Below are 124,312 nucleotides of genomic sequence, written 5' to 3'. Positions count from 1 at the left end.
TTGGAATTGAGCCCAATTAATCATAAAAAGGACATTTTTGATTAGAGGAAAGATGTGGGGTGACCAAAAGTGTAATTATGCCATTTTTAAAAGGTGGAGAAATATAACACCCTAAACCTGAATGAGCCTAAAGTATCACATTGGGTCGCTGAGGCAACCCCTGATTTTCTGAACATGTTTATTTACATTTCAAACATGGTGAATGATATCATAAAAGAAAAAATAACAATTATAAAAAAATTCAAATCGAAGCTCATGACACGTAATTTAAAACAAAAATAATACAACTTAAGGCTTTCAACTCAAATACCTAAGTAAGCTTCTATGAATACACATGTCCACTAAAGCTACAGTATAGTACTCTGAATGAGATGTTGGAAGTCATGTTGCGACGGTGCTCCATGAATTGCTCAAGCTACTGACCTGCCCACGGAAAACATCGGAAGACTGAGCTTATAAAGCCTAACAATATAATCGCTAGGGCTGTTCATGGACGGTTATGAGATTTTTCTAACCGTAACCTAATCGTTAAGAAATGGTTAACCGCTAACGGTTAACCATTATTAATGATTTAATTACGGTTAACTTATTACAATTATTTATCAATTTTTTTCATAATTTATACTACAAAAAAATATAACTTAACACATACTTACATCGATGTAAGTAAATAAAATAAAAAAGTATAGCACTTAACACATACTTACATCGGTATAATTATGTACATCTCCAAATATCTCAGTACCTAACAATAAACACATAATTATATTAGTGTAAGAATATTTCTATATTTCAAAGAAATAAAAATTAAAAATTATATATATATATATATATATATAATTATTTGTATACAAATTTTACTAAATATATATATATATAAATTATAAATAATAGAAAACTATATTAAGTTATTTGTGTAAAAATATAATAAATTAGAAATATAATTTAATTTCTTAACAGTTATTCGTTTATCAATGTAATTGTAACCTTAGTCGTTAACCATCATTTTTAGCGGTTTGGTTAACCGAAACCGTTTAATATTAATGGTTCTATTAATTAACATGTTAAATGTTACGGTTATACCGGTTAATAGTTACGGTTAGCGATTTCGGGGTTTTTTGAACACTCCTAATAATTACTAATCTAGAGCAGCATTATGAGTCTCATAAACATAAGCATACTAAAGACATAGTATTAAGCAGTACGTAGATGCATGATCTAGATCAAGTGCTACCTACTTAAGGCTTAAATGTTCTATTACTGAAGTAAGGTCTCATGTTTTCCTTAATCCTCTGCTAAAGGCCTCGCCATGAGTACACCACTAAAAGGTCTCTAGCCCTAATCACTATAACTGTTACGCATTATCTAAATGAGACACTGACACTCATGTGCATTATCTAAATGTAGTACTGACTAGTATTTGGTATAACATAGCCATCAGACACTAGAAAACTAAGAATATCACTCCTGGCTAACCTACCCCTTGCGAGTGTTAGGCCTTGTGCTGAATTAGCCATAGCAATGCCATGCGCAACTGCTTAGGTGTTCTTCGATATCCTATATCAATAGCAGATCATCACCGTCTATACTGGACTAATGTAACTATACAATGTATATCTAAGGCCCATGGCCACACAACACTGACATCGCTAAATCACTCCTCGTGAGTGGTCGGGCTTCGCACCCTAACAATGCCCCTCTAGAGCAACTAAGATATTTTAACTATACCCTAGTATAGATCGACACACTAAAGTGAGGTCAACCCCTCACTAGTTGCTATCTCACTCATTTTTTCATCTAGAATGTTATGTTATGCGAAGGTTTATTAGTCTATTACTATTATTGGTTTAATAAGAGGATCTATCCTGATCATTCGTTTTTTGGGGGCTCTTTAGTCGTTCTCAATCTCTAGGGAAATCTCTATGTGTTTCGCAGTCTTTCGACGATTGATGTGTCTGTTGTTCACTAGCTGTGATACTAGCTAATCTGATATCTGACTTGAGTTCATTACTAGGTAGCGATACTATAATCACTTTTGCTACGCTTTCCTTCAATTTGCCCTCAACTTAGAGGGACAACTATATGTTTGCCACTCGCTGACATTCATGCAGTATGCAACCTCTCCAGTTCGTAATTTGATTATTTCGTCATATCGCTTGCTAGTATGTCATCTGTAATGGTCCTTCATTCTTAGGTAATCTCCATGTATTTAACTGAATATACTTGGATGCATTACACGTACTATGGTTACTCTGCTTGTAATCCATTTCTACGAGTGCCTCTAGGCCCCTTTGGTCATTTGCATCCCCTACAGACCAAGTTCTACCATTACGGGCCATCCTTAGCTCTTACGGACCTTAACTGGGTCGAATATAATCATCTAAGGTGGTTAGTATCGATACTCTACTTGTAGTATCGATACCCTAGGGTCAAGTATCGATGCCTCTATGAGTATCGATATCAAAAATGGCTTCGAAGTCTTGAAAAATAGCTCAATATCAATATTGTCTACCTTACGTATCGATACTGTAGGGGCAATATCGATCTAATCCCCCAATTCATTCAGTATCGATATTACTCATCTCAATATTGATACTCGAACCAAGAAATGGTTTAATTAAGCTCAAGCAACACCTAAAAATCACTCTAAATGCCATAGTTTGATTTTTAATCATGTGCTAAAGTTGTGGGAAGTTATTTAAGGTGTCATAAAAACACTTTCTTTACATCTAAAACATCATCTATGGCATGAATCAAGTTTGAATCCTAAAATGTTCAACTACACAAATCTTAGCAATTCATCATGTTTATGGAAGCCTTAACACTCCAAAGGATTAGAAATACACTACATTGATGTTTGAATACCGAAATGAAGCTCCTTGCTTAGCCACATTTCCTTCCTTGGTGATTTGGATGAAAACCCTCACTTTTCTTTAAATAGGAAAGAACCAAGACTTTGAATCATCAACCCAAGGTTGTTGGATGGATTTAGGATGAAAATAAAGCTTAAAAAAGTACAAAATGGTTTAAAAGACTCACCTTTAGCTATGGCATTTGGAGGAGAAATGACAGAAGGAAAGAAGAAAATGAAGAGAAGATAGAGATGAAAGAGATAAAAAAAAGTCTCCATCTTTTAAAAATGGAATAATTACACTTTTGGTCACCCCACATCTTTCCTCTAATAAAAAATCTCCTTTTATGGTTAATTGAGCCCAATTCCAACCCAATTAAGTCCAACGACTTAATTTATTAATTTCACGAGGTCCACTTACCTTTCGGATAAACTCGAAACTACTAGCTCGGAATTTGAAGTGTTACAACTAAAATCTAAAACTATTTGAAGGATAGACTGTTATGAACATTTAAAGGATTAAATTTAATTTTGATATCTTATAAATCTTTCGATGATAGACTAAAGATTGTTGGTTACGTAATACAAATTTTAGTTTTCCATTTATCTTATTATTTATTCAAAGTTTTTGTTATGCATGTTGTATTTTTTTTCTTTGTATTTAGATATTAAATTTGTTATTGTCTAATCACAAATGTACATTGAAAACAAACCAGATAAATCAAAGAACCAACCAAATAATCATCGTGCATTCCCTAACATACAAATGTATTATAAGTCTTAAGGAGTAACGAAGAAATATACAAGAATTCATGCACTAAGTAAAGCCTTAACTCCATCAGTATGCTCAAGTATGTCCCTCTATGAGAATTCATTCACTTCAATATACAATTACTCTGCATAGTTCCTCTGTTTTTCAGAATCAGTACTCTGCTTGGTGTCAAGGAGTTCTCTAAACGACATTCATCTCTTGTCTCTCTTAAGGTAAATTTTAACAGAAATGATAGTAACAGATGAATTTCATATGGGATTTTAGGACTTTGAAGAACTCAACTCTAGGTACATCCTTGCTATAGACAAGTTATTGTCAATTAGTTTCCTTTTTTTAAGATTATCTATGAAAATAGACGTTCTGGTGTAGGTTAGTATTGTTGTTCCCCTATGCAATGTTAGACATTAAAATTTGTTCTTGGTAAAGAAAATTAGCTTTGCAGTTGAACGTGATTTCAAATAATGATATATTATTCAATCCAATAGAAAATATTCAATCCAGTCTTAAGCGAAAATGGATATAAAAAATTCAGTTGAGATCTAAAGTAGCATCGATTGAAGATCTTGCCGGTCTTTCAGTATTGATTTCTGCAATTTGGAAGGTCTAGGGAGAGAGGGTGGCTTGGGATTAGATTGGTGTGGCATTCAGGCCACATACTAAAGAACTCGGTAATTTTTTGGATGGAGATTTTGTATAGACTTCCGACAAGGAGTCGGCTTGTGACGTTTGGTTTAGACATCGACGGCATTTGTATACTGTGTTTGAACAAGCTTGAGACCAGTGATCACCTGTTTTTCAAGTGTGCGTACTATACATAGGTTTGGGGCAATATTTTGCAGGCTTATAACTTGGCAAGAGGCCGGTTATGGGATGGGACTAGGAGTTTGGTTGGGCGTACGATAATTTTAGAGGGAAATCGTTGATGTCCATGTTCTGCTTGGTATGGAAAATATTCATTACTCTAATATGGAAGGAAAGAAACCAGCGACCTTTCTAGAGGTGTACGATCTAGAGGCAAAGTTGGTGAGCCACTTGTGAGGCTGACGGTTAAGACTGAATATTTATTGTTTTGTTTTGGATATTTAGTTCATTGGATGTATTGGTTCTTTTTAATATAGAACTCTTCACTTATAAAAAAAACGATTATCTGCCCTTGGAAATGAATAAGGTTTAGGGGATGAAATTTGGGATTTCTTGTAAAATCTTTTGTAAACAAGTAATTGTAGAACTTTACCCCCGAAGGGAACCCTTCCAGAAATTCTGGAAGGCCAGGGCAGGGCCCAAGCCTAGGAGGAGGTTTGGAAATGGTTTTCAACTAGTAATAAACGCGCCTCGGTTAATACTTCACTGACTGAGTCATTGCTCCAAGTGCAAAGATGTTTTTAATCAACTTGTTAGCTCCATTTCAATTATGTTCAGATCTTTAATAGCGGATTGCCAATGATGTTCAAAAGTTTCACATTTCAATTACTAACAAGGAAAAAAAAAAACCAATCTCAAGACTACAAATATTTTTATGAGCAACAGAATCCTCGTGTACTGAAATGCCAAGGGGCATGAGTATTCATTCACTTAAAGACAATAAAGTGCACACAACTTACTTCTGACACAAACCAGAGGATAACCAGCAAATTACTACTGTAGCTTCATTATCCCGGGAAAAGAAGGGAGAATTGCTATAAGAGCATCACCATATCCGACGGAGTCTGTCGTATTAAGCAAAGAATGTTAGAATAACTGATGACGCAGCACTGTAAAATGCCACAGGTTGAAATATATTGAAAGATGGCAAAGACATACCGCCGTCCTCCCTTAGAATTTTTATAACCTCCCCAGATGCATCAGACTGTAAGAGAATGACCAGATAAGTAACAAATAATTATAGTTTTTATGACCTATCATTTCTAAGTTATAATTATTTTACAGCCCCATATACACTTGAGCATACAAGAAACGTTAGCATAAAGACAAGTTGTTTAATCGGAATTGAGATTTATACCTCGATCGGAATTTCACCACCTAGTTGTTCGATGTAGCAAAGCACCTGGCCTTCCTTTACTATTTGCTTCTGTTGAATAAACAAAAGCACAATTCCGATTTTAAGAGTACAAAGGAACCAATGGGACACACCAGACTATGATGGCTTCCAAAACAATGGTTTCATGAATGTTTTGTCTATTGAAGATACTTTGAAAAACAAGGAATAAACAAATTCTATTTACCTCCTTACACGACGGTGGTGTACGCTTCCCCTTTATGGTTCGTGATCTCCTGAAGAAACCGACCTGCACAATTTATCTTCTTAGTTCTATGAGTTCAAAGAAAGGGAAAAATCTAAATTTTTGGATTCTCACCATTGGAGACTGAAGAATCACCAAGCCTTCATCTGCAGCTTTATCAAGGAACGATTCGATTCTCCCCGAAGAAGATAGTGGTTTGGTGATAGCTAAAGAAGTTGAAATAGGTCCATTTGACACAGGTGCTTCGACATTTTTATTGGTACTGACAGTGACAGGAGGAGAATTTGCAATCGCAGGCGGAGGTTCGCTTTTTCCAGCTAAGTCCCTCACAAGGTATAGCCGAAATCCACCAAGCTAAAAACGAGACAGAAGAAAGATTAACAATTTGGTAATATATAAATTCCAACATCTGTAACTGCTTCGATTCAAAGCAAAACAATTCAAGTGAAAAATCCATTCACATTCGTCAAGCTATTTATGGCACAATAACAAAATCTACTTACTTTCAGTTCAAACTCTGCAACGGAAATCGTATCGCATACAGTTCTGACCAGAGATTCCACCTGCAGTTAGATACTGTAAACTACAAACTTCTAAAATATAAGCTCGATGTAGAATTTTTCGTTCATTTATAGAAGACATTCCAAATCATGAAATATTAACATATTCAAAATCTACCAGTCAAAACATTTTTAATTTAAAGGTGAAAAAAGGATACAAATAATGATTTTGCATAACATACATTGCTTTCATTAATGATTTAAACGAACAATTACAAACTCACCCCAGATGAATTTGGAATAAGCTGGCTAGTCAAACCAGACGTTTTAGTCTCTTCAGAGTCATCTGCTAAATTTGTAGTAGCTGCAAGACGGAAACCAAAAGGGTGTAAATATAAGCTAAGTAATAACAGAAACGAATATGATTCTCACCCTAATATCCGACTTTTAAGTATTATATATAGAATGACAAATGAAGAAAGAAATGTCACAAAATCTGACACTTTCAACAAATCATTGTCGTTTATAGAACTCAAAAGAAAAAACAGAGATGATGGAGAAAATTCAAAATATTAAAAAAGTAAACAGTTGAATCAGTAGGTACTTCTCTGAGTGGACAACAGAATCACAAAGAGAGATGAAATCAACGTTATCAACTTGCACCATAGAAACGATCATATTGTCCTCTAGAGTAAACAAACTAAAAGCTACTTTTCTATTTATAAAAAGTTGCATTAGTAGTGTGTATATTTGTTTTGTTGTACGTACGTATATGTACTAAATAATCACCAAAGGCCTTTACGGAAATATTAGTCTGTGATGCTACCCAAGGGGTAAAATTCTGCTAAATCAAGAAATGTGTAAGGGAGCATAGTATACATGTCCTCATGCGACCGCCACAATGTGAAATGTATTTCTTTAAGAACAGGAAGAACTATTAGTGAGAGCATAATAGATTACTGTCTCGGCTCTCTGTATCACCATACCTTTCTGCACGGTGAATAAAGTAGATCAAATCGGGATTTACCACTTGACATAAATATGTATTAAGAGAACTTGGCTACTATAGTTCACCGGGAATAAAAATAAAATAAAAACGGTGGCCTATATTAGCAGAAATTACTCACCCTGGGTTCCCAAAGTTGGACCACAACCTATGCTGAATGCCTTCTCTGAGCGTCTAACCAGGGAAGCATACCGAATTGGTCTTTGCCTTAGCCAAATTCTATCATTCTTCAGATTTGAATTATCAACTCTTGCTTTCTCAAAACACAACTTTGGAACTCTAATATTTGGAGCTCCTATGCTACCTGAAATACGAGCAAGTTGCAATGACTAAAGTGCAGACATACATATATGAAAGTTTCTCAAGTAACGATAAAATGATTAAATGCTAAAAAAATCTTTATTGGTTTTGCGGAAAGACTGTCAGAGAAGTCATGTCAGATTAACAATGGGTCCAAATTCCATAAACGATTTCTGGGTTTTAAAGTTATGAATGTACAAGCATTTCTCAGGTCTAATTAAAGTCTTTAAACACAACGCAAAGAATACAAGGCCTGCATTGGCAATTTCACAGCTTTATCAGTCTATAATGTATTGGCATAAACAGAAACTATCGAACATGTTGGGTTCTCCCTGCATGGATTGTGCATGTCCTAATCAAAGTATGAATCAACTTCTATTGCCTGCAAAGGTGGAAGGTACTAACTCAAGTATTGCAATGGTGCATGCATCACAAGATGCATGTCATCCAACGGCGCCCAAGAGACATGAACCATTAGACAAATTTGAATCTTTACATTTACCGCAAACGTGCAGACTTGACAGAAAATGGTGGGTAAAGTAGCTTTTTATAACTGTCAAACATTATGCATTCGAACATAATAATGATCGACCTTCTTCACTACAACAGAAAGTCACTTAACATGTGGAGTTTATAATAGAGGAAAAAGCAAAAGAAAAAAACAAGTGGAAACAGACACTTCAGTCTATTCACATAAAACCTAGACATGCAACTTATGTTTGATAAATTTAATAACAAAATACATTTTATGTCATTGATATTTAAAGAATCAGAAAGTATGAATGTATATCTCTGTGTATTACAAGAACGAAGTAGAAGCATTATAGATTACATACCAAGCAAAAGCACAAGCAAAATCATATGTTTCAAAACTTTCAAGACAAAACCTCAAGAAGGCAACTTTGTTTCCAGAAAATCATGAATTAACAGTATTTTATAAACTAAACAAGAGCAAAGTGAATCATTTCCAAAGCAGAATTATATAAGGCAAATAGCACAACAAGTAAACAATTTTACCACAATGCTTATAATTCAAGTAAAAAATTCCAATTCCAAACAATCCCCAGTCTTTCGAAAAAAAACAAATAAATAACAAATTTCATTTCCTCTATAAACAAAAGCAAATTCAAAAACCAACACACAAAAGAAGAGTAAAAAAAATGAAATCTTAACTCCTCCAAAACTTCAAAAACAACCAAAACCTAATTGAAATCCCCTAAAAAATCATATAGAAAGATTCTGAGTGAGATACTTACATGTGGCCATCGAAAAAGCAGCCAATTTCTTCTTTTCTCTTTATTTTCCAAGGGACCAAATGTAAGAACTTTGAAGAACAAAAAAACCCAGGAAAAAAAAAAGATGAAAACGAAAGGCAATGAGAAAAAGTGTCGGTGAACTAAAATGTAGAGTCAAACGTTAATCCCCACCATGAAGGAAATTTCAGCAACACATTTACTGTGTAGCCAAAATAAAACAGCACTGACCACTCAGCCAAACGCAAGTGAATAAGGCCAATTGGCCAAGTACAGTATTACCTCAACTGGAATTTTTTATTTTTTTTCCAATTTCTGTTGAACTTGCAAGTTTAGATATTTCTTTTCCTGAAATACAATGCTATATATAACAAAAATAAGAGAACATCAATTTAGTTAAAAAATATTAAAATAATAATTAATATTGCTATTAATATATCTTTGTTTGTGTGAGATTAATACATTTTGTGTGATCATCCAAGTTCGATTTTACTTGAGATAAATAGACCATAATTTTATCTTAATTCATCTATATTTATAAATAGCTAATCGAAATTCATTTTCAGTTCGTTCATATTTATTTTATTTTTAATTTAATAAATTTGTGTAGTTTTACTTTATTATAGATGTACATTTTAATATATTTTTAATGTGGGTAAAGAATGTAAATGGTATCTCATATTATAGGATATTATTTTATTAAATTTATTGAATATTAAAAATTATAAAATAGTTTTTTGATTATGGAATATTGTTTTGTTGAGTTTCTCAACTTTTAAAAGTTACAAGATGGTCACCCAACTATTCATTATAATCTAGACTCGTCTTTTTCGTTAAAAAATTGATAGCTTGTTTAAGTTGGATGTTAACATGGTGAATGGAATATTATAGTCATTTGAGATTTTGGGATCAAATTTTATCATATTACAGTCAACAAGTTAACGTTCAGCTCAGAATATCGCTCAGAATATCGTTTATTTTTTAATGAAAAATAACGAGTTTGGAATATAATGAATAGTCGAGTGATAATTTTATAACTTTTGAAAGTTGAGAGACTCAATAAAACAATACTCTATAATTAAAAGATCATTTTATAATTTTTAATAATCAAAGAACTTAATAAAACAATATACTATAGTCGGACAATTTGTTTTCTTTACCCTTTTTAATGTTTACATTTTAGGATTATAAACTTAGAAAACGAATAGAGTTTTTTTTATATTTTAGTATTATAAACTTAGAAAATGAATAGAGTTTGTTTATAGTTTAGTATTATAAACTTATAAAATGAATAGACTCTAAACTTTGAATGTTTGAGTTAGGGATGATAGACTGGTAAAATTTTATGGATTTCATATTGTACTCACTCTAATTAGGATGGTGCGGATATAAAAAGTCATATCGGTCGTGAATAGTGGGTATGTGATGGGTTTGAGATCTTACCCGCCCGTATCCGCTCGTCTCACATCCACCCGTCCCGTATCAGCTCGGCCACTAATTACCTACCATATAAATTTTAGATTATTATGAATTTAGATATAATTTTAGATAATATTCTGTAAATCTTAACACTTTATAAGACATGATTTGTAATTTAACCAAATATTAAAGTATAACATTTTTAGAGTTGAAGATGTCGCTTATATAATCTGTGAGGTTGTTGATAGACGGGTATGGACGGATACAAGTAGGTACGAGATGGGTGGTGGGTAATCAATTGAGTAGTGGGTGTGGGAGTGAATTTGAGAATATATCCGCATAGGCGGGTGTGGAGTTAAAAATTTTACCCATCGTGTGTAGTGAGTAAGTGGTTGATATAAAAATATTATGTGAGTATGGAAATAAGGGAAGCCATATCTACACCCGCCCCATCTGTTTCCATCCTTAGTTGGGAACCCATATTTTAAATAAATTTAATATTTTATCAAGTACAATTAAGATTAAATTAATAGAATAAATAAATAATAAAAATTAAATATGTAATTATATAATTTTTTAACTTTCATATCGTTAACGGTTTTAGGCTTGATTGGATAACATTTTAATGATTAAGTGGCCTAATTGAAAGGAAGTTTTAGTTTGATGGTCAAAATAGAATGATCCAGTATTTAGTTACTATTTGAGTAGTTTACCCCTCTCCTCATAAGACGGCGCACTACTATAAAATAGCCTCTCTGACTCTCTGTCTCTTGCTTTTCTACCCTAATTAATTTTGATTTTCTTTTCCGTCAAAAATCTCCCACGGTCCCATCATAACCAGTTCCCAGATATCCCAGTTAAGTTTGAATTCTTGTCTTCGGTTGGGGTTTAAGCTTGTTCACAATTTATTATCTCTTAAGTTGGATATGATCATTATCTTTTAGGGATTCAAAGAGGGCTGTTTTGTTTTGAGGCATTGAAGAAACAAAAACCAAAAATCAGATTTTAAAAAATTGTAACAACCTGAAAATTTTGAAGAAAAAAAATTTATAAATTAAGTAAATTGAATATATTTTAGGATTAAATTGGAAGTTTTCAAAACTTGTGACCATTTTAGAAGTTGAAAGAAATTCAGGGACCAAACTCTAAATTCCTCCAAAAAGTGTCGACAGCTTTTAAACATAAATATGTGCAATGTGTTTTCTGGTTTCATACCTGAAACAATTGCAAAACTTTACTCTTCCGCACCCCTCCTTGCAAGCCCGATTCCGACGTCTTCCGACCTCCAATCGTAAAATTGAAATCACCGTCGTGTTCATTTTCGACCCGTGATCAAAACCCAGTAAACTAATTATAGCGAAACGCTGCTAAACGATATGAATTTCGAGTCAAAGTCTCGACGTTTTTTTAGCACCACCGTCGAGAAAATCTTAAATTCATCTCCGATCGTTGATCGGTTTTTGACACCTCCCGCACCATCGTGTTCCTTGTGTCGTTTCGAGTCTGACGGTGTCCTTCCTGTCTCCGTAGGCGGCAGCGCGTGAGGGAGGTGGAGCGGTCAAAGATTAGTCCAAATTGAAATCGAGCTTTCCACCGTTCAAAAATTTGAACTGAGGTTGGTAAGTGACTCAAAATCGCTTAAAATAATTTTTGCATGAATTTTTAGACACCGGAAGAGGTCTCACCCCCTACGCGCCGCCCCTGCGCGTGGAGAATGATGCGAACGGTTGGGTGATGTTGTGACCGGCTTGACCGGTCCAAACCGGTCTGAACCGGGTTGACTGGTATGACCTGACTAGACCCATTGACCAACCCGATCCGTTGACCCGACCCGACCCAGTGACATTTTAGGAATTATTTTGAAAAATGTGACATTGGGAATTATTTTGAAAAATGTGACATTTTAGGAATTTTTTAAAACAGTGACATTCTGGTAATTATTTTTAAAATGATGACATTTTGGGAATTATTTGTAAAATGGTGATATTTTGGTAATTATTTTTAATAAATGTGATATTTTTGTAATTTTCGAATAGGACTATTGAATCCCTTTTCCCATAACTTTGACTGACTTTAAACGGCCATTAAACGACATTTGATTTTTGTTCGAGTATACTTATTCTGACATTTTTCGACGTGTTGAATCCGTTTCCGAAGTCCGTTTGTCCAAATTCAAACCCTAAGGCCTCCAAATCATCAGTCAAACCCGTTGACATTGATTTTGACCAAGAATTTGAATTTTCGAAAAGTCATATTTTATGTTGTTCGACGCCCTAATTCCGATTCCGCACTCCGTTTGATCAAATTCAGAGCCGAAAGCTTTCAAATTGATAGTCAAATCCGACAAATCCGAAAAATGCTTATGTACTAAAGAGTTTAAGCTTTGAATGGTTGAGTAAGACTTGAGACTGATAAATTATTAATGTTTGAAGGTACAAGCGACTCTCCTGACCGTTCGACAGCTCGACCTACCTCTTCTAGATCAGTTAAGTCGCGTGTGTCAGTATTCACCCGTAAGACCCGTAAATTTTATGATTTCAGAAATTAATTTTGTTACCCATTAGTAATATAGTGTTATTATAGATTAGGTTCGAAAACAGTAGCAGAGCGTGGCGAGGCCAGCAATCACTAGATCTACTATTTGAACCTATTATCGAGGTGTGTTCCCTGTGTACTATTTGATTGTTTTATATGTTTTGAAATATGGTACATTGAAAGCTATAGTTTAATGTTTTATTAATCCACCTATTTACTGGTGATGGTTTATGGAATATGACTGATATATGATTGGTTTTCATTGGTATATGATAATATTGATTATGAAATTATGGAAATTATGCTTACTGCATAAATAGTATTTTTGAAATACTGATTTTGGGTTGGATTGCATTACGGAGGTACAGCTTTGATCACGCTAGTAAACCTTATGGACCTAATGTGACTCTTGGGTAGGCCCACGAGCCTCAAGATGCTTCATTAGGTTGGTTCCCTTTGTTGTGTGCTTAGGGTAAGCCCTACGGATTTACGGACTTAAGGATACAGACCTCAAAGCCTGTCTTTAGGTTGACTTCCTTTCTGCTGTGTGCTTAAGGTAAGCCCTATGGACGCAGTTCTGGGGAATTGTGGATGGTGTACAGGAGAAGGGTTTTAAATTACGAGTTTCAAAAGTTAAACTTCATTATGATTTGATGATGAATTTCTGAACTATTACTCAATTACTGTACCTACTATGATTTTATTTTACTATTGGGACACACTGAACCTAGCTCACTTTTCGAAAATATTTTCCCCTTTCAGATACTGTTGGTTAGATACTCAGATCAAGCACTTGGAGGATCAACATATCTCTTGAAGTATATCGTATTGTAATGTTTTATCTTTTAAATTGACTCTATTATGGTAACATGAGCCTTATTTTAAAAGTATTGAATTTTATAATGAGTACTCTTTTTGCTAATTTATATTGGTTTATTGTAATTTGGATTTTTAAAGACATGTTTTAATTAAATTGTTATTTCTCTCATAATTATGAGTTGTTTTTTTATAGTATAATTTATTATAATTTCATAAATGTCATTTATAAATATGATTTTTCGTTGATAGAATAACGGTTTCGAAAAAATGTCTTTAAGAATCATGAATGTGATCTACTAGACTTAGTCGAAACGCATAGACCGGGTCTAGGGTTAAAAAATGGCCACTAATAATCTTAAGTTCCGAAAGGAATGCCAAAGGATCGCTCTAAGAATCCACCGGGATTTGGATTCCGATCAGCCAAGGAAGCTGAGCTGTGGGATGATGCACGGTGGCCCATCTGTATCGAAAATCCGCATAATGCTGTACTTTTACGGTGTTCTTCCTCCGAGAACAGTTGTCGTCCCTTCATGTGCAACACAAGTAATCGTTATTCTAATTGTTTTGAACAGTACTTCAAGTTATCATCAACGTCATCTCTTTCTGCAGCCATGTTACCGAAAATTCCTTCGGCGGAGATGAACTCTACTTCTTCTCGTGGTCGGAGTTGTCGATCGCCGATGCTTCTTTGCCCTCTCTGTCGAGGAGAGGAGAGGTTTATGGTTGGACGGTCGTGGAACCAGCACGACGAATCATTAATAACAAAGTCGGGAGTTGTTCTTCTCAGACATGTGATTTCATGGGGAGTTACAGGGAACCCAGGAACCATGCTAGATCCGATCAGCCTAATGTCGGGCCGACGGAAGTGGAATCGGAACGTCGGCGTGATTGGATTAGGTTTGAGGCCGAAAGGGATTATGAAGATGCTGTTATCCAACTAGATTCGGAATTAGAGGGTGAAAGTCATGAAGGAAGCCCTTCGGATGATGATGAATTTCTTTTTTATCTTGCAATCAGCCTTCTTGAAGACAGTCGCTGACAGTGATTTCGAGATGCTTAGGTTGGGATCAGGATGGAGTCATCCACTTATAGAGAGTAATGATTTCGATGGTTAAGACCGAGATCGAGGTTTTGAAATCTTTGTTCTACCAAGACCGGCAACACCTTTAACTCCACTAGCAAGACCGTCTAGGAGAAAAGTGGCACCGCAAGTGAAGAGAAACTTCGACGTCGAAACTACTTTCCCGGAACTCTTTCCGTCCGTCGACTGGACCGCCACAACATCTTGTGCAACCTTGCCAATGGTGCCGACGTTTTTAAAGCTGTTGGATGGGAGGAGACTACAAATATTATTGTTGCAGCCAGGCTTGGGGCCATCGGAGCAACTTCCACAAGCCTTGGACCTTGCCAAGTTGCATTGAGCCGAGTTACAACGGGCGGACTTGTAGGTAGAGGAGACATAGTTTTGGTCACAATCGACCCACAGCGATTCAGCACCGAGATCAAGAGACAACTTGATGGGCACCAATGGGGTTCTTTGCTTGATTTGAGTGACATATTGGGTTGTCGAAGCATCTTTTGTGAGAGGAAGGACTAATGCTTTAGGCCTAAAGGAAGCTTGGATTGAAGGAGAGACCGTGAAGAACAAGAGAGAAGCCGAGAAAAGAAGGAAGTTACTGGAGACGGCCATTGTAGAGAACAAAGAAAGTTGTGCAGAGGTGGTGAAAGAAGATGTCTATTTATAGTTGCAAGACGAGCAATGTCAGTGGCTGGTGGCAAATCTAGCACGTTTTATCCAAGATGGCGAAATTTGACCATGGACTCTGCTTTTATCATATACATTCCCTTATCTCCAGAAATAAAAGTTGCAAATTAAATATATTTAAGCATAGAAAAAGATCATGAATTATTGAGCATCAATTTTATAAAATCGTCAGATTTCTCATTATACCGCTAGTTTGCATCAACTTCCGGAATGGAATTTGTCTGCCCCTTTATGTCACCTTATTTACACATTTTATAAAAACTGAAGACTAAATTTATTTATTTTTTTAAAATTAATTTTAAATTTATATAATAAGTAAACATTTAACTCAAATTTATTTATTCTCTCATATACTCTCAAATTATGAATTCTATACTCATTAAAAATATTTCATTTTCTTTCTCTATAGTTCTTCTCCCCCATCCCTCAAAGTTTGACTTAGATTAAATTTAGAATTTATCAAAAGAAAAAACGAAAAAAAAATTGATATCAATATCATCCCTAATTGTTCTTAATTATTCACTTCTGAAATTAGTAAGGATTAAACTATTCTTCGTTTTTAAAAGGGATTAATTTTTTCAATTTTAAAATTGAGAGAAACCTTTACTTTTTAATATTTGCGCCTGATTTATTGGATTTTTAATATTAAATTGCACACATTAACATTTTAATCAATTTAAAATCTCTACTTAATACTAAAATATTTCATAAATTGAAATTATACAAATGAAAATTCAATTAGTAGTTGTGGTTTAATATAATATAATTAAATTTATATAAATAAGAAGTAATTAAAGCAATTAATATTGACAAACGTAACAAAGTTTAATTGAAGGGACACTATGGCATATTACTTTTATTCGCAATATATATATTGCTTTTTCCCCCTTATAAAATGAGTAAGTATGTATAACGGATATTATTTTTTCGTTTTAGCTTAACAAAATATAAATATATAATTGAGTAGAGTCATACATTAACAAATGTAAAATTATAATTTGCTTTCAAATGTGTAAAGTTAAAAATAAAAAAGTTATAAATATTAATTTTTACGGTTGTTTTGAAATCACCTTTTCTACCATAATTTTTTTTTAATTTTTTATTTGTTTAACATGAATTTTACGATCAAAACAAATTTTTTAACAAAAAAAATACGTTTAAAAAACCACACTAATCGGAGCCTTAGATCCTTTTATCTTTCGAACGTACCAAACGCTTGTGTATATTTCGAAGTTCCTACCCAAAGAAATTTTATCAGGTAAAATACATAATAATCAATGATGTTTAAGTAAATTTTTATTTTTCTCACTTAAGTTTAAAAAGTAACAAATAAATCATCAATATTATCAATTTATAATAAAATAATTATTCACTATCAACACTCGTTACTAAAGATAAAAGAATATTTATGTAACACGTTAAACTTGCTAATTAGCATCGTTTGACTCCTCAAAACTAGTTTTGCCCTACATTTAAAAAAATTAAAGAAAAAAAAAGTTCTCTTCTTCTCCGTTGTCTTCTTTTTTTTTCTCTCTATTTAAAAACCAGGGCAATACTCTACGACTCTCAAACTTTGTTCTATAAAGACTTGTTTGGCCAGCGATCTTCAACAAAAAGGAACCTGTTCGTCTCCACCTTGCGACTCAAAAAGAAGATTTTGAGGCTTCAAATCTCGTAGACGCCTCTATTGTGGCAGTAATCAACTACTTTAATAAGACGATGTAAATAAATTCTAGCTTCATCCTCTTTTAGTCTCCCGCTTTTGTCAATTTTGTCGAAAAACTCGCCTTCATCAACTTTTTAATGACATTGGGATGCTTGATAAGCTCCATTGTTGATATTTCTCTTTTTATATGTTCGCCCATTTGATTAAGGAGAACTTGGTCGCGGTCGAGGATTTTAATGGTGACCAGGTGATGACTCAAAAAACATAGTCCCCATATTTCTCTAATTAAAACAAGGATTCATTTATAAATTATTACTGAATTTGCAGGTATCAACACCAGGGTTTTAAATAGTATTCGCGGTTACGTTTATCACGGTTACAGACATAACAGATGTTATTGCGGGTATTGTGGTCGTGATTTTTTTAAATGACGCATAACTTACCTTAAAATGACTAAATTAAATATAATTAAAATAAAATTATAAAATTTAAATTGCATAAATTTATATTATTGAAATTAAGACTAAACTAAATAAAAATTAAAGTTTACATTTTAAACTATGGATTAAATTATAAAGTGGGAGGGATCTCAAATTAATAAATCATTTAAAATTTTATTTTAAAAATTATTAAAAAAAGAAATAAATCACCCCTCCCCTTCTCCGACCTTTTTGTTGGGAAATAAACAGAGTACGAGTAATTTTCCTATAACCAGATTAGTGAGAATGCGAAATAAAAGCGGAAAAATAATACCCAAAATTGATAACGGAGTTCAACCAATTTTGCTTACGTCTCCGGACTGCTGCAGATCTTTTACTAAGAGAGAAAAATTACAGGTGTTTACAAAACACTCACTACTCACAAGAAAACTCTCTAGTATTGGGAGAAAGAAAATGATTTTGGGATGGTTTTGAAGCTAAATGAGCTAGGGTATTTATAGTTGAATATTAAGGACTTAATCTTGTAAATACCCTAAAGTCTAGGGATTAATTGTGATTATCCCATTATCATTTTTCAACAAACATCTACCAAACTTTGAAAAATTATTTTTCAAAGAAACATTTACCAAACTTTGAAAACCATTTTCAAAAAATCATTTACCAAACTTTGAAAATCATTTTTTCAAAGTTGGTTGCCAAACTTTGAACTTAACTTTTAACAATACTTTCAAAAATCTCCCACTTGAAGACTGATTTTAATCTGTCTTCACACCTCGATCAATGCAACAGCATTTCTGGTCCTGTTATTCTAGAATGCCAACTGAAGTTGAACACAACTTCAGTTTGTCAATGGTCATTGTCTTTGTCAACATGTCTGCCAGATTTTGAGCTCCACTAATCTTTTCAAGCTTCAAAATCCCATCTTCCAGAAGAGACCGGATAAAATGATATCTCAACTGTATGTGCTTTGTCCTGTAATAAAAAGATGGATTCTTTGCTAGATGAATAGCACTTTGACTGTCGCAATACAAGACATTGTTTTCTTGTTTCTTGCGTAACTCTTCCAAGAAACTTTGGAGCCAAACCATATCCTTGTTGGTTTCCGTAACAGCGATATATTCTGCTTCAGTTGTGAAGAGAGAAACTATCTTCTGTAGTTGAGAAACCCAACTTACTGCAATACCTCCTAGATAATAGACATACCCTGTAGTGCTCCTTCTGATGTCAACATTTCCAGCTAAGTCAGCATCTACATAGCCTGTCAGTATCGTATCTCCACCTTTGAAACAAAGTGCTTTGTTTGTAGTACCCCGCAGATATCTGAGGATCCATTTGACAGCTTCCCAGTGTATTTTGCCCGGATTATTCATGTACTTGCTAACAGCTCCCACTGCTTGAGCAATATCTGGTCTGGTACAAACCATGGCATACATCAGACTTCCAATTGCTGAGGCATATGGCACATTCACCATGTGTGCACGTTCTTCCTCCGTCTTTGGTGATTGTTCTTTGGAGAGTCTAAAATGAACACCTAAAGGTGTATTTACTTGTTTAGCATCTTGCATTTTGAACTTGGAGAGTACTTTGTTGATGTACTCAGTCTGTGATAACATCAAAGTCTCTGACTTTGTGTCTCTCTTGATCCTCATCCCAAGAATCTGCTTTGCAGCGCCCAGATCTTTCATAGCAAACTGCTTCGACAATTTTTGCTTCAAGTTTATAATCTCTTGCATGTCTGAGCCTGCAAAGAGCATGTCATCAACATACAACAATAAAATAATGAAGTTGTTGTCGAACCTCTTGATGTAGCAACAATGATCTGCTTGGCATCTGGTAAAACCACTGCTACTCATGAAGTTATTGAACTTCTTGTACCACTGTCTAGGAGCTTGTTTTAAACCATACAAGCTCTTCTTCAACCTACATACTAGGTTTTTCTTGCCTGCCTCTATGAATCCTTCTAGTTACCTCTTATAGATTTCTTCCTCCAAATCACCATGAAGGAAAGCTGTCTTTACATATAACTGCTCAAGATGTAAATTCTCTGCAGCTATAATTTTCAACACCGGTCTGATTGTAGACAATTTTACGACTGGAGAGAAAATTTCATTGTAGTCAATACCTTCTTTTTGCTGAAAGCCTTTGACAACCAATCTTGCTTTGTAGTGTTTGCTCCCATCGTGCTCTTCTTTGATCCTATAAATCCACTTGTTATGGAGTGCTTTCTTGCATGGTGGTAATTCAGCTAATTCCCACGTCTAATTTGACATAAGCGAGTCCATCTCATCTTTCATGGAAAGAAGTAGTGCACCTGTATCCTCTACCTGTATTGCTTCATCATAGCACTCTGGTTCACCATTGTCAGTCAGCAACAAGTAGTGCAAAGAAGGAAAATAACGTTGGGTTGGTTTAGGAATTCTGGAGGAGCGTCTTAGTTCTGGTGTGTCTGTTCTTCTTGAACTGCTTCAGGACTGATCTGAACATCATTTCTAGAAATCTCCTTGAACTCAGCAAATTCCTTTGTTTTAGCTTCGATATTTGAGCTACTTGATTATATGGTTGGCCTGTCTTTGTACATCATATTCTCATTGAAAATGACATCTCTGCTTCTGATGATCTTCCGGTTTTCGTAGTCCCAAAATCGGTAATCGAACTCATCACCACCATAACCAACAAAGGCACATTTGTTAGACTTAGCATCAAGTTTACTTCTTTCAACAGAGTCTATGTGTACATAAGAAATACAACCAAACACTCTTAAGTGTGAAAGGTTTATTTCTTTCTTGCTCCAAACTTCCTCCGGTATTCCACCATCCAAGGGAACTGAGGGCCCGCGGTTGATTAGGTAAGCTGCAGTGTTGATAGCTTCAGCCCATAGAAATTTGGGTAATCTGGCATGTATCCTCATTCTTTTGGCACGTTCATTCAGAGTTCTGTTCATGCACTATGCTACGCCATTCTGTTGCGGTGTCATGGGAACTATTGTCTCCATCTTGATCTCATTGTTTGCGCAGAAATCTCTGAATCTTCTATTTTTATACTCTCATCCATTGTCAGACCTCAACCACTTGACTTTCAAACCAGTCTCATTTTCCACCATGGCCTTCCATTTTCTGAAGGTATCAAAGACTTCTGATTTCTTCTTCAGAAAATAAACCCAAACCTTCCTTGTAGAATCATCGATGAAGGTGACATAATATAATGAGCCTGCAAGAAATGGAACTAGAGATGGTCCCCATACGTCAGTATGAACCAACTCTAACTTTTCTACCATGGGTGTCTTGCCAATCTTTGCAAAACTGCCTTTCTTTTGTTTACCAAAGATGCAATCCTCACATAGTCTGATATCTACACTCTTTAGATCCGACAGCTTCTCTTTTAACAAAAGTGTCTTCATCCCTTTCTCGCTCATATGGCCAAGCCTTTGGTGCCATAGGTTTGATTTTCCATCAGCATCTGCTACTGCAATGATATTCTCTAAATTTGAGGTTACATAGAGAGTACTAGTCTTCTTACCACGAGCAATGACGAGTGCTCCTTTGGTAATCTTCCATTCACAGCCTGAAAAAGTTGTGTTATATCCTTCTCCATCAAGTTGTCCTACAGAAATCAAATTTATTTTGAGGCCAGGAATATGTCTTACTCCTTTTAGCGTCCAGGTGGTCTGGTTTGGCAACTTTAATCGGATGTCTCTTTTTTCGACGATCTTCAAGGTTTCATCATCAGCTAAATGAACCTTCCCAAAATCACCACTGACATAGTTCTCCATGATTTCTCGGCATGGGGTGGAGTGGAAAGATGCTCCTGAATCCAAGATCCATGATTCAATCGGACTGTTGACGCTTAGAATCATGGCATCACCTGTATCCTCTGTCACGTTGGCAGATTCCTGTACGTCGATATTTTTCTTCGGTGCTCGACAATCTTTTTTAAAGTGACCCTTCTTGCCGCAGTTATAACAGGTAAAATTTTTCTTTCATGTTCTTGATTTTCCCCTTCTGGATTTAGATCTGTCACGATTTGAATTTCTTTATGAAGTTCTCCCTCTGGACTCCGTGTGCAAGACTGAGGAGGTTGATGCTTCACCTGATTCTCTCCGTTGAATTTCTTCGCTTAATACCAAATCCCGAACATCGTCGAATTTCAATTTACTATTTCCAACGAGTTGTTAACTGTTGTAACAGTAGCATTCCAACTATCTGGTAGAGATGATAAGAGAATTAAAGCTCGAACTTCATCATCGAATTCAATTTCCACGGAACTCAACTGGGTTGTGATTGTGTTGAGTTCATTTAGGTGTTGAGCCACTGATGCCCCTTCCGTCATCGCAAATTAAACAATCGCCTCATCAAATGAACTTTGTTTGAGGCCGATGGCTTCTCATACATACTAAAAAGAGCCGCCATAAGACCCGTCGTGGTCTTTTCCTTTGCTATGTTGAAAGCAACATTGCGGGATAACGTCAGTCGGATAACTCCGAGGGCTTGTCTGTCGAGAAGAGCCCAGTCTTCATTCTTCATGCCCTCTGGTTGCTTTCTTGAGAGAGGTTGATATAGATTTTTCTGGTACAAAAAATATTCAATCTCCATCATCCAAAAGCCAAAGTCTGCACCATCGAACTTTTCAATTTTCACCTTCCCTTCGTCTGCAGGCATCGCTCCTACTCGAATCTGGCTTCTTTAGATCGTTTATGATAATTTTCGCGAACCGCTGTGTATTAGAACACCTCCGTCGATAAATTCGTATCGTCGACAAAATTTTTACTATTCACGAAATTCACTATTCACATGAATAGTAATGAATAGTAATATCACAAAAAATTGACAAAATTCACAACCAAGCTCTGATACCAGTTGTTGGGAAATAAACAGAGTACGAGTAATTTCCCTATAACCAGATTAGTAAGAATGTGAAATAAAAGATGAAAAATAATGCCCAAAATTGATAACGGAGTTCAACCAATTTTGCTTACGTCTCCAGACTGCTGCAGATCTTTTACTAAGAGAGAAAATAAATTTACAGATGTTTACAAAATACTCACTACTCACAAGAAAGCTCTCTAGTATTGGGAGAAAAAAATAATTTTGAGATGATTTTGAAGCTAAATGAGCTAGGGTATTTATAGTTGAAGCTTAAGGACTTAATCTTGTAAATACCCTAAAGTGTAGGGATTAATTGTGATTATCTCATTATCATTTTTCAACAAACATCTACCAAACTTTGAAAATTATTTTTCAAAGAAACATTTACCAAACTTTGAAAATCATTTTCAAAAAAATATTTACCAAACTTTGAAAATCATTTTTTCTTGCCAAACTTTACATGGCCGAGTCATTGAACAAATACCAAATCCTTTACTGCCATATGGTTGAACTTAGGATGAAACTTTCTTAAGAAAGTTTCGAAACGACTGAAAGCTTGCTTCCTATGAGGAAGGCTTTTAAGGGCACTTTCATTGTAGCCGGAGGATAAACAAGATGGGAACAAAGCAGTGGCTGAAAATCTAGACGATCTGGTCTCGTTCGGTCGTTTGTCCTTATCAAATCCGGATTTGCCGAAAAGATTCGAGCTCAATGCCCGTCTCACAAAGCACAACCGGAGTACCTATTGCCTACCGGATCCTGCGGTTGGCTACACTGATTACCCATTTCTTGAAGATACTGCTTAAGCTGGTTGGGAGAGAGGATTTGTCAAAGTTCTTAATGGTTTCCCTGTGCTAAGCTCATGGCATTGGGGCAAACATGGTACTCTAATCATAATGAAAAAGGAAAACAATTCGTGTTTCATTCTTAAGTATAGATGTATGATCTTGGTTTGATGTAATTTCCTGAATTTTGAAATAAATAATTTTACAAGGTTCAAGAAACTTAACGCTTAACAGTCAAGTTTTTATCAAAGAAAATCTTTGAGAAAACTTAAAGTATTTAATAACCTTATTTTTCGTTAACAAGACAAAGGATGTGTTTTATTGCTCGAAGACAGACTTCACATTGCACCACTCGAAAACTTGAAGCTTACATGTTTTACTTCTGAGAAAAAGAAAGTTAAAATAAGTGAATGTCGCAACAAGCCGAGTAGTTAGAACGATGAGAGTTTTGATATGATTTTGAAATGAAAAGTTTGGAGTTGCTGTCAATCAATTTTAAGTTGCGGTTAGAACACCTAAAATCGAGTAATTTTAATAAAATATTTTATTTTATAAAATATCAAATTTGAATCTACGAAAATCAGAAATCAGGTTCGGGAGTCGGTTATGCATGGAGAAAGATTAGCACCCTACACTATCCAAAAATTAGTACCTAATCGATTACCCTATATTTAAAAATTGAAAATTGAAAATTTTGAGTTTGAGATTTTATTTAATTTAAAAATCATTACGGATGTCAATTTGGAAAAGGATATCGGTTTACTAATACCAATAACGACCCCCTTCAAACATGTAATGTGAAAGCTTGGTTATTAATCTAAGTAAATAAATATTGCCTTAAAGTTTAAGAAATCATAATATGTGCTTTGAAAATGATGTTAATTTACTTCGAGAATTACTAGTGGTCACCTTCTGAGCATAACACGGAGGATACACTATTAATTCCTTGATAAATAAATGTTGTCTTACTTTTTTTAAATCAAAATTCAATCACCAAATCATTTGTAAAACTAATTATTCTATGTGGGTTAATTAAGACAAATCCTAACATAAAGTGTCAAATTATGAAAATTAGAGAACCTAAAATATTAAACATGAAAATGGAGGCTATAATTTTAACCCTAATTTATTTTAACCAATTATTGAAATAATTGAATGGTCCTTCAGACATGTTAATGTGAAAGTCAATTCAGATTACTCCCTAAATTAAAGGAGTAAATTGAAATATAGCCTAAAGTGGATGCTCAAATTGATAACCTAATTATTTATATAAAATAAATATCTAATTAAAAGGTTCAAGGACTAAATTGTGAAGAATATAATGTTAAGGCTCTAATTATTAACGTAATTAATTATTTAACCAATTATTGAATTGATTAAGTGAAATGGTCCTTCAGGTATGTTAATGCGAAAGCCAATTCAAATTACTTCTTAAATTAAAGGACTAAAATATGATAAATCTAAATCTAAAGGATGATCTTAAAATATAATAAAAATTGAGGATAAAAACAAACATAAATAAAATCAAAATTTATTAAAAATAACAATGAAGCAACTAATTAATAATTTGCAAATTACCAATTGAATCGATTGAATTAAACTAATATCAGAGTTAATTAATATAGGGATAAAATCAAAACCTATAGAATAATTCAAGGACTAAATTCAAAATTAATGGGACAGTGTAACGACTAGAAGAACCTTAAGTTGATACCCGGGGTGGACTCGAACCAATACGTAATTTGATTAAATTAAAGGGTGAAGGTGAAAGTAGAACAAAAAAAAAAAAAGATTTATTTTGTGATTAATCCTTTAGTAAAAAAATCTAAAGTTGATTTTAAAAGTGTAGAGATGACCTTGGTTTATAGAAAAAGATGTGAGAAGAGAGAGAAAACTCATTATTATTATCATAATTTTCATTCTTTTTTTTTTCTATTCTATTTTTTTCAGTCTTCTCATACACCTTTTGTTTGAATCCTCATAGCCACAGAAAAGCATTACGAAGATAAGAATTGATCTCCTCATTGCTTAAGTTTTATTCTAAGTAAAGGATCTCTATGTCTTGGGGATAGTATCCATCCAAAGTTTGATGGGTTTAGACGAAAAGGGAAAATAGTGGAGGAGTTTTTAAAGAGTAAAAGTGCATACTTTTTGTTTAACATTCTTTAGTCTTTTTACATGTGTATTATTGGATGATTCCATTTTAAAACGAGGGAAGAAGGAGAACCTTTTCAAGCTAAAGGGAAGGAGAGAACTTGAAAAAGGAGGTAAGGAGCTTTTTCTTGTAGTGACCAAAGCTAGGGTAATGTATTGCTATTCTTTGAACACCCAGGTGAACCATACTATTTAGATTAATAAGTTGGAAGCATGTTGTATAAAATAAGTGTTATATTTTGGGGTTTTGGATATAGAAACACGATGATTTTTAAGTTAGAAACATGCTTGTTTTTAGGTTGCAACCATATTTTAGGTTGGAACTTGTTTTAGGTACTCATATTTTGAGTTGGAACTTGTTTTTAGGTTGCAACCATATTTTTAGGTTGGAACTTGTTTTTAGATACTCATATTTTGAGTTGGAACTTGTTTTTAGGTTGTAACCATATTTTAGGTGGGAACTTATTTTAGATACCCATATTTTAAGTTGGAAATTATTTTTAGGTTGCAACTATATTTTAGGTTGAAACTTATTTTAGATACCCATATTTTTGGAACTTGTTTTTAGGTTGCAACCATATTTTAGGTTGCAATCATATTTTAGGTTACAACTTGTTTTAGATACCCATGTTTTAAGTTAGAACTTGTTTTTCTGTTGGAACTTGTTTTTAGATAGCCATATTTTCGGTTAGAACTTGTTTTAAGTTGTAAACATATTTTAGGTTGAAAAATCAAACTTTTGAAAGTAAGTCTGAGATTTTTTTTTGGAAAAAAAATGTGCTATCACGTGGGCTAAATGTCGAAACGATTTTTAATTCATGTGGGAACGAAATTTTGAAAACCACGTCATTTTTAATTATCTCTTTCTGATTAAATTTTAATTAAAAGTGAGTGATTTAAACAAACCTCTCGTTTCGAAAATTTGGAAATTCCATCATGATAAAAACACAAGTTCGAAGAGTCGTCATCAATCTTTGATTAGGGTGTGATTGGGCACCCCAAAACGTTTTTGTTATTTTAAAAAAAATTATTTTTAATTAAAACAACAAATGGAGGTACACGTTACCAGAAAATGAGTTCGGGAGTCGATTACGTGTGGGGAAGGATTAGCACCCCCACAACGCCCTAAATCGGTACCAAGTCGATTAATTAATTGTATTTGCAATGAAATTTACAAATTCGAATTTAACTTGATTTATGATCCTAATAAAATAACATACGAGTTTTACAATATTTAAAAGCACCAAAATAGATGAAATTAAAATTACCAAGCCATTAGAAAGATAAAGAATATTCGATTATTTAAAAATATTGAGACCAGATCTTTAGGTTGGTTCTAACGACCTTTTCTCACAAATTTAAATATCTGAACATTTCTTTTTCTTTCACTCCCAAATTTTAAAATAAAGAATCAAATTTTTTAGTGACAATGACGGGATACACTTTTAATTTAAAATTGTCAAAAGTGGATCTCTAATTAGTTAAGACAGCCCACTTAAAATAATTTTAAATTAAAAAGATATTACCCTTAATCTAATTATGCAAATATGTCAAGTTATGCTCATGAGGTTAACATGCAAATTAATTCAAATTCAATCCTAAACCTATATGCACCAACTTTTAAGAATTATATATATGCACGTAGATTATAAATAAATAAATATCGAAACATTATGTAAGCAATTTCACATACGATTAACATTCGCAAATAACATTAGATACATAAATAGCAATCATTACAGAACAAGTAAAATGAAACGATCATAACATGAAATAACTTTTATATATATATATATATTTAAGAACTTTATATTAATAAGACAACCAACATCATACCACATATAAGATATAAAATCTAATATTAAATATAATATACAAACATATACACGCAACATACTAAATATATATTTTAATGTAATTACTATGAACATTAACAAGAACATAAATGCATGCTTAAAAACATAACGATCTAAAGCATACTAATATAAAATAAAGGCATTACCAGCCACTATAAAAATCTCAAATTAAAACCAAATTGTCTGGAAAGTAAAAACAGGCGGGACCCTTATATAATAAGTAACGCAATTAAAAAAAACACTACCCCTTTGTCTTGTGTTAGTACAAAACAGAATCCTTAAACAAATAAAAAACAAAACCCTAAAAACATATTACTTTTTAACATTTTTCTCCACAGTCGTTTCCTTCTCCCTCTCTACTCTTCTTCTTCGACAAATCTCGAGACCGAGACCCAAACATGACCAAAGACCCGGACTTTCCACTTCCGGTGACCTGGAACCAACGATTCCGACTATGAACACTCACATAGCAAGGTAAATTAGATCAAGACCCCTATTACTCTTATTCTTTTTATTTTATTTTATTTTTTAAAACTCAGATCTAAAAACTAACTTATAATCTACATGCAAGCCTAGATTTGAAACTCTGAGTCCTTGGACTCCTCAGTTTCCTTTTCCGACGTTCGATGTAATCCCCACAGACAGATAAAGGTAACCAGATCCGATCCGGGGTGTCACATTTGGGCTACCGGAGCGACCCACTGTAAAAATAGCGGAAAATTTAAAACTTTTTATCAGAACATGTAAACTTATAAAATCAGTTTTCACTATTTAAAAATAAAACAGATTTCCAAACACGTATATAAATCAAAATACAATTACATGCCCCCTAATCACAGGTACCATACTCTGCAACAACGCCGGACGAACTCCCTTACTGAAGTCGATAGATGCACTGGTACAATTCTTTTAACCTGAAAAGGTGAGTCATAGAGTGAGCTTCGAAAAGCTCAGTAATACAGAACTACCAGATGATGCTGAAGAACGTGCAGATACAAATAAACATATTTTTCCTTATCGATTCAGACATTTACATATCTTTATACTGAGCAGAGATTCTACGGATATTTCAGGTAGTAACAAATAGTATTCATTCCAGATGGAAATATTTCAGATGTCTAGGTTCAGGAGATCAGAATAGGTTTTCTAGTGTGTTCCCATAAAACCAGTAAAAAGATACGGATCTTTTAAAACATATATATATATACCCCCATCAAACAAGTCCAAATTGTGTAGGTTCCCCAGAACCATACACCCACCATCAAGTCCAGTTGGCCCTGAGCACACAGTCGAGGAATCGGTAAATAAGGCCCTGAGCACACAGCCGAGGAGCCTCCAGGTATACTTCCTCCAACAATACCCCCAAGTAAAATATGTCCGTCCGTAAACGGATATATCAAAAATCAAAACATAAATCATGTCAAGTATCATATCAAAATCCAGGTCAAGTATCAGATCAGAATCCAAGTCAAGTATCATATCAGAATCTATGTCATATATCAGATCAGAATCCATGTCAAGTATCATATCAGAATTCAAATCGAAAATCAGATAAAATATTCATGTGAGTAGGGAACACACCAGAATTTACATATAGTATTCAAAGATATTGGATAATCTTAACAAGTATAGGAATATGGATCTTCAGTATACCGATAGAATATCGGAATTCAGAATCACTATTGGAAGAGTTCAATGACTGACAGAATCATCAGTTATTCAGAATGTGACTTGAGCTAATAAGGAAGAAATAAAGGTTCAGGAAATTTATATTCTATGTCGATTGATCGGATTATCAGACAACTCTTACATGAATAGTTCCCAGAACTAATGCCTGTCGATTGGTCAATACATTGTTCTTCCAGGGTATTTACTCTTTAATACCACAATTCTTGTCCATATACCATTTTCGGAATCATCGTTGAATAGATCTTCCAATGTCTTTATTTCATTACCACACTTCCACAATATCATGAAATGCTGACGTATTTGATTAATTTGTTCATAACTCATTGTAATTGTACACTACGTAAACTCATCAGAGTTTCCAGACTTATCCAAATCAATTACTAAATCCTCAGTCATTGAGTTTACCTATTTCATTTAGCAGTCATCTCCATTCCAGTTACTTCAGGATTTTCCAGAGTAATTCAAACGTTCCTGAATTTCATATACATGTTGTACTTCCATTCCATTCAATTTGGTCTTCGTGGTTGATTGTCGAACAAACGTCCAATTCTTAGTACTGAATACAATCTAGAGCTGGGCAGAGCTGAATACTTCCAAAATTTATCATCGAGCCAAACTTGAGAAGACGAACACATGTTCCAGTAATATCTATGCCATTCAGGTATTGACATAGTTTTAGGGTTGATCTAATCACTTAAATTGTTTTTCATTACCTTTAAAGGTAGTCCAATACCTATGCTTACTTGGATTCCTTAATTAATCCAAGACATTTACTTAATTTAGGCCATAAGGGCATTTTGGTAATTTTGATGTTTAGTTTTATTCCATTCAATTCAGAGCTCGAGGATATTCAGTCATTCCTGAGCTTGGTGATATTCTTGGGTCATTTCTATTACAGGGGTATTTTGATCATTTTACAGATCCACGGTATTTCAATCTTTTTCCTTCATCCGGTCTTATTATTTAATTCTAATTTATCATCTATTCCAGTCCGTTCGAACAATTCTGATAAAAGAGCACCCTCCGATAAATTATTCTTCAGGTATTTACTCATAACTCAGATATTTTCGGGTCAAGTGCCTTCTCGGATTTTACAAACGCGATATTATGAATTTTTCTTTACAAAGACAGAATATTAATAATTAAATTTGTACTTAATCGAGTTAAGTACAAATCCTCAAAGTACTTTATCCTTCAGGGTCAACCCTGACTATTTTACCTCTCAAGGGCATTTTCGTAATTTCTTAACCAGATAATTTCGATATTATCAATTAACGAAAATAATATAATTTAGAGATCCTATGATTAATTTCTTTCTTGAACACTCTCTGATCTTGAAATAATTCCCTTAACACACTTCTAGTATCTTGCATAAACCCTCTTGGGGTTAAAAACCAGTTATCCATAATTTCTAAGTATAACTATCATTTCTTATGCACATCAATATATTTATCGTATCAATATGTCTTTTCAGATTTATTAATCCACTTCCAGGGACAATTCTTATCATTTTCCAATATAAGGGTAATTTCGTATTTTTACCATACCGAAGTATTCTTGTAACCCCCTAGACCCGGCCTATGCGTTTCGACTAAGTCTAATGGATCACATTATGATTCTTTAAGACATTTTTCCGAAACCGTTATTCAATCAATGTAAAATCACATTATAAATGACATGAAATTATAATAAATCATACTATCAAAACCCAACTTGTAAATATAATACCAATAAGTAATAAATTAATTTAAAACATATCTTAAAAAAAATCAAATCACGATAAACCGAATAGTAATAGCAAAAGTGTCATTATATTAAAATCTCATACTTTAAAATAAGGTCCATGTTAACAAAATAAAGTCAACTTGCAAAGTAAAAACATTACAATCAGATATAATTCAAGAGATATGTTGATCCTCCAAGTGCTCAATCCAGGGTATCTAACCAACAGTCTCTGAAAGGGGGAAAACATTTTCGAAAAGTGAGCTAGGCTCAGTGTGTCCCAACATTACCATAAAATTACAATAGGTACACTAAACAAATCATAGTCCATTAAGTCCCATAAAATTATACTGCAGTAAATCTCTTTAAAAAGCGTTACCCTAAGGGAACATCTTAGGGCCTGAGAGCCTACCCAAGATAGATTTCGGGGCTGTGGGGCCTACCTAAGAACACATCTTAGGGCCGCAGGGCCTACTCGAGAATGATCTCAGGGCCGCAGAGCCTACCTAAGAGTCACATTAGGTCCGTAAAATTTTCCAGCTTGATCAGAGCTGTACTTTATAAATTCGTATTCCAAAAATTCAATTGCACCGTGTTATAAATTCCATAAACATGGTAATCATATACCATTTCAAAACAAATATCAGATAACAGTCATAATCCATAAATCATCACATTAAATCGATGCATCAACAATACGGTAACCAAAGAATTTAGTGTACCACATATTAAAACAAATAAAACAGTTCAGTAATAAATAGGGAACACACCTCGATAATAGTTTCAAATAGTAGATCTACTGATTGCTGGTTTCACAACGCTCTGCTATAGTTTTCGAACATATTTTGTAGTAACACTATATTACTTATGGGTAACATAAATAAATCTCTAAAATCATAAAATTTATGGGTCTTACGGTTGAATACTGGCATACGTGGTTTAACTGATCTAGAAGAGCTGGGTCGAGCTGTTGAACGATCCGGAGGGTCTCGTGTACCTTCAAATAATAATAATTATCAGCCCCAAATCTTACTTAATTGTTCAAAGCTAAAATTCTTAAGTATATAAGTACTTTCCGGGTTTGACTATCAATTTGGAGGATTTAGAGTCTGAATTTGGCCAAACGGATTACGGAATCGGAATCAGGACGTCGAAAAACATAAAGTATGACTTTTCGAAAATTCAAATTCTTGGTCAAAGTCAAAGTCAACCACTTTGACCGTCAATTTGGAGACCTTCGGGTTCGAATTTGGTGAAACGGACTGCGTAAATTGATTCGGCACGTCGAAAACTATCAGGATAGGTATACTCGGAAAAGATTTATAGTCGTTTAAGGGTCGGTCAAAGCCATTTTAAGTTTTGGTCAAAGAAAGTCAACGGTCACAGTCAACGGTCGGGTCGGGTCAAAATTCGGGTCGGGTCAACAGTCGGGTCGGGTCAACCCGATTTAGACCGGTCAAACCGGATCAAAACTGGTCAAACCGGTTTTCCAGCAGCTCACTCTCCCTGCGGCGGTGCGTGCGGCGCGTGAACAGTGTTACGATGTCGGAAAATTCCCGAAAAAATTCCTAAAAACTATTTTGAGCGATTTCGAGATACTTACAACAATCAGTTCAAATTTTTCAACAGCGGAGAGCTCGATTTCAACTCGGCCGAAACTTTGACTGCTCCACCTCCTCACGCGCCACCGTCGACGGCGAACAAGGTTGATACCGGTGGACTCGAAACAGCACAAGGAACACGATGGTGTAGGAGGTGTCGTAAACGGAGCAACGATCGGCGGTGAATTTGAGATTTTCTTGGCGATGTCTTTAAAAATAACGTTGAGGCTTTGACTGTAAATTCCCGACGTTTGGCAGCGTTTCACTTCAATTAATTTGAAGGGTTTGTTCCTCGCTTGAAGATGAACACAACGGTGGTTTCAAAACAACGATCGAAATTTGAACGACGTCTGGATCAGGGTCGGAAACTGGCGTAAGGGGGAGGAAATTTGGGGTGGTGGTTTTCTGTTTTGAATCAGAAAACCACCCACGCATATAACATATATAACCAAAATTCACCTAATTTTATTGGGTAAATTCAGGGCTTAGTCCCTGAATTTTCTTTAACTCTAACACAAGCTCCAAATTTTAAAATCTTTCAATTTAGTCCCTAATTTTCGCCAAATTTTACAATTAACCTTCAATTTCAATTAAATATTATTTTTGTAAAAAAATTCGGGTTGTTACAATTCTCCCCCTCTACAAGAAATTTCGTCCTCGAAATTTACCTTATGAGAATAGTTGAGGAAACTGAGCCTCCATTGACTCCAATGTCTCCCAAGTAGCTTCTGAGGGGCCTCGATTACTCCATTGAACTTTGACCATTGGAATGCGCCTATTCCGAAGAACTATCTCATTTCTTTCTAAGATATGAATGGGCTCTTCCTCATATGACAAATCAGGTCTCAGCTCTACTTCCTCAACTTGAATGATGTGACTTGGATCTGGACGGTGTCGCCTTAATTTAGACACATGAAAAACATCATGAATACGACTAAGATGGGAAGGCAACTCGAGCTGATAAGCAACAGGTCCTACCCTCTTCAAGATACGAAATGGTCCAATAAATCTTGGACTCAATTTACCCTTACGCCCGAATCTCAATACTTTATTCCAGGGTGAAACCTTCAAAAAGACCTGATCTCCAACCTCAAACTGTATATCCTTCCTCCTTTGATCTGCATAAGATTTCTGCCTATCAAATGCCTCTTTCAGACGGTCACAGATTAATCTGACTGTGTCCTCTGTCTCACGCACTAACTCAGGTCCCAACGTTTTCCTATCACGCAACTCAGTCCAACAGATCGGAGTGCGACATTTACGCCCATAGAGTGCTTCATAGGGTGCCATATGAATGCTGGTCTGATAACTGTTATTGTAAGCAAATTCAGCCAACGGCAAAAAGTTCTCCCAACTACCATGAAAATCAATTACACAACCCCGCAACATATCCTCCAGAATCTGAATTACTCTCTCAGATTGACCATCAGTTTGTGGATGAAAGGATGTAATATAATCCAATCTTGTTCCCAAAGTCGTATGTAACGCCTTCCAAAATCTCGAAGTAAATCTCGGATCTCGATCAGAAATAATAGACAATGGAACACCATGCAATCTAACAATCTCTGAAATATACAATCTTGCCAGCTTGTCCAAAGTATAATTTACTCGCACAGGAATGAAGTGCTACCTTTGTAAGTTTGTCAACAATCACCCAAACTGAATCTTTTTTCGAAGGAGTCATAGGTAAGCCAGTAACAAAATCTATAGTAATACGCTCCCATTTCCATTCAGGAATCTTGATAGGCTGTAACAAACCTGATGGATGTTGATGTTCTGCCTTAACTTGTTGACAAGTCAAACACCTAGCCACAAAATCAGATATGTCTTTCTTCATCCCAATCCAATGATACCTCTCTCTCAAATTCCGGTACATCTTATCTCCTCCGGGGTGCATAGCATATGGACTACTATGAGCCTCAGTAAGGATAGTCTGCCTCAACTCAGCATCATCAGGCACACAATATCTACCTTTAAAGCATAAAACTTCATCCTGATCAATTGCGTAATCTGAGTTTATCCCCTGCTCTACTTGCTCAAATATGGAAAGCAAGAAGCTATCAAGGGGCTGCTTAGCCTTGATCTCTTCAACCAAGGTCAGCTTAACTTGCAGTTATGCTAACAAAGTGCCATCGTCATATAAATTCATCCTGGCCATTAAAGATCTCAACTCCGATACCACCTTTCGACTCAAAGCATCTGCTACAATGTTAGCTTTACTAGGGTGATACTCAATCACGCAATCATAATCCTTTAGAAGCTCTAGCCAGCGACGCTGTCTCAAATTAAGCTCCTTCTGGGTCAAAAGATACTTTAAACTCTTATGATCCCTGAAAATGTAACACTTCTCTCCATAAAGATAGTGTCTCCAAATCTTCAAGGCAAAAATCACTGCTGCTAACTCCAAATCGTGAGTAGGATAATTACACTCATGCGGTCGAAGCTGACGGGATGCATAAGCCACCACCTTACTTCCCTGCATTAAAACACAACCAAGTCCTGAATGTGAAGCATCACTATACACTGTAAAATCCTTCCCGGACTGTGGTTGAAACAACACCGGTGCTTGAGTCAAAACCGCCTTTAATTTCTCAAAGCTCTCCTGTTGTGCCTCACCCCAGTCAAACGACACATTCTTCCTTAACAACTTTGTCAAAGGAGAAGCAATGATCGAAAAGCCCTCGACAAAACGTCGATAATAACCAGCCAAGCCCAAGAAACTGCGAATCTCAGAGATGTTCTTGGGTCGTTTCCAATTCACAATAGCCTCGATCTTGCCTGGATCAACCTGAACACCTCGCGCAGAAATAATATGCCCCAGAAACGACACTTCTTGAAGCTAAAACTCACACTTGCTTAGTTTGGCATATAGACGATGCTCTCTCAAAGTTCGCAGAACGATCTTCAAATGCTCGTCATGCTCTGCCTCAGTACGAGAATAGATCAGAATATCGTCAATGAAGACCACCACAAATTGATCCAAATATGGTCGGAACACCCGATTCATCAAATCCATGAAAGCTGCAGGAGCGTTCGTCAAACCAAAATGCATCACTAAAAATTCATAATGACCATATCTAGTGCGAATGGCCGTTTTTGCAACATCAGATCCTTTAACTTTCAATTGATAATACCCCGAACGAAGATCAATCTTAGAGAATACAGTAGATCCTCGCAATTGATCAAATAAGTCATCAATCCTGGGTAGTGGGTATTTATTCTTGACCGTCATCTTGTTCAATTTCCGATAGTCAATACATAATCTTAGCGACCCATCATTCTTTTTCACGAACAGAACTGGAGCTCCCCATGGTGAAGTAATATGTCAGATAAATCCTCGATCGAATAATTCTTGCAATTGGACTTTCAACTCCTTAAGTTCCTTTGGAGCCATACGATAAGGTGCTATAGAAATAGGTGAAGATCCCGGATAAGTCTCAATCTCGAACTCTACCTCTCTATCAGGAGGTAACCCAGGCAACTCCTCAGGAAAAACATCAGGAAACTCGCTAACTGTACGAATTTCCTCGATTGTGGACAATGCACCTTTAGTGTTCAAAATACAGGCAATGAACGTCTTATATCCCTTTCGGATCATACGATCAATTTCCATCGCTGAAACTATATTGGAGAGATAGCCACGCCGTTCACCAATTAACACAACAGTCCGACCATCTGAAGTCTTCAGGGTAGCTCGCTTGTACTCGCAATCCAGATTTACCTTGTGTTTATTCAACCAATCCATCCCAAGAATTAGATCAAATTCCTCTTGAGGAAGCTCCATAAGATCAGCGAGAAAAATTTCTCCCTGCACCTCCAAAGGACAACGCCGAAATACTTTATTCACTAATACCGCTTGTCCTACTGGACTTGTAACTGTAATAGTATTTTCAGTGTTCTCGATCGGAATCTGAAGGTTTTGAGATACTGAGCTCGATACATAGGAGTGGGTGGAGCCATTGTCCAATAGTGCAAAGTATGGAATGGAATAAATAGTAAATGTACCTGCAATAACCTCAAGCTCATCTCTGTCATCACGATGTCTAGTGGCATAAACCAAGGCTGATTGTCTAGCCTCAGAAACTGTTGGCCCTCTATTTTGCTGAGGTTGGGCTCTACTGTCTGTCCTGGATGCTGAACCACGAGCCTTTACTTGGCTACGATCTCTATTTGGAGTCTGTACTGTAGTCTGAGAACGCACAGGAGTCTGGGTAGTGGTCCGCTCAGACGAAGCTAGCTGAGGACAATCCCTCCGAAAATGTCCACTAGATCCACAATGAAAACATGCTCCGGTCTTCCTATAATACTCTCCTCTGTGCCGTTTCCCACAAAAGTCACACTGAGGCACTAGAACCGGAACCGAAGAACCACCTCTACTAACAGCTGAAGGTGATGATGCTGTAGGCCTGAAGCGTGTATTGCTCCTCTGAGGGGATGAAGTACGAGTCCTCTTACCGGACTGTGCGGATGATTCAGTAGGGCCAAAAGATTTCCTAGATCGCTCCTGATCAACACGCTCTCTACCAGAAGCTAACGCCTCCATCTCCTCCGTATCCTTGGCTCTGCTTACCAGCACATCAAAAATCTCATCTTGAAGGGCTACCACCTGCCTACGTAGCTCGTATCTGAGTCCGAGGGCAAATTTACGGCATCGATCTCTCTCGGTAGGCACCGGACTGATTCCATACTTTAACAATTTCAAGAACTCTATCTCATACTCTGAAACAGTCATGTCACCCTGAACTAAGTCCTGAAACTACTGTCGTCTCTAGACTAGGTAGCGCTCACCCAAGAATCGGCTCCAAAAGCGCTCCTTGAAGAAATCTCATGTCAAACGATCGGTAGGAACACTACCGGTCACTGACTCCCACCATGTATGGGCATTGCCATCTAACATCGCTATTGCCCCTAAATATCTCTTAGTTGAGTCCAAACCCAACTGATCCATGCGTCTTTCTGTATCTTGTAGCCAATCTTCTGCTTCAGTAGGAATTCCTCCAAGCTGTCCTCCAAAAGTCCTGACCCCATTAGCAATTAGAGTCTGTGAAATAGGAACCTCAGATACAACACCAGCAGCTCTGACTGCTCCCTGTATCAACTGCAGAAAATGTCTACCAAAAGTCTAATCCAAAGCAACTCCGGTAGATTCTGGCTCAATATCGGTCGCTCCTATGATCGGTGTAGTCATGCCAATACCATCGGTAGGAGGCAGATTCGTTGGGGTCGAAGGAGCAGGATCACCTATCGGAGGCGGGGGATCTACTCGTATCTCATCGATCGGATCTGCAAATCTAGCCACTCGACCTCGTCCATGGCTAGTTCGACGATCACGTCTAGCACTCATTTTTTTTGGATCTCTAGTTTACTACAGAAGATAAAACTTATGATTAGACAAGCACTTGGAGTCTCTAAACACAATTAAAATCTTAATAATTTTGTGACATGGCCTTAGTAACTTGTTTTGTAAATATTTCAAAATCGTATTTTCAATGTGGACTCATACACAGTCCGAGGTTTAAAAACCAAAAGCTCTGATACCAATAAATGTAACCCCCTAGACCCGGCCTATGCGTTTCGACTAAGTCTAGTGGATCACATTATGATTCTTTAAGACATTTTTCCGAAACTGTTATTCAATCAATGTAAAATCACATTATAAATGACATGAAATTATAATAAATCATACTATCAAAACCCAACTTGTAAATATAATACCAATAAGTAATAAATTAATTTAAAACATATCTTAAAAAAATCAAATCACGATAAACCGAATAGTAATAGCAAAAGTGTCATTATATTAAAATCCCATACTTTAAAATAAGGTTCATGTTAACAAAATAAAGTCAACTTGCAAAGTAAAAACATTACAATCAGATATAATTCAAGAGATATGTTGATCCTCCAAGTGCTCAATCCATGGTATCTAACCAACAGTCTCTGAAAGGGGGAAAACATTTTCGAAAAGTGAGCTAGGCTCAGTGTGTCCCAACATTTCCATAAAATTACAATAGGTACACTAAACAAATCATAGTCCATTAAGTCCCATAAAATTATACTGCAGTAAATCTCTTTAAAAAGTGTTACCCTAAGGGAACATCTTAGGGCCTGAGAGCCTACCCAAGATAGATTTCGGGGCCGTGGGGCCTACCTAAGAATACATCTTAGGGCCGCAGGGCCTACCCGAGAATGATCTCAGGGCCGCAGAGCCTACCTAAGAGTCACATTAGGTCCGTAAAATTTTCCAGCTTGATCAGAGCTGTACTTTATAAATTCGTATTCCAAAAATTCAATTGCACCGTGTTATAAATTCCATAAACATGGTAATCATATACCATTTCAAAACAAATATCAGATAACAGTCATAATCCATAAATCATCACATTAAATCGGTGCATCAACAATACGGTAACCAAAGAATTCAGTGTACCACATATTAAAACAAATAAAACAGTTCAGTAATAAATAGGGAACACACCTCGATAATAATTTCAAATAGTAGATCTACTGATTGCTGGTTTCACCACGCTCTTCTATAGTTTTCGAACCTATTTTGTAGTAACACTATATTACTTATGGGTAACATAAATAAATCTCTAAAATCATAAAATTTACGGGTCTTACGGTTGAATACTGGCATACGTGGTTTAACTGATCTAGAAGAGCTGGGTCGAGCTGTTGAACGATCCGGAGGGTCTCGTGTACCTTCAAATAATAATAATTATCAGCCCCAAATCTTACTTAATTGTTCAAAGCTAAAATTCTTAAGTATATAAACACTTTCCGGGTTTGACTATCAATTTGGAGGATTTAGAGTCTGAATTTGGCCAAACGGATTGCGGAATCGGAATCATGACGTCGAAAAAAATAAAGTATGACTTTTCGAAAATTCAAATTCTTGGTCAAAGTCAACCACTTTGACCGTCAATTTGGAGACCTTCGGGTTCGAATTTGGTGAAACGGACTGCGGAAATGGATTCGGAACGTCGAAAACTATCAGGATAGGTATACTCGGAAAAGATTTATGGTCGTTTAAGGTCGGTCAAAGCCATTTTAAGTTTTGGTCAAAGAAAGTCAACGGTCAATGGTCACAGTTAACGGTCAACGGTCGGGTCGGGTCAACATTCGGGTCAGGTCAACAGTCGGGTCGGGTCAACAGTCGGGTCGGGTCAACCCGGTTCAGACCGGTCAAACCGGTTCAGACCGGTCAAACCGGTTCAAAACTGGTCAAACCGGTTTTCCAGCAGCTCACTCTCCCTGCGGCGGTGCGTGCGGCGCGTGAACAGTGTTACGGTGTCGGAAAATTACCGAAAAAATTCCTAAAAATTATTTTGAGCGATTTCGAGATACTTACAACAATCGGTTCTAATTTTTGAACGGCGGAGAGCTCGATTTCAACTCGGCCGAAACTTTGACTGCTCCACCTCCTCACGCGCCGCCGTCGACTGCGAACAAGGTTGACACCGGTGGACTCGAAACAGCACAAGGAACACGATGGTGCAGGAGGTGTCGTAAACGGAGCAACGATCGGCGGTGAATTTGAGATTTTCTCGGCGATGGAGCTAAAAATAACGTCGAGACTTTGACTGTAAATTCCCGACGTTTGGTAGCGTTTCACTTCAATTAATTTTAAGGGTTTGTTCCTCGCTTGAAGATGAACACAACGGTGGTTTCAAAACAACGATCGAAATTCGGACGGCGTCTGGATCGGGGTCGGAAACCGGCATAAGGGGGAGGAAATTTGGGGTGGTGGTTTTCTGTTTTGAATCAGAAAACCACCCACGCATATAACATATATAACCAAAATTCACCTAATTTTATTGGGTAAATTCAGGGCTTAGTCCCTGAATTTTCTTTAACTCTAACACAAGCTCTAAATTTTAAAATCTTTCAATTTAGTCCCCAATTTTCGCCAATTTTTACAATTAACCTTCAATTTCAATTAAATATTATTTTTGTAAAAATATTCGGGTTGTTACAATTCTCATAATTTCCCATCCAAGTACCTTTAACATTTAACCTTTGATGATATAAAATATAATTTACAAATCCATGTCTGATTTCTTTATCACTATTCACAAACTTGTAATTTAATCCTAACAATCTTTCAATCTCTTATATTAGTCATTCGATCCGTATTCAGTTACAGAATTTCTACCACATTCATATCGAGTGAATAAATTATTCAACTCCACAAAAGTGACCAACATTATCTTATTCATGCATTTACCAATATCAACATATTCCATAAAGCATAAAAAGGTAGTAAAGTATTACCTCGATTTCCGTGCAATACTGATCGACCATAAAAATTCCATTCGAACGCCTTTGATCTTTAATTCAACTTCCAATAATTCCTCAAATACATATCAACATAAATTATATCAGAAACGGAGCTTAATTGCGATAAACGGATCGAATCGGGTGATAAATCAGTGAAAGATGGCTTACCGGGTTCGAATTTGGCGAAAAAGACTTCGGATTCGGATTCAGGACGTCGAAAGCATAAAATATGACTTTTCAGAAATTTGGAATTTTCTGTCAAAATCAAGGTCAACGGGTTTGACCGGCAATTTCGAGGCCTTCGGGTTCGAATTTCGAAAAACGGACAGCGGAATCGGATTTGGAACATCAAAAAATGTCAGGATAGGTATACTCAGTCGAAGTCAAAGGTCGTTTAATGCCCGGTCAAAGCCAGTCAAAGTTTTGGTCAACAATGGTCAACGCCGGTCGACGGTCAACAGGTCAATGGGTCGAGTCAACGGGTCGGGTCGGGTTGTGACCGGTCAAAATAGTTCCAAAACCGGTCAAACCGGTCACTTTTTCCTTCCCCACGCGCAGTGGCGGCGCATGGGGGGCGCGTGAACAGTGCTAAAATCTCGGAAAAATTTCTATAAATTATTTTGAGCGATTTCGAGATACTTACAAATCTCGGTTCACAATTTTGAACGGCGGAGAGCTCGATTTCAACAAATCGGAAACTTTGACCGCTTCACCTCCTCACGCGCCGCCGTCGACGGAGACCAAGGATGACACCGGCAAACTCGGAACGATGCAACGAACACGATGGTGCGGGAGGTGTCATAAACGGATGACCCGATCGTCGTGAATCGATGAAAAACCAACTAAAACTGAGTTATTACCGACGATACTTCCGACTGAAATTCACGACGAACGGTGATGATTCACGACGAAAGGTTTGAGGGGTTTTGTTCCTCGGTTAACAATGAACACGATGGTGGTTTCGGCTCGTCGATCAGAGGTCGGACGGCGAGTAGATCGGAGTTGAAAGAATGGTAGTTGGAGAAGACAAAACTGGAAAATTATACTGAACTGCGCAAGGGGGAAGAGTTTTATAACTCAACCTATATAAAAAATTGGGTAAACCAAGAGTTTAGTCACTGAACTTCCTGCACTTCTTAAAACGGTCTGCAAACTTTGAAATTTTACAATTTAATCCACTGTTTCTTTCAAAATACCAATTAAATCCACCACTTTATAATTTCTTAATTTTAGCCCCTAAATTGGGGTGTTACAATCGACCCCCACTATCCCGAACTTTCTTGACTCCGGTGACTACTAAAAGACCCCAGGTAAATTGACCCTAAATCCCTCTTGTTTATTTCGAAAACACCCACACACAGACCACACACACTGGAAATTAAAAATGAAACTCAATTCCTAAAGAATTTGCTACTGCTTTTTGTTGATAAAAAAGAAAGGAGGAATACCCTTGGTTTACACTGCTTAATTCGAATATTAGGAGCAGAACCTTCCTCTTTACATCATTTTTCTGTTTTGAATTTTAGTAAAAGAAGATTCCCCTATTGTTGATGATTTTTTCTTCGAACCCTCTCCTCCTCTTTGCTGACTGAGAGCCCCCTGTTCTTGCTTGCCTCTGGTTCTCACCGAATGTCCCCCTATTTTCTGTCTGTCCTTTTCCTTCGAATGACCTCCCCATTTATCTCGTGTTCCTCCTTTTTTTTAATCAATATTTTCTTCACCGAATACTTTGTCTGCATGTTGATTTTCTCTGCGTTTGGTGATATTTGGTTAAGCAAGTATTGACTTTGATGTAATTTTCGGTGGCTAATTATTTTTTCCTTGATTCGGTGCATTGTTGACTTTGTGCAGATTAGCTCCAATAGTGGCGATGGCTTAAGATATTGGCGTGATTGGTTGCTGCTCATACACATGGAAAGAAACACCTCTTATCCTTAAACTGTTTTATTTTTGGGCTGTTGAATTTTTATTGGGCTTGAATTGGGCTTCGGGAATTCTTTTGTTGTAGTGGGCTTGAACTTTAGGCCTACATAAATAATGTAATTTTTATTAATAATAATAATAATAATATAATTAATATTTATAATATTTTTTAAGCCCGGTCAAAAACGAGTGCCTACACTAAAATCATCTTTACAGGAGATGATATTAAGCGCAATACGTCGAATGGTTAACATTTTAGAACGAATACGAATAGTTAGGATCGAGGATTGTTACAGGAGATGTCCGATAAGCGATACAATGTTTGTATCAGATTCAGTGGTAGAAAAAGGCATAAGTTTCGAGAATGTCTATGAACCCAAGAGGGGTAAATCATCTTTTTCAGTTCAAGGGAGTTTTGAAAGGAAGTTCGATAAGGATGACAAGAGTAATGCCATTCAGTGATGAACATTAGTCATGTTTTGGGTTAGTTGGTGCTGCAGGCGATGAGCAGTGAGTTTAATGATCATTGTAGAACCCCAAAATACATAAAGACTCACTAAAAACAGAGAATGAGCGGTACACCCCTAAGTATCAAACAACTAGTTTAGAGCCACATAATAACAATCATCAGTAGTAGAATAATTAACCCTAATATAATTTTCTGGTTAAAGAACAATCGAGATAACATCTAGAGAGAGTAATCTCACCTTAGTGAGTCCAGTTGTGTTAGGGTATACCTAGATTAACTTAGTTACCCTAGTAGAGAAGTGTTAGTGCATGAGGCACTTCATGAGCTAGCTAGGGCTCAAGGCCCGATCACTCGTAATGAGTGGGTTAGCATAGTCAGTATTGTGTGACCTTTGGGCCTTAGATATGTATATAGAGTTGTATCAGCCCAGTATCTCTACTATCAGATAAGCTTGGCTTGATGTTGTGTGATACCAAGTCAATGCCTCAGATGAGTGGGAATCTCCGATGTTCTGTGATACCGAGATTCCTTCTCGATGATCTTTCTGACATTGTGTAATACCAGGAGGTCATCCAGTAGTTGAGGGCCCTACCGACGCTGTGTGATACCGGTACCCCCTATTAGTAGGCTAATATTTGATGTTGTGTGATACCAGGTACTAGTATAGTAAGCCAGTAAGGTTAGTATCTGATGTTGTGTTATATTATATACTAACATATTAGAGCCAGTGAGGCTAGTATCGATATTGTGTGATACAAGTTACTAGCATAGTATAGTCAATGTCTGCATTCAGGTCATGCATGTATCTATCTACTTAGAACTCAGTCTTTAGTATGCTTGCATTTATGAATTCTTATGCTGATATAGATTAGCAATCATACTACTGAGCGTTGTTAGTTCAGCCTTCGGATGTTTCCGTGGGTAAATTTGTAGCTAAGCAGCTCATGGAGCACCATCGTGGCAGCACTTCCAGCATTCCCTTTTCAAAGTATTGTATAGTAGTTTTAGAGGGTATGTATATTCACGGGACATTACTTATGCATTCAGATTTATAAGAAAGACCTTGTATTATTTTTATCTTGTTTTTAAATTATGTGTCACGGAACTCCGATTTTTGTAAAATGTTTTATGAATTGTTTTTATATATATGATTTTAATTATGATACCACTGAGTATATTTTCAAAAGAATATAAACAGACGTTTTAAGCAAGGGTTGTCTCGGTAGCCGGTAGCCCAATGTGGCACTTTAGGCCCAATCGGGTCTAGGATGTTACATTTAGTGGTATCAGTGTATCAAGTTGAGTTAGTCATAGGACCTAGTGATCAGTTTAAGTAAGGTGTCAGTGAGTACATGCCCCTAGGAACTTAAGGTACTTGTATAAGTTTGGATTTCCTGATGTAGAGTGTTGCAATGGCTGACAGTTTTGAGCATAGCCGCGGGGAGAGGATGGAGAGTCGAGCCTCTCATCCAGATAGCACCAGCAAGGAGTTTTGTCCTAAGGTAGAAGATCATGGGGTCCCATTAGGCACAGGAGTCGTAGAGGTGACCTTCTTTAGAGGTTTGATCTTCACTCTCAAAAAGATAGTATATGCTATCCCCAGAGCGCAGACTACTCAGCCACTCAGTCAGAGTATGTTAGCGTTAACAAAGACCACAGTAAAGAGACTGGGGAGGTATAAGTCATCTGAGTTCTATGGTTCAAGTGATGATGATCCGATTATGGTCGATTAGTGGTTGTGAGAGACCATGAGGACGTTGAGGCAACTTCATCTTACTCCAGAGGGTAAATTAGAATGTGTCATCGCTTTGCTCAAAGGTGTTGTTATGGATTGGTGGGAGACTGTGGAGATGGCTTTACAGCCATAGGTGCCCACATGGGATCAGTTCTTGAGTGAGTTTAGAAGCAAGTATATTGGTGAGGATCACATAGATAGTTTGAGGATGCAATTCTCTCAGCTAGTTCAGGGATATCGTTCAGTGCTCGAGTACGAGAGAAATTTTCTCCGGTTGAGTGTTATGCTCCAGAGTTGGTGATAACGAAATCCCTGAAATGCAAGAGATCTCTAGAGGAGCTTCATCTCGACATCTTTACGTAGTTGGTAGCAAATTCGCCTACAATGTTTTCAGAACTAACACGACAAGCTAAGGTCGTGGAAAGGGTACAGAACTTGAAGAAGAGTTTGTTGCTTGAATCAGACGATCCAAGAATGAAGACTTGTGCATCAGAGGATCTGCCTTAGTCGGTGGCCAAGAGAGTCAGGGATTCGCATGAGTAGAGGAGAGTGACGTCCTCTTTGTCGCTCCAACCGAGTCAGAGCTTAGATGTGAGGTCTCATAGGAGGTCATCAGTCTTGCAATCCATACCAGGTGTTGGGAGCTCAAATAGAATCAGGGAACCTTCAGAGTACTAGTATTGTGGAAAGAAGCATTGAAGAATGTGTTTTAGGCTTTCTAGGAAGTTCTACAGATGCAGATTTTTTGAGCATTTGGCGAGAGATTGTCCTAGTTCAAATGAGATGCAATGTATGTTCCCAGTTACCTCAATTTTCATGTTACTTCAGTAGATGTAAGTGCATGCATTCTCTCAGGGTGTTAATGGAGTTAGCAGGAAGCGTATTAGAGTAGAGATTCAGTAAGGATTCAAATGGCTAGTATGAATACTATAAGAGGTAAACCTTAGATATTCTTTGAAGATTTGAGTTAGGTTCGGTAGTCGATTAAAAGGAAGTTGCTAGTATTGGTGATACTCGGGTTCCAGAGTTGTAAGCTCAAAGACATTTGAGGACCGTATGGGTTCGAGTGGTCGTTCCTTGACAAGTTAGAAGTAAACCCTAAGAATTGTGTAGCAGCAAAATCTTCCATCCCTAATTGTTCTCTTAGGGAACATCCTTGCGTGTGGTTTTGTTAGGTGCAAGACTTTAGTATCACCTTAGTTTCTTCAGTAAAGGGTTTGTGTGACAGACTCACATAAATTTAACAATCCCAAGTTTATAGTTGAGCAAGTTCAGAGTTGGATATAAAGATCTCCGCGAGGGCGTTAAGAATATCCCGGTCACCTAGCCTGTAATAGTCGAATGTCTCTAAGTTGGTGTTAAGGTGATTAAGTTGCTAACTGGATACAGATGTCCCAAGTATTCGCGAGGAGTAAATTAGCAAGGTGTATGTTCCGATGCAGTAATTCCGGAATTTCACCCAAAGTACAAAGGATAAACCAGGCTAGTTATCGAGTTGTGAATCTCGGGGTGCGAATAAAAGTTTGAATAGAGACCAAGGTCCAAGGTGAATTGTATTCTTTAGAGCACCGCCGTGACTTCTGCCATAAAAGTTTGTATTTCCCATATACACAGCTCCTAAAATATGGTAATGTCCTCCGCTTATTGATAATGATTCTGATGAATTAGTTTGTTAGTATCACTCCATACGGCCCAAATTGTTACTGCAATAAGAATATGATCGTCAATTATGTGGGAATTGAACATACCTAGAAGCCACTCGTCAAAGTGAAGATTGTTTGCTTTTTTTGGCTAAGAAATACCTAATCTGTCTCAAATCAATTCTGCATATTACTAATGAATAATTATACCTAATATGTGGATTAATAACAATTGATGCTCAATTATTCATTATCTTTTTTTCTGTGCTCAAATATATTTGATTTGTAGCTTGTATTTCTGGATATAAAGTACTGACAACTCTGGTTTGAGTTCCAATGTGAAAAAAGAAAGTATACGAGAAAAACAGAGTCAATGGTCAAATTTTGCCATCTTGGATAAAACGTGCTAGATGACATTGCTGGGTAGATTAAGATCTATGATCGGCATTCCTGGACCAACTCGGCTGAACCCGATGCCTTTAGAATTGAAACATGCACCGAAAGGAGCCACTGCTGGAACTCTCGGAATACCTGGAATCTCCTTGATAAAAGCTCTAACTACTGCTTTGTAGATAGATGTTTGCAGTACGGTGTAGGGAGCAACATTGCTGATCTTGGTTCCTTCAGGCTGCCATAAAAATGCTTGTAATGTTTTCCCACCCAACAACGTTATAGGCTTTGCCAACTTGGGCGAGGTTGCCCGAGATGTTGTAGCGGTCCTGTCTACTGATGGAAAGAGTTTCGGGAAAGTAGTTTCGGAGTCCAAGTTTGTTTTCGCTTGCGGTTCCACTGCTCTGTTACAGGGTTTTGCTATTGGAGTTACAGGCGTGACCGGTCTTGACAGAACAAATATTTCACTGCCTTCCCAATTCTCTACCGTTTTCAGGTTTCCTAGAAAGTTTTCCATTTGTTTGGGTGCACCCAACGGTGTCATCTTCATTGATGACGGGCCTTATACTTTCCTCGGTAGGAACATCAACGTCTCGAAATCACTCATCTACACTTCGCTCATTCTGAATCCCGGTCAGCACCGTGTTAGGAAAATAATCAAGTACAAGTAATTTCCCTATAGTCAGATTTGTGAGAATACGAAATAAAAGCGGAAAAATAATACCCGAAATTGATAACGGAGTTCAGCCAATTGTGCTTACGTCTCCGGACTGCTGCAGATCTTTTACTAAGAGAGAAAATTTACAGGTGTTTACAAAACACTCACTACTCACAAGAAAGCTCTCTAGTATTGGGAGAAATGAATGATTTTTGGGATGGTTTTGAAGCTAAATGAGCTAGGGTATTTATAGTTGAAACTTAAGGACTTAATCTTGTAAATACCCTAAAGCCTAGGGATTAATTGTGATTATCCCATTATCATTTTTCAACAAACATCTACCAAACTTTGAAAAACTATTTTTCAAAGAAATATTTACCAAACTTTGAAAACCATTTTCAAAGAAACATTTACCAAACTTTGAAAACCATTTTTTCAAAGTTGGTTACCAAACTTGAAAACCATTTTAATAATTTCAACACACCGCACCGTCTTCCTTTGTAGATGAAGCTTCTTCAGACTACTTCATTGGAGTGACGGGCAGCCTGGCTTGGGGCCACTGAAGCAACTTCCACAAGTCTTGGACCCTGACCAGTCGCATCGAGCCGAGTTACAATGGATAGACTTATAGGTAGATGAGACATAGCCTTGGTCACAAACGACCCAGAGCGATCCTGCACCAAGATCAAGGGTCAACTTCACAGGCACCAATGGGGTTCTTTGCTTGATCTGAGTGACATATTGGTTAGTCGAAGCATCTTTTGTGAGAGGAAGAACTAATGCTTTAGGCCTAAAGGAAGCTTGGATCGAAGGAGAGACCATGAAGAACAAAGAGAAGCTGAAAAAAAAAGGAAGTTACTTGAGACAGCCATTGTAGAGAACAAAGAGATAGTGAAAGAAGAGGTCTATTTATAGTTGCAGGCCAAGCAATGTCATCTAGCACGTTTTATCCAAGGTGGCGAAATTTGACCATAGACTATGCTTTTTATCATATATTTTTCTTTCTTCACATTGAATCTCAAACCAAATGTCAGTACTTTTATATGCAGAAATACAACTTGCAAATTAAATAATATTTAAGCATAGAAAAATATAATGAATCACTGTGCATCAATTGTTATAAAATCCACAGATCTCTCGTTATACTAGTAGTCCATAGGTAATAATACCCATATAACGTGCTTATTTACTTTCATCACTTTCTTCTTTTTGCAGCAACTGAAAGAAAAGCTCAAGGATATCTCAGGTAGTCCGAAGCCTGAATAAATCACTGATGAATCTCTAGATTGTTGTAGGGTTTTTTTTTTCAAGCTTTGGCGAATCGAATTGGTCATATGATGCTCCTACATTTGCATCTAAACTAGCCCATCTCCTGCAACAAGCGTATATTTGCATGCATGATAGCTAGCCACCCTGGACTGAACAGAATCCGGACACGGCACGTTCAGTTGTTCATTAATGCAGTTAGGGTTCATGTTACACCAGAGTAAACGACGGTTATGTGTCTAGCAAAAGGTACATCAATAAGGATCGATGAAGCAATTGCCATAACATCTATTGGACTGATGAAGCAATTCCCTACGATGGATCAGTGTAGGTTTTGTTTGATTATAAACAAATGTTGTAAAGTTATAACCGGTGGAAGTAATAGAAGTCTCCACCAACTTGATCAGAAGAGCGCATCAGAGACATTTATTTTCGATGCGTAGATCAGGCCGGTTCTCTTCTTATGTTCTGTCTTGCAACTCAGTTCCTATTGTCACATTGGTCCTAAAAACATGAAGCATCCTTCACTGTAATCAATGAGTCGACGTTGACAACACCATAACCAGATATTATAACTACTAGACAGAGCTTCCATTAATGCAGGATGCTGATAGGCTAGAATGAAAACCAAATTCCAATAGTTTCAAATATCAGTATATCACATTAACTAATACCAAAATGCTCTGAAAGTACAACAGGATAGGCTACTACGATCTACGTCCTAAATCCGTAACAAAAAAACAATTCATAAACTTTATTTCAACGATAGGTAAAAGGGCCTAAAAGAGATATAAAAGGGCTACTCAAGTATGCCATATACCCTAACAAACCATTTTCTTTACTACCTACTTGTACATATGCAGTATTCTTCCTTAGCTAGTTCAACATAAAAACCAAGTCTTTGCTATATTTAGCGAGATCCCTCGAGCCCCAGCCTTGCTGTAAGCCAATTGCAGACCTCATTCATCTCTTTAGGGACTGTGTGATGACCAATCCTGCACAACCAGATGAAGTGTTTACATGTTTTCCGGTTTTGAGAATAAGCAATGAGCTTATTGCTGCTGTTATAAGAGCCTAAATAGTTACCCTTCATAATTTTTAAAACTGAGGTTCCAGAATCCGGCTACACTCAAGGAATGGGCAGAAATTTCTCCATATTTGTAGGGGACAACATCATCACCTGCAATAAGAGTATAAGAAGATCGGTCTGGTGGACGAATCAAGAAATTGGAAATTTCATAGTATTTTCCTGGAAACCTTTGATTATCGACCTTTCGAATATTGATAATGAAACATCTTTTGAAGCAGATTTTGAATATCAACACGGAAAAGATTCATAGACCATGGATCAATGCTAAAGTTAAGTTATATTCCGCGGATAAGTTGCAGCATTTGCTTAAAACAGACTAAGATACATACAAGTTCCATGGCAAAGCATAATCGGCAATGACGCGGTGTGCCTTGCAGCTTCATGTGATACTTCGATTTTGTTCCTTACGCACCTGCAAGGTAACACCTTTGATGAGCAAGTACAATATATTTTTTTCACAAAACTTAAGGCTTTATTAAAGGTACAATATTTTTTTTCATACAATATATTGTATGGGCTACCATTTCCATACCTTCCCAGAGCAAAAGCAGTTGCGGAGTAAAAGGCCATTGCAGCACCCATGTTAAAGCCTCTGATTCCGACCTTAACAGTCAAAAGGCAACCGATAAGATAGTAAGGTTTTCTCATTTAAATTCATGAATACAAGACTATTAATTCAGGGTTATTCATTTGTAGATGATAAAGCTCCTCAAAATACCATCAGATGGCTCTGTTGACAACAAGTTTGCAACACAAGCTGCCGAGGCATCTAAACCCTCCCAATCATCCGGACCATCTGCCGACAGCTCACCAACATCAAACCCTGATGCAAAAGGTTGGTTCCATCAATTTCAATATATATGTATATATATATAATACAGTTCATGCAATAAACCAGATGATAGAACCAAAATATTTTCTTACATGCAGAGTAAGGAAATCCCCCAAGTAGAGCCACAGGACGAGTAGGAGCAGTTGGGCAAACCATTTTATCTGACACATAAAATCAATACACACACATACTCACATATGAGAATCATTTGAAGTATAGGAGGACAAAGCAGTTTGTATATGGAACCAATATAAGCAACCTTACATTTGGGAGAGGAAGACTTTCCAAGAGCTCAGACCAGCTGCAACAAAACAGGAATAATATGAGGATTAGAAATGCTTCTTTTCAATTAACTGGAGAATTGCAGCTTTCTGTAATTTCATTTGAGGTTGTACTAATTTTTATTCTTAAAAGTTGGGGGGAAGCAACTTTGTCTAAAAGATGAAGTGATTAGAGGAATCAAATGAGTTCAGCCAAGATTCTCAAAGCTAAAAACTGCAGGTTCGCCACACTTGTCCATGCAAGGTGAAAAGGTAAACAGTAAAACTAGTTTAACTTTGAATCCAAAGCTTATGCTTTACTGCTTTGGGATTAAAATAAAGAATTCTAGGACCACACCTATAATAATAACTTAAGAATGAATATCCTTTATCAAAATTAGTGTCTTATTAATTTGGCAGGAGAAGAAAGTTTAGTTTGTGGTCCTTTGCCTATGGACATGGAATATACTCTTTTTAACATCTGAGGCTTCCCAAATTAAACTTAACATCAAATGAGACAGAAAAGGAAGAATAATACAATGAGGATATGAATAAATCAGAGAACAGTTAAAATTCTTGAGTTATCATTGGTGGTCTTCATTCGATGAACGAAATTCAGTGAAACAGTGATCAACAGCATATGAGAAACTTGAAGATGAGCATATATCACCAGCAATATCACAAAAGCTTAACTTGAAATTATGATGTTACTTGAACAGCTTGTTTTGTTAGTGATAAAGTGATTGGTGCAAGAGTTTACGAATTCAAAAAAAGGGAAAAGAGCGAGCAATACGTTGAGCCATTGTCGCCGAGGCCATGAAGCCATATTATGGTAGAATGGTGCTTCCCTTTCGGTCGTACCACATGTATCCTTCCGAATTCGAATTTTCTTCTAGCAGTTCTACTACCTAAAAAATGAGCGTCAATGAAGCTCAACAATCATCAGCAATCTCTACAATATCTTACAGCAAGTAATAAAGTGCAACAAATTGAAATGTGAAGAAATGTAAACTAATAAAGAAAGGAATAAACCTGAGCCCATGGTATTATGTGAATAGCTCATTTTTTGTTCACTTGAGAAACTGAATTAAAACAGTCCACCTTGAGGCAAAATCTGAGAAGAGGTGATATAATGCAGGAAACCCAGAAGGGGAATGTCTATTTATAACCAAATGGGCAGTGTGGAAATGGAATAAAACACAGGGGCGTCTTTGAAAAAGAAGGGGCAAACACAATGACAAAAGCAGGACCGACGCATAATTTTATTTTAAGGGGCGGATTTATAAAAATTTTGAAAATTTAAAATTTTCGAGGGTCAATCTATCCCTGACAAAAGAAATAAATCTTTATAATAGCACAGAGAGAATCCAAGCAGGGCAGAGCACCATCATCCATCCCTTAACAGAGCTTGCAACATAGAGGAGAATCTATGCTTGTGGGCAGTGGTCAAAAAATAAAGCAAACCCTCCAGCAACAACTCAACAGAATATTACTGAAAACAAGAAAAGAATAACCCAAATTTGAAAAAGATGTCATCTTTTCTCAATCATTTGTTTATCAATTCTTTTGGTGATCTGATTGATAACCATTAAGCAGAAAGCTTACAAGTTTTGAACTTTCATGCATCCTTAAAAATTTCTGGTGTAATGGAAATATACAGAATGACACTAGTTGTGTTTCATTTTATTATCCCTTTCTTCTGTAAACTTCAACTTCTCAAGATCATATTTTTCCAGAAGTATGATACACATATATACATGCAAATAAAATTCAAATTTTTCTTTTTTGGTGGGGTTTTGTATACATTTATAAAAAGAAAGAAAATATACTGCTACAATTGATTTGCAGACCACCATTTATTGATTTGAACATATAAAAATACCTTTAATGCAACAACCAATGAAAAATCATATTTGTGATGAATTTTTTATCTGCAGTCCTTGTTTTTCATATATATATATACACATATATCTACTTACTTAATAGATTCTTGGCTTATTATAACTGGAAAACAACATATGCTATTGGGACTACCATCAGTGTAGCTTAATTTTACATGAGATTGTGACTCTTTGAATTTAAAAATGTAATATAAATTACTTCAAGAAGAGAGAATAGTTGAAGCTGGTTCTCTAATCTCATGCATGAACACGACAGATAGGAAACATATAGAAGGTATAGGGTTTCCTTTTGTCTTTGCAGTGTACATCATTTTGCAATTGGAAATACTTTAATTAGTGACTGTGGGTTAAATATTAGTGATTGAAGAGACGAGCAAGCTAGGCAGTCCAATTTTTCTATGAAAGAACTCTTTATGTTATCAATTATCAACTAATCTAATATCCCTTCAAGATCCTTGCTCATGGAAATTAACAAAACATCAAAATACACATATATTATATATATATATACACACACACACACAAAGAAGACAATAATTATAGTTTGCATATAGTAAATGATAATGATATACTTTCATCATCTTCAAAAATGTAATTACAAACTATAAACTCAATAGCGTTTGAAGATTCGAGAGGCTGCTGCTGTATGTAGCTTTTGTTGTGGATTCCAATTTCCAAGGCTCCTAGAAACTTATAAAAGACATCTTATTTGTTTGTTTGTCATCAAAGTTGGCACCATGCATGCAGCCAAATTGACATGTGGAACAACCCTTAAAAAGATAAGAATATGAAGAGAGATATTGACAGATATAAAGGTTATATGGAGGGTTTTCTTTAAAATACTTTGGCACGTTCACTAGGGTTTTCTTTGCAAGGCCTTAGTAGTTTTTTTATGCAGATAGAAGCAGTTAATTTTATTAAAATAAATAAATAATATCCAATATTACAATGAACATATAATTAAAACTAAATGCAACCAAATATGAGTATATATTTAATATAAATATATTAAAATTGAAGTCATGCATGCAACCGATTGTCATATGGAAGAACCCCTAAAAAAGAGAGTATGGATATGGAGATTTTCTGACATCTATTCTGGCACTTTCATTGAGCTTGTTGCATATTCTTCGTTAATGGAAGTGGAAAATGACTTAAAATATGTTCCTATCTCTTTCCTCACAGTTTTGCTGGATTTCAAATCTGATCCCAGATATTACCTAAAATGCTTTTCCTTAATTTGGTGTACAAATAAACCCAAAAACAGAAAGAAAAAAAAAACATTGTAAGTACTACTGCATGCATGTCTCACCGTGTACTTGGTGTTGATAATGGAATACAGAAGTAGAAGCTCTATATTATTGGTAAGAACGTAATGGAATAAAGTCTGTTATTTTTGGGTTCCAATAACATACATACATATACCACAGTTGTATTGATGTTTCATTTGACATTTGTCCTTTCCGGCTTGGTTTTTGTTTTGTTTCTTTTTAAATCGGTGTCTCAGTTTTGGAAGGGCCAATAATTATTGGTAGGAGTGGAACAATGCGAACCACTCCATTGTTTTCATATTCTTTACACACTAAAATGATAAATAGGTAAATATGCTATGTTTATATCAATGGATACAAGGATGGTTACAGATTATTGTTATTCCGATTTTAAGTTGAAGCACCGCATATGTCACGGATATAAACGTTTATTATTATATGATTAAGTGTCTTTGAACAGATACTACATTATATTCACCTAAAATTTTAAATAAATAAAAAGTTTCCTTTTATCCGATGGACAAAGTTATAATACAAGTTTTAATATTATTTTATATTTTTATTGTTTTTAAAACTATTGATTTAAAATTTATAATATTTTATTTACTTTTTAACTTAGCAGTGGAGTGATCATTTATATTTAAATCTTCAACTCCTTATCTCCAAAAGTATATTATAAAGATTCTTAATCTCATTCGTAGTACAATCGAGTGTAAGAGGGATTAGGATATTTTTCAACTTGTAAGAATTTTTCTTTATATATGCTTTTCAGATTAAGACCGAATCAATTGAATGATTTGATCTTTGTAAAATACAATCGTATTTTGAGACGTTAATATCAAGTAAAAAAACAACATCAATTATATTCTTTTTTGAAGAATATTGATGAAAGAAACACATATTATTTAGAAAATAGAAAATAGAAGATAATGAAAATGAATTTGTATTTAACAATAATGATGACTTGACATGAGATTAGGACATTAGGTTGGTAGAGCTGTCAAAGTCCATGATTCTACATATTTAACTAAAGCATTAAGAATCATGAAAGAAAGCTTCAAACTTTCTTTCATATTTGATACAAGAAACGGCGTAGTTATCAACTCCTCTAGTAAAACTGAGATTAAAAAAATACTGAAACAGATGAAGATTATGAAAGAGATAAGTAATGAAGTATTAGACTATTAGTATTTAAATGTTTATTGTCTGTCACAAAATATTAGAAGTTTCAAGCATTTAAAAGCCATGTTATTTATTTCCTCTTCCTTTTATTTGGAATATACTAGTTTGTACAAATATTTTTATTAAGTAATTATAATATAGTAATGTTGTTTTAAATATAAAATATGCTCCAAAATTTCTTAAAAGTGCAACTCACTGAAGTAGGCTTTCGCTTTACGCCTAGGCTGCCTTAACAGCTTACCTATGCTCATAAAAGAACACAACTTACCCAAGTTATATGCAAATATGACATTAAAAGTATCCAATACTGAAAGTTGTTAGACCCCAAATAAATAATATAAGTATAAAATTATTAGCAAATATGCAGAAAGCTATCGTTAGGCAAAAAAAATCATGGGGCGCATTATAAAGTTTATTAAAAATAATTAAAAATAATTATTTAAAAAAAAGGAACACAAACCGAAGCAAGTCTGAACGAATTTATTTAAAATGAAAAACCAAATCCAAATGACTTAAACAATAACATGACAATAAGACTTCAAAACTTGACACCAGGAAGTTCCTGAAAGAATGGAGTCGTAGATCTATTTATTTTGCGATGCATTCCAAGTTGATCTAGATATTTCGTACCTGTGCAACAGTCTAATAAGTGCCATGAAAAACAGAGAATACCATCTCAAAACCATACGAAACACAAAAATGATTTCTGAACACTTGAAGGGTGCATTGTATATTGGAACATAATTCCACAATCTTCTGCAATTTTATTCCAACAGGAAAAATTCAAAGCTGGAATTAATGATTATCATCGTCACCATGTCCGTCTGGAGGTCCTCCAGGTCCCACAACTTCAAGCTGCAAGACAAAAACAGAAATTATTAGAGAAATACTACAGTGATGGATGCTACTCTTCCGGTTAAAAAGACGATGGGATTAGCTAATTGCATTACAGGGCAGTAGACAGGGTAACAGACACAGGGAATCAGATGTCAACCTTAAAGCCCAGAGGTCTCACTTTAGTCATAGCATTATGGCAACAACCTTAAAACTATTTGTGTTCACTTAGAATCATAATTTGGTCTTCGGGTAGTAAAAGTCTATATGTATACCAATGTAACTGTAGTTTTGATTATGTCATTCAAGAATAATCTAGAAAAATAGCTTAAACATTTGCAACTCAATCAATCTATGGTCATTAGTTGCACCGATAACATTTGCAGAGTTACAGATGAAGTAAACAAAACCAGGTGACATAGCCAGTGATGGAGCCAAATGGCCTTTGGGAGGGGCCCTGGCCACCCCTAACTTTAGGTTCTTGCAAGTTTAATATAAGTTAATTAGTCCTTGGCCCTACCTAAATTTTAGGTTTAAATACTTAATAGGTCCCTTTTTTTAGAAGTTAAACAAATTGGCCCCTCCCAGTGTTTGCTCCTACTAGTTCTGTCCCTGGACATGACATTTATACAAATAAGCCCATTGTTGGACAACCTGATTGATCAACCATACTCTAAACTATAACAAATGAAGGCTTCCTTAGAAAAGACTAGTACTATTTTAGCGTTCCACAATGCTCCAGATCATTGGTAATTAATTCAAATCTTAAGAGTTTTGGCTAAATCCATCTACGAGCTAACAGATATGCCGAAATGGGATATAGATCCAATGAATGCAAGGGCATTGAATGTTCCCTAGTTCATGATATCCACTCACCACAAAATACTGCGAGCAAACTGGGCACTCATGTGGCTTGCCTTTCTCCAGCCAAAACCAGACCACATCATGTTCATCCTCTGCATTTTTTAAGTAAAGCAAATTGAATGAACACAAGCATCAGTTCAAGTAGAATGAATCGATTCTGTACAAATCTGAGAGAAGCATACAAGAACCTAGAAGAGTGGAAACAGAGAATTAATGAAGGGAACATACCGCCTTCACCTCCTGGGCATCCAACTATTCTCTTGTCATAGTAGGACTTGGCAACAGCAGGAGCTTCCTACAGGCAGATAAAATAACTTCTACCATCAAAAGTCAAGTCATGACATCACTCTTATGATTTAAATAAGGTAAAGTTGTTTCTAGCATAATTATAAATAAAGGCTTAAACTTAAAATGATAAATTTACAAATAAGATTATTTTGTAGCCATGATTCGACATAAATGGATAAAACACAGCAGTACATCAATACGTAGAAAACAATTGCAGCAAAATATTCAACAGATTCAGAAAATAGAAAATTGCGTAAACAATTTTTCCTCCTCCACTTTGTATGATATCTATAATATTCTAGATTCCAAGAAGTGGTATAACAATCTAGAAAGAAAATTAAAAACATGCCTTATTAATGTTGCTGAAAAGAAAATATTAAGGTTTGGCACATGGATTGTTACACTCCATGGAGAATCAAGGTTCACAGTTCAAGAGCCCCCACCCCTCGGGCCTACTCTACCCATGACAAGTGGCCCATCAAAAATAGGACCAAAAAGCCCCTTACTTGAGAAAAACTTAGTTAAAGGAATCATACAAGTTAAACCAAAGGTTGCATATATTCATCAAATCCAAAAATGAACTAAATGCCAAATGATAACATTATAGCAAACAAGTAATAAAAATTGGAATGAATCATTGGAAATTCCTACTTGTTAATAACATTGGAAAGATATGTTGCCAAAGTACCAAACTAATGCAACAGGTAACATCATTTTTGCAAATATTCACTCACACAAGCATCTAATCAACAATCCAAGAATAAAAATAGTTCTAGTACACAACAAAAATAACAGGTAAAGTGGTAAACAGTATACCCATTTAAATATGAGGGCTTAGATTTCAAGTAATTGAAGTCATCAAAAACCAAATAAAGGAATAAATTCAAGTAAAATATTGTTGTAAATGATAGCAAAGAGGGGGAACAATTGTCAGTATTTCAACACCATCAGCCATTGATCCCATATAAAATGATACAAACATGATCAAATCAGCCAGTGTTCCTCAATTGTAATAGACTGTAAGAAACATTGATTTGCATACTAACCTTAGTGCCAAAGGGACCTACAGGATTGTTCACATCTTCAAGGATTTTCTTTCCCTAAACAAGATAACACAAAACAGAAAATCAGAACGAGAAAACAAGATAGTGTCTATAACAACATAGACAATTCGAATCATCAATTGTAGAAAGTAACATCAGAAGACGGTTCTCGCAATTTAAAACCAAACAGAGAGAACGGAAGAGGAAAAAATAACCTGGATCTCGGCCTCAAGCTCCTCGCGCTCATGACCAGTAGCGATAGGCATTACATCCTCAACTCTCTTCTTCACAGCAGTATCCGCTACACAAACAAAATCAATCGAAATCAAACCGCAAAAAACAACACTGGACAAGTCAACAAACACTCAAACAGAAACGTTTTCTAATATAAACTAAATATAACTCAACCTTTTCTTCTAATTTCGAAGCACAATAATTAATGATCTAAAATATTCATACAGAAAAAACAACTATTTAAACAACCATCTAAAGGATGCAACGATTGAAATATATATGATTATATATATATATATATATATTAAAAATGAAGCGCCGAAGAGGATCTAATGATGCTAGGGTTACCTGACTCGTCGGAGAAATGGCGAACGAGGAGAGAAGCGGAAGGGAAAGGAGAAATGTGATATTTGAACGGAACCAGCGCCGTTTTAGACGCGGATCGGCATGGAAGGGCTGCTAGAGATTTGAACTGTGAAGTGAGTAACCTTCTCCACATATTTCGGAAATCAAAGGGATTGTGTTTAGTTTCTCGGTGATCTCAGGTCACGCCCTGGCTTTTCTTGACGACGATCAAAAACAGCGATTTGCAAATGTTCTCTATTTGAATTTAATTTTCGGTGCAAAATAAGGAAATATTTTGGGGGAAATGGGGTGGAGGCTGCGGATGATGCTGGATGCGGTTTGCCGTTTGTTTCTTTGGGTTTATTTGGCACGTGCTAATTTTGTTACACGTATGTACTTTAGGAAAGTTTTTCGGGTTTCGATCCGGTTCGCGTTTTAATCCTCGATCTCTGGTTCGGGTTTAATTAGGTATTTAAATTTTATTTAGAGAAAATAACTTCAGTGATCAAAAATCTCATATAATATACGATTTTAATCAACTTTTTTCGGATTTGCCAAAATGACCAACAAAATCGCAATACGATCGCTAATTCGCAACGCGATCTCCATTATCGCAAATCAGTTTCCAGATTCGCAACGCGATTATGACTATCGCAATGCGATTTTCTAATTTCGCGTTGCGATTTTTCCAATTCGCAATGCGAATAAGTAAATCGCAATGCGAATTTGGAAAATCGCAATGCGAATTTGGAAAATCGCAACGCGATACTGACTATCGCAACGCGATAATACAAAATCGCAACGAGATACTGACTTTCGCAACGCGATACTTACTTTCGCAACGCGATACTGACTTTCGCAACGAGATAATACATAATCGCAATGCGATTTTCAAAGCGTCATTAGTATCGCAAAACGTATTTTATTTTCAAATTCCAAACACGAATATTAATATATTGGAACACTGAACCGTCCACAGTATATCCCGTAATCGCAACTCATAACCTAAAGCCTAAAATCACAACTCAATCCCATCTCCATCTCTCACTCTCTCACCCATCTCCGACGAAATTCGTCCCCATCTCTGGTAAAATCCGTCTATCTCCATCTCTCAAAGCCACCCTCACAATCAGAAATGGAAAATCAACCAAATCAACCACCGAGGGTTAGTTTTTTTAATTATTTTCTTTTTGAAATTTTTGCATTATTATTAGGTTTTTCATATTGAAATTGATGATAAGTTTACTGGTAATTTCAATAATAGATTAACCATTTCACTTAGATTGCTTATTAAATCAACCGAGAATCGCAACGCGAAATGAAAATCGCAACGACAAAATCGCAACGCGATTTTATTCTCTCGTTGCGATAGTCAAATTCGCGTTGCGATTTTCATTTTCAGAAACTATTCTTCTTCTGCAAATTGAAACTTGAATGAATTGCATTACTTCAACCAAAAAACAAAGACAAATAAGAAATTCACAGTGTTGCAAATTTAAGTTTGAAGAATAAACTACTACTCTTTATGTTTATTATTGTTTTTGGTATATCTTCACAGTGTAGTTTTTGGTATATCTAACTTAGTATGTTTATTGTTTTTGTAGAACTTTTATTCGGCTCAATTGACCTTAAGAAATAAAGTCAACCTGGCCAAAACAATTGCATCGAAGCTTTCACCTGCACAAAGAAAAATGTTTGAGGATACTTGCTTCGGGCCATGGCTGAAAGTACAACATCCCGGTGGAGATGCGATGTTGACACACCTGTTTCTTCAAACCATGACTAGCGATCTACCAGATACTATACAACGTCGTGATGAAGAGATATGGTTTGATTTTCCACCGGCGTATACGTGTTTTAGGCGGGAGGAGCTTTGCTTAATCACTGGTCTACGCTTCGGACACGATGATGTAGGTCGGTACACTAGACACATTACCCGCCCATCATGGTTATCCCGGGTTTTTCCTGAGCTGGAGAGGCCGAATCTACACGTGGAAGACCTCACGAGATTATTGAATAAGAAAGATGGTTTTACTCAGATGGATGACGTCGATGTTGTCCGAGTATGCCTTCTAATACTTTTGCATGCCGGCTTTTTAGGCAGAGAGGCCAGACAACCTATTAAGAATGATCTAATCAAATTGGTAGAGGACCTAAATGCGTGGAACCTGTTTCCGTGGGGCTCGTATTTATGGAAAGCTACATGGAATAAGTTATCGTCTGCCTTGGATGATCGAAAAAGTTTGCATGGCGATGGTTCCAAATACACTTTGACATGCTTTATTTGGGCCTTTAAGGTAAGAATTTTTATATAATGTTTCCAAAATTATAAGTAATTATTTAACAATTACTAATGTTTGTTATTATATTGTTTGTAGATTTGGATATTTGAGGCCTTTCCCGCCATGAAGACATATGCAATAAAAACTTCAAATGATATTTCCAGGGCTATTTCCTAATAGAGGAAACGGACCTTGCAATGGGAAGATTTACTACGGTATACGACAATAAATAATGTAAGTTAACATAAATACTACTATATGTTTATAAACAAGTTATTACTAGTACACGTTTAACTTTGTTTGAGCTTTTATATTGTTAGGAGACCAACACTCCATTACAGAGGGTGACACCCACGGAAGCTGAGCTTGCCACTGATTGGTGGCAAACTAGTAAGCATTTTTTTGATGGCACGGATGATGAGCAGTCCCCACTTCGGGAGCCATCACCTCACCCATAGCTATCACCTCACCCAGAGCCATCACCTGATCGACCCGACTATACACCTCCACAACGACAGCCATCACCTATTCTGTCACATCATCGAGCCTCTTCTCCACCATCACCGCAAGATAGGCGACCGGCAAAGTTGCCACGACGTTTATCTCACTGTTCTCCACCTCCACGGGATGAGTTAGGGGAGTTACGTGTTGAGGTCAATGCCTTGCGTGAGGAGGTCGGTACTTTACGAAAAGACGATGGTGCATGGCGTGTTGAGGTGTCTACTTTACGCGGTGAGGTAGCCGCTCTACGTGAGATGGTAGCATCGTTGCATAATGAGGTTCATACTCTACGCAACGAGGTAAGTTTAAGATTTTTCATATTTAACTTGATGATAAATTTACTCGTAATTTCACTTAGATTAACCATTTCACTTAGATTGCTTAATAAATTCATTCGGTTGCTGTTAGTATTTGTTTTTGGTTTTGTTTTTGTCTTTTGGTTGAAGTTATGCAATCCATTCAAGTTTCAATTTGCAGAAGAAGAATAGTTTACTTTCGCAACACGAAAATGACTATCGTAATGCGGAAATGGCTATCGCAATGCGAAATGAAAATCGCAACGACAAAATCGCAATGCGAAATGAAAATCGCAACGACAAAATCGCAATGCGAAATGAAATCCGCGTTATGAAAGTATCCATTGTTAATTGGTAAGTCAAATGCAAGTTTTGTTAACATATATACTCCTTTTGGTTTGAAAATATTTGGTTAAGTACCTAGAATTCAATAATTTGTTGTTTGTAGGTTTTAGATGTGTAGGAAGTCTTGTTTGAGCAAATGTTTGGTTTCTGCAGGTTAATCCTTAAGTGAGCTGCATGAAATGGATGTACGGGTGCAAAAGTTGATTCATTGATTCAATAATTGATGAGGAAATAAGAATTATTTTTTTTGATTGTTTAATTGATTTGTAAAAAATGATTTGTAAATGTTGATTTGTTTAATTGATGTGTACATAATTCTTATTTGTGCTTGTTTAATTGATTGAAATGTAATAGTTGATTTGTTGATTTTCAATCTGCATTATGTTGAAGGCAAAACAGACTATCGCAACACGAAACTGACTATCGCAACGAGAGAATCGCAACGCGAAAATGGCTATCGCAACGAGAGAATCGCAACGCGATTTTCATTTCGCATTGCGATTTTCTCGTTGCGATAGCCATTTTCGCGTTGCGATTTCCCCGTTGCGATAGTCAAATGAATGTCTAATAAGTGATAACAACTGAACATATCATAGCAATGTTCAAACTCAAGTTACTAATACATGCCTAACTGAAAATGTTAAAAGTGCACACATAAAATACACATAATACAACGTTTGCATTTAAAAATCACCTAAGTTAACAGTCCCAAAAGGTGAAGCCGGTTGTGATTGGGATTTTGAAGATGATTGCGATTTTCAGAATCTCGTTGCGAAAGTCAGAATCGCGTTGCGATTTTGTATTATCGCGTTGCGATTTTGTATTATCGCGTTGCGATAGTCAGTATCGCATTGCGATTTTCCAAATTCGCATTGCGAATTGGGAAAATCGCAACGCGAAATTGTAAAATCGCTTTGCGATAGTCATAATCGCGTTGCGAATCTGGAAACTGATTTGCGATAATGGAGATCGCGTTGCGAATTAGCGATCGCATTGCGCTTTTGTTGGTCTTTTTTGCAAATCCGGAAAAAATTGGTTAAAATCGTATATTATATGGGATTTTTGGTCACTGAGGTTATTTTCTCTTTTATTTATTGGTTTAAACTAGTGCTCAAATTTTATTTTTTACCAGATTAATATTTATGATAAACCGATTATTTTAATTAATTTTAACCATGAGGTCAACTTGAGCTAACTTAATTAAGGTGATAATTTGAACCAATTAATCAAGTTTAGGTATTAGTTTTAATCTTAACCGTTAGGTAGTAACATGGAAATGAAAACCACCATGAGACAATTAAGAATGGTAACGATGATGACGTAGCTTGATACTAAGGTTGTTCAAGGACGGTTAATCACATCGTTTAATTTAAAATTTGGTCGATTAACCGTTATAATGGTTATGAGATTTTTTTAATCATAATCTAATTATTAAGAAACGATTTACCACTAATGGTTCGGTTACAAGTTAACCTATTATAATTATTTGTCAAAAAAAATTCATAATTCATACTACAAAAAAATATAACACTTAACACATAATTACACCGGTGCAAGTAAATAAAATAAAAAAGTGTAACACTTAAAACATACTTACACCAGTGTAACTATGCACATGTTACAATATCTTGATACCTAATAATAAACACATAACTATATTAGTGTAAGTACGTTTATTTATTTAAAAAAACTTATAAATTATAAATTATAATATATATATATATATTATGTTACTTGTGTACAAAATTTATTAAAAATATATATAAATTAGAAATAAAAAAATAATATTAAGTTATTTACGTAAAAATGTAATAAATAAAAATTTAATTATAAATTTAATTTATTAACGATTAACATTTTATCAAAATTCGTAACCGTAACTTTAATTTTATTCATCATTTTTAACAGTTCAATTATTTGAAATCATTAAATATTAACAATACGATTAATTAATCTATTAAATATAATGGCTATACCGATTAACGGTTACGAGTCATACTTGATACCACAATTGGAATATCCTTCACGAGACTATGAACCTTCTCGACCATCATTAATACGACGACGTATTTGATCCAACTGAAATAAATCATGGTAGTTTCATTGAAGATATTCGTAGGGGAAGAAACCGAACAGATTTTAGGGATTGTCAGGCAAATAAAATTGTTCCGAACACATCTCCAAAACTCCAAAACTCCATTAATATAATAAAAGCTACAAAGATGGAGGATATGTGATTCGGTGAGAATCAAGTTGACGATTTTATGATTTTGTAACAGATGATGAGCGTGGTGATTAGTATGACGGTCGGAGCTACGAGGTCAAAATGCAAACTCAACATGGATGATTGCCACGTCGGAGTATTTTAATGAATTTTTGTTTATCAACGATTATTTTTGTTGGTCAAAGATTCATATCAATTTTTTTTGAATTTGAGGGTTATATTGAATATAAAATAAATTCAAGGACTATATTAATTTTCTAAAAAGAATTTAAAATTATCATCAAGTTTTTTTTTAATATGCTACCACAGGAAAAGAGTTTTAATTTTAATTAAACTAGCAGTTATTAAATGAAAAGATAATTCTGACATAAGGTAAAAGAAATAAAATATGGAGTACAAAGTATGTAATCCACGCGAATATTTTTTAGGACCGACACATCGAAATGCTGAATCGACAAATTTTAAGGATGAATGGTGAACTTGTTGGCCTTAGATCAGAGAATGAGATGATGAGAAATAACAAGGATGAAAAGTTTGCTGAACTTATTACAGCGCAAATCATGTTATTACTACATTAATACCTTTCTTAATTCGAACAATACAGCAACATGAAACATGAAACATAGAAAATGAACATATATATTAATTCAAGACATGGGTTTTGTCCACTTGGGAGGAGTCCTACGTCGAACAAGCTTTGCTTTGGCATCCGTGGGTGTTTTCCTCCCGAAGTTAGTCTCTCGGTCTTCTTCAATCCTCTCGAAAACGCTCACGCTACTCTTAAGCGAAGGCATTATCCCCAACTTCCTCCACCTGAAAACCACTTTCCTCTTATCCATTAGTTTCTCCATTTGCATCTGCATTGCCAGGCATTGGCTCTGGACCCTCAGAAGCTCTTCTTTCAGCTTCTTTATCTCTATTTGTTGAGCGTTGATTTCTCATTTCGACATGCACGGAGCTGGGGTTCGTGTCCGGCTGTGTTTGGAGTCCTCTTCCGCCGCCTCTTCTACCGCCTCGACAGCAAGATATCTTTGAGTGTAAGTCAATATATGATCTCTGAAGCGAAGTTTCGATAAACAACCGAAACTAGTACCATTGCTGCCGCTCCGACTCATCCCTCCGTCGCCATCGCTGTTTCCGCCATTAGAAATACTTCCGGAGCTTCCGATCGAATCGGGTGTACTGATATTTCTTTTCAGCCTCTTATTATCGCTGGTGTCTTCTAAAAACGGCGGGTACAATCAGCGCCATTGTTGTCCGACATTAAAGGCAGGAAAGGGTTTGAATAAAAAGCGATGGCCGAACGTTTCCAGACCAGTCACCTCTTCAACCCTATCTGAGCTCTGAAGCTCGTTTGACAGAAATTCTAGGGCCATTTTTTTTGTTTTTCATTCAAGAATATATCATCAACAAAGCCCTGAAAGATCCTAAAGGAGAGATAGGGTTGTTTACATAAGAAAAATCAGAACCTTGAAGACCATGAGTTTTTCTTGTAAAAACGTTAGGTTGAAGAAATTTTGGAGGAATTTGATTGGCGTTGCACTGTTGTGCTCAGACGGGCAAAACAGGACAACAAGTATGCCTAGGGCACGTGAGCAACCATGAACTTATCCATGTACAACCTTGTACTATTCCCTTACCGCGATCCATTCTAGGTGTTAGCTATGTTTTTTCCTTTACACGGTAGGTCATTTTCTGCAGTCCCACATGCTCTCCTTTACTTTTACAGTTCAATTTAAGAAAATTCTGCACTTCCACACTACATACGAGATGGTCATATATATATCATCATCATCAAGATTTAAAATACTATTTACAGCTTCAGATTAAACTATATTTATATTAGAGATTAACGATGACTCAAACAAATTTTCTCTAACGGATTCTGCACAAGTTTTTTTGGGAAGATTAAGGTTGATGTAGAGAAATGGAACGTTAGTTTGATGAGTTAATTGGTCATAAGATTTATGGTCCTCAAGGAGCCGGGGTTTTGTATATGAGAAGGCGGCCACCGATATAAGTCAATAAGTGAAAAATAATTCTAATTATTTTTAAATTTAATTAAATATAAATTCGGCTAGAAATTTAATAATTATAGAGTTTGATGATGCAATTGGCTGAACATTGAAGCGCCTGCATTGGTTCTTTTCTGCGCATGAGTCGATCATTCTTTTTTTTTTTTGAAATAAAGTCGATCATTCTTAATATTATTTTAATGTGATTTTTTATTCAACCATTCTTAATATTATTTTAATGTGATGTTAAAATGATAATATAATTTAGGGTTAATTGATCACTTATGTTTTGTTTTGACAATTTTTTCTCAATATTTCAAAAAACATAATATATAATCACTTTCGTTTTTATTTAATTAATATATAGTCAATTTCGTTTCAATTTAATTAAGACGTGGTCACCACAGGTTAATTATTGTTAATAGTTAACAAATTAGGTAATGTAATATTTTGGTTACATTTGGTCCATGTTCTTCACATATTCTCAATTTTTTTTATTTTAATATAAAAATATATATTTTATTCTTATCTAAACTTTTAAAAAAAATTATTATTATTTTAACTTTGTGAAATATATGTTTTATCTTAATTTACTAAATATATTTTATTATTACTTTAAATTATTAAATATATTTTATTTTTATCCTAACTTTAAAATATTTTAACATAAAATATTTATCTTTAAATTAAAATTAAAATAAAATATATTTATTAAATTAATATAAACAAATATTTTTAAAGATAATATATATAAAATATCATGAATGTAAGTTAAGTATTAATACATTAAGATATAAAATGTATAGATCATGTTGTCTATTTTAAACCAAACACTAGTCTTGGCTCAATGGTTGGGTGAATGCTTAGTTTTCTAAGTGACCCAAATTTGAATTTCTTTGACCTCAATTTGGTTTGCATTGTTTTCTTTCAACCAAAGGGTGACATGTGTTACCCTCTGATTTATGGAAAATGAATATATTGAATTAAAATAAAGGTATTCCTTCAATCGAATGGTGAGATGTGTCACTAGTAACAAATGACATCATTCAATTGAAGAATTAAATTTGTTTTAATTCATTAAAAATATGACTAAATTGAGAGAATACATAAATATAAATAAAAGGGATGGTTTGGGTAGGTGACATGACTGTTGTCCTGATAACGAAAAATAAAAATATGGATGGTATTGTGCAGAAAGGGCATGACAAGTATGTAATCAAAATGGACATTTTTATATAAATTATTATAATAATACTAATTTATTATGATTTATATGTAGCCAAGCGAACTGCAATTTTAGACGGAAACAGAGCTGAGAGGAAGTTGAGACACAGAGACAGAGAGCTCGAAGGAAGGTGACAGATTATGGGAGACAAACGGGGATCAGCAGAGGATCAATCTTCAGGTATTTCTTTTACTACAACTTCATTTATTACCCATCTTCAAATATTTTTTACATTATAAAGACTTGATATATATTGTGGCAGATTGTGGAGGTGGTAGTTGGCAAGAAAGGGCGCCGAGTCCTGGCATACCCATCTCATTCACTCAAGACAATTCCATACCCCCACCCCGAGCGCCCTAGCTTTTCTCGTACTACTTCGATGGTGAGGGAATCTTCTTTTATATTTTTCACTTCAAACTGATGGTGTTCATGTCTTTTAACTGCTCTGTTCTTAGGCCTGTTGTATTCATCAGGAACATAACAATTATTTTTATACAATACAACTTCACAAGAATATACATAACATTTTCAGCTCAGTTTCACAAATAATGCATGTATAAAGACCATGTTCACAGTGTTGGAGTTTTATATATATTTTGTTCCGTTGTGTGGCATAATGGACCCATTGTGGTCGGACTGGACCATCTTATTCAGTCAAGATGCAGAATCTGCGAGTCTTCCCCAACATGATGAGCCGCAACCTATGCAGGGTTATGCCGATGGTTCCATTACGCAGCCAGATGATCTTCCACATTTGGGTATATCATTAATCATTCCTTCCTTCTAAAAGTTAAACGTTTCGGGTAGGTATGATAAACTTTGATCCAAATTTAATTATTCTAACTAATTTACCATATTCTAGATTCAATATAAACCTGAACATGATGGTCTAAGTTTTGAAACCCAAAACAACCCGAATTGAATCAAAATAGACCTAAGTTTTAGTTGGATGGATATTAACGTATATCTAATTTACCCAAATTTAATCCAAATCAATCATCGATGGAATTTTAGTTCGATAATTAAAGCAAAATAAAGTAATTTAATTATATTATTATATATTTTTTAGTAATGTGATCAATAGTAAAATGATGTATAATCTATTCTTCTTTTGAATTGTACTAATAGTTAACCATGAGATCTATTAATTAATCTAGTCGTCAAGGATTCTCATATTGTCCCGTCATGTGTGAGTAGGGATGACAATTTAACCCGAATCTGAGAACTACGATGAACATCATTTATTTAATTTATAAAACTCGACAATAAAATACTCAACGTGTAATTATAAATTAATTAAAAATTTAAATGTAAATTATTTAAATAAATATTAATTATATTATTTTTATAAGATAAATTATACATTTAATATCTAAACTTTTAATTTTTATAAAATTATATTTAATGGCATGACTAACGTGACACATAATGTGATAATTGTGGACACGAATCACCATCCTGTTAAAATGAATTGACGTAATTGTGCTTAAATTGACGTATCACCGTTCTTTTTTTCCTTCGCATTATTTTGATATTTAATGAAAATAAATCTGAAAATTAGGTTCAATATTCTACATAGACAACACATCATATGTATTTGAACTAACATTCGTTGGTTAATTTATAAAAAAATTATAACAATTAATAGAAAAATAAAATAAAGATATATATATATATATATATCGTATCCAATATTTAACATTATTGATTTTCTAAAGTTTCAAACCGAAAATCACTTCTTTGAATAGTCCAACTTTAGATCTTGATTAAATTGGAAAAGTTCGTAATTAAATACATTTTTCCTCAAAATGAAATTAAATAATTTTGTTATTTATAATAATTTTTTTTATATGTAACCGTTTAATATATTTAGAATATCCTTAAAGCGCGAACCAAACGATATTAATGATAAAGAAATTATTATTGTTTCTTTAATTCTATTAATGTCATTTCTATTTTAACATATACGATTAAATTAATAAAAGAAATCTAACCAAATAATTTAGACATCATATCAATTTTCTTGAAAGATGTATTTATTATAAATTTAATCTTATAAAATATGATAAATAATATTTATTATAAAATATATTTGAAATGATCGTTTAAAATATAAAATGACAATTCATTTTTAATAGTCTAGGAATAGTATTTCTTTTCTTATTCATTGATAACAGACGTACGCTTATAAATACAATTGTTTGAATTTAAAATTATGAGAAACAATTATATTATTTTTAACTATTAAAGGCACTTTATAAATTAAAATGATAATTCATAATTGATATTTTTAAAATAAAATAAATATAATTTGTATACAAAATTTAAATCACTCGTAACTCCCAAACTCTTAAACTGAAAGCTATTGCTGGCTTAAATAACTTTAAATTTAGAGACCAGTTAGAGGTTGACAGGAACCATGGCCCCTAAAATAGTTAAATTAAATATAAGTACTTTTAAAAATCAAAAGATTACAAATTAGTACATGATCAAATTACATTTTGACAACCTATTCTATCCTAATTTTTAGGGGTGTTCAAAAATACCCAATTTGATTGATATGATCGTCGATGCGCCTACTCAGTTAAAAAATATTGGATATTTATTTTGATAATATCCGATTTTATGGGTCAAACACCTGACCCACTAAATTTTTCGTGTTTCCAAAACTTTGCTTAACGGGTATCTGCCAACCTGGTACCTAATTTATTATATATATATATATATTATTTTTTATATTAAATATTTATTTATAATTCTCAAATTATTTCACCATAACCTTCAAAGTTCTTAAATTTTTAAATCTTATCACCATAACCTTCAAAGTTCTTAAATTTTTAAATCTTATCACCATAATATATATATATATATATATATATTATTTTTTATATTAAATATTTATGATTTTTTAAATTTTTGATAATATTTGTGTTTTATAGGTACCCGACTTACAGATAGTCGGATATAATGGGCTGGGACATTGGCTGACATTTTGATACCAAAAAAATTCGGGTACCCGAAAATACGAGTACCAGATACCCGATTTTGACCCCTACTAAAAATTATAAAATTAAAAGCCAACACAAGTGTTGAAATTACACTTTTGTCTCTCATGAAAATTTATAATTCGAGTTTAATATGATAATAAAAAGTTTATGCTTTCTAGCTTTATATCTGCTCAAATTACAAATTTCTTATCATAATCATACAAATCGAACTAAAACTCAATCAACTATAAAAAAAAATATTAAAAAATCATAAATAAATTAAAAAGTATAAATATATAATTTATAAATGATAAACTATATATAAGCAACTAACTCCACCTGCGAGTTTTTAGTTGGCAAGGAACGGCTTAACCAAAGCGCCCTCGTCCTGACCGTCAGATTCATTGGGGGGTCCCACATTTATTAACCGTCGGATCATCGCAAACACTTCTGATTTAACTAATAAAACCCTTATCCCTATAAAAACTCCAATATAACTCTCCTTCCCAAGTTTGTTCGTTCTTTGATTTCTTTCACAATTCTTTTACCAATTTCACTCATTTCTGCGATTCTTTTCGTATACCCTAATTTCACTGATTATAATCGAAATCCCCAATCATGAGATTAATGAAAGGTAGCAAAGTCGAGGTCCTTACCAAGCAGGAGATTCCAACAGGCGCCTGGCGCTGCGCCGAGATTATCTCTGGCAACGGCCGCACTTACAGCATTAGGTGCGGTTGGTTTCCGGTCACTGGCGAGGCGGGGACGGTGGAGAGAGTCTCTAGGAAAGCGATTAGGCCTTGTCCTCCTCCGACAAACGGGACCTATGACTGGGTTCCCAGCGACGTCTTAGAGGTGTTCGACGAGTTGTGTTGGAAACCGGCCGTTGTAGTTTGGGTTTTCGGTGGAAACAAATTTTCTGTGAGGATTATTGGATCGAGTAGGGAACTGGAAGTACATCGATCTCGCCTTCGTGTTCGACAATCTTGGGAAGATGGCAAGTGGTTTCTCGTTGGAAAGGTTTTTTTTACAATAATTTTATCTATTTCTTCATTTGTTTTATTTATTGTAAGTTATTGATTCTTACCCTAATCGTTGTTTTGAAAACAGGGTTCGTCAAATTCCTCATCTAAGAGAAAAAGATCTTCGCTTGGCTTCTCGGATGATGGTGGGTGGAAGAAGAGGGCCATTGAAAATGGTAGTGTTAATGGTAAAAGGATAATAGTTCGGCTTCCTTCTCCAGCTTTTGAAAAGGTAGATGCGTTTGTTTCCCCAAATAATATACTGGGTGAAAGATGCACGCCTTCTTGCCTTTATAGAATTGATAGTTGTGCATCGTCTGTTGGTAGCTGTAGTGGTTTGGGGAATAATGGTCTTAACTTGTCTCCTGCTTATGTAACAAACGGTTGTGAGAACTTAGAGGATTATTGTAGCGATGCTGACTCTTCTTGTGAAAGGAGATGTGGAGAAGAAGGTAGTTCTGGTTTCACCAGTGAAGGAATGGGAATGGATTTCCACAGGTTGGAGCTACATGCCTATCAGCAAGTCCTTGAGGCATTGTATGTTTCTGGTCCTTTGACATGGGAAGAAGAAGCAAAGGTGACAAATCTGCGTGATACTCTTAATATTTCGAATGATGAACATTTAAGGGAGCTAAGAAAGTTGAGACATGATGAGAATAGGCTTTCATTCTGTTGATACTAGATTTAATGAAATTATTATATCTTTAATAGTGTTTTGTTTTACTCGGTGCTGCAGATTTGTAAAGATAAAATTAGTTATTTTCAACTACATCTTTAAGTGTGAAGTTTTTGTTCTTCTTCTTCCCCCTGCCGATTTTGTAGTTGTGTTGTTTGTCAATATTGACGTAACAGAGTAGAAGGCTACTTCTCCAAGTGATAATTGTTGATTATTGAAAATAGCTTTTAAATGAAAAGAAGTGCAAGTGCATTGTAATCACCGGGAAGGACACTGATGGATTCTATTGTAAAAGTAGCCAATTTTCAGAAAATTGCATATGGTTGAGCCCGGTTTTCAGAAATATTGAATTGTTACTCCTTGTCTCTGAATTTATCTTTGATATTGCCATGTTCGTAAATTTTTCTCTTGTAAATTATGTTGTGGTGCTGGTTGGTTTATGGATTCTACCTGGAATTATATATATTTGCAGTTTTATATTTGTTGTTGCATCATTGTCTTTTGATGGCGGGTATAAATATTATACGATTCTTCATTTCAGCAGTATCTGGGGAATGTCCTGATGATTTCTCAGAGTATCTCATTGTCACTGTTGGAGGCATTCATACATAGCTTCAAAAGCCATGATTGGGTTTAAGTTTGGCACCTCTTTCAGTTGACCAATGGGCAACATCCATGGTTTATTCCCCTAATGGATCCCTTAAACCCTGCTTTTGGTATGGATATTTCTATAAAGCTTTTCGAATTTGGATTTTTGCTTTTGAAATGCTGGTATAAATTGTTATATCTGTTGCCGCTGCCTATAAATCAAGACAATCTTAAAAGACACCCTTCAGTTTTAGTATGTAAATAGGCCACATTTGCACTTAAAAAAATCAAGTTGTATTAACAATAAATTTGGTATTTCTGGATGATGATTTCCAATAACAAAACCTTAGGCTGCATAATTGATGAATTGCTCTGAACCTGACCTAGTCTCTCTCTCTGCGGAAACACTTGTAGTAACTGCTTGAGTAGATGAGATTATCCTAGCATCTTTGAATCAGACGAGTTTAATTTGTGGCCTTAAGCTGCATTCTAATTGTATTAACGATTTTGTACATACTGATGATTTTGGACAAGTTGAAATCGGTGTTTATATACCATGATGAAACGGTGCTTTTAACTTCACAAGCGGTTGTTTGATATTTCTAGATGGGTACTTCTGAGCCCCGTCAAAGGACTCCCCGTTTGAAAACCATCACCTGTCGGTGAGAGTGGTATTCTGTAAGAGAGATTCTTGTATTATGCAATATATCTGTTTTCTTTATCATGGATTCTACATGACAAAAGATCAATGCTGTGGTTAAATTGTTGGTTTTCCTCCATCATGTACAGTGCATGAGAACATGCAGGTAACACATTCTTTTCCCTAATCATTATCAGCGCTTGATGCTTAGTGGAACATTTTAGATTGATGTTCGAGTAGAAGTGGTTTATTAGAAATTCAGACATTGGAATCCTATTTATTGTTGTTGCATGCAGTATGGACTTTGGTTGCTTCAGTTCATACCCTTCGGTACTAGGTAGGTTCCTCCTTTACTATTTTTCTTTTAAGACTTTTGGGTGGCTACCACTTAACTACATGTTTGAGAAATATGAATGCTTTTGCTAAGGTATGTTATCGAAGAGCCTCTTTATTCTCATAATTATAACATAATTTGGTTAATTGGCCTTCGATTTAAATTCATCCATGTTTATTGTTACATGTGACATTACAGATCACAAGGCAGAGACATGCCGACAGAGGAGACTTAACTGTTGTTTCTGCTGAAGTGAATTTTCAATTTGATACTGGGACTTGTGAAGTCATGATCGACCCTCTTGATATTGTTTGTTGCCTAATGCCATTGCTTAATTCTAAGTGTGGAGCATGTAAACAATGTTTTAAGAGCATTTAAAAAATGAAAATTGGACTTGTATTTGTCAAGAGTAATCTCATGATTTCCTTCTATTAGGCATTCGGAAAATGACAACGTCATGGATGGTAGGACCACATAAGTTTTTATTGTAGGACTAAATTGTATTTTTTATAACTCTATGTGGTCCTATTGTAGTATATGTTTTTTTCCCTGTTTGGACGAACTTACGTACGTTTTATAATGATGCTGCTGCCGGCAGATTTGGCCCTATATCGTAAGCAAGTTAATTATTTAAGAGGAAATAATTTTAGTAACCGAAAATGTCTTATAATATACGATTTTGACTAATTTTTTTTGGATTTGTCAAAATGACCAACAAAATCGCAATGCGATCTCTAATTCGCAACGTGATCTCTAGTATCGCAAATCAGTTTTCAGATTTATAATGCGAGTTTTCAAATTCGCGTTGCGATTTACATATTCGCATTGCGATAGTTCAAAATCGCAATGACTGGTGGTATTGTATTTGTTTCTTAAGAATTTTTTCTAAAAATATATTATTCGCGCGAACGTGTCGAAGACACGTATGACCATGATAACGATCACGACCCGAGACGAGACGACGACGGCGGCGGCGGCGCGCGAGAGTCCCCTTGTTCTCTATCACTCAACAAGGAAGTGGAAAAGCCAAGCTTTAAATACCATTCCCAATAGTGTTTTCAATACTATATGAGATTGAACATTACCAACACTTGTTTCCAATACTATGTGGGATTGAGTCTTAAATAGTGATATTATTTGTAAATTATAGTTAATGACTTTAGTATTTGTATGAAAAGTATTTGTGGTTCGTTTAGTTTTCATACAATTTTAATTTATTTTCAATTGATTGTAATTGCACGATAATAATTTTTTTTATTCTCGCGAGTGATGTAATTTTTTTTGAATGTTTTGCTTAAAATTGCGATAATCAGAACATGACTTTTAGTTTTCATGTTTTTTTGTGCCCATAATTACAATTATAAGAGATTTTTTTTAATTACATTAGATATTAAATTATGTGATTGTAGATTGGCTTTTAATTATGACATATTTAATCGTATAATACTAATGCAATTGGTTGCTGATTCAGTTGTTTTAAGGTGCATGATTGTTAATTGTTTATTGAATAATCACATAGTATTGAAAACAAGTATTGGTAATGCTCAATTTCACATAGTATTGGAAACACTATTGGGAATGGTATTTAAGGCTTGGCTTTCCCACTTCCTTGTTGAGTGATAGAGAACAAGGGGGACTCTCGCGCGCCACCGTCGTCGTCGTCCGTCTCGTCTCGTGGTCGTGGTCGTGATAATACTTGTCTTTGACACGTCCGCGCAAATAATATCCTTTTTAGAGAAAATTCTTAAGAAACAAATGCAACAACGTGAATTTGGAAAATCGCAAACGCGAACTTCGACTATCGCAATGCGAATATGTAAATCGCAACGTAAACCGCAACGAATTTGGAAAATCGCAACGCGAACTCCGACTATCGCAATGCGAATATGTAAATCGCAACGCGAATTTGGAAAATCACAATGCGATAGTCGAAGTTCGTGTTGCAAATATGGAAACTGATTTGCGAATCTGAAGATCGCGTTGCGAATTAGATATCGCATTACGATTTTGTTGGCCATTTTGGCAAATCCAAAAAAAGTTGGTCAAAATCGTATATTATAAGACATTTTCGGTCACTGAGGTTATTTTCTCATTATTTAATTATTTTGTCCAGTAAGCAAGTTAATTATTTAATTATTTAATCCAATACGACATTAGATATTTTATTTTGGAAAATACGACAGTTGTTACATTAATTTGATGAGTGAGCATATTGAGTTTTAATAAAATATTTTTTTATTAGAACGTGTCATCTTGACTAGTCGCGTTGATAGATATATTTGAATAAAGAAATATTATTTGAACAAATTTATCTTGTGGGCTTGACGAATTTGTCTAGTACTATAGTAGATCTCAAATTATAATTTGAATTTACCTAAATGGGCTAATTTTTCTACCCGCTTGATTTAGTGGGTCAATTTTACCTGCTGCTGCCTGCTTAAACTTGGGTCACCCAGAGGGAACATGCCAACTCGGGTCATTATTGGGTTCCATTGTTGAAATTAATGCGTATGTTTTGTGCAATGAAAAAGTAATATATATTTCTTCTGCCCTATTAAATCTATCTTTTGAAAAATTAATATATATATATATATATATATATATATGTTATCAATTTTTTTTATAAACTTGTATATATAAAGGATTAAAAACAATGATGTTCAATTAATTATGTATTTTTAACGATTAAAGGTTGAATTAACAAAATAAAACTATAAAACATAAACGATTGAAAAAGCTAGTCATCTTTTTCATACAATAATAGGAAAAAGCAAGTAAAAAATATAATGTCTTAAAAGTGAAGTATGTGGTTAAATTTTAAATTTTGATATAATAGATGAATCTTTACCGTATGTGAAGTATAAAAATATAGTTGACTTGGGAGGGATTTGTTGAATTGGAGGACTGTGCTAGTCTCATTGTTATTCTGAAGGCCCAAAAGATGAATTTAACAGATTAAATTGGATTCCCATCTTTCATGGCATCAAATCTCTTCTGTAAGACTTGTTTTGTTTAATGTAATTCTAATGTTCTTGTTCGACGAGGTTTCAGTGGGAAATCAAAAGTATGTGAGTTTAAGTTTGGGTTTATTGGATTCATGAACTTCATATCGGACCCACGATTTATTTTATATTATGTGGTCGGACTTATATCATTTTAAGGATAAAAACGTATTGTCAATAGAAAATGTAAATGAAATTAAACTATACCAGAATTCAAAAGTTTGATAGATCCATTATTGTTTCCACTAAACCGGTAAACCCTCTTTGTGTTTGTTACCCCTAAATGAACGGAGCAAATCGATTTGTTGCCTAAGGAATGCAACAATCATTTTTCAAGCACTGATAATTACAGGTGATGCGAATTTCGGACACTAAGCAGCTTCACATCATCCAAAACGGGTCCACAAAGAGCACCCGAGTTGTCACTTTTCATGGTGTAAAATGTGCTATAGAACATAATCCGTGTTCGTTCCGACTCGGCCCTGAACTTGAGAATAGCCGGTTTGAATCCTCCTTTGCCCTTGGAGTTATACGACACCTTCACGGTGTTCTTGCCTGCAAATGCTTCGAGCATCATGGGACCTTCGCATCCGTTGTTAGCATCACCAACGGCAAATGTCAGCGCATAGGTTCTCCAGATTGTCGTCTTAACGATCTGAGCCACAGCACTTTCTTTTCCGCCGATCAGTTCGATGGCTCTTTTGCCTTCAGGAACAGAGTAATGTTCACTGTCAATGTACTTAATGGCTTTCAGGGATTCAATTATCCATCCTGGTAAAGGACTGTGTTCGTCTTCGATTTGGGGTGGAATTATAACTCCTTCCGAAGTCATTTTCGGGAAGATATAAGGACCTTCTTCGAAATTTCCGTTCTTTAGTAGATTGGCTGCAAATTGTTGAATCAAACAATCAGTTAGTGATTCATGAACTTTGAAGTTCGAAAATATCGATTGATAGGCCGGTCGGTTTTATGTACCTCGGGTACGTTTCGGAGGGTACAAGGTCTTCAATGCAACCGAATCGATAAGAGGGCCACAAGCTGCATCTTCCTCCACGCCCGGATTATGAATCGAGATCTCTATTTCAGACTCATCAGCTTGGAAAGCCCAAGCATACGAATCCCATCCATTGCTGCTATACATTGTTTGAATCGGTAATAAACCGAAGTCGTTTTTCTCGTAATTCGGCGAGACCGATATGTTCAATCTTTCCTCTTGTGCACATGTTCGAGCCGCGCTGAAGGTTAGAGAGTAGAACATGCCCTTAGTGACCTTAATCTTCTGCTTAACGAGGGCCTCATTGCCTAACCTAACAGCAAATGCACCTTCGGGTACTATTAGCAACATGCCGCCTTGTTTATGACCTGATTTTATGTACTCAACATAGCCTGAAATTTCCCAGTTGGGAATGGCTTTGGGGATCATCACTTTTGTTCCTTTCAGCTCTGATGGCTTTGGCCCATACTCGAAGTTCCCATTCGGCAATAAACCTGAGAATTAGAGACGAACGCAAGATTTTATATTATAAAAGATAAATTTACAAAGCTTTAAAGAATCGAAAACGAATTATTAATTAAAAAATGAAAAAATATTTAAATTATATAAGAATTTAAAACTTTCAAAGATTTCATCAGTACTACGGATCTATCCCTACAGAATCACATCAGCATTTCACATAGTGAATCTCAAGATTATATTATCATCACATATGGAGAAAAGAGTTATGCTTCTAATCCAGATGAATTTCAACAACCATGCACATGTGCATGCGCATGCAATGCATGTTGGTTCACATGGCTGAAGGCTGCATATACAGCGAATGCAGATTAAATAACTCTTTTCTTATACCATCATTCATTCACATTCATCCCTCAGCAATTTTTTATTCACCGGAATATTTCAGCAAACTTTGGATTATTAAATACAGTCAAAGTTCAGACAGGCAAACGTACAAATATTCATATCAAGCTGAATTCAGGACTTCATAGCTGATTCCGTGTCTGTAAATCCAGCTATTCAAACTCAAATCTTTTAGGAAAAAAACAACATTTTCTTTTATAATTAAAATCAATAAGTTTAAAAAGTTCTCTAAATAAAGTTCAGAATGACAAATAAGATGGATCAAGGGAATTACACTATAATAAATTTCTATAATATTTAATCCGAATTAATTCAAATACAATACCAGTGATGATAAAAAAACCACACTACAGCAAAACTGTACATTTGTGGCGTTTTTTTTACCTATAGTGGCGTTTTTAAGCGCTGCAAAAAACACCTGCGGCGCTATGACAAACGCCGCAAAAAGCGCCATTAAAAATAGCGTCGCTAAAGTTCGCGGCGTTTGGTAACAAAAAATGCCGCAATAGGTAACGATATATAGCGGCGTTTGTCTAATAAACGCCGCAATAGGTGTTGATATTTAGCGGCGTTTTTTCAACAAACGCCGCAATAGGTGTTGAGATTTAGCGGAGTTTTTCCCACAAACGCCGCAATAGATGTTGAGATTTAGCAGCGTTTTCCCCAAAAACGCCGCAATAGGTCTTGAGATTTAGCGGCGTTTTTCCCACAAACATCGCAAAAGATCTGGTATATAGCGGCGTTTTTTAGAACAAACGCCGCAAAAGATCATATCTATAGCGACGTTTTAAGATACAAACGCCGCTAATTACCTCTCTATAGCTAAAAGAAATTGATTTTGCAAATTAAAACTAATTTGTCAAATGTTGTTTTCCACTCTTTTATTACCCAAATTTAACCTGTAGCATTTTCCAATAAACTTGACATCCATAACAACAAACTTAAAATCCATAACAAGAAAAATAAAATCCATAATAATAAATCAAAGTTTACATTAACGTAAAATATAATGTAGTTCAACATTATTAACTATAATAAACAATAATATCTAAGATATTTTGCTTCTAATCTTACACATTCTTCAAAACTCTTCGTCACAATGAGGCGCTTAAATTCAAAGAGATAAATCAATAGGTCAGATGTCTCAGGAATCAAACTCTCCCACTCAGATCCAATAGTTTCCCTTTTTTCGCTCAATCTGGAAAGTGGCCGCTACTTCCACGCCATCAGATAAACCTTTTTCAGAGGACTCTTGAACTTCCTCTGATAAACCTTTTTGAGAGGCCTCTTGAACGAACGGAACAATTGCGATAGATTTGAAGGTTGATTGAGAGACACAATTCATTTCGATTACACAAGGTGTTGGATCACAGCCAGGGCTACCGTAATCATATTTTAAGGTCTGTGGCAGCTCGATTGCAATCCTTGATGGTTCATTATCCATATCAAAAGAAACCTCACCCAGGGAAACTCCTGGATCAAAATTCTCCTGGACATCCACACCCGCCTCCTCGATCGTACTCACTTTAGTCCCATCTGCAGAAGACAACTTGGGTTTCGATGGATCTGTAGAGCTATACCACCAAGCAAATAAAAAAGAAAAGAAAAAAGATTATAAGGCATGAAACTAAACAAAATCAAGAATGTATAATACTAGTTCATTACCATTTAAGGAACCTAGATTCCTTGTGAGAGCTGACATGGGGCGAAGTGAAAATAGAGGGCAGTGATGCAAAACTAAGCGGGTTGAATGTCTGAGTTACATGCACGGATTTGACTGGCTTGATTGGGGAGAGGTTGTTGATATAGTTAAAGACTGGAGAATCCTAGGAAAAACACAATGTTAAAAGGCCAAAAATCTTCTTTCAAACATATTTTGATCCAAATCAAATGCTTATCCGACATCCAAATCAAAGATGAATTCAAAAGCAGGGGAAGTGGCATATCTATGCTGTAACCCCTATCAAACACCACAACTAGAAGAAGAAAAAAACCAGAAATCAGAAGGCAAAACAAGTTTCAGAAAATAAAAAATGAATTCTACCCAGAGATCTAATTCACATAAAAGTAAACAAATTCACACCCCCAATGAGGCTAAGAACTAATAGAATGGACATAGTTTGATAACTCAATTAGAATCTGGGCATAGTTTGGAGATGTTTGATAACTCAATTAGAATCTGGGCATAGTTTGGAGATGTTTAGTGCAATTCACCCAAGTTATTTTGACTAAACATATCATGTAATTTAAAAGGTCCTCCTTACAATTTGATAAATAATTGTTTGAATGTTTCTATAATGATAATAGTAAAAATAACGATGATGAAACAACAACAAGAAGTTCATGAAACCAATGTAAAATATGAGGGCAGAAATCAGAAGTGGATTTTCAAATTGACAGGATATTTTGACATTTATTAGATATATTGAAAAGTGAACTTGTTATCTTATTTCAATACTTTATTATAAGTATCAGAGAGTACACAGATACATGTAGAAAATGACAAAACAAGAAATATCTCAGATAAATAGAAACAACTTACCCGAGTGGCCAAGTCTGTTTCGAGAAGCTCGAGCCGTTTCAGTGGAAATTCAATCATGTTTTCAAACTTAACCATCGATTGAGAGGCAACTTGGTTGCACACTTGAAGAGTTATGCTATGGATCTACAAAAGAAGATAAATATCACATGCCTTAACATGATGATATTGTTCTGATTTCAACATGCCCTGCTAAAATCTGAAACTGATACTTTGTAATGATCTTATATATCTGCAGGCAAAGAGTTGAACAAGAGATGTTATCGATAAACGTTTAGTCGGGATGGAAGAAGGGAACAAAGATTACATTTGAAGGAAGGGAAATTGAATTACCCGGATCATATGTAGCTGGTGTAACTTATGTGATCGTGGAGAAACAACATCTGATGTTCGAAAGATATGGTGATGATTTGGAGTTAAACAATTGAAATTCCTCGGGTGAAACCTCTAGCAGGTTGTAGTCTTCCCATACCTTTACTGGGTTGGGAGGACATGGAACTGAAGATAGATGAAGCCATTAACCTTGGCTAAAAAAAGATAATCACAGGCCAGGGCATGTCGAACTCAAAAGGAGAAGGAAGCAGAGGGAACTTGAAAGTTCAGTTCCATATTAACTTCCCAACGGATCACAGACGGACAATGAACCACTGCAGTTAGTATTTTAGGGAATCCTTGTGTCATGAATGTGGTTTTAGTTTCTTTAGGAGTTGCAGAATCTGTTTTTCTTATGGATATTGTTGAGGAATACGACTATCGGATAGAGCAAAATCGCAACTGATAATTTGAGAAAATAAAAATGAAGATAAAGAAGACACAAATTTTACGTGAAAAACCCCTAAATAATATAGGGTAAAAACCATGGGCAAATATAGAAGAATTTCACTATGAAAAAAATAGGAATTACAACTTCTCTCGATTTAACAAGGAGAAAACATTAACAATTCTCTCTTGATAAAAATGAAAAAATAACTATCAAGAAAACTCTCTAAATTCTCTAGTATTGGGAGAAAGCTGAAATGATTTGAGATGGTTTTGAAGCTAAATGAGTTAGGTATTTACAGTTGAAGCTAAAAGGGTTAGGGTATTTACAGTTGAAGCTTAAGAATTAATCTTGTAAATATCCTAAAGTACAGGGACTAAATGAGTAATTTTTCCATTCCACTTTTCAACCAAATCATGCTGCCAAATTGGACCAAATAACGCACTCTGCAGTTGCCCCATTAATGTTGTCCTATTTTGACTTTCAACCGTCTCCCACTTGAAGATTTGATTGGAACAATCATATATTCACACCATTCTTTCTATCTTGTACCTCTTTGTTGTATTCCAATGTTCTTTGCCTGGATTCGTCATGTACCGACTAACCATTCCCACTACTTGTGCAATGTCTGGTCTTGTGCATATCATAGCGAACATTAAACTTCTCACTGTCGATGCATACGGTACTCGAGACATCTCCATACTCTCTTCTTCACTGCTAGGATTCATACTGAAGGATAATTTGAAGTTAATAGGAAGAGGGGTAGAAATTGGCTTACAATCTTGCATGTTGAATCGTGACAAGATCTTCTTCAAGTAATTCTTTTGTGCAAGCCAAATCTTCCTATTACTTCTGTCTCGGTAAATTTGTATCCCTAGAATCTTGTTTGCTGATCCCAAGTCCTTCATTTCAAATTCCCTAGCCAGTTGTTCCTTCAATTCTTCAATATGATCTTTGTTGGGTCTTGCAACCAACATGTCATCCACATACAACAACAATATAACAAAATCGATATCACCAAACCTCTTGAAATAAATAAAAGGGTCTGCATTAAGTTTGTTGTATCCAAGGCACATATTGAAGGAATCAAATCTCTTATACCAACACCTCGGCGCCTGTTTTAGACCATATAGAGATTTGTTCAACTTGCAAACTAAGTTCTTCTTTTCTTTCAAAACATTCAGGTTGGAACATGTAAATCTCTTCTTCAAGATTTCAATGAAGAAAAGTTGTTTTAACATCTAGCTGCTCTAAATGTAAATTCAATGTAGCACACATTGCCAAGACTACTTGAACTGTTGTTAGTCGAGCCACATGAGAAAATATTTCATTCAAATCAATACCTTCTTTTTGAGCATATCCTTTGACCACCAGTCTTGCACGATACCTCTCCACTTGATCGTTACCATTTCGCTTGATTTTGAAGACCCATTTGTTACCAATTGACTTCCTTCCTTGTGGTAGTGGCACAAGGTCCTATGTATTATTTTTATGAAGGGCTTCAATTTATTCTTGCATCGCCATCATCCACAGTAAAGCATCTGAGATATTTATTGCCTCCTGGAATGTTGATGGCTCGCCGTCCTCTGTTAAAAGGAAGTATGCAATATTTCCTTATATAACATAATCTGAGTGTCAATTGGTACGTCTTCTCACACAATCTGATTGACGAGTTGTTGGAGCTTCAGAACTCTCTGATTCTTGTTCATCATGTGCTAGTTCTGCTTTAGAAGAATCTCCTTGTTCAAACTCATTTTCTACATGTATCTGTGTAGTCTCTGACTTAAAAAAGTAAAAAATGACAAAACCGATCTATAAATGACAAAACAGATAAAGCGCTATCGAATATGTTGATAGTGTCAATACTTTATTATAAGTATCGACACTTTTGGAATTTAAAAGAGAAGAAGTTATAGCGCTAATAAAGTGTCGATACTTTATAAAAATATATCGATCTATAACAATATAACAGGTAAAAATATGACAAAACCGGTCTCGAAATGACAAAACCGGTAAAGAGCTACCGAATATGTTGATAGTGTCGATACTTTATTATAAGTATCGACACTTTTAGAATTTAAAAGAAAAGAAGTTATAGCGACAATAAAGTGTCGATACTTTATAAAAATGTATTAATCCATAACAATATAACAGGTAAAAATATGACAAAATCGATCTCGAAATGACAAAACCGGTAGTAAAAAAGTGTGTTTGTGTGATCATTTTTTCTAGAATTTTTATTTTTTAATACAAAAAGTTAGATATTTTAAGCAAAACCCAGTAAGAAAATAACAAAAACTTTGCAGTAACAAAAGAATAACATTGGGAAACCCACCATGTTATCTGTTTCTCAAAGAACAAAAACTCAGAAACAAACATCTCTCAACGCAAACTTATGATATACTCTTATTATCTCCATAAAATAAAGTTAGGTCAGTTTTAGTTTCTTAAAGAATAAACTTATAATTGAAGAGCTCAAACTGGTGCACGCATAAGTGTCGATGCATTTATGAAAAATATCGATTCAAAAAATATCGAAATCGATAATTATTATGTAACAAGTAAATTTACAATGTAACCGGTAAAAATATACTGGTTAATTAGCAAATAGGTTTACATTATGTATCGACACTCTTTAAATGTGTCGGTATTTTTTTCCCAAAATGAAAGCACAACGAGGTGCACACATAAAGTGTCGATACATTTAAAATTGTATCAATCCCAAAAACATTAAAACCGATAATTATAATGTAATAGGTAAATTTATAATGTTACCTGTTAAATGATATAACATAACCGATTTAAATTTTAATCGATCATTTATTTAACAAGTCACACCATTTTTTAACCGTTTTTTAGGCGCTGCACAACAGAATCACCTATGCGTTTCTTCGTCACCTGTTTTCGCGATTTATTCACGCGCGTATAAATTGGAGCGTGTCGGATTCTTATTCTTCTTCTTTTATCGTTTTCCCGCTGTTCCGGATAAATAAAATATCGGTGGGTGAAGGTGTTTGTCAAAATTCGGGTTTTAGGCTAAATGATAATAAGAAACAAATTAACTATTTATAATTATTAGTTTATATTTGCTTTTATATTATAAACTTCAATTTTGACTATTGGGTAAATTACATAAATGGTCCCTCTAACTACATGGTGTTGTTTTATTGAGTTATCCGACTATTAAAAGTTATAAAATGATCATCTGACTATAAGATATTATTTTTTTAGTCCATTGACTATTAAAAGTTACAAAATGATCAATCGTCTATTCATTATATTTTAAACTTGTTCTTTTCCGCTAAAAAATTAATGGCAATATGAGTTGGATATTAATTTGACGATTGAGATACGATATAATGTGAACTCATAATCTCAAACGACTATCATATCTAGCGATGACAATTTAACCATAAACTGATGAGTTCTAACCTGACCAAATATGATAAGGTCGGATTTAAAAAAAAATTAGGTTCGAGTCGGGTCAGTCAGACTTTTAAGGGGTGAGGTCGGGTCAGGTTTCAGGTAAAGGGTGAAAAAAAACTCTAATCCAACCCGATCCGACGATAATAATGTAATGTTATTAAAAATTATTATTATTTTAATTAAGTCTTTATTTTATACCGGTCAGGTCGGGTCAGATTTATACTCTAAAAATTTCAGTCAGAGTTGGAGTCGAATGGATGATATATATTTTTCCGGTCGAGTCAAGTCGGGTTAAGGTGGATGATACATATTTTTGGGTCAGGTCGGGTTGACTAAAATCTCGACCCTAACCCTCCCTAATCATATCTCAGTCAACAAGTTATCGTTCAACTCAAATTACCATCAAATTTTTAACGAAAAATGACGAATTTAAAACATAATGAATAGTTACTCTAATAATTATAAAACTTAATAAAATAATATTCTATAATCGAATGACCATTTTGTATACTTTACCGTTGAATATTTTAGTTACTCTTAGTTTTAGTAATTCCGATCCTTCTTTTGCATTATTCGTTTTACTTTCAATAATTTTCATTTTAAACTTTTTGGACTTATTAGATAGAGATATTTAAATGATAATGTAATTATTTGATTTTAATTTTTAAATTCTAGATTGATCTTAATAATTAGATCATGACACTATAATTTGTTGCCATTTATATTTATCTTAAGATTTTATTTTGATTCTGTTTCTAGATATTTAATGTATGATTTTTTTCTTGATTTATATTTAATGCTTTTTATAGTTGAGGTAAATAATTTTTAGGACGTTAGATCTTCTAGAATAAAAAATGAACAATAAAATTTAATTTTGTTAAAAAAATATATACATCAGCCCTTAAAATATTATTGAAAAATGACATAATATAATAAGAAAATGACAAATATAACGGAAAAATAAGTCTTTTTTAAAGGATTTTCATACCCCCTTAGAATGTCATTTTAGGAGAGCACTTCTTCCATCCATTCACGGATAATTCTGTAATATAATCTAAAGTTTAAGGGTGGAATGAAGTGTGACAAAAAAATTTGATGAAAAAGTATAATATTTTAAGTTAGATTAATGTAGAATATAGTTTTTTTATAATTTTTTTTATTATAATTTAACATGTTATATTTTTCATAATCTTATTGGTTGATAATTGAGAATATGACATTATTCATAATATTTTGGGTTCAATAAAAAAATATTATTAAGAATATCACATTTTAAATTACGTTCAATATTAAATATTACATTTTTTTAATCAACGAGATTGGTTCAATTAATAAACAATTTGATAACGTTTAAGTAAATCTCGAGTACGAGCCATTGTTTATGCATAAAATCTTTAACGAGAAACTCACCTAATAAATTAAGTATGTTACTCGGATCAATTCATTTTAATCTAGGCAAAGTTTTAACAACAGGAAGAAGAAGAAAAAAAAGGGCTGTTTTTTAAACTTTAGCCCTTACCCACCCAAAAAAAGTATCACTTTTGGCTAAGGGCGTTCAAAATTCGGTTTTAATCGATCAAATTGAACTAATTCGGTTAATTTGGTCGATCGCCGAATTAGTTCGGTCGGGGAACGATTAAGGTTTTTTTGGATATTCGGTTAACGGTTAATTCGGTTTAAAATCGGTTAATTAACCGAAATAAAATTTTAAATTTTAAATATATTATATATAACATATGGGCTCAGCCCAAATCATTTAAAACTCAATTAATAATTTAAGATTCAATAACTTTTAAACCTAAGTCAATATTAAATAATTAAAAAATTTACATAAAATTTTTATTTTATAATTATATATTATTTAAATTAATTGTAAACTATTTTTCTGAATTAAAAAATATTAAAAAAATTATATATAACATATGAGCTCAGTCCAAACCATTTAAAACCCAATTAATAATTTAAGATCCAATAACTTTTAAACCTAAATCAATATTAATTAATTAAAAAATTTATATAAAATTTTTTATTTTATAATTATATATTATTTAAATTAATTATAAATTGTTTTTTTAATTATAAAATATTTAATTTTTATATAAATTAGAAAATTTTAAAAATTTTCGGTTAATTCGAAAAGTAACCGAAATTTATTCGGTTCGATTAATATTTTTGAAAAAAAGTTCGATTCAATTAACGGTTAAAAAAATTCAATTAATTCGGTTAATGATAATTCGGTCGGTTCGACCACCGAATTAACTGAATAAACAGTCATACCTTTGGCATTCCTCCAATGACATGAGCTAGATCCATGCCTTCCTTTGTTTTTGAGCTATTTCTTGTTTAGCCGTTCTTTTTTACTTTAATTTGATTTAGTCCTCTGTTCACATGTTATCTTCCATTTTTCTTCTTTTTATTTCCATTTTCTTACAATTAGGCCCATACATTGTTAATTATTATTATTGTTGTTGTTTTATAATAATAATATCATTATAAGTTGTGCTTTTTCCATTTCATAATAATTTTGATATTCATATGTCTATAACCATGCGTGTATTTCCAATAAAAGGCACCCATTTATAAAATTAAAATTGAATTTATAACTTTTGAGAATTCAAACAATACGGTACCAATTTTATGAGTAGATATCAAGTTGAGGGAGTAAATGGTAGTTTATTCCTTTTCTAGGTAGTAGTAAAATTGAAAGGGTCAAAGGTAATATCGTGAAAGTGCGGGCACTAAAAAGTCAAGATCAGGGGAGTCTTGGAGTCTCCCGTTCCCATTTGCCTAAAAAAGATCTCCTTCGCTCCCCGAAAGCATCTTTTTCTATTCGACGTCATCCGCTTTCAAGCACTGATTTTCTCTTCCAGGTCTTTGTAATTTGGCGGGAAAATGTCGGGTAAAGGAGCGAAAGGGTTGATAACCGCTGGCAAATCCACTAAGGATAAAGAGAAGGACAAGAAGAAACCCATGTCCCGTTCTTCTCGCGCTGGTCTCCAGGTCCTCTCTCTTTCTTTCTTTCCTGATTTTCTGCTTGAATTGCTTCTCTTATGATAAATTCCGTGAATTAGATATATATATATATATATATATATATATATATATATATATATATATATATATATATATATTCTGAATTTCGATGTTCGGAGCATTCTTTATTTGTAGGCAAAAGTTTAGTTTCAGATAAAGGAAATAAGATGTTTGTTCAATTAAGGTACAGAGTTTGATCTTTTAAATTGTTGCTTACAAAATGCGTGCGATCTTAGAAGTTGTTCATTTTGGTTGTTTACTTGTTTCTGCTGGCTATTATCTTTCATGAAATTTGTATGTAATCTCCTAATTTCCAATGAGCTGGAAAAGGGTTAAGAGTTGAGACTTATGCTGGTCTAGAGTGTGCTAATGTGCCATGTTTTATCTGATGTTGGGATATATTTTGATACCTACAACTACAGCAGGTTCTGGAAACAGATTTGTTGGCGGTAATTTTTTGAGGGATGATGCTTTCTATTGTAGTTTCTTTCATGTACTTTATTGGAGCAGCAAAAATGGTTGCATTAGTAAAAGCATGTGTGAATCTGAATTTGAGGGTGAAATCACAGGGATATAGAATACTTGTTTCTTTATGGTTTGAATAGAAAATGTCAAAAAGGAGCGTGTGGATTGACTACTGGATGGTTTCTGGTAGCATTCACTTGGTGGAAAATAGGCAAAAACTGTAACTGCTTTTATATTTGTTAAAACCAAACAACAGCTTATTAATCCAGAGCATTTTGTATTGCTTGGATTCCGAGTTTAACTTTTTTTAGTGCTTCCGTCGAGGCTTATTGAACTGGAAACATAACTATAACTACTGCAAATGTCAGGTGTTAGAAATAAAACTAAAATAAAATAGATGAATTCATGCTTGGAGTGGTGCTTGCAAAAGAGTTAAGCATTGATGATTGACCAATTGTTGGCATTCGTAGCAGTTCTGAGTCTTCCCGTGTGAATGTTTAAACAATTAAATCATATCGTTTTAATTTCTAACTTTTAGTTGATCCTAATGGTTGAGCTGATATTTTTCCTCATGTTACTTGCTTCATTTTCTGCAGAGTGTGGATATTAAAAACATATTTTAATCTGAAATCTTTGCATTTGCATTTCGGAGTATGAGCATGTTTCTCATGAACACGGTGAGGTTGTCCGTTCAGGCCTTATCAATTGTGATAGCTACCACATATGTTAATTTTATATATCACCATTTAGGCCACCTAAAACCATGAACTTTTGCCATTAGATAGTTGTCGGTGGGTATGCCGGCTGAATTGGTTGTATTCTTCAAAATCATTTTGGATTGGCCAAATAATGCCAGCGAGTCTTCTGTATTTGCTTCAGTGTTTGTTTTGATTAGTATATTCTGAAATCTTCCAAATCAACATCTTTTTCCATATTCAATTTAAGAATGTATTCTGCACCCTAAGCTGTTTTAGCAGAAATTGGGATTTCGGAATGTGGTCAAGCCACATTGGCATATCATCATCTGTAATGTACTATATGTGATAGACTGAATAACTATAGGAGAAATACATTTCATTCTTTGAAATTTTATCGAGTTCTTATTTTTTTACATAAACTCCCTATAGTTCCCTGTGGGTCGGGTCCACCGATTGCTGAAAACTAGGGCTCAAGCAAATGGAAGGGTTGGAGCAACAGCTGCTGTGTACACAGCTGCCATACTGGAGTACCTGACTGCCGAAGTGCTAGAACTGGCGGGTAACGCAAGCAAGGATCTGAAGGTTAAGCGTATTACCCCTAGACATCTGCAGCTTGCTATCAGGGGAGATGAAGAACTCGACACCTTGATCAAGGGAACCATAGCAGGAGGTGGTGTTATCCCGCACATTCACAAATCACTTATCAACAAATCTTCAAAGGAGTAGTTCACATAATTGACCTCGGTTAGTGCTCGAATTGGTTTGCACCCAGAACCTCACGAAAAAAAAATTGTGGCCTGTCTTTTGCCTGGACAATGTGGATACTAGTTTTTCATTAGCCAATTATGGTGATTTCAGGATTTGAATTAGAAAGGTGGCTTCAACTTGCAATCCTATGACAAAATCCCTGTATTTAATGTGAAGGTAGGGATGGCAACGGGTCAGGTTAGGGTCGGGTTTTTGGTCAATCCAATCCGAAAATATGTAGCTTCCACCTGAACCTGACCCGACCCGAAAATTATATATTCTTCATCTGACCGGATCTGAAAAATATATAATCTCCACTTAATTTCGACCTAACCTGAATTTTTAGAGTATAAATCCAATCTGATCCAATATAAAATAAGGACTTAAAAAATAGTAATATTTTTAAAGAAGAAATTACATTATTATACCCTAGTCGGGTTGGAGTTTTTTCATCATCTATCTGAACTTGACTTGACTTTATCTCTTAAAAAATATAATTTGACTTAAACCTGAATTTTTGTTTTTAAAAAATTGATTTCATCGAATCAGGTCAGGTTGAAACTTGTTGGTTTCGGGTTAAATTGTCATCCTATTCGAAGGGACAAGGTATCATGAAATATTGAACCCAAACGAGATGCTTACCCCTGCCATCTCTAAATATTCAACATGCATACTAGGAAGAGCAATAGGAACCAACCTAAAATAAGAGCAACATAATTTCCTTGCTACCAAGCGGACCAAGTTCTTCTAGCAACCTAAAAGCCTCAACAATTTTGAAGATCTAACATCAAATGAAGAAGATCTACGTGATAGAAGAAAACTATCTTCCACTGTGTAATTAACCTAAAATATCAAACAGAAGGGAAGAAAAAATATTTTGTTTTGATCCGTAATTGTCCCTGAACTTGGACTTCTAGCTTTTTTTAGTCCTTTTGAGGATGAGACACTCTAAAAAGTTCTCAAATTTAGGGGCTAAAAGTTAGTTTATCCCTTGTTTTTGGACCGCAGCCCTGTAAGTATGGGTGAAAATATCTATTAAAAGATCTGTTGTTGAAACAAGGCATGTTCTGAGTAAACATGTAGGCACCTGCAGACAAAACGAGAGTAAAAAAATATCACAAGAAAAAGGGTGGGGATACATGAAAGTGAGATGACAAGATCTCAACGGTGTTCCGGGCAAAAAAGTACAGGCGCCGAGGGGTAGCCCAAACCCCCTTTTAATGGTGGGAATGGTGGAGATCTCAACCTGACGTGGGTGTGCGGAGTGTGCCAACAAAATACCGTTTATGTCCTTTTTGCGTGTATCGGTGCCACCACCCACCCATGATATTTGCCATTGTCGTCGTATCGTTAGCCAATTTGCCATCCCTTCACCTTTTTACCAACCGACGTGGATTAAGGATCATCTCTCGTTCGTTTGTAATGGGAATACTTGGAAGGTATATATATGTTATGTTTAGGTCAGAAAGGATTAAGAATTTAGAAGAAGAAGGAAAAGGAATTCAGAATTTTCATTAGATATTTTTCAAGATTTTCCAGTACACTCCATTCTGTTTTATGCTGTACATTGTACCATTTCCGTTACTTCCTCCAACTGCATTGGATTTGCTTACCACCAGATCAACCTTAGTTAATTCAGTGAGTCAGTTTGCTCTATGCCCATTTCCTCAATGCTAAGTCCTGTGTCGTTTTGACTGCACATTCCTTCAACCGGTTCTTTAATCCCCAATTCTTTAATTTCCACATCTTTTAGCCCTAATTTCATCGTACTCACTTCCAATTCCTTTTTCATCTTCAATTTCTCCGTCCCAACCATGACATTACCCTCCCCAGCAGCAGATCCTTGACCCCAAGGATCGAAATCAGGAAATTGAGACTTCAAGGCGGAATAATCCTACCAAGTTGCATTCTCCGGTGACAAATTCGACCACTGAATAAGCAACTGAGTCACCGGTCGATTTTGATGCTTCACACTCCGTTTGTCAAGAACAATAGCTGGATAAATTTTCAATTGTCCATCATCCCCTACCTCTGGAGGATCGAGAGAGGTAAGCATATTCGACCTAATCTTTTTCTTTAATAAACTCACATGAAAAACTAGGTGAATTTTAGAATGTGGAGGCAACCGAAGTCTGTAAGCAACTAAACCAATTTTTTCAATGATTTTGTAAGGACCAAAATATCTGACAGAAAGCTTCTAGTTCTTTCTCAGGGCCAATGAAGTTTGTCTATACGATTGTAATTTCAGGTAAACATCATCTCCCACATGGAATTCTTGTTCAGTACGATGTTTATCTGCTTGCTGTTTCATTCGATTCTGAGCTAGCAATAAATTCTCCTTTAAAATTCTATTCAATTATGTTCTGTGTTGCATGATCTCATGAACTGTTTGTACTAGAGTAGTAGTCTGCTGTTGTAATAATGGGGCTTCATAGCCATATAGTGCTTGATATGGTGTTGTGCCAATGGCAGGTGTGGAAATTGGTGTTGTACCACCACTCTGCCTGAGGTAGCCACCTCGCCCAATCTTTTGGCTTCAAAAAACATAGACTGCGTAGGTACTGCTCCAAGCACTGTTTAACTCTTTCCGTTTGACCATCTGTTTTCGGATAGAAGGCAGTACTGAATAGGGTAGATGTCCCCAATTGTTTTAGAAACTCTTTCCAAAACAAACTTGTAAAGATTTTGTCTCTGTCCGATATTGCAATTTGAGGCTGACCATGAAGTCGATAAATGTTATCTAGAAATTTTTGAGCCACTTCCACAGCAGTATATGGATGAGAAAGGGATATAAAGTGACTGTACTTGGTAAATTTATCAACAACCACTAGAATCGTATTAAACTTAGATGAAGTAGGAAGCCCTTCAATAAAGTCTATAGTAATAACAATCCAAGCTTGAGTAGGAATAGGAAGGGGTTGCAACAGACCTGTTGGAGAAATATGCTCACTCTTCGTTCGTTGGCAGATATCACATTGTTGCACATGAGTAAGAATCATAGATTTTAGCCCAGGCCAATAAAAATAACTCTTGATACGCTGGTAAGTAGCTTGATCACCCGAATGTCCACCCAAGGGAGAATCATAAAAAGTTCTAAGTAATTCTTGACTCAATGTACCACTAGTCCCAACATATACTTTTCCCCGAAATCGAAGCACTCCTCGAACATATGACCATTGTTGAGGTCCTATAGTTCGTATGGAAAGGTTTGTAATAACTGTTTTAGCCAAAATCATCATCAATATAGGTAGCTTCAATTTCATGCACCCAAGCAGGTGTAATCATAGTGGCAGTGAGTGTATTAAATTCAGACTCCTCTTCAAAACATCTTCATAAAGCATCAGCCACCTTGTTTGAACTTCCTTTTCTGAATTTAATTGTATAATCGAGTCCAAGAAGTTTAATAAGGCCTCGTTTCTGGATCGTCGTTGTTAATTTATGTTCCAATAAATGTTTGAGTGGCTCATGATCAGTTTTGATAATAAATGGTCGAGCTTCCAAATAATGTCTCCATTTAGTAACAGCCATCAAAATCGCCAAATATTCCTTCTCATAGATGGACATATATGCATGTCGAACTCCTAATGCTTTACTAAGATAAGCTATAGGACGACCTTCCTGAGACAAGACAGCTCCAATACCACGAGAACTTGCGTCAGTCTCTAAACAAAAACTCTTTGAAAAATCTGGCAAAGCTAAGACAGAGGCTCTGCACATAGCATCCTTCAATAGCTCAAAAGCTTCCTTAGCAGCTGCAGACCAAAGAAAATTGTCCTTTTTCAGCATATTGGTGAGAGGTCGGCTAAGCTCTCCATAGTTCTTAATAAATTTTCTGTAGTAGCCTGTCAACCCCAAAAATCCACGCAAGGATTTTAAATTTTTTGGAAGCTTCCAATTTCTCATTGCCTCCACTTTAGATGGGTCTGTGGCAACTCCATTAGAAGAAATAATGTGCCCCAAGTATTCAACCTGCTGCTATCCAAAAACACTTTTCTCTCCTTGCAAAAAACTGATTAGTTTTAAGAATTTTCAGAACCAATTCCAAGTGATGTACATGGTCCTCTAAAGAAGGACTATAAATTAAAATATCATCAAAAAATACCAAAACGAACTTCCACAAATATTGGCCAAAGGTATCATTCATTAAAGATTAAAATGTGGCTGGTGCATTTGTTAGGCCGAATGGCATTATCTTAAACTCAAAGTGGTCGTGATGAGTTCGAAATACTGTCTTATGTACATCCTCTTTCTTGATGAGGATCTGCCAATATCCCGACCGTAAATCAATTTTTTTAAAAAAAATTGACCCTGTCAACTTATCCAAAAGATCCTCAACTACAGGAATAGGAAAATTGTTCTTGACTGTCCATTGGTTGAGCTGTCGATAATCGACACAAAACCTCCAAGTACCATTATTCTTCTTAACCAGCAAACATAGAGAAGCAAACGGACTCTTACTGGTCTGGATAATGGAAGCAGCCAATAATTCCTTAACCTGTTTTTCGACCTCAGATTTCTACTGATAAGGAAAACGATATGGTCTCAAATTAATTGGTGGAGCATCAGCTTTAAGAACAATAGCATGATCATGGTTTCGAATCGGAGGTAGTCCTTTTGGTTCATCAAAAACTTGCTGATAAGCTTCCAGTAAGGGCTGAAGAATAAGTGGAACTTCCTGAGAATCAATTTCTGAACCAATAGAATTCTCCAATAACCTAAGTTTGTTTTGAGGTCAATTTCTGCATCTTGTCTCCCGAAATCATCTTAACAGAAGGAATTCGATGACCACCTTGCAATGAAATAAGATTCCCATCTTTCTTGAAAGTTAATGTCATCTCATTGAAATTCAAGGTAATAGGGCTGAATTTCTTCATCCAATCAACCCCCAAAACCATATCACTTCCCCCCATTTGTAGTACTCTGAAATCATGTACAAAGCCATATCCTTGCATATGCCATGTAAACTGATTACTTCTCGCTATACTGTGAAGGTGTTCCCCACTAGCCACAGTGATGACTAAAGGGTCAGTTTGTATTACCTCCATTCCTTCCTTTGCCCATCGTAGAGTAATAAAGCTATGAGTACTCCCACTATTCACCAAGATATTCAAAAGTTTAGTATTAACAGTACCTTGTATTCTAATGGTGTTATGACCAGCAATACCATTTAGAGCATTAATGGAGATTTCTAGAGCTCCATCATCATGTTCACTCTCTTGTAATAGCTATTGTTGTATGTGATTGTCTTGATTTAAAGGAGGAACATCAGAGTCGTGGCCTTCATCCTCCTCCATCATGTTCAATTGTTTCTGTTTACATTGATGCCCATGGCCATATTTGTCTCCACATTTAAAACAGAGTCTATTAGCTCTGCGATAATCCACCAACTGTTGTTTAGCAGTGGTTTCAGGTTGAAAAAGTCTAGGGTTCATCGTCGGAGAAATCCCTTGAATTCTCGTAGGTGGCAGAACAAAATTCAACTTAAAAACGGGTCACCCTTTTCTATTTTCAACTTCCATGGATAACTCATATATCTTAGCCTTTCTATCAGCTTCAATAAATGTTTTAGGCTCAAGAACTTTAACTTTGTACTTGAGCTCGTCTTTCAACCCACTCAAAAAGCAAGAAACAAAGTACTCCTCCCCCAATCCAGGATTAATTTGAAGAATAAAAGGTTGAAGTTCTTCAAATTTATCCTCATACTCTTCCACAGAAGACGTTTGAGTTAATTTGTTAAACTCATCTATAACATCAATATACCCTTTATCATAACACCTGTGGTTAATGTCTGCCACGAATTCATACCAAGAGACTCAGTTTTTCTTCATAACATAGCCCTCAAACCAAATCTCAGCCCTACCGGTTAGATACATAGCAGCCACTTCCAGCTTCTGATTGTCCGGTATAGAAAATATAGAAAAATATTTGTCACACTTCCGCACCCAACTCCTTGGGTTACAGCCATCAAAAATAGAAGTTCTATTTTTGGTCTAGGAGTAAACATATCCATATTATTGGTTGTATGACTTTGTTCCATTAATTCAGAACATTTGAGGACAGATGGTTCCCCAAGTGCTGGTGGATTTCCCCCTAATTTCAATTTATGCACTGTAGAAGGTACCTTCGAGTTATCTCCAGGAAATATAGGTTTTGAAGCTAAAATCCCAGGTTCCATCGGTTGAAATGAATATTTCTCTCGGTCATCAATAACAGTTACTTATAAAGGTGTTTTTTGGATTACCTGTGGCTGAGTTTTTGTCATATTGTTTTGATTTGTTGCAGGTGAAGATTGACCCGATTCATCTCCAGCTTTCTGTATTAGACTTAAGAGCTGTTGCAAATAACCATTAGTCTCATTCGTTGTATTCTCCAAAGATTCCAATCATTTCTCCCATTCCAGCTTTTGGTTGACCCACCAAACAGGAACTTCTGCATTGAGAGAGCCGTAAGGATCATCCATAGTATCTTTGGTTTGCTCGGTCTGTCCCATCTTCTGCGTCTTCTTAGTCTTTCCCAGCTTGAAAAAAAATTTGGATCAAATTTAGCCTAGCTCTGAATACCAATTGTTATGTTTAGGTCAGAAAGGATTAAGAATTTAGAAGAAGAAGAAAAAGGAATTCAGAATTTTCATTAGATATTTTTTAAGATTTTCCAGTACACTCTATTCTGTTTTATGCTGTACATTGTACCATTTCCGTTACTTCCTCCAACTGCATTGGATTTGCTTACCACCAGATCAGCCTTAGTTAATTCAGTGGGTCAGTTTGCTCTAAGCCCATTTCCTCAACGCTAAGTCCTGTGTCGTTTTGACTGCACATTCCTTCAAGCCTATCTTCGATTTCTCCGTCCCAACCATGACAATATATTGGTAGCCGATTGTCAGCCACCCGCACGCAAAATAGATTGAGAGTGCAATTCTGATAATTCTTCTTTAAATTTCAAAGTATCATATTTTAAATATTTTTTATTAATAATATAATTTTACATCTAAATGGTTGAACCAATAGCAATAGCAATAGCAAGAAGAGAAGGTTTGATTTTATTAGTATTCTTGGAAGGGTTTGGAGGGGCTTGGGCCCTTCAAGTTGGTTTAGCAGCCGTTAAATGTTTAAAGTTCCAAGTCCCATCAATGGTGTGTGTATAAAGTTGCTTCACCGTCCACCTTAACCCCAACCATACGACAAAATTTGTACTTTTATTTCTTCTTCAATCACGTGTTGCATATTTTATATGCAATCACAATACCCCAAGTAATTTGCATGCGCACACCCTCACAAGTTAGGGACTTGCCTTCGTAGATTTACTTGGGTCGTCCATTTAAAAATTTAAAATTATTATATATATTTATTTTATTTATATATTTTTATTAAAAATTTATTATCGTCTCTTAAAATCATTTATTCATCCCTACTTGCCTTTATATTTTTGGAGCAATGATGTGTGTACTATTGGAAATGTTTTAAATATCTCATCTTTGATAATATTGGTTAACATAAAGATGTGTGATTAAAATAATTTAGATGAACAAAGACGAGTAAATATTGAAATAATCTAGTGACGACGTTGATTGAGTTTTTTTTAAAGACTTTTAAGGTCGGATAGAAGCAAATTTAAACTGAATTAATCGTACTTTACCTTTTTATATCTATTTATTAAAGAAACTTTAGTTTAATGTTAAGATTGAGGTTAGGAAACTTTTAACAATTTATGTTCAGAGTCTTATTACGATACCATCTGATTACATCCCTAGATGGACAATTACATTTTGATTTCTTTTTTCTTTTATAAGAAAACTACACATTGAATCGTATTTATATTTGGAATATTCTATTCAAAATAAATAGTTGGAATATTCCAAAGGGAAAGGGGAAGGAGAATTATGGGTGAAAGTGCGTGTGGAAGCCACTTATTTTGAGTCTTTGACCAATCAACATTTGATCTAAAACAAAGAAAACAAAGCCCCACCATTGATCTTATTTCTAAAAATGAAGTATTTATTTGATCATAGAATGTTAAATTAACAGTCTCACCCCCATCACATCTCATTAGACCTTTATTTCCACTCTTCATACATTCACGGCTATTATTGCACACATTGGTCCCATTTACATAAACTATTTTAATTAATTTATTAATTATTATGCTAATTGTGTATATTTCAAATACATTGAGATAACAACCTATTATTAAGTGACATAAGATATTAAGGTAATTTTTTTTATTTAGAGGTTTTAAATTCAAGTAATTGTATCCATATTATATATGTATTATCAATAATTAAAAATATTATGAACAAATACTATCTTATAATCATTTTATACTATTCAAAAAACCACTAATTCATAAAATTTAAAGCTTTATTATTAATCACTTGGTTCTTAAATTATATCCTAATTTTTGGATTGATCTTCAATTTTTTTTATAAAAATAATATTTAAACTATAATTTCTTCTTATTTTATCTTGTACAAAATCAAATAAGATAATATATATTATTAGTTTGAGATGATTATAAGATAATATATATTTGAAAGTTTCTTAATTATTTGATAATGAATAGTCAAACACCCTTGTAGATAATAGGCTCAAACTCGTGATCTTTAAAAATAATAATCATCATTCTAACCACTAAAGTCGCTTAGTTCATATTAATTGATAGTTTAAATAACACTTTTGAACAAAAAAAAGTTAAGTACCGATCTGAAAGTTAATAAAATTTTCAGGGATCAATTTAACAATAAAGCTCCATTTTTGTGACGTGACGTCCACGAAAGCAATGAATAAAAAAAGTGAAAAATATCTCAAATTATAAACCAAACTGATATTTTTAATAAAAATGGCTAGTTGGTAAAAATTTGAGTAGTTGTGTTGCGTAAATGGTAATTGGTGTAATTCAATAACAGTCCGTTAATCACAGTTCCTCATGAATCAGGGTATTTCTCTCCATCTGTTTCTTCTAATCTGCAAGTTTTTTTTGTTCTTAACCTTTTATTTACCTTGGCAAAAAATCTCTCCTGAACTTATCAAAAGTTCTAAATCCTTAAACTTTGATTAAAAAAGTTTTAGTTTTTTTTATGTTCTTTCAATGCTTTAAAAAGGGCACTCCTTTAGCACCCTATTTTCTCTTTTGAGAAAGCAATTTTCTTCTCCATACTCAATTAGCCCACCTTATCTCTTTATCTTCCTTCCTCTGTGTTTCTCTTTATGTTCTGAGAAAAAAGTTCAAATCTTTTTTAGGAGATTTGATTTCTCAATTCTTGTGAAGGAACCTTAAGAGACACATGGAAGCTGTTTTACAAACCAGAGGGCTTTTTTCACTGCCGCCAACTCCAACCAAAGTCAGAAGCCTTTTGAACCCGTCGCAAGGCTTAAAGCAGAGGCTTTTCGCCACAAAACCCTTAGGCCTTAATGGGTTATCTCTATCTTATAAAAGAGTTCCAAGCTTTGTAGCAAAACCAAACGGTTTATCCCCTAAAGGGAAGAGCTTTATTTGCAAGGCTGAGGCAGCGGCAGCAGCCGATGGGCAGCCTTTGTATGGTGAAACTCAGCCCCCAAAGTTTCTGGGTATTGAGCTTGTGACTCTTAAGAAGATTATCCCTCTTGGGTTAATGTTCTTTTGCATCCTTTTCAATTACACAATCCTTAGGGATACAAAGGATGTGTTGGTGGTGACGGCTAAGGGGAGCAGTGCTGAGATTATACCATTCTTGAAGACATGGGTTAATTTGCCTATGGCCGTTGGGTTCATGTTGTTGTACACCAAGTTGGCTGATGTGTTGCCAAAGAAGGCTCTTTTCTACACTGTTATTGTTCCCTTCATAGCCTTTTTTGGTGCATTTGGGTTCCTATTGTATCCTCTCAGCAATTACATCCACCCTGAGGCACTTGCTGATAAGCTTCTTGCAGTTCTTGGACCCAGATTCCTTGGTCCTCTTGCAATTATGAGGATTTGGAGCTTCTGTGTATTCTATGTCATGGCTGAACTTTGGGGTAGTGTGGTCATTTCTGTTCTATTTTGGGGGTTTGCCAATCAGGTGAATATATTATCTTATGGAATTGGATTTTGGAAGTTATTTATCCTCATGATTATATAAGCTTATTGGTTTTATCTGTACTGATTCTTGTTTCAGAAATTAATAGTTTTTTAGTAATATTTTGTAAGTCTGATAGGCTTTGCAATTTTTTATGCATTCCTAGTTAGTATTGGATTAAGGTTTCGCTAGTATGACTACATATCTAGTCATCTAGTTGCTTTCTTTATGTCTTTCAAAACTAGTTAGCATCTTCAATGATTTTGCTTCTTTTGATTAGTTCTGATTGATTTCTGTATTTAGAAACTCGTTAGCATGTTCGATGATACCTATGCTTCAAAGATTTTGTTTCGGTTATAATTTCTATTTTCTAATTGTGGCATTTGCTTTACTGCATGTTTATTGGCAACTTGTTACTTGTATTTCAATGTTTTCGTTTGGTGCATTTTGTATAGTCTTTCTGTTTAGTTGCATCTCTGAAACCTTTATTTGATTTCGAGAATTAAAGCTGTATTTACCTACTGCTACATTTTTCTTGTGCAGATAACGACTGTAGACGAAGCAAAAAGATTCTATCCTCTGTTTGGACTAGGAGCCAATATAGCCCTCATTTTCTCCGGTCGAACCGTAAAGTACTTTTCTACTATGAGGCAAAATTTGGGTCCTGGAGTTGATGGTTGGGCCATCTCCTTGAAGGGAATGATGAGCATTGTCGTACTGATGGGGCTTACCATCTGTTTCCTGTACTGGTGGGTGAATAAGTTTGTTCCTCTTCCCACACGTAGCAAGAAGAAGAAGGTAATCCACTTTTGAGCTATCTTGTTCTGTCATATTTGTTTACTGAGATTCTTAGGCTCCATGATCTGCCTGTTTGATTCCAAACTTTCATTTCAAATCTTTTGAGTTGATATATTACAAGTTTAAAAGAAAAACTTTTCACCATGCTTATGTTGTATATCCATTGAAAGTGATGAAGCCTTGTTTCTTTTTATTGTCAATCGTTTTGCAGGAAAAGCCTAAGATGGGAACAATGGAGAGCTTGAAATTCTTGGTGTCTTCCAAGTATATTCGGGACCTTGCCACTTTGGTGGTTGCATATGGTATTAGCATCAACCTCGTTGAAGTTACTTGGAAATCGAAGCTTAAAGCTCAGGTAAACCTATTTGGTTATTCTTCTGCTCTTCTCTTTTGTTCTCTTTATCTTTTATATCATAACTGGCTCAGTAACTAATGCGTCTCCCTCCATATTGCAGTTTCCAAGCCCGAACGAATATTCCTCTTTCATGGGAGACTTCTCTACTGCCACTGGAATTGCGACATTCACTATGATGCTACTAAGTCAATTTATTTTCAACAAATACGGATGGGGAGTTGCAGCCAGCATTACACCCACTGTCCTGCTCCTGACCGGAGTTGGTTTCTTCTCCTTGATATTATTTGGTGGTCCTCTCGCACCAACTCTTGCGCAGTTTGGCGTGACTCCTCTTCTTGCAGCCGTATATGTGGGTGCCATGCAAAACATTTCAGCAAAAGCGCAAAGTACAGTTTTGATCCTTGCAAAGAAATGGCCTATATTCCTTTGGACGAGGACACCAAGGTTTGGAATCTTACTCGCAATTTGAACTTGTGCAACTTCTGCTCGTTTAACTTAGAATGTATTTGATGCTATCTTTAGGTTAAAGGGAAGGCTGCAATCGATGTTGTTTGCAATCCACTGGGGAAATCAGGAGGTGCTCTGATTCAGCAGTTATGATCTTGACCTTCGGATCACTTGCGAATTCAACCCCATACCTTGGAGGGATACTTCTGGTGATCGTTCTTGCATGGCTAGCAGCAGCCAGGTCTTTGGATATCAATTCACAGAATTGCGCAGGGAAGAAGAACTCGAGAAGGAGATGGAAAGAGCTGCGGTTAAGATCCCGGTCGTGGAAAGCGGAAACGGTTCTTGCAAGCGTTCATCGCTAATCATCTGCGGGTGACTCAACCAGAAGTTCATCAGAAACATCAACCCCAAGCAATATCTAAAAAAAAATTCTTCCATTTATTGCCCAACAGGAAGAATAAGAAGCTGATAAGATGCAGTGGTAGGGTGACTGTTGGCTCTAGAACTTATTTTTATTTATACAAAGAACATTAGCTGCGAAAGCAAAATGCTCGACTTCGTTTTAAGTCCATTTCCTTATATGTTGAGCTTAGTGTTTGTTTAGTCTTTGTATCTTGTAGAATTTCATTTGGATTCACATAAATTGAAACCCATTTTGATCTAAATTCTTTGAGTTTTGCTCGTTAAAACTTAAATGCTCCGATTCTATCTTTTATCTGTATGTGAGCTTTCATGAGTTTAGATTTTTTCCTTCTTAAAACTAGTTTTATCATTGAGACCAAGCATTTGTGTTAACTTGGCAATTCATGTACGTGGTTATGTCCATATTTTCTAAAAGTTAAGCCCATGGTTGATTAATCGAGCCTCGATGGACCGAGAAAAGTTATGCTTCTCTGGTATTGCTTGCCATGCTCAGAGCGAGTTGCAAGCTTCAATTTCTCCAGAAACAACCAAGCAGAAACTAGGGTTCACGTCTCTCCACCGCGTGCAGAAAGTAACAAATCTTTGTTATTTGGCTTAATGTATATGTCTCATTCGTTCTCATTATATCATATGTACATTTCCCAGCAAAAGTTTCTTTGTTTTTGTCCTCCGTGTTAGCTTGCTTTAATCATTTCTTTGGCAAAAATATTCAGACCTAGTGGATTCTCACATTCCTAAGTAAAAAAAATGATTTAGAACTGTACCTTTCCCCACCATTCATGATTCTGCAATAGTTGTATAAGTTTTAACATCTGATATCCAATTCGTCTCGGGTTCGAAAATTAGAACGGTTCGGATTTTGTATAGACTTTGATGTCACTACGGCGTATGCAAAACGTACACAATCCCTGCTATCCCAAAATACCCATGTAGAGTAAGAGATATCAGTTTCAGGTCACTTTCACTCTAAGGTATTCATATTAATTATCTTTGTTCTCCTTTGGGTGAAGCAGAGAATAAGTTCATGTGGTGCTTACTGTCACTTGATGGTTTATTTTTGCATTTATGCACATTTTGTCTCTACCCTTTACCTCTCTTGTCCTCTTCATCTTCACCTCACCTCTCGTCAGTACCTAAATGAATTAATCCACAATCTTAAGCCCTCAAGTTTCACTTTTTTACCTTTTACTCCACAAAAACTAATGTTATATGTCCCCCAGAAACCAACTTGTCTAATTGAAGCACAATATAGAACTCTTTCCTCTTATTTCACTCTTCTGGTACTGTGTCAGGTTCAGGATGGATAAGCTAGATTTAACAGAATCATCCATCGTTTTACCAGGAAAGCCGAACCCATCCACAGCCGAATGCTGGTTCGATGATGAATGTATACTTGACATGGACTACTTTGTGAAGACCATCTCAGGGATCAAGTCCAAGGGGGTTCGTCCTGAGTTAATAGGCTCGATCATCGTGCATTATGCATCGAAATGGTTACCTGATCTCTCCAGTGATGCCGAAAAGGCCCTACCAGTCTCGAGGATTCATCGCCGGAGAGTGTGACGGCTTCATGGATGAAAAAGAGGTTCTTTGTTGAAACCCTGGTGGGAATTCTACCACCGGAGAGGGATTTCATCCCCTGCAACTTCCTCCTACGCCTCCTCCGGACGGCCAACATGGTCGGCGTGGAGCCTTCCTACAGAGCCGAGCTGGAGAAAAGGATTTCATGGCAGCTTGACCAAGCTTCACTGAAAGAGCTCATGATTCCTTCGTTTAGTCACACTAGTGGCACTCTGGACGTCGAGCTTGTGATAAGGTTGGTTAAGAGATTCGCCGGCCTCGAAGAAGGAGCTAGAAGTGGCATTGCGGCGGTTAAAGTAGCTATTCTTGTGGATTGCTACTTGGCAGAAGCAGCTTTGATACAAATCTGAGCTTGGATGAGTTTATAGCACTTGGTGCTGCTATTCCTAGCCAAGTCCGAGCCATGGATGACGGCTTGTACCGTGCCATTGACACTTACCTCAAAGTAAGTTCATATCATTTCCAATTCTTTCTAGTTCAAACTTAATTGTCTTGCTAAATGCATCCATCTTTAGGACACTTGTAATAGTTTCACTTCACCCATGATTCAGTTTAATTGTCTTCCTTTAAATTAAGAAAACAATAAATTAAATTGTTGCAGGCACATCCAGGTGTGTCAAAGCAAGATAGGAAGGTTCTTGCAGATTGATAGACTGTCAAAACTCTCGCCAGAAGCAACCTGCATGCTGCGCAAAACGAACGTTTGCCGGTTCGGGCCGTGATTCAAGTTCTGTTCTCTGAACAAACCAAGCTCAACAGACATTGATTGGAGCGGATCGTTCAGCGGAGCAAGGACTCCTAACGCAGCCGGAATCGAACCCCCAGCTCGGTGCATGTCGAAACGAGAAATCAATGCTCAACAAATAGAGATAAAGAAGCTGAAAGAAGAGCTGCTGAGGGTCCAGAGCCAATGCCTGGCGATGCAGATGCAAATGGAGAACTAATGGATAAGAGGAAAGGGTTTTTCAGGTGGAGGAAGCTGGGGATAATGCCTTCGCTTAAGAGTAGCGTGAGTGTTTCCGAGAGGATTGAAGACCGAGAGACTAACTTCGGGAGGCAAACACCCACGGATGCCAAAACAAAGCTTGTTCGAGGTAGGACTCCTCCCAAGTGGACAAAATCCATGTCTTGAATTAATATATATGTTCATTTTCTATGTTTCATGTTGCTTTAATGTTCGAATTAAGCTAGGAATTAGTGTAGTAATAACATGATTTGTACTGTAATAATGTATTTGTATGATTCCTAATCCTGTGGAAAAGTATGTGGTAATAATAATACAGTACCAAGTTGTAAGTTCAATGACATTCTTAAAACGAAAGCCACGACACTGAAATGCAGAAAATGAAATCCCGATTGCATGAAGCAGTCGGGATTAGATGAAATAGAGGTAACATTTGTTCAAGGAATGAACAGGTTGTTATGGTTGATAGATGTAATTTCATTCTGAGCATCTCAATCTCTGATATAAGGCCAGCATCTGTTCATCCTTGTTTTTTCTCAGCATCTCATTCTCTGATCTAAGGCCAGCAAGTTCACCCTTCATCCTTAAAATTTGTCGATTCAGCATTTCGATGTGTCGGTCCTTAGCCTGATCTTTTGCTTTGAGACGCAGCCTGTACTTTTGATCTTTGCTTAGCGATGTTTACAACGGCTGACGAATTGTGCTGCATCAGAACCAAACGGCTGTTGATATTCATGTTGTTGTCGTTTAAACCCCGGAGGTGGAGTATACATATTCAATTTTTGTAAGGAAAAATAGAAAGACTGTTAAACCCCATAATGATATTGCTCTATTTGGGGCTAATTGTGTGGATTGTAAGCTCTAAACTACCCAAAACCTTTTAACTTTTGAAAGGAAAGAATGTTTAATGATATACCCAACTCCATCACTGTGAACTTGGTCTTTACACATGCATTACCTTCAAACTGAGCTGAAAATGTGGCTGCTATTATTATGAAATGATTGTATAACCATGATGGACCAAGGGAGAACCGGTGCATGCAGTGCCTCCTAAAAATTTAAATTACTATATATTTAGATTTTTCCTATGAATTTTCTATTGAAATCTGTTTTCAACTTTGAAATTTTATAAATCTGTATCCTCTTAAAATTGTAGATGTTAATCCCTTAACATAAATTATACGTCCGTAACGTGTATAACTATAACAAATAATTGATATAACAGATGAATACAACAGGCCTAAGAACAGAGCAGTTCAAAAACATAAATACCATCAGTTTGCAGTGAAAATAAAGAACATTCCTAACAGGTTGCAGCCTTACCATCGAAGTAGTCCGAGAAAAGTAAGGGCGAGGGTATGGAATATTCGTGAGTGAATGAGGTGGGTATGCAAGGACTCGGTGCCCTTTCTTGCCAACTTCCAACACCACAGTCTGCCACAATATATATATTAAACAAAATAAACGGAAAATCCATGTAATTTTTTAAAGGATTTTTCTTTATCAGCCAATGAGCCAATTGAAAGAGTAACCCAACAGTGTCGCATAATTCAACTCAATATGATCACTGCTGCCAAATTCTGTAAGATGATGCAAATGACCCATGAACCTCGGTGGACGAACCTGAGTTCCGACTCCGAGGCCTAAAATATCGGTGTTGACAGTACTGTTAGTAGAAATCGTACTCAAGAACCTGAAGTTTGCCGGTCATATCTCGCTGATGATATCGAGCTGCAACTTTTGTTTCCTAGGATATCCGCCTCCGACCTGAACATTTCTCAAGACACTCCCTCTGGTCCGTCCAGTACCTTCTACAAGTTTGTAGAAGTGTCGAAGGCGTGTGAGACTAGTTGTTGAAATAACAAAACTTGGTGTTCGTCTATTCACATCTTGGGCATTTGGTGTTTCCGGCATGGTTATGTTGACCAATCCTGGCTATTGTATCACCAGGTGTTTTGACGAAGATTGCAGTCTCATACAATCTCGTCACTTGCAGCAGTTGTTGAAGGTTCTGAACCAGAGGGGTGTCTTGAGAAATGTTCCGGTCCAAGGCGGATATCGTAGGAATGGGAACTCAGGTTCGTCCACCGAGGCTCATGGCTCCTAGCATCATCTTTCTGAGTTTGGAAGAAGTGGTCATATTGGGTTGAGTTATGGACAAAGTCCGCTCCACAGTCCCCTGTTCTAAGAGAACACTTTTGTCCAAAGTTTCCAACACAATGATGATTATGTCAAGTTTGAGAATGTAAAAAGGGTTTGAAGATGGTAATAAATGAAGTTTTCAAAAAAAATACCTGATGGTTGATCCTCTGCTGATCCTCGGCTGTCTCCCATAATCTGTCAGCTTCCTTCGAGCTCTCTGTCTCAACTCCTTTCAGCTGTGTAACCCGTCTCCAATTGCAGTTCTCTCCGATTCTCTCTCTCTCTCTATATATAAATTATAATAAATTAATATCGTCACTCCTTATTTTCTAACCAAAAAAAACTCTTCATTTTGGATATACGCCTTTCCTGTCATTTACGGGACAACCCTGTCCATATTTTAATGCTAATTTTTCATTATGTCATTTTCTTGTTCTTATTGTTATGGCGGGTAACTTGAAGACCGCACTATAATATTAACAAAACTAGTTTTCTCAATAAAGTGATTATTCAAATGCTTAATAAAGTGATTATTCAAATGTCTCCTCTTTTATTTTTATTTATTTATTTCTTTTAATTTATATCTAAATAAATATTTTTATATAACATAAACCTGGTTTCATCAAAAAAAGAAAAAAAAACTTGAAGCCGTGACTAGTTGCATAGGCATTTTTCTCGAAAAATCACCGGTGATTGGTATATTTACTGATCTAACACCGGTCAGATTATATTTCCCGATCTAACACCCGTAGCAGTAAAACGCGCCCCCTGTCTCGAGCTATTTGCTGATTTGGCATAACGTGTGGTATGGCGCGCACCCTGCCCCTCGCTATACGCTGACATGGGTTACACGTGGGTATAGCGCAGCCCCTGATCCACACTATACGCCACGTAGGGGTATAACGCGGATCAGGGGCCACACTATACCTGGTTATCTGACACGTGGGGTATAGCGCAGATCAGGGGGCGCGCTATACCTTTAATTACCCACCCGTCCCACCCCAATCTTCCTATAAATACCCCCATCCTCAATCAATTTCATTACACTAAAATCTCTCAAAGTCTCTCAAATACTCTCTCTGTTTAAGGTATATTTTATAATATTTTTAATATTATGTATTTAATTTATTTAAGTATTTTACTTTATTTAATATTTTACTAATATAATTCTTTTGCAGATATATAATGGAAGACAGTCTACTTCCCTTGGATGGAAATCATATATCTCGACACTTTGTTGATACGGTAACATTTTAACGTTTTAATTTAATTTAAATTATTAGTAATAATTAGTTGATTTATTTAATACATGATTATTAGATTAAGAATTAATTTTTGTAATTATTTATTTTTAGGAGAAGGACCGTGTATTAGATCCTTTTATTAGGAATCTTAAGTTAGTGATACCTAGCCGTGTCTTGCCGTATTTAGTAGAGGTTGGATTTGGTTACATAGGTAGATATCAGGGTCACTGTAAGATAGAACAAGACCTTATTTCTGCCTTAGTAGAGCGGTGGAGGCCGGAGACCCACACATTCCATATTCCGTGCGGAGAGTGCACGATCACGCTTGAGGATGTTTCTATGTACCTGGGGCTTCCGGTGGATGGAGATGTGATATCAGGGATATCTTCCGGTTCTTTGACTACTTTGTGTCGGGATATTCTAGGACGTGTCCCGGAAAGTTTTATCGGAGGTAGGATATCGTTAAATTGGTTAGATGCCAATTTTCGGGAGTTGAACACAGACGTCTCTGAGGATGAGGTTAAGATGTATGCACGGGCATGCATATTGCAGTTGATAGGAGGGTTGCTGATGCTGGACAAATCGCGCAACCTAGTTCGCTGCATGTGTTGCGACATCTTAGCGACTTTTGTCTCGCCGGATCATTCAGTTGGGGCTCGGCAGTTTTGGCTTTGTTGTACAGGGAGATGTGTGGAGCCACTGACTACAGGCATAATGCTATTAGCAGAGGTCTCCTACTGCTGCAGTGTTGGGCATGGTATCGATTGCCCTTTTTATGTCCCGTTGTGAAGAAACCATTCGTATTTCCACTACTTCTGAGGTAATTATAAAACTGATTTTGTATATTAATAATTTTATACAGCGTATAATAAATTTTTTTCCTTGAATAGGTGGTCTACTGATAGAAAAAATCATCAGGAGCTACCTGATGATTTAGAAAAAATTAGGGTGCTAATCGATCAGAAGACTGGCACACAGGTATGAATTTTAATGTTTAAAAATCGATTTTAGATTATAGTTATATAATTAGATTATTATTTTGATAAAAATTATATATTATTGTTTAGTTTGAATGGGTGTCGTATTCTATTGATGATGTGAGGGCGGTGATCCCACCTGAGTTGAGGGGTCCCTCTGATCTGTTATGCGACCGTCGAGTGGCACTCCACTGATCGCGTGCTCTGGCAGTTTGTTGTTTTCAACCAATTCCGAAGCACATCACAATATGGACGAGTTGCATCATGAGTGGGTCGTGTTGTGGGAGGATCGCCATCGGCGCATTCCACGTAGAGAGCCCATTTTTACTGACTTCTTGATGTATGTTGAGGATTATTATGAGTGATTCAACAGTAACGTGAAACCGTTTCTACTTCCCGAGGATGCACAAGGGCAAACATTTCCACGACGTCGATAGAGACGTTCACCGACATAGCACCATCGTCCCCCGACTCGTAGATGGAGAGCAGGTGCTTCCTGTTCATCCTCAGCTGCACCAGCAGGACCTTCACAGCAGCCACCGTAACCATATATGATACCGCATCCATATATGACGCCGCCATCGCCTTTCCATTACCAGATGCCGCAGCCGTTGCCTTCACCTGGTTTTATGACCCCCGCCGCCACCACCGCCACAGATGACCCCTCCTAGAGGCTATTATGGGTCTATGTTTACATATCTGACTTGGGGTTCATATACTGGATATTTGGCGGGTTCAGTCTCATCACCCATGGCCGCAGCACAGACACCTCCTATACAGTTTTCACACTCAACGATGTCTGAGTTTTCCCAGTTTTCGCAGGCCGGTGGGATAGTCAGTCATACACCTCCAGGGTCCTTATTCTATGGAGGTGCTTTATCGTCATCAGCTCCTCATCAACCTAATGTACCTGCTCAGGACGACGACGATGACGACGACGATGACGACGACGACGATGATGACAGCGAGGAGTCAGAAGCAGTGATACGAAGAAATCTTCCTCGAGACCGACAGCCACCGCCCTGCGGAACACATTCGCGACGCAGGAATCGATAGATTTTTTTTATATTTGTATTTACTTTATTTTGTTTAATTGTAATTTTTTATTATTTCTCATTTAATACTTATTTTATTTTGTTAAATTTGTTGGATTTGTTTTAATATATTTCAGTTAATTTTGTTTATTACCATTTAATATCAGTTATTGTAATTTGGTTATCATTTACCATCTAATTCTTATTGTAAGGTTGTTGTATTTAAATACCAAATTGTTATTAGTTTGATAAAATTTAATGATTGTGTTCGGTTTTTTTAATCTTCATCAGCGATTATCGAATGACATTAACTTGAAGTAAATGCAAATTAAAATACAATAATTATTATTTGATAAACAAATACATCATTTCCTCATCAATTGTTACTTGATGACAACAGAAGTGGACATGTTTTTCTAGTGTGTCCTGAGTTTCTACAATGGCCACATCTTCTGTCTTGTCTAGATCTTTCTCGAATATCCATATTTGCAATGAATTTGATTGGATTTTGGACGACCACGCTCCCTCAATAAACTCGTATTTGGTACAATCGGAAGCCAATCTTGAACCTCATCAGGGTCTTTGTCATTACCTATGGGGGAAACTCAAATTCATATACCTTAAAAACTTCAGATAGTAGGTATACGGGATCCACAAATGTTATAGTCTTGACGTGTATGCGCAAGCTGCTATCACATGAGAGCATGGATACTTCAGAGCTTGAAAAAACCCGCAGTCGCACGTTCTGTCCCTTAGATTTACTCTTAACGACACAGCTTCAATCCCTTGAAGAGGTCGCGGCAACTCTGTGACACGAAACATTTCATACCTTCTAGAGAAGCTTGCTACAGACATTCCATTTGATGCAACAATTTTTTTCTGTAGACCTGCAACTAATCTAGGGTGATAGACATGACCGCCTTGCATCCAGATTTGAGCTTGTCCCCCGAGCTTCGCAAAAAGCGCCCCCAAACGAAAATATATAGTTTTTACCAAAGCCACTACAGGTAAGTGATGTGCACCCTTTAAGGTTGAATTGATTGCCTCAGCCAAGTTGGTCGTCATGTGTCCATATCGATATCCACCATCATATGCGTTCGTCCACATTTCTTTATCGACGAGGCTGATGTAATCGTATCCTTCCTCGTTCTTCGCCCGTAAATCTTGAAGCATTGATTCAAACGTTCGAGAAAGTAGTTCGTAACCTGATTAAAAAATGTATAACTTACTAACTTGTTTTCTTTGCAAAATTAAAATGATCAAAAAATGTATAACTTACTAACTTGCTTTCACTTACCCATGCGCACAATTAATTGACGCTCATCATTCTTCTTGTACATTCCATGATAGTTTGCAGTAATGTGTCGGAGACAATACCTATGTTGTACAAAGGGTGGTTGCCACATTGGACCCAAAGACTCCATTGCTGCTTTGATCCCAGCTCCGCGATCTGAAATGACACAAATGTATTCCCTCGTGATAACATGTGCACGTAAATTTTAGAGGAAAAAAGCCCAAGAATCTGTATCTTCTCATTCGACAAGAGCAAAAGCAACTAGAAGAATGTTGCGATTGTAATCTTGGACAACTGCCAATAATAAAACTTGCTTGTATTTTCCATACAAGAAAGTCCCCTCGATCTGAACCACAGGCTTGCAGTATTTGGCAACATTAACGCACTGTGGGTAACTCCAAAAAACCTGGTAGAATTGGCTTCAATCGCGAAGAACTCGATCATTATGGTATGCATAGGAGGTTTCGAAGTCTACAATTGTCCCAGGATTCAACGTCTGCACCAGCCTAAACCAACCTGGAAGTTCGTTGTAAGATGCATCCCATTCACCATGAAGTTTGACAATGGCATTTTGTTTTACCAACCAAGCTTTTTTATAGGAGACAGTGTACCCATACTGCGATTATATAGCTGAAATCAACACTGCAACAGCTATATGAGAGCTTGCTTTTACCATGGGTATATTGGCTTGGCATATCATTTCAGAGTCCAAGTTGGGATGATCTTGGTTAACCCCTCCAGCACAACATGTGTGAGGAGCGTTGTATACTGTTAGTTCACATATGTTGTTTTTCCTCTTCATTTTCGATACGCGAACCATCCAATTGCATCTGTTTTCGCGTCAGGCACAGTAGCATACATATTTTTTTGTCATCGATCGGTTGACTCTGGACTGAACATAATTACGGATATTATAATTTTTGATAGCCATCATCGCTTCTTCTTTGCTTGAAAACTCCATGCCTAAAGATAACTCACCATTATTTATTGATGAGTAATATCCATAGTCACCGAGATGAGGCATATCCGCAAATTCTGGCCTGTACATTGCACCATAATCAGCTTCATACATGTGTGCAGGAGGGTCAGTTTGTGTCACATTTCCTGCAACTTCATCTACATCATCATCATTGATGTTGAATTGCGGTGATTCTGGGTGAATGAATAGTCCTGTCTCAGCACCATCCGCACCAGGCTCACGAAGCGGTTCTTCTGGTGGAGATGATGGTTTCTCCATGCGCTCCAAATTTAGGTCGAAGAACCTACTACTTGCATGTATTCCCCTTGAACTAGAAGGCATATCGACATTGAGATCGAAAAAGCTCGCAGTCGAATGCCTCCCCCCGGAGCTTGAAGCCATCGTGTCAAATGGAAACTTCACAGATTGTTGCGTCGATGACATCTCCATATTAAGGTCAAAGAAATTTGCAGATGAATGTCTTCCCCTTGAACTGGATGCGGTGTTGCCATACGGATTGTTTGTGGACCCACCTCGGTACATATCGTAAGGAGTTGCGGATGAATGTCTCCCTATTATGGCATTAAAATCATTACACATTACTGTAGTCGGGCTGTCAACTTGATCAACTTGTTAAGCCAACCCATAGTGGGAGCTTAATGATTGACCCCGAACAGTACACACTTGAACAAAATATGCATACATCTCAATAGCGGCGTCTAAATAATTACTTTGAACTTCAACCATCATTTGAACATCATCATTGTTCGAAAGTTCGAACGTTGTATAAGTTAATGGCAACAATGATGTTGGAAATCTATACTGCAACGATGACATTATTCTACTACTTCCAACATGAATCTTCCTCGAAATCTTTGTTATCAGCTCCTCAAGAGTTATGTTTCTCTTGAATGATATTTTAACACGCTCATTTGATACGAAAACAACGCGGTTTCATCTTCTCGAATTTCACCATCATAATAAACAATAGTTGAAAGTCGCGCTATTCTTTGAGTTTAAAAGTGCATCAATATTATATCTGGAAAAAAAATAACTGAAACAAACCTGATTAAATAAATTATATATGAACGAAAATATAACACAATAAATTTTTACACATCAACATAAATAATTTAAATAATATAATTTTATATTATTACCTGCACCGCAAAATTATTTCAACGTATGCTCCCGCTTTTCAATTTTACAAACATAAAAATTAATTGAAAATAATTAGTATAATATTTTTTCAAATAATGATAATAAACAATAAATATAATTAAAAAATTATAACAAAATTACTTTATAACAAAAAAATCGCACGAACTTCTAAATCAAATATGAGAAGATTGCCAGAATTATTACTCGATGACGGAATTGTTGTATTAATTTATAAGTTGAGAGGAGAGATGCGAGGAGATGTGAGAAACTTAACCGGCGGAGGGTATTTATAACCATATAAGGCGCGGTGTAATTATTCAGATAAAAGATATAGCGCGGACCATGGACCGCGTTAAATATAATTCACCCCTACGTGGCGTATAACGCGACCTCTGATCCGCGCTATACCACTACATGGCGTATAGTGCGGATCAGGGGGCACGCTATACACACGTGTAACCCATGTCAGCGTATAGCGCGGTACAGGAGGTGCTATACCCCACGTGGCGCCAAATCAACATATAGTGCGATTCAGGGGGCGCACTTTACTGCTACGGGTGTTAGATCAGAAAATATAATCTGACTGGTGTTAGATCGGTAAATATACCAATCACCTGTGATTTTTCGAGAAATACACCAGTTGCATAATGGTCATATCACTGAATCGTTAAACAAACATAGAATTTATTAAAATTCTACCAAAATAAATATTTAAATAAATTTTATTATTGAATAAATATATTTAATTAGTTGATTAAAACGTTTAATTTTATTTTATCATATTTTTCTAGGTTATGAGTTCTAGGGACATCCATTTCTCGAATCTCACTTTATATCAAAATGCTATTAAAAAGTAATTGGATTTATTTTCATAATTAAAATGTTATAATGTTTAACCATTACATCAAACCATATAATTATTAAATTACTAATCAAATTTATATTTAATTTAAATCAAGAATAAAAATTAAACTAGAATTATTTTTTCACTCCAATTAAGAATAGAAAATAAATAAATATTTTTAGAAAGTAAATTTATAATATTGATTGATTGAGTGTGATAATATATTGATGTGATGTGTCAACCTAATCATGACACTGGTTTACCATACGAGACAGTCTTTCACAATGGCCGGTCGACCCGAACCACAAGCGGACTTCTCGTATACAATGCATCAAACTAACGTTTCATTTCTCTGGGAAGTTTTGTTGTGCGACGCCTAAAAAAGGGTTAAAAAACGGCGTGATCGGTTAAACAAGTGATCGGTTAAAATTTAGATCAGTTATGTTATATCATTTAACCGAAAATATTATCAAGCACAATAACATATTAGGTAGCGCTTATATAATGTAATAAGTAGCGCTTATATAATAAAATAGACATTTAACCGAAAATATTATCAAGTACAATAACAAATAAGGTAGCGCTTATATAATGTAATAGGTAGCGCTTATATTAACATATTTTCTCATAAAACCGGTAAATTTAAACCGGTTACATTATAAATTGACCTATTACATTATGTATATCAGTTTCGATGTTTTTGGGATCGATACAATTTTAAATGTATCGACACTTTATGCGTGCAACTCGTTTGTGCTTTATTTTGGAAAAAAGTATCGACACATATTTAAAGAGTGTCGATACATAATGTAGACCTATTTGCTAATTAACTGGTATATTTTAACCGGTTACATTGTAAATTTACCTGTTACATAATAATTATCGATTTCGATGTTTCGAGGATCGATACTTTTTACAAATGTATCGACACTTTATGCGTACACCTCGTTTGCCATTCATTTTGAAAAAATGTATCGACACAAATTAAAAAAGTGTCGATACTTTATGTTGATCTATTCTCTCATGAACCCGGTATATTTTTACCGGTTACATTGGAAATTTACCTATTACATTATAATTATTGGTCTCTTTGATTTTGGGATCGATACTTGTTATAAATCGACACAAAATCTAATAGTGTCGATACTTTATGTTAACATATTTTATAATTAAACGGTATATGTATACTAGTTACATTGTCAATTTACCTATTACATTATAATTATTTGTCATTAAAATAGTCTAATTTTACCACCTATATTGTAATTTTATCTATTACTTTAAAGTTATTGAATTCTGTAGTTATTGTACATACCTAAATATGTCTTGTAAAATTTAATGTTGTACCCACCCTTCAACTACCACCACTACCAATACCCCACACCACATCCTATTGAAAGCACCACTGAAACATGAATGAACCTTTACTTACATACATCTCCATCAACTCCTGTTGGGACCACTGAAATTGCACAACAAAATATTTACCATGGATCATACTGATGCAGACAATGTTAAGCCAACTGAGGAATGCCATAAAGTACATAATGTTGATGAATCTGACATATTGGTTGGTAAGCTCTTCTATTCACGTGGTCAACCTTGGTACTTTTACAAGGAATTCGCATGGGAACATGGGTTTAGTGCACGTCGGGGAACAACACAGCTTGACATGGAAGGGAATGTGAAGACAAAAGAATTTTGTTGTTCCAAAGAAGGAAAGTCAGTACCGTTGATCGTCAATGTGCTCATACGTCAATCACAAGAACAGGATGCAAGGCTAGAATCGTAGTTACAACAACAAATACAAACGATCAGTGGGTTATAAGTAAGTCTTATCATAAACATAATCATGCATTGTGCACACCTGCTATGACACCATTTATGCATTCTAATAGAGCTGTAAGTAAGGCTGATATCGATGAGGTAACAGTATTGAAAGAGGTCGGTGTTGGCACGTCACAAGTAATGAACTATTTAACGCAGCAGGCAGGGGGCTATCATTATGTTGGATTTACACATAAAGACCTCTACAATGCACTTCAAAGAGGCAAAGCAAAGGAAATCGTCGATGGGGATGTGAATGCGCTTATTGCTTACTTTTATTATAAGAAACATGATGATCCCGGGTTTTTTGTGACATACTTGGTTGACGAATCAGGGGCGTTGCATAATCTTATTTGGTCGGATTCTACATCGAGATCAGATTACATATGCTTCGGTGATGTAATTGCGTTCGACACAACGTACAAAGATAATTTGTATGGTCGACCAATTATGCCTATTGTCGGTGTCAATCATCACCATAACACAATTGTGTTTGCTACTGCCATAATCGCTGACGAGACGTCCCAATCTTTCGAGTGGGTGCTACAGAATTTTTTAGAAGCCATGATGAACAAATCGCCTATTTCAGTTGTCATCGATGGGGATAGGGCAATACAGAGGGCTATCAAATCTGTTATCCCTAATGCTAAGCACAGATTATGTTCTTGGCATATTTCTCGCAATGCACAAGCTAACATTGGTGACCCAAAATTTACAGCAACATTCTCAAAATGCACGGTTTCCTGGTGGACAACCGACGAATTTGATATTCAATGGCGTTCAGTTATTTCAGAGTTCAACGTCGAAAAGCATCCATGGGTGATTGAGAAGGGAAATATTTTTATTTGAAAAAGTACAAAGAAAAAATAGGACATTTGAAAAGGTACAAAGAAAAAAATAGGACATTTGAAATTAGTTTTGATTCTCGTACGAAAACCCTAAATTGCTCATGCAGAAAATTCAAGACAATTGGACTTCTATGTCGCCATCAACTTCACGTTTTGAAGCATTTGGATTACACATATTTACCCGGGTCTTTGATTCAAATTAGGTGGACTAAGGATGCGAAGGCTTCTGCACCCAGTTTTGTTGATTTTAATGTGCCTCCAGAAATAATGCAAATGGCAAGGTTTGCTTCTCTACGTGCAACAACAAGTATGTTATGCTATGCTACATCAAAGACAGACGCGTCTTTCAAAACCGCAAGAGATGAGATGAAAAGATTAATAGAAGAATTTGAGAACTTGTTTGGTTTAAATGATTCAGTCAATCAGAGCAGTGTATTAAACAACGTTCGTGACCCTCAACGAAAACAACGAAAGTGAAAAGAAGTAACAAAGAACAAGGTCGAGAAGAAAATTAGGCGATGTGGGTTCTGCAATGGTGAGGGACATAACAAACTAACATGTCCTCAAGTCAAGCTGGGTTTGAATACAAGCACACAGCCTACTTCAACTGATTTTTTTTGAAGACGGAATGGACTGGTCATTCAGTCCCGCACATGATGTTAGAGACATTTGGAATAATACAGACAACGATCTCCATATATCCTAAGTATCAACATGACTCCTACTGTGTATAAGAAACATGTACAACAACCTATTGTTATTGCAAATAAACCACAACATTCAATCATGTTTGTACATTACAACTATATTCGTATAAAATTAAAAACAATTCTTCAACAATTGAATACAACTATTATATGTAATGTTCAATCATGTACTCCTTACGTTGTAGGGATTCAGTCCCTAAACCCTCAAAGAAAGCTTGTCTTACCAATTCGTAGCTTACCATTTAGACCCTGAAAGGGTGTTTTATTAGCTATGCAGTCAACATGATTATGAGCTTCCTTTATCATTTTGCATTCAGTCAGATTGTAGAGATTTGAAATTTGTAATCAATTAAAAGATCTTAAACACTTGAATCCAATTACCATTTCAAGAACAATTACATGAATACATTGATACTTATTGGTCGCTTTCGATTTTCTTCCATGTTGATACGCTGGGGCTCCATTTGAAGGTCATCACCGTCAGAGTGGAAGAGTTCTCTGCCTTTAGGGTTTTTCGATTTGGGTTTTATATATATAAGAAAAAAACACGCGTAATTTTAAAAAGTATCGACACAAATTTAAAAAGTGTCGATACATTATGTAGACCTATTTTCTTAGAAAATCGGTAAATTTAAACCGGTTATATTGTAAAGTGACCTATTACATTATAATTACGGGTTTCGATGTTTTTAGGATCGACACTTTTTCTAAATGTATCGACACTTTTTTGTGAACTTGTTTGGAAAATTTATTATGGACATAAAGTGTCGACACGAATGTATAAAGTATCGATACATTATGTATACCTTTTTTTTAATAACCGGTATATTTAGACCGGTTACATTGTTATGTTACCTATTACATTATAATTATGTGTTTCGATGTTTTTGGGATCAACACTTGGTATAAATGTATCGACACTTTGTTCGTGCACTTGGTTTGGAAATACATTCTTGACAACATGTATCGACACAAATGAATAAAGTGTCGATACATATTGTAGACATATTTTCTCAAAAAACCGGTAAATTTAAACCGGTTACATTGTAAAGTGACCTATTACATTATAGTTACGGGTTTCAATGTTTTTGGGATCGACACTTGATATAAATGTATCGACACTTATTTGTGAACTTGCTTTGGTTGGAAAATACATTATGGACACAAAGCTGGTAAAAGATAATATTTCAGTACAAAGCTGAGTTGTGAGTTGACGGGGTTGTCACACTGGTCACATGGAATGGAATATTTACTGTATAAATCACATGTTATAATGTAATATTCATATTAAAAGACACAGTTACTGTGTTATATGATTTAGTTTTTTGAATGGAATGAAAATATACACACAATATAATCAAACCATAACATTCATACACAACAAATTTCTGGATAACAATGTTCAAATAATGTACCTACAACGAAATTAATCCAATAGAAAAGGGTTATCGCTAACGAAGTCCGGAACATTAGGTGCCTTCAACAAATTTTCCAAATACTCGCATATGTTACCACCTTTTCATGAGGACATATATAAATAATTTCAATAATCAAACTAATCAGGTGCAATTTTACTAACAAGAAACTAAATGAGCATAATCAGGAATAAATTTGTGTCATACTTAGAGCATCGTCGTCCGAATGGGAAGCAGCGTCGAAAGAATGTGGACATATGTAATTGTTTATCTAATAAAAAACATAAATTGTTAATCAATCAATCTATGAACTGTTTAACTGGAAAAATATGGCAGAACTGTAACTTACCGGATTATGAATCATTTTTCGCGGTGAATCATCGACCAACAGTGTATTTAGGACGTTAAAATTAGTAAACTCGTTCCAAACATCATTGAGATCTTTACAGTATGTAAAATTATCTGCTGTTTTGCACTTTCTTTGATCCTGTTTACAAACAGTCGAACATAAATATGTAGGAATCTTAGACAAATTAAAGTTAGCAAAGTGTAATGACAATCATCTTACCCAAACGAATAGAAAGTGGTCAGAGAACGAACGTAGTTTATCAAGTACATGGTCCATGTTATGCCTGAGATTGTAATCAAGTTTGAATGTTAACATTTAATCGTATATTAACGATTTTGACTATAGTAATTTGAATTGCTCAATAGTTCTAACCTCATCTTGGATGACCAAATGGCAACAACAAAATTTTGTGTACAAAATTACATAAATTCACATAATCCATTTATGAGGATAACATCTGTAATATGAATAAAATGAGATTAAAGTTGTACGCTTATATGTTAAAATAATGGATACCTATAATATTATATACATGTATCCATATTTATTTTCTACCTATAATATTATATAATAATCGGTCCCAAAACCTCCCTATTTTCTTCAAACGAATGGGAACACTCAATACTCCAAGTATCGACACATTTATACAACCTATAATATCATTTTCTACCTATAATATTAAATAAAAGTATCGATATTTATCATCTACCTAGAAGATCACTTTCTACATGTAATCAATCCCAAATGCTTCTTTACTTCGAAAACCCTAAACAACAACACATAAAAACCCTAATTACTGTAATAATAAAAAACTAGGGTTTCAACAACGTACCTTTCGATTTGAAATGCAGCAACAAACAAACAAACTTCAACGTAGAAACACCTTCTGAAATGCAGCAACAATTACGCTTCGATTTCAAAAACTCTATCTATTTTCAGAGGAAATTTAGCTATGCCTTTATATTTACACCGGATATGTTATTTATATTTAATCGATACAATTACATAAGTGCCGATACTTTTTATGTTAAATGTCGATACTTTCGATAGGTTATTTTCATATTTCTTTTAAAGTGTCGACACTTGTTTACGCGTACTTATTAAAGTACCGACACTTTCAACATAACCGGTAGCGCTTTACCGGTTTTGTCATTTCGATATCGGTTTTGTCATATTTTTACCTATTATATTGTTATGGATCGATACGGTTTCATAAAGTATCGACACTTTTTAGGTGTTATAATTTCTTCTCTTTTAAATTACGAAAGTGTCGATACTTATATTAATTTATCGACACTTTCAATATATCCGGTATCTTTTTACCGGTTTTATCATTTCGACACCTGTTTTATCATATTATTACCTGTTATATTGCTATGGATCGATACATTTGTATAAAATATTGACACTTTTTAGGTGTTATTACTTCTTCTCTTTTAAATTACGAAAGTGTCGATACTTATACTAATGTATCGACACTTTCAATATATCCGATATCTTTTTACCGGTTTTATCATTTCGAGACCTTTTTTGTCATATTATTACCTGTTATATTGCTATGGATCGATACATTTGTATAAAATATCGATACTTTTTAGACGCTATAACTTATTCTCTTTTAAATTACAAAAGTGTCGATATTTATATTAATTTATCAACACTTTCAATATATCCGATAACGGTTTACCGGTTTTATCATAATGATACCGGTTTTATCATATTTTTACCTGTTATATTGCTATGTATCGATACATTTTTCATTTGTATCTACACAAACCGACAAGCTAAGTTTGCCGATTACCAAATTTTTTAATATTTTCTTCATGATTTCCACCTACAACATTGTTATTACTCGATATTTCAGGTAGCGCTAAACCGAATTTATTAAATATATTATAATGTATCCGGTAACACTGTATATTAGCAGTATATTAGCCTGCATTTTCTGAGACAATCCCCCATTTCTCTACATCAACCTTAATCTTCCCGAAAGCTTGTGCAGAGTCCATTAGAGAAAAATTGTTCGAGTCATCGTTAAGCTCTAATATAAATAATCTGAAGCTGTATTTTAAATATTGATGATGATATATATAACCGTCTCGCATATTGTGTGGAACTGCAGAATTTTCTTAAATTGAAAACTGTAAAGGTCAAAGAGAGTACGTGGGACTGAAGAAAATGACCTTTTGCCATGTAAAAGAAAAAAAAAATAAAACATAGTTACCACCTAGAGTGGATTGCGGAGAGGGAATAGGTCAAGGTTGTAGTATATGGATAAGTTAATGGTTGCCCACTTGCCCTGGGCTTCTTCTTGTCTTGTTTTGCCGGTGAGATCAAGGGTGAAACGCCAGTCAAATTTCTTGAACCTAACGTTTTTACAAGAAAAACTCACGGTTTTCAAGTTTCTGATTTTCTTATATAAACAACCCTAGCTCCGCTTTAGGCTCTTTCAGGGCTTTGTTGATGATATATTCTTCAAATAAAAACAAAAACAATGGCCCCAAAGTTTCTGTCAAACGTGCTTCAAAGCTCAGATAGGGTTGAAGAAGTGACTGGTCTGGATCTCAAACGATCAGCCGTAGCTTTTTATTCAAACCCTTTCCCGCCTTTAATGTCGGACAACAATGGCGCTGATTGTACCCGCCGTTTTTTAGAAGATACCAGAGATAATAAGAGTCTGAAAAGAAATATCAGTAGAGCCGAATCGATCGGAAGCTCCGGAGGTGTTTCTAATGGCGGAAACAGCGACGGCGGAGGGATGAGTCGGAGCTGCAGCAATGGTAATAGTTTCGGTTGTTCATCGAAACTTAGCTTCAGAGATCATATATTGACTTACACTCAAAGATACCTTGCTGCCGATGCGGGAGAAGAGGCGGCGGCGGAAGTGGTACACACTCCTATCAGTAGAGCCGTATCGATCGGAAGCTCAGGAGGTGTTTCTAATGGCGGAAACAGCGACGGTGGCGGAGGGATGAGGCGGAGCGGCAGCAATGGTACTAGTTTCGGTTGTTCATCGAAACTTAGCTTCAGAGATCATATATTGACTTACGCTCAAAGATACCTTGCTGCCGATGCGGTAGAAGAGGCGGCGTCGGAAGCGGTACACACTCCTATGAATAACCGCCGTCGGCCTCTGTGTAGAGCGATTCGACGACACCATCGGAAAAGAACTTAAAGCATATGCAAAATCAATGGGAATTGACTTCGAAGTAGCCATAGTCGAAAGCAACTTGGAGAACCTAAACCCCCGAAGACATCAAAGTATACGATAACGAAGTTCTTGTGGTTAACGACATTCTTCAACTTAATTGCGTCGACAAAGAAAGGCATAAATTACCCAATATTTGAATAAATGATTATTTTGTCCATCATTTTTTTGAAACATTTTAATTTTTAATATTTTGTTTTAAAATAAAATATTTCAGAAAATCATTAGTCAACTAACTATTAATATTTTCTATTAATATGACTGTTTTATGTGGATTACGTCGTCAAAAAATATTTTTAAATTATTTTTATAAAAATATATATTAATTATAATTATAGTTTACTCTAAAATTTTATTTTGTTGAAATGACATTATGAATTTACCACGTCCGTATAAAATATTGATCGTTAACCAACTAATGATTGTCATCTATTTACAGAACATTTTATTCCAAAATAAAACGTTAGAACTAAAATAAATAGGGAATAAAATGATAATTGTGCAAAGGTTATACACTAATTTTGTTATTATGCCTTAAAGAAAACAGGAAGCTTTTGGTGATCGGCGAGGCCAAAATGGGCCTTCTTTTCTCGGCAGATTCATGGAAGCACATCATTAACTGTGCCAGTCATTGTGGAAGCGATGATTAACGGCTGACCGATTGTTTTATTTACAAATGGGTAACTTCAATAACTAAATCCTTTGTTTTAAAACATTAATGGAAAAACATCAGTGACCATTTACCCAGCACAAAATTTACCTTACCTTAACAATACATAAGAAACCAAAACCAGACTGTTATATTCTTCTGTTTTGCTTTTTGTAATCACATATGACGTTTAATTCCATAACATTAACTTTAAGTCAGTAATGTGATATTACTGTGAGTACCAAGGTTGGGTGCAATAAAATTAAAGTATGTGGTAATAGCAATAATAACAGTACCAAGTTAAATTTCAATAACATACTCAAAACCAAAGCCACCAGACGAGACTGATAATGCAGAAAATGAAATCACGAATGCATAAAGTAGTCGAGGTTTAGATGAAATAGAGATTGGAGCATTTGTTCAAGGAATGAGGAGGTTGTTCTTATGGTTGGTAGATGTAATTTCATTTCTGAGCATCTCAATCTCTGACATAAGGCCAGCAATCTGTTCATCCTTGTTATTTCTCAGCATCTCAATCTCTGATCTAAGGCCAGCAAGTTCACACTTCATCCTTAAAATTTGTCCATTCAGCATTTCGATGTGTCGGTCCTTAGCCTGATCTTTTGCTTTGAGACGCAGCCTGTACTG

General features: G+C 35.5%; 8 protein-coding genes, 1 non-coding gene and 3 pseudogenes across 14 annotated transcripts; 5 read left to right on the top strand and 7 right to left on the bottom strand.

Annotated features, from left to right (window-relative positions):
• Positions 1-4,856: 4,856 nt before the first annotated feature.
• Positions 4,857-5,001, bottom strand: LOC120212621. Its single transcript, XR_005524721.1, has one exon. It is a non-coding gene; the product is annotated as a U4 spliceosomal RNA (small nuclear RNA).
• A 66-nt stretch (positions 5,002-5,067) lies between these two features.
• On the bottom strand, positions 5,068-9,190 carry LOC120212481 (biotin carboxyl carrier protein of acetyl-CoA carboxylase-like). The gene is made up of 9 exons (XM_039210767.1): positions 8,926-9,190; positions 7,491-7,673; positions 6,648-6,727; positions 6,367-6,426; positions 5,978-6,217; positions 5,846-5,908; positions 5,623-5,691; positions 5,424-5,469; positions 5,068-5,329 (listed from the first exon to the last, which is right to left on the bottom strand). The coding sequence occupies exons 1-9, from the start codon at positions 8,933-8,935 to the stop codon at positions 5,259-5,261; spliced, it is 822 nt and encodes a 273-aa protein (XP_039066698.1). The 5' UTR covers positions 8,936-9,190; the 3' UTR covers positions 5,068-5,258.
• A 5,616-nt stretch (positions 9,191-14,806) lies between these two features.
• Positions 14,807-15,387, bottom strand: LOC120212390 (probable aspartic proteinase GIP2). Its single transcript, XM_039210715.1, has one exon. It carries the CDS (start codon positions 15,383-15,385, stop codon positions 14,807-14,809), a length of 579 nt encoding a protein of 192 aa, XP_039066646.1. The 5' UTR covers positions 15,386-15,387.
• Positions 15,388-46,691: 31,304 nt separating this feature from the next.
• LOC120212389 lies at positions 46,692-48,207 on the bottom strand. Its single transcript, XM_039210714.1, has 3 exons — positions 47,948-48,207; positions 47,287-47,351; positions 46,692-47,219 (listed from the first exon to the last, which is right to left on the bottom strand). The coding sequence occupies exons 1-3, from the start codon at positions 48,153-48,155 to the stop codon at positions 46,692-46,694; spliced, it is 801 nt and encodes a 266-aa protein (XP_039066645.1). The 5' UTR covers positions 48,156-48,207.
• Positions 48,208-49,466: 1,259 nt separating this feature from the next.
• On the bottom strand, positions 49,467-51,844 carry LOC120212344 (acyl-protein thioesterase 1 homolog 1-like). 3 transcript variants are annotated; one of them, XM_039210691.1, is made up of 9 exons: positions 51,814-51,844; positions 51,575-51,689; positions 50,784-50,822; positions 50,614-50,681; positions 50,410-50,512; positions 50,149-50,299; positions 50,019-50,115; positions 49,686-49,779; positions 49,467-49,594 (listed from the first exon to the last, which is right to left on the bottom strand). In XM_039210691.1, the coding sequence occupies exons 1-9, from the start codon at positions 51,842-51,844 to the stop codon at positions 49,510-49,512; spliced, it is 783 nt and encodes a 260-aa protein (XP_039066622.1). In that variant the 3' UTR covers positions 49,467-49,509. The 3 variants fall into 3 exon arrangements, with proteins under 3 accessions (XP_039066622.1, XP_039066620.1, XP_039066621.1); XM_039210689.1 differs by having other exon boundaries at positions 50,019-50,299; positions 51,542-51,689; XM_039210690.1 differs by having other exon boundaries at positions 50,019-50,299.
• A 3,929-nt stretch (positions 51,845-55,773) lies between these two features.
• Positions 55,774-78,707, bottom strand: LOC120212480 (cytochrome c oxidase subunit 5b-1, mitochondrial-like). Of its 2 annotated transcripts, XM_039210766.1 has the most exons (9): positions 78,693-78,707; positions 60,245-60,256; positions 58,747-58,951; positions 58,380-58,465; positions 58,168-58,221; positions 57,062-57,128; positions 56,846-56,925; positions 55,886-55,990; positions 55,774-55,848 (listed from the first exon to the last, which is right to left on the bottom strand). In XM_039210766.1, exons 3-8 carry the CDS (start codon positions 58,895-58,897, stop codon positions 55,931-55,933), a joined length of 498 nt encoding a protein of 165 aa, XP_039066697.1. In that variant the 5' UTR covers positions 58,898-58,951; positions 60,245-60,256; positions 78,693-78,707; the 3' UTR covers positions 55,774-55,848; positions 55,886-55,930. The 2 variants fall into 2 exon arrangements, with proteins under 2 accessions (XP_039066697.1, XP_039066696.1); XM_039210765.1 differs by lacking the exons at positions 60,245-60,256; positions 78,693-78,707 and having other exon boundaries at positions 55,775-55,848; positions 58,747-59,099.
• LOC120212479 lies at positions 71,124-74,169 on the top strand. Of its 3 annotated transcripts, XR_005524701.1 has the most exons (4): positions 71,124-71,638; positions 71,729-72,217; positions 72,891-73,032; positions 73,511-74,169. XR_005524701.1 is itself a non-coding variant. In XM_039210763.1 (3 exons), the coding sequence occupies exons 1-3, from the start codon at positions 71,237-71,239 to the stop codon at positions 72,951-72,953; spliced, it is 954 nt and encodes a 317-aa protein (XP_039066694.1). In that variant the 5' UTR covers positions 71,124-71,236; the 3' UTR covers positions 72,954-73,463. The 3 variants fall into 3 exon arrangements, 2 of the variants coding, with proteins under 2 accessions (XP_039066694.1, XP_039066693.1); XM_039210763.1 differs by lacking the exon at positions 73,511-74,169 and having other exon boundaries at positions 72,891-73,463; XM_039210762.1 differs by lacking the exons at positions 72,891-73,032; positions 73,511-74,169 and having other exon boundaries at positions 71,729-72,441.
• LOC120212388 lies at positions 77,072-80,855 on the bottom strand. The gene is made up of 6 exons (XM_039210713.1): positions 80,822-80,855; positions 80,610-80,714; positions 80,404-80,554; positions 79,975-80,312; positions 77,856-78,368; positions 77,072-77,765 (listed from the first exon to the last, which is right to left on the bottom strand). Exons 1-6 carry the CDS (start codon positions 80,853-80,855, stop codon positions 77,227-77,229), a joined length of 1,680 nt encoding a protein of 559 aa, XP_039066644.1. The 3' UTR covers positions 77,072-77,226.
• Positions 80,856-81,056: 201 nt separating this feature from the next.
• Positions 81,057-82,547, top strand: LOC120212387 (annotated as a pseudogene).
• Positions 82,548-88,223: 5,676 nt separating this feature from the next.
• On the top strand, positions 88,224-90,532 carry LOC120212478 (probable histone H2A variant 3). The gene is made up of 2 exons (XM_039210761.1): positions 88,224-88,463; positions 90,089-90,532. The coding sequence occupies exons 1-2, from the start codon at positions 88,356-88,358 to the stop codon at positions 90,383-90,385; spliced, it is 405 nt and encodes a 134-aa protein (XP_039066692.1). The 5' UTR covers positions 88,224-88,355; the 3' UTR covers positions 90,386-90,532.
• Positions 90,533-99,686: 9,154 nt separating this feature from the next.
• On the top strand, positions 99,687-102,712 carry LOC120212476 (annotated as a pseudogene).
• Positions 102,713-103,688: 976 nt separating this feature from the next.
• On the top strand, positions 103,689-105,293 carry LOC120212303 (annotated as a pseudogene).
• The last annotated feature ends 19,019 nt before the right edge of the window (positions 105,294-124,312 follow it).

This window comes from Hibiscus syriacus, unplaced genomic scaffold (assembly GCF_006381635.1).
Source record: "Hibiscus syriacus cultivar Baekdansim isolate YM2019G1 unplaced genomic scaffold, ASM638163v2 tig00110013_pilon, whole genome shotgun sequence".
Lineage (NCBI taxonomy): Eukaryota > Viridiplantae > Streptophyta > Magnoliopsida > Malvales > Malvaceae > Hibiscus > Hibiscus syriacus.
The sequence above is the reverse complement of the archived record's forward strand: the minus strand, read 5'-3'. Positions and strand labels throughout refer to the sequence as shown.

Coding starts and splice junctions, on each gene's coding strand:
- LOC120212481 (XM_039210767.1), bottom strand. Junction 5,909..5,977: donor TGATTCTTCAGTCTCCAATG/GTGAGAATCCAA, acceptor TAAATTGTGCAG/GTCGGTTTCTTCAGGAGATC. Junction 5,330..5,423: donor AATTCTAAGGGAGGACGGCG/GTATGTCTTTGC, acceptor TTAATACGACAG/ACTCCGTCGGATATGGTGAT.
- LOC120212390 (XM_039210715.1), bottom strand. CDS start 15,385: ATGGCCGTCTCCAGTAACTTCCTTCTTTTCTCGGCTTCTCTCTTGTTC.
- LOC120212389 (XM_039210714.1), bottom strand. CDS start 48,155: ATGGTCTCTCCTTCGATCCAAGCTTCCTTTAGGCCTAAAGCATTAGTT. Junction 47,352..47,947: donor TACCTATAAGTCTATCCATT/GTAACTCGGCTC, acceptor ATCTGACTATAG/GGAAATTACTTGTACTTGAT. Junction 47,220..47,286: donor GGATTCAGAATGAGCGAAGT/GTAGATGAGTGA, acceptor TCATCAATGAAG/ATGACACCGTTGGGTGCACC.
- LOC120212344 (XM_039210689.1), bottom strand. CDS start 51,844: ATGAGCTATTCACATAATACCATGGGCTCAG. Junction 50,823..51,541: donor TTTTCCCTTTTTTTGAATTC/GTAAACTCTTGC, acceptor GTTTTGTTGCAG/CTGGTCTGAGCTCTTGGAAA. Junction 50,682..50,783: donor AGTCTTCCTCTCCCAAATGT/AAGGTTGCTTAT, acceptor TTATGTGTCAGA/TAAAATGGTTTGCCCAACTG.
- LOC120212480 (XM_039210766.1), bottom strand. CDS start 58,897: ATGTGGAGAAGGTTACTCACTTCACAGTTCAAATCTCTAGCAGCCCTT. Junction 58,466..58,746: donor CCATTTCTCCGACGAGTCAG/GTAACCCTAGCA, acceptor TTGTTTGTGTAG/CGGATACTGCTGTGAAGAAG. Junction 55,991..56,845: donor TTTGCTCGCAGTATTTTGTG/GTGAGTGGATAT, acceptor TTTGTCTTGCAG/CTTGAAGTTGTGGGACCTGG.
- LOC120212479 (XM_039210762.1), top strand. CDS start 71,237: ATGAGATTAATGAAAGGTAGCAAAGTCGAGGTCCTTACCAAGCAGGAG. Junction 71,639..71,728: donor AGTGGTTTCTCGTTGGAAAG/GTTTTTTTTACA, acceptor TTTTGAAAACAG/GGTTCGTCAAATTCCTCATC.
- LOC120212388 (XM_039210713.1), bottom strand. CDS start 80,855: ATGTCCATTCTATTAGTTCTTAGCCTCATTGGGG. Junction 80,715..80,821: donor AGTTCTTAGCCTCATTGGGG/GTGTGAATTTGT, acceptor TTCTTCTTCTAG/TTGTGGTGTTTGATAGGGGT. Junction 80,555..80,609: donor TTTGATTTGGATCAAAATAT/GTTTGAAAGAAG, acceptor AGGATTCTCCAG/TCTTTAACTATATCAACAAC.
- LOC120212478 (XM_039210761.1), top strand. CDS start 88,356: ATGTCGGGTAAAGGAGCGAAAGGGTTGATAACCGCTGGCAAATCCACT. Junction 88,464..90,088: donor CTTCTCGCGCTGGTCTCCAG/GTCCTCTCTCTT, acceptor AACTCCCTATAG/TTCCCTGTGGGTCGGGTCCA.